The following is a 144,179-nucleotide window of genomic DNA, read 5'->3' as shown; positions in this document are numbered from 1 at the left end:
AATTCTACGAAATCATCACTTTTTATCTCTTTTCAAAGTTTAACAAAACAAACAAAACACAATAACCCTAAGAAACAGTGGCTAGAAGATTTCCCCCATGAATGCTTCTCACATATTAATGGGATTCAGGTTAAATGAAGAAGTTAATTCAGGTGGCATGGGCAGACATTCAACCAATTGAGCCACCTAGACACCACATGTATAACTTTTGACTCCCCCAAAATTTAACTACTAGTAACCTACTATTGACTGGAACCTTATTGATAACATAAACAGTCAATTAGCACATTTTTTACGTTATGTATATTATATACCTCAATACCTCATTCTTAAAATAATCTCTAACTTTTTCTTAATTTTTTTTTTTTGTATTTCTAGGCTAGGCACTTCATTTGCAAGTGTTTTTCAAATTGTCACAAATCTCAACAAATTTTTTCCAACATATTTATTGAAAAATACCCACATAAATGTGGATCCATATAGTTCAAACTGTGTTATTCCAGGGTCAACTGTGTTTGGTTGCAGTCATATTCTAACTAGGTTCCCTTATTCCTCATTTTAAAATCATCATTTTGAATTTTCCCATTCCTTAATCTCATTTCTTGCTTCCTGATGTTCATCCAGACTCTATTAATCTGTTTCCTTCCCTGCCACACTCCCATTTTTTTTTCAAAATTTTCATCAGCTAGAATGATTGCAGCCTTAAGTATAACTTAGGCAATAGTTTTTTAGCTTCCTGCTTTCCAGCTTTCAGTTTTCAACTTCTTTCTCTTCATTTTTTAAAAAGATTCATTTATGTATTTTAGAGAGAGAAAGTAAGTGTGAGTGAGGGCAGCCCGATGCGGGCTGAGGGGGTGCCAGTCTCAGGACTCTGAGATCAGGGCCGGAGCTGAAATCAAGAGTCAGGGGCCTGACCAACTGAGCCACCCAGGCACCCCTTTCTCTTCATTATTAATTGCTGTCCAATAAATGGGGATTGTGTATTAGCATGCAAAACACAAATAAGGAAGAGCAGTCAGTCTTTCTGAGAAAAGAAACCAAAAGAAGAAATTCTAAACAGTATTTCCCAAAGTGAAGTTTAGAAACTTCTGTGCCCCACCTAGATAGGCTCATGGAAATAGGGGGAATATCGAAATAGCTGTACCTAAGATAGAGAAAGACTAAGGAGAATGACACAGAGAGTAGAAGAAAAGGGGTACTAGATACTTATGTTAGGAAGAGTCACTGTATGGGGCTTGTGACAAGGGAAATTTTATTACCATCACCTCTAGATTAAGCACAATTTCTTAGTCTTCTTTCTGTCCTACCTTTCCTAACTAAACACATTTTAAAAATATAGTAAATGTTTATTTGAGTTATACAATAATAAATGAACAGGAAGAAAATTATATCAGTAGGAAAAAACAACTTCATATGATCTCATAGCAAATGCTTTCAATGTGCATTATCTAATCTTCTCTTCATTTAGCATTAAAAGTAATGGGAAGGTCAGTCTCCTGGGGGAAGGTAAGATTGTGTTATTATTATTTAATATTAAGAATGTGCATCATTTTATTTTGCATAAATTTTAGTTTGAATGTTGACTGAATATTTAGGTGATTGTTAAATTTGATGCTAACTTACAGGGCTTTGATCATTCCAAGACTTCTAAGATTTGTCTGGTGGTTTCTGAAACAAAAGAACAGCTGGACTTAACAACAAAGTTACCACTGAGTTTACTTGAGAATCTTATCAAAGAACACAATTTTATTAATAAAATTTCCAGCCCACTCAGTTAAAAACGCCAGATGGCACTGTTAAAGAGATGTGTGGGAAGACTAAGAGCATAAGTGTGTTAAGGATAAAAAGGATAAAAGGTTTAAACCTTTACTTCAATCCATGTCTTTGGGTAATCCTTTCTACTAGAAAAATCTAGAGCTCATTAAAATATTACCTGGCAAGTTATATATTAGCAACAGGCTCAATTTTTACTTTAAAAGCAGTTAATTTTTAAAAGGTTACTTTATTTTGATTGTATTTTCTGAATTCATATTACTTATATCTGTGCAACTATGAATAGTAGAGTGAGCTTAAATATTTTAGTTGCCTTATTTTGATTAAGAAATAATGGTGTTGGGGGGTGCCTGGATGGCTCAGTTTGTTAATTGACTGACTCTTGATTTCAGTCATGCTCTCAGGGTGGGGGGATCAAGCCCCAGATCAGCTCCATGCTCCATGGGGAGTCTCCAGCGGATTCTCTCTCTCTCCCTCCCCGGGATGGAGGGAGGAAGGAAGGAAGGAAGGAAAAAACAAAGGAAAGGAAAGGAAAAAGAAAAGGAAAGGACATCCAGGAAGATGTGGGAGAAGTAGTAAAGAAAGCAACTTAGGAGACAACAAGCCAAATACAAATTTAAATATATAGTCACTGACTCATTTCTGAATCTAATCTTCATTAAAGTTAATTTTCGTTGTCTTCTGAATGGCATTGCAACTTTTCTAGTAGGCTGGACTTCTCATTTTTTAAACATTCTCAAATATAGATTCTGATGGCTACTTCTGATTTAGAAAAGCATTAAGAGTAGTCATTCGTTTCCTGTGGGCATAAGTAGCCCATGATAACAAGAGGTTTATTCATTAATTAATTGGAAAATGTAGCTATACCTACATCTTAAAAAGGCAATATATATCAAATGTGTATATAATACAATATATATATGTAATAGAATAAGATATATATGATAATGAATAAATTATGGAGTAATAAAAGCAAAATAAATAAACATAAATAGTGGTTTTATAGCCATCTTGATTAAAAAAGTATTGCTACTACTGGCCCACCCCAGCTCTAAGTTTACTTATCTTCTAGCCAGCTGTGTTTCAATGCATTTAAAGAGATTCAAGTGAGAATGTGTTTGGTATAGCAAAGCCATTCCAATGATAGGAAAAACTATCCAAATGAGCATCCTAGTGATGGCGTGTTGTCAAAAACCTAGTAAGTTAGGAAATCCCGCTGCTCAGTGGCGGTGGTAGAAGCATCAAAGACAATGCTCAGCATTCAGAAGCAGTAAGTTTTATTAGTAGGGAAATACCAGGGAATTACATGTTGCTAACTCTAAAAAGAGGAAGTGAGTTGGTAAAGACAGAAATAAGTCTATCTTCCTCTTCTCTGTGTTTTTCTCTCCTTCCTTCTTCAGACCAGAGGATGAATAAAAATTAGACAGCAATTGGACTAATTGCAGAAAGAGATGGAGGTAAGCCCCCAAACTCGCTGACTTTCAGACCTCTTCAGAAAGCTCCCATTCATTTTCAGAGTGCAAGAGCTGCTAATTTGGCAAGTCAGATGAATCGCCCAGTTTTTGACTTGACTGTCCCTCAGCCTTTCTGAGTCTCTCACCAACTTTTCCTTTGTGCCTTTACCTCCTTCTCTTCTTTCTCTTCCAGATGGCTGAGGATCTAAAACCACAAAGACTGCGTTTTACCTGTTAAATGCCCTTTTTTCCAGCAAGCAAAATCACAACAAATTGTGGACACAGGGGTTATCAGTACGGTTAAACTGATGAAAATTCACTGTAGGGTGTGAGAGTCCCTTTTCTGCCATCCTACAGCTATATTATTTCTACTCATCTCATTCTATTTCTTCCTACATACCTAGTTAACAATAGACAAAATCACCATCCAAACCAAATAATTTCATTGCCTGTTTTTCTCACTCTTGATAGCTGCAGAAGACTCTAAAAGCAATAAATGTGGTGGTGGTGGTGGTGGTATTTGAACAAAGACTGGGCACAATAAACTGGAAAATTTGAAATTTTGAAATTTATGACAGGGTGGTTAAATGTGAATAGGGATTTTATTCTGCCAAGTTGAGCAATTGTGAATTCTGTTTTATAGCCATTTACTCTAAGCAACAGATAAAACCAAAAAATATGTCCGAGACATTGCATAAATGAAGGACCTCATTGTATTAAAGAGACCTCACTATATTAAAGGGACCTCACTATAATAAAGCACAGAGTGACTCTTATTCAAGATGCAAAAATAAAATTCTCCTATTCAAAGAAAGTAACAGATAGGTCTTGGGGTATCCATATTTTATATGGTATCGAGGTATCGATAATAAAAGCTATCCAAAAGGAATTTCACAAAGAATTAATTTACATTTCATTTTTCTTCAATATGTAAAACAATGAAGAAATTTTCAGGACATCAAAATAGAAGCCCATTTATTTCCTGATTCACTTGTTTATTCATTGGAACACGATATTTATGAGTCCTATTATGTTATTGGTAGCACCTGGTAGTTTAGATAGCCTGAGGGCTCATCTGAAGCTACCTCCTCACCATTCATTGTGGAAACTAAATTTCTCTATGTAAATCAACACAATATGGGAATATATAAACTAATGTCAAAGAGACAAATTCTTCCTCAGGCTTGTTACATTTTTGTTGAAAGATTAACAAATTTAAAGATATGGAGTGCCTATCAAAGGACAGTTGGTTGTATGTCATGGCATTATAGAAGGACGTGGTCATGAAAGGAAACATTAGTCATTTACATCCAAAAACTGTCCAAAAAAGATGGGTCCATGGTCTGAGGACTTGAGTTACCCAGTCTAGTAGTAGTAGATCTATCTTCTGTGGAAAAAGATGCACTGGCCCAATGTTTTTAAGCATTCATTTCAAATAACCAATTTTCTCAAATTTCAAATAACCAAAATTCCCAATCACAAAGAACAATTTGTGATTTTTCTTTCAACACGCAGAAATTGTTTGTAATGTCACTATTTCCGTAATTTGCTTACAGGGATGAAATCCACTGGTTGTTGAACTTGATTTTTGGCTTTTAGACTTATCATGGTACATTAATAAAATTGACATTCTGAATTCTCTGTATTTGTCTCATAAGACTTACTTCAGTTATTCAGACTGTTTAAGTCTGATCAAGTCTGGAATACCTAACGTGCCATTTTTAGACTGCTTTGGGGAACACAACTGTCCCAAGAATTGTAAAGAGGTACTTCTAAAATTTATATTCCATCCTCAAATACATTTGGAACTGGATTCATCTTCACAGTTTACTTACTCACTAGCTATATGACCTGCTTCAAATTCTTAAACCTTTTATAATATGAAAAGAAATCCTTATATTATATATTATAATATATATCTCTATATATATGGATAGATATATATTATAGAGATATATATCTGTATAATATAGATCTATATTATCTATCTATCTATATATCTATATATCTATCTAGATATCTAGATATCTATCTATATATTATATATATAATATATAATATAGATCTATATTATACAGATACATATATAGATATTGATATAGATATTGATATCAATATCTATATATGTATCTGTATAATATAGATACAGATATATCTGTATATATAATATATATTATCTGTATTATATATATGTATATTGTATAGCTATATATTATATATCTATCCATAGATATATATTGTATATAAAATAAGGATTTCTTTTCATAGTCTATATTATTATATATTATTTTTATATATTATTTTATAATATGTATTATATATAATATGTATTTTAGATATTATTTTATAATATATAATATATTATATATTATATATTTATAATATATTATTAATATATTATATATTATATCTATATATATTTTCATATTATATATCTATATAATATAGATATATATCTATATTATATATATTATATATCTATAAACACTTAGTAAGTGTTTAGTAGGTGGTAAGTAGTGAGCATAGCTGCAGTTACAGAAAATAGTCCTTAAATTTCTGTACTATTTATGTCATTATGTCATTATATCAGAAGTCATTGACATTTTCATCACATCAGCTTACATAACATTTTATTCATTTGTACTTACAGTTCCTTATGTGAGCTGGAAACTAATATTAAACTAATTTCTAGAAAATTCTTCTAACAACAGGTTTAAATTCACCATCAAAAGACCTTCAGGCAATTCATCAGAGATATGAATGATGGTGAATGTGATCTTACAAAGCATACTAATAAATATATGAAAGAAACATGACTCATCGAGAAAAGTAAACATAGCTCTATTGACTAAATTATAACAATCAACCAGATGATAATAAAACATTATGTGGAGTCATATAATAGCTTTTATTGGGGCAACTGTGATGATATCAACCAGTGATGATAAAAGCAAAATATTTACAGAAAATATTGGCAATAGCAAGGATTATAGTTTCTCTTTTTCTTTCTTTCTTTTTTTGAGAGTGAGGAGAGAGCACAAATGGGCAGGGCAGAGGGAGAGAGAATCTTAAGCAGACTCTTCACTGAGAACAGAACCCAGCATGGGGGTCAATCTCCCAACTCTAAAGTCAAGATTCCAAGATTATGACCTGAGCCAAAAACCAAGAGCTGGTTGCACTTAACCAATTGGGCCACCCAGGCGCTCCAGATTATAGATTCTATAAATTAGAGAAGTTCTAAAACATCCCATCAAAACATTTATTTTAAATTAAAATGCCCTAATAAAGAGCCCGTTTGTGTCCAAACGATGACTGATCACTCAAGATGTATCAAAAGGCCCTATGACTTTTTACATGAATCATAAATATAGTTACACAGTTTAAACAAGAAAGTTCAGCACAGAAGAAACTTCCTCACACCTTATGAGATTACCACTCATCTTATTTTTTTAATACCCTCCATTTTTTCACATCGATACATATAAAGGTAGAGTGTAATGTGTTGAATGAATCTGAATTTTTAACTTTTGTAACTAAAGATTAAAAGCAACAATAAAATGTAACTTTACTTTAAACAAACTCTATAAAAAATGCTTTCTTTATCTTGATCTGTATATTCTACAAGTTAGTTAGAAACCATCAAAACCACCATTTAGTTACAAAAGACTGAAATACCTGAACAAACAATTGTCACATGAAGAAATAAAATTAGCAATCAGGAAAAATTGACAACTGTGTTCGATATCAAAAGAACTGAAAATAGGGGAGGCTGGGTAGCTCAGTTGTTAAGTGTCTGCCTTCAGTTTGGGTCATGATCCCCAGGTCCTGGGATCGAGCGGGGCATCAGGCTCCCTGCTCAGTGGGAAGCCTACTTCTCCGTCTCCCACTCCCCCTCCACTTGTGTTCCCTCTCTCGCTGTTTCTCTCTCTGTCAAATAAATAAATAAAATATTTAAAAAAATGAAAATAAGCATAATAAGATATTAACTTTGTTTATTAAATCAGCAAAAATAATAGAAACTCCTAGGGTAATAATACTCAATGCTGGTGAGGTAGACTAAAAAGAATATTGACTTTGGTGTCTGCCAGTTTGAATCCTAGATCACTGGATCTTTCTATTGCTATGTGATCTTTAATACATTTTTAGCCTGTCTGAGCTTCTTTTTTCTTATCTTCAAATGTGGGGATAGAAATATTTTCTTCCTAGAATTGTGGTAAGAAATTAAGAAGGATGATTTCTGTTCTTTTTCTCATGAGTGAGTATCAATAGTATGTGGCATATAATTGACACTCATTTGATATTTATTAAATGAGTAATTGGATAAACAAGCAAAGAAGTAGGAATAGAAGCTATAAGAGCAATAGGCAAAGAGATATCCTATAATCGTTTATTCTTTTTTTTTTTTTTTGCAGATGTTTCAACAGAACTTTTTATATTGCTGATGGCAACATAAACTGATTCAGTGCTTTTGGAAATTAACATGGAAACTTGTTATAAATGACATACAATTTTTCAGATGCAACAATTTTTTTCTGGCAATTTATACTTCAAATTTTTCCTAAATAAGATAAATGCTTTATGAAAAACATCTTCAAAATAGTGCTAAGTGTAATAGTGAAAAAATTTAAGCAACTTACAAGTTCATCAAATAAGAACTTGTTGACTAAAAGCTAAAACACACAATCACTCAAATATTTTATAGTTCATTTAAAAGATATATGTAAAGATCTTATACCAAAATAGAGAATATATTTTATTGAGTTCTGTTTTCTTTTACCCTGATAGCACCTTCATCATCTTTCTTCTAAGATTAAGCCCTTTCAGGATCTTAAAATGGCTAACAGTTACAACTGAAGATACTTGGATATTTGTTCACAGCAAATGTAAAAGAGAGAGGGTACCTTCCAGAAGTTCTTCCAGAACAGTGAAGAGGAAGTTTCCCCCAAACTCCTTGCCAATCACTGTTAGCATCTCAATATCGTGAATGTTGCTGATGCCTATCTCTGGGCCAAAAACTAAAAATGGGAGTGTGACTAATATTAGAACTGCCAGGCCCACTCTTGGAGCTTTCTATGAGGCACTTAAGCTACAAGGCTGAGATGTAGTTAACTAAATAATAGTAGAAGTCACTTTGGAAGGAGATAGGAGATAATGGATTCTGACTCGTGAATAGCATATCCACTATAACATCCCCAAAGGGAAAATGTTTATATATTTTTAATGTCAGTGCACATATTAGAGAAAAACGGATTAGCCAAAGAATACTTTCCAGTAACAATTTATTTTTGGAAGTCATTGCTGAGGGATAGATAGGACTCAAGAAGTTCTAAGATATGCTTGCAAATGGGAATTTTCCTGCCTGGCACATCTCAGGGAGACCATCAGGACCTCATTAGCTGTCCTTCAAGCTGTGCTTTCTTTGCCCTCCTGTTCTGTAAGAGGTGGATCCATTTTCTCTGAGCAGAGTTCTCTCTCTGATGGCATGGTCCGGACACTCTCAAGCTTTTAAGGGATGGAGTCTTTGAGCAGAAAGCGTGATGATGTTCTTACTAGCTGAACTCCACCAAAATATTTGAATTGAATTTGCTCCACCAAAAAATGTTCCCTGGCCTCATATCGCAGCAGTACTGTGTGCTCTTCAAATTTTCAGCACTCACCAAGCACTCAGGAGACAAGAACTTTCTCCAGCCTCCCATACATTCTAGCCATGATTAAGTGGACATTAGTTTCCAGGTCATTCAATAATTTTCATAAATCTATTTTAACTTTTTCATTAGTCTGTTCTATAATGTAATAGTTAAAAAACTAAGATCCCCCATTTTATCTAAAATTACGTTAAAAACAATTGTTTTAATAGGCAGAAAGGGTGTTAAGGTCTAGAAAATCTAAGAATAAAGTTTTTTGCCCTATACGTATTTCAGTTTTAAAGAAGTTTTACTCCTAGAATATAAGTATAAAGTTCAAATGTCATTGATCAAGTCCAATTCAAATTATAGTGCTTATTACATATATCACTCTAAAATATTTTTACATTAAAGCATAAAGTCCTCAAGTTACATAACTGTATTGTCTATATAACTTTTTTTTTCATGCTAATACAATGTCTTGTCCTAATCTGTAATTCTGGATCTTGTTTATTCATAACCAATAGAATTAGCATAAACTAATAAGTAAGTACATGAAGTATAGGGCTCCCCCAACTTAATCACTTGAATGATATCCATTTCTAGTAATATAAAATATCCCACTCTAGGGGTGCCTTGGTGGCTCAGTCATTGGGGGTCTGTCTTTGGCTCGGGTCATGATATCAGGTTCCTGGGATCGAGCCCCACGTGGAGCTCCCTGCTCAGACGGAGGACTGCTTCTCTCCCACTCCCCCTGCTTGTGCTCTCCCTTTCTTGCTGTCTCTCCCTCTCTGTCAAGTAAATAAATAAATAAAATCTTTAAAAAAATAAAATGTCCTACTCTAGGGGGAAAAAAATGCCTCAAATGAATTTATACTAGGTTGCCATTTGTATCAGTTTATGGTGAAGACTATAGCAAAGTGGTAAAAAAATGCAATAGCTCAGAGATAAAAGTTTCCCTCTCACAAGTAGAAGTCCCGGGCGGGTCAGTGGACTTGACTGCCTGACCTCACCCCAGAGACCCTGACAAGTGGGACTGCTCTCCTACCCTCCAGGGTGTTGTCCTCATCTGCCGGTAAGTCTGGTTATCTCCACAGTTTCCCTCAGGGGAAGGAGGAAGAGCAGAAAGGCCACCCAGGTAGTGTGATAAGGTATGGCCCGGTTTGCATTTCATCAGGAGCATTGAGTCACATGTTTACTCAGGCTACTTGAGCCAGAGAGAAAGAGAAACTCTGCCTGAGGGATCTACTATGCTTTTAGTTCATTGTTCCTTTGAGACAACGGATTCCAGAAGACAATAGTAGCTGATACTATTTATAAATATTGGTATTTCACATTCATTTTGTCATATATCTGAATATGAGGAATCAACCCAACTTGAACTTTATAAATCTAAAAGAAAAAAAATGAACACTGGATTATTGTTTATTAATTTATTGATCTTTTTTCTTAGCTGTGAGAGTGTTCTTTGAAGAATAAAACTGAGTTCTGAAGAAGGAAAATAAAATTAATAAGAAATAATTCAAATTTTCTTTAAGTTTAAAAATGGAATCCCCTGAGTTTCTCGTGTGTGTGTGTGTGTGTGTGTGTTTTAAGATTTTATTTATTTATTTGACAGAGAGATCACAAGTAGGCAAAGAGAAAGGCAGAGAGGTGGGGGAAGCAGACTCCCTGCTGAACAGAAAGCCCAATGCGGAGCTCAATCCCAGGACCCTGAGATCATGACCCAAGCCAAAGGTAGGGGCTTAACCCACTGAACCACCCAGGCGCCTCAAATAAACTCCCCTGAGTTATAAGCAGAGCTGAATGAGTAAGTTGTTTTATCGCTCAGATACCCACCACTACTCCTACGGGGAATGTGGATCCAGTCAGGTGCAGTGATAGCTTCAAGGCAAATACTTCGGACTCACAAACCATTTCAGTTTTCCTGTTTCTCCCAACTCATTGCTTTATAAGTCCCCATTCCTCAAATATAATTTACTTGAGAAATTTAAATTACTGTGTCTGTGAAAAACACATTTTATTGAATTTATAAATCAACGTGAACTCTATCAGATGCTTTTGCTCCACTAAAAGGCAAAACAGAAGGAATGAAAAAATAAGGAAAGTATATTGCATGGAAAATTCTGAAGAAAACTTTCATTTGATTTTAAATTTGGTTGGGAAAGGGGATACATGTGTGCAGGAGAGTATTAGTAGAATCAGGGAGGGTGACAACCACACCTCTGCAAGGTGAATAAGAATATCTTTTTTTTCTTTTTAAAGATTTTATTTATTTGAGAGAGAGCGTGAGTGAGCGCGCAGGTATGGGCTGGGGGAGGGGCAGAGGGAGAAACAGATTTCCCACTGAGCCCGGATCCCTGCCTGAGCTGGATCCCAGGACCCTGAAATCGTGACCTGAGCCCAAGGCAGATGCTTAGTTAACTGAGCCACCCAGGCACCCTGAAGAATTATCTTTTTAAGCAATAGCAAACCGAGATTCAAATACCACTATAGTTAGCTGAAACCTTTTTAAACTTAGAGGAAAACTGTATGTAAATTTAGGGGGAAGACTGATTAATCAGGACTCTCTGGGCATAGATTTTCCAGTTATGTAGATACAGAGATTATTTAAAGGTGTATTGGACCTCTATCAGCAACTCTATCCATTTTTAATGTAGCCTAAAAGTGTGGAAAAACTAAACACACACATGTGTATACTATATTTTATTTCCATAGTCCTTCACCTCATTAAGCTTTGCTAACATCATTTCATTGACAAAATAGTCTTTTTGTCTTATTACAAAATACTAGGAAACAATTCTTACTTTTGTAGTTCAGAAGGTCAATCAGGATAAAAAATAAAGTTAGTGAACTACCCTTCCAGAGGAAAATTACTGTCCTTCTTCTAAGTCATAAACATTATCAAATCATGAGGAAAGGAAGCTGTAGTCATTCTCTGCCACTAGTGAAATGTTACATTTCACACATTTCCTATACTGTGAATCTATTTCTCTGTAACTACAATGTAGATAATGATTCGCTGCTGGTTTTCACGTTTATGATACCATCTAGTCACCAAGCTATTGTTATTAGGCCGCCCAGCTTTCTTCAAGCTGATCAACCACCTTTGATTGTATGATGCTTTTATTGTCAAATTCATTTGGGTGCATTTGTGACCATACATACAGGCTGGGTGAAGTATCTTAACTGACCTTCAAAGAGTACATATTCATTTAATGATCTATTTGGAAAAAGGTATGGTGCAGTGCATTTCCTTTTCCATGGCAAAGGAAAAAGAGGGAAGTTGTTCCCAGTCTGGCATGGCTTCTGAGAATCCAGGATCTTCCTGACTGGAGGCCCACATCATGTGTGCAAGGCCAACTTTCAAGTTCTGCTTAGAACCCCCATATCTTGATCGTGCTCCAAGCTGTTCCCCCGGGAAACACGGATAATCCTAAAAAAAGTTTCAAAGTAAAATTGGTATGGCATTTTTTTTTTCATTTGTCACTTCTCTCATTCTCTCTTTCATAACATGTTATACCTCAGAAACTAAAAGGAGTAACAAACAAACAAAGGCAGCTAATTTTGATGACTGCATCATTCACTATAACATTCTAAAGGCAACTGTGATGAACACAGATCTATTGGTTAGCTCAAAGTAATCAAATTTAGAGGCTAGATTTTAGGCAGAAGGACAAGCAGGTAAGGAAACATCCCAGAGAAGGAGTCCTTTTCCTGTTCTCTCAAATCCAGCCAGACGAATAGACCCTGACTTCATGTAGGCGTGCATTTGACCTTGTTGGGAGAGTTACTGACTTACTTAAGGTGTGCCTGCTACCTCCTATCATTGCTATGTTATCTAATTTAAGCAAGCTGCTGGGACAGAGAAACTCCATTAATCTCTGGAACATCTTCCTGAAGCGGTAGTCAAGGAAAGGATCCTGTTCCCCAAGAGAATTCTTTTGGTAAGTCTATGGAAATATTGACTTAGGGTCATGTTGAAATAGGCAATGGCCAAGGTGGCCAAAGCAATTTCCTGTTTATGGCTTCTATAATTAAGACATGTATTTAAGCAAGGGCTTGAATCTAAGGTGCACGTTTAGGCACTGCATGCTTAACACCATTCCAAGATCATCACTTCTAAAAACGCTGTTGATTAACAGAGCTCTTTTGGATCTTTTAAAGATAATGTTTATCAATGTAGTAGAGCTTAATGGGTAAGAGCTCAACTCTGATTTGGAGTCAGACTGCCTGGCCTCCCAAGTTCACGTTCCCATTTACTTTGAGCAAGTTATTTCACCTTTCTGTGTCTGTTTCCTAATTGGTGAAATGCTGATAAAAGTGATATGGACCTTGTAGGATAGTGGGATAAAAGGAGTACTTATCAAGTGCCTATCAATAGAATAATATTTATTAATCATGGTTGCTATTATTATACTTTATGTAAAACCAACTCTTTGTTAGATTTCTGTAACTTAAACCCCGGGTCCCTGAGGTAATATGTTTATAAAATCTGAACTACATCAGCATTCCTTTTTTTATTTCCTTCCTTTATAGTCATAGTTAGTTCAGATGTACTATTTCAGAAATCTGATTCTAGAAATCAAGATTGTAATTGCTCTAGGGGCCATTCATCTTTGTGCTTGTCACTCAGTTTTCTGAAATTTTCCACTTTCTCTCTCTTACCAGCATTCTGCAAAGTTGTGAGATGGGTGAAGTCAGTAGACATCAACCCTAACCCCATTATCTCATATTCCAGCAGTAAGTGTTTCTCCTTGATGTCTTTGTTCTCTATTGAAGTATCCCACCCAAGAACCTTTTGGTTTTCTGTGGACTTTTCATTTTATTCTTTCAGTTATTATAAACATGTAGCTGGTAAGTTATTTCTTAGAACCTGGAGCTGTCATGTTCAAAATTTCAACCCCTTTATATTCCAGAGGACCAGTTAAAGCTCCCAAAGAATTGAGACTGTCTCTTAAATTCTCAAATATTTTCTTGCTAGTACTATAATGAAATTAAACTTCAGATTCTGTGGTTTTGTTTGTTTCTCTTTTTAATGCACAACCTGTCTTTTGTTCCTGTCCTTGCAAAGAGTTCTTAGTGGCATTAACAAGTGAGAACTGACAGCATTCCACTGTTATCTCTCCTAATAGATACAATATTAGCCTAAAAGAATGCACATTGATTTCAACATCACGGTAGGCAAGGAAATGACAGGTTTGCACTCTAGAAGCATTTTAGGAGCATATATATTATTATATATAGGCATGACTTTTTCTATCAATGTTGCTAAGCAAATTACTTCTAAAGATAAAACATGTTCTTTTAGGTTAATTCTACCTGGCATGATATTTTACACACACTTTACAAAGACTCTGCTAAGACAGACTAGTTTTAACCTGCCATATTTTTTCGCTGTAATTAACTCTTATGAATGATGTTGCTAACAAATACTGTATGTTGATAACAAATCATTTTATCATTTTAGAGTCACTTAACTTTTACATAAGCTTCTATAAAGACATAGCACCTAGATTCTTATTTCTCTTCACCTAACTTCCTGGCAACAGTAAACAATTACCTGAAAGGGACAAAAAATGGAATGAGAAATATAATCACTTCTCCATTCTTCAGAAAGAACAAGGATTTCAATAAGCATGTATTGAGTGCCTATTTTTCTCTAACACCTGTGGTTGGAACTAGTAATACACATTTTAATAAATCATTGATAAATTCGCCTTATTTTGAAGCAGTTTGTAACCTAATAAGAGAAACAGAAAAATCAAAAAGTACACATAGCCATATGTGGAAAGTACTTTTGTAATCATATAAGAATAGAAGTACATCCAAGGTATCATAAGAATTCAAATGAGGGGTGTTTAATTCAGACCCTAGGTGCTAGAGAAGTTTTCGAGAACAGGTGACTTTCACTAAATTTTTGTGTATGTGTGTTAGAAATTAGCTAGGTAGGAAAAGTGGGATCTCATTCTGGAAGCAGGAAAACAGAACATAAGTAATTGTCCAAGACTGGGGGGAAAAAAGGGTCCAGTGATTCCAATATCCTTTAGATGCTCTGAGATGGGTTGGGAGATGGAGACAGTAGAATGGGGACCAAAGATTCATCAGGCTTTTGTAGATCCATGGGTTGACTATATAATAGTGTTTTCACTCATTTCACAAGATGAGCTGAACTGTGGGTCCTTTACTCCGTAATCTGCTCCCACTTCTGCCTTACTAACCTCCATATCCATGAGCCTGAGTCTCTCCACAGCTCTTCACTTTCTGAAATGCCATCTCTCATAAAATGTCCTCCTTTGGCCCTATCAGTGGCATTTTGGAATTATCTCAAGCTATGAAACAAACCATAATCGACTTAGAGGTGAAGTAAATCCCCAAGATTTTTATCGTGTTTCTATTCTTTGCACTGTGTGTATCTTTATAAATACACTGTTCTTTCTTGTCATGTTGGAAATGTGAGCCCACTGTGACTAAGGTCGTATTTACTATAGACCCCATATTTCGTTGGCTCTCCCTAGATGTTAAATCTTAATGGAAGGAGATGAAGCACAAGAACAAGAAGGTAATTCAAATAGATCCCAGCTGGTTCTAGCTGTTAGAAACATAAGGGAGAAAAGCAAACACTTCCTTTCAAAATATAAAACTGAAAATATTTCTAGGAGAGCATGGGCTATTTAAAATCATCAGATAGTGGGACGCCTGGGTGGCTCAGTGGGTTAAAGCCTCTGCCTTCAGCTCAGGTCGTGATCTCGGGGTCCTGGGATTGAGCCCTACATTGGGCTCTCTGCTCAGCAGGGAGCCTGCTTTCTGGTCTGTCTCTGCCTCCCCCTGCCTACTTGTGATCTCCGTCTGTCAAATAAATGAATAAAATCTTAAAAAAAAAAAAAAAGAAGAAAGAGAAACTCTCCCTCTCTGCTTGCCTCTCTGCCTACTTGTGATCTGCGTCTGTCAAATAAATAAGTAAAATCTTTAGAAAAAATAATAATAAAATAAAATCATCAGAGAGTGGGACGCCTGGGTGGCTCAGTTGTTAAGCGTGTGCCTTCAGTGCGGATCATGATCCCAGGGTCCTGGGATGGAGTCCCATGTCGGGCTCCTTGCTCAGCAGAGAGCCTGCATCTTCCTCTGCCTGCTCTTCTCCCTCCTTGTGCTCCCTCTCTTGTTCTCTCTCTCTCTGACAAATAAATAAATAAAGTCTTTAAAAAAATGAAATAAAAAAAAAATCATCAGATAGTTTTGAACGGAAGTTCCTTTAAAATTATACAACAAAAAAGTAGTTTCCAGATGTCCTTACATTCATAATGAAAATGTAAAATATGTTTACCATGTACTTGGATTTTTAAACATTTCTTTATGATCACATTAAAATATGAAGTTTCACTCATTGTTTTAGATAATCATTTAGTCAGGTAATGAATATCATGGTACAGGAAAAAAAAATATATATATACATTTTAATTTTAGCTTTTCTGAAGCCCCATTGTTCACTTTAGGCTGCCTTACTGAGAGTCCTTGCACTAAACGCCTCTGGTTGCATTCCGTACGAGACAAAGGCATATTTTAGGGATGTACCTCTTACAAAGAGGTATTGATGGACCAGGAATCAGAGTTTGGACAAATGAACATTTCATTATAACACAGCCTAATTGTTAAAGCTCTTCTTATTGAAAAGAATAAAAATTTCATTAGTCATCACAGTAGCTCAGCACAAACTCCTCCTCCTTTTCCCCACAATGCACAGAAAGAATGGCAAGTTCTAAGCTTAAACATTTGGAACCTTTGGCGCTTCCTTACTTTTGCTCCAGATGTATTAAGAAATATTTCAGTAACAGTGATGAAATAACTTGGTATACTTGAAGCTAAATTCTATAGATGGAATTGTTTAAACAAGAAAGAAAGAAAGAAAGAAAGAAAGAAAGAAAGAGAAAAGAAAGAAAGAAAAAGAAAAAAAGAAATCTCAGTGATCTCACACAAATGCAGTTCAAGTTAAGAGCTGCCTGGAGGGCCTGCTCTCCCATGCTTAGGGCCCCAGGATGATTTTATGGGATTATGAATAATCCTGAGACTTAAATAAGATAAAGATAAAAATGCTTTATAAATTATAATTTGTAGGTACAAGCAAATAAATTTGCATTGGTAATCCTCATCTCCATACAGTTTTTTTTTTTTTTTAATTTATTTGCCAGAGAGAGAGATCACAAGTAGGCAGAGAGGCAGGCAGAGAGAGAGGAAGGGAAGCAGACTCCCCGCCGAGCAGAGAGCCCGATGTGGGGCTCGATCCCAGGACCCCGAGATCATGACCCGAGCCGAAGGCAGAGGCCCAACCCACTGAGCCACCCAGGTGCCCCTCCATACAGTTTTTGAGTTTAGTGTCTTTTCAGCTTCTCCAGGAGAGAGATGTATTGATAATTGTCCTAAATGTAAAAACTGACACAAGAAAGGACCAAGACACAATGAAGACTCACTAATCTAGGAATCAGAAATCCTGCCATTACTTAGACAGTAGTGTTGAATGTGAAGATGTGAAGGCTAAACTAGATGAGGACCACAAATGCCTGACACCATTAGCCCCACATTTGAGCAGAAATTGCCAATTAATGATAGAAGGGTTTCTGGCTCAAGTCTTTGCCAACATAGCGCCTCAACTGAAGTTGGTTCTTTGAGTTTAAGCCTGTGTGGCCTGCGGGGACTAGATAATCTTTTATTTTTTTCCTTCTAGATCTAAGAAGCTATAGTTGCCATCTGTGATTGTAGATAATTCACATTCCCTGCCCAAAGTTTTCTAGTGACTAAAATTTTCATTAAGAGTAAAAGCTAAAGTGCTTAAATGACTTACTATTCAATCTCACCTTTATTGCCTCTCCTCCCTCCCTCTCCCACCTCTCTTTCTCTTTCTAACCCAGTCAGCTTCAGTACACTGGTTTACTGTTCCTTCCTTGAATATACCAGGCATTCCCTCCTCTCAGAAATTTTGCAACGACTGTTCCCTCTGCCTCCAGTACTCTACTCCTACCTGTCTGTGTGCTCACTCCCTTATATCTTCCCCAAATCTTTACTAATTTCAGCCTTTCACTTGTTTACACAGGAGTTGGCAGACTACAACACACGGGCCAGATCTGGACTCTGCCTGTGTTTGCACAGTCTACAAGGTAAGAATGGAATTTACAATTTTGGTTGAAAAATATATAAATTAAATTAAAAATTATACTCTGTGGCATATGAAAATCATATGAAATTCAAATTTTGATGTTCATAAATAGTTTTATTGAAATACAGGCGCTTTTGTAATAAAATGGCAGAGTTAGTTATAGTAGGAACTTTATGGTCCACAAAGGCTAAAATATTTACCAGTTGGCCTTTTACACAAAAAGTTTGCTGGCCCCTAAGAAAGACATCAGTTTGTTAAAAATTTCTAGAAACACTAGTAATCCTGTTTCTCTTTCTCTCAACTTTTTTTTTTTTTTAAGATTTTATTCATTTATATGACAGAGAGAGATCACAAGTAGGCAGAGGCAGGCAGAGAGAGACCAGGATGCAGGCTCCCTGCTGAGCAGAGAGCCCGATGCAGGGCTAGATGCCAGGACCCTGAGATCATGACCTGAGCCGAAGGCAGAGGCTTTAACCCACTGAGCCACCCAGGCGCCCCTCTCTTAACTTTTTTAAAAGTAACATTTATTGGGGTGCCTGGGTGGCTCAATGGGTTAAAGTCTCTGCCTTCGGCTCAGTTCATGATCTCAGGGTTCTGGGATCAAGCCCCGCATCGGGCTCTCTGCTCAGCAGGGAGCCTGCTTCCTCCTCTCTCTGCTTGCCTCTCTGCCTACCTGTGATCTCTGTATGTCAAATAAATAAAATCTTAAAAAAAAAGTAACATTTATCACATGATATCATAGTATGCAAATTCTTTGTATATTATGTCTATCCAGGAGAGCAGAAATTCCATAAAGTCCAAGAATTTTGTTCATTTTATTTCTTGATATATTCTCAATACCCTGAAGAGTGTCTGTACATAGTAGGTATTCAATAAATACATTTTCAGAATGAATGAATTCTATGGAAGATACCTGCCTAAAGTAGAAATAAATTAGATGTGGTGATCAGAGAAAACTTCAGGGCAAGATAATATTTGAGTGTTAAAGGGTACTGTGGACTTAGAACAGAGAAGTTTTTCCTAGAAATGGTACTAAACAAAGAAAATTTGTGTAGTCTGAATGTAATGTAGAGCCCATGAAGTAGAGAAAAGTGGGTTGAGCCCATGTTGCAGATGGCCTGGAATGTCTGATAAAGACACGTGAGTTTAATCCTATAAAAGTTGTATATTTTAGGGCGCCTGGGTGGCTCAGTGGGTTAAGCCACTGCCTTTGGCTCAGGTCATGATCTCAGGGTCCTGGGATCGAGTTCCGCATCGGGCTCTCTGCTCAGCGGGGAGCCTGCTTCCTCTCACTCTCTCTGCCTGCCTCTCTGCCTACTTGTGATCGCTCTCTGTCAAATAAATAAATAAAATCTTTAAAAAAAAAAAAGTTCTATATTTTAGAAAGATTTGTCTATGGCATAGCATACAGTATGGCGTAGAGTGGGTAACATATATATAAGAATTGCAATATCCCAGGTTCAGATTTCTAAAGGTTTAGCATTGGACTATGGTAAACTAGATGGAAAAGTAAGGATAGTGGGAGTATGGTAGGAGGAACCAATGGTACCTTCAGTATTTTGATCCTTGGTGAAAAGTGTCATTGCCAACAACTGGAAGGTAGCAGAAAAGAAAGAGTGTTATCACAAAAATGGCCCAAACAAACAAAAAACTAAAACAAAATGAAAACAACAAAGCTGTGCTTCAGTTCTTTGCATTGTATTGAATAAATACGCATATAACTCCATGTGTAAGAGTTCTGTATATTTTATGCCACAGAGAGGCATATAAGACTACAAACCTGACAACATAAACTAATTAAGTTTACTGGAGTTAGATTAGTTAAACTACTTCAGAATGAGGTCAGAATAAGTTTCACTCAGTTAGAGGGAGACAGAGAATTTCAAGTAGACTCCCTGCTGAGCGTGGAGCCTAACATGGGACTCTGATCCCATGACCTTGAGATCATGACCTTAGCCTAAATCAAGAGTCCACACTTAACCAACTGAGCCACTCAGGAGCCCAGTCATTCCCATTTTAAAGATGAAGCAAGCAGCAAGTGATTATTTGGCATTGGATGCAGATATCATTCCCAAAGCCATAACTGTAATTTAATCAGTCACATTACCTGTTCTTATTGGACTAAAACAATTTTAAATGTACCTAACAGCTTATTTGAATACCATTATCTCCAGCTTTGCTAAATAATTACTAATTCTTCTCACAACAAATAACTAGTATGTAGCATGAATCCACTCTTAATATCGAAACAAATCAAGTTTTGCTGTACACTTAACCTACTATATACTTTAATATGATGTAAAATAGCTTCATAGCTTTTGTGAGTATAAAAAATAGACATTGAAAAAAATAAAATACCCAAAATATGGAGAGGAAAGCACAGCTTAAAATCACATCTTAAATACTTGTAAAATTTTACATAAATGAAATCAAATTATGTATGATTTTTTCTTTTATTAGACTTAAAGTTACCTTACCATGATTACAAAAAAAATTGGCACTGTCATATATCATTGAGTTTATTATCTCTTTTCAATGTAAAAAATAAATAAAATAAAAAATTTTAAAAACATGCAAAAGTATAACAAATTATTTTAAAAATCTAACCGAGTGATGGGGCGCCTGGGTGGCTCATTTGGTTGAGCATCCCACTCTTGGTTTTGGCTCAGGTCCTGATCTCATGGGTGGTGAAATTGAGCCCAGCATCAGGCTCCACGTTCAGCATGGAATCTGCTTAAAATGCCCTCCCTCTTCCCCTCCCACTACTCATGAACACTCTCACTCTCTCTTAAATAAATAAATCTTTGAAAAAATAAAATGATAATGACAATCCTCTTCAAAGGATTATTTAATGGAATTAATATGATAAAATTAAGTACCTATCTAGTGAGTAGCTATTCTAGGAATAATAGCTATTATTGTTGAGAATTGGATAAATGCTAAGATAAGGAATCAGAGTTTGAGAATCAAGCGACACATATTTAATCCTTCATTTACTTTGTTCCATGTAAAGCTATGAACTGTGCTAGGTGCCTGGAAATACATGCACTGTCCAGGTCCTCCCCTGTTTTTATGGAGTTGCCAGTATGCTTCATCAGATATCATAGATGGCATGACTCAAGTTCCTACCAGGCAGAGAATTTAAACCAGGCCACCTCCTTGGTGACAGTTCAGCAAATAAAACCTTGTGCTTTTGGATACCCTGATGCTTCTCACTAAAAATATATGTAAAAGCAGCTATATTTGGAATTCATTCATTCATTCATCCATTCATTCATTCATTTCTTCATTTGACAGTTACCTCTTGAGCATTTTCAAACGTTCTTCTTGGAGCTGGCTGTATGATGGCAAAAACAAGATTTCTTCTCCCATAGATGTTCCAGTATCTTGAGGGAGGAAAAGAAACCAAGAAACAAATAAATGGACAATACAAATACATTTAGTAATAGGTACTAGAAATAAAATCAAATATAGTGTTATGAATGACTGGGCTCCTTGAACTTAGGCAGTTGAGTAAGGCTTCTCTGGCAAGGGGTATCTGACCCGGAACCTTAATGATGAAACGCCAGCCATGTAGAGAGAGAGAAAATTCTAGGCTCGGGGAATAGCCGTTACAAATCATCCAAGGCAGGAACAAACTTAGCCAGTTCAATAACTACAGCTGTTTAATAGTATGGGGGAAGAAATGGGACTGATGGGACAGCTGTGGTCAGAGAAATATTCACAACTATAAGCTTGAATATGAGCTCCTTAATGCAACAGAAAGTTACAGAGAATGCTGACATTCCCAAATGCACAGGTTTAACTCAAAGTTCTAGAAAAAATTGACATCATCTATTCTACCAAATCATGTAGTTTAATATTTATTCAATCAACAAATATTTGAAAACACCTACCAAGTACTAAGCCTTCAAGAAGTGTAACCCATAGGAAAGCTCTCAGATGTATATACTTAGTGTCAGCAGTTAAGCTCTAATCAGACAGGGAGAGATCACTTTTAGCTGGGCAAATCTGAGATTTCATGGTCATATTGGCATTTGAGTTAGGATAGTAGGTAGAATTAAGATATATAAAATATGATACTGAAGGTGTTCTAGGAAATAGCATGAATAAAGGCATAGAGATAAGTTGTTCAGGCAATAAATAATACAGCATTTGGAGTTGGTATTATGTAACATCTTTGAATTCAAAGCTGAACTTGACCTTGTCATATTTTCTTATTTAAAGATTTTTTTTTTTATAATTTTTATTTGAGAGAGAGAGAGTGCGCGTGAGCTGGGGGAGAGAAAATAAAGAGGGAAAGAATCTCAAGGAGAATCTGAGCTGAGCTAGAACCCCGGCACAGGGCTCCATCCCACGACCATAAGATCATGACCTGAGCCAAAATTGAAGTGGATCCTTAACGGACTGAGCCACCCAAGCACCCCTACCTTGTCATATATATATATATATTTTTTTCTCACACTTCCCTTAGCAAGAAATTATACGCATTATCAGAACTCTGAGCTTCATCACAGGTCTTCTGTAGATTGAGCAGTAGGGTGAGATGAAATGGTGGATCATTCTTCCTAACCTCATCATATAGCTGTCAGGAGAAAAAGCCAGAAGAGTGAGGGTCATCAGCTACATTGTTCCACAGTGGTCTGGGAGATTGCCAAGGCTACAGATTACCAGGCACCCCAGTGGTCACCAAGCCCAGTAAACCAAGAATTGATGTTAAGGGCATGAAAACTGGCTGATTTGTATGAATTTGTTTAATCTGTTCTCAATAGGTAACCTGATTTACATCAGGTGATCTATTTAAGACACACCTGGATTCAGAAATGAAGTCATTAGGTTATGAATTTCATCTATTTTTCAAAGAATCAACTTCACCCATTAGCCCATATATGATGTAGACTTCCTAAATTTTACCACCTGTCTGTAGTATGCCTCCTCAACAGTTTACAAATGATGTTTCGCAAAGTTACCTGTGTTTCCTGCCTACTATGTCAGGCTGTAGTGGAATTTTACTGCAACATTACAGGTTGGTTAATGGGAGCTCAAGCAACTGATGAGGACAAACTGCTGATCCCTGATGGATTGGGTGAGGTTGAAGACAGCTGCCTGGAGATGAGAGAGCTGAAGCCAGAGCAAGACTCTGCTTATAATAGAGTTGCAGTTCCCAAGTACAAATTCCTTCAGATGCATCCATTTAGGAGACTTGTAGTCTCCTACCCTCTTGAACTTGTCGGACACCCTATGTCAAATAATTACTACAAATGGGATTGATCTTTGGGTAAATTGGACAACAGAAAGATTACAAGATTTAATCTTTGGGTGGCAGTAGTAATGGGCAGAATGTTTCATGAGCATTAGTTCCCTAGAATTTTCTTTGATTCTGTCAGTGGCAGCAATGTTCTTCCATTTATTGATTCAAGGAGTATTTGTTGAAGACCCACTCTAATAGCCACTGTGCTCTAGAAGTTATGGATCCAAAGTGAACAAAGCGGAGTCCCTGTATCACTGAACTAGGAAAGCTGTACAACTATGATACAAATGATAAGAAAACTGCAGAGGACAAAGAAATACCAAACCCAGGCTTTGGGTCTCAGAGCCGGCTTCTTGGAGGAAGTGCTCTATATGCTGAGATATAGATTAGGAGGTGGTAGTGAATGAGCTGGTGGAGAAGGAGGAGTCCCACACGTGTGAAACCAGCTTTTTTTTAGGAAAGCTATGGCTGGAATATCAAGACTGGAGTTCCTGTAACCAATCTAAATGATGTCACTTTCTAATACCCTCTCAGTATGTCCTCTGCTTTTCTTACATAGGACTTAATAGAGTGTATAATTCTATATTTATATGATTAAAAAGTGTTCTATCTTTCCATTGCCCATTTTGTTCACCCAACTTTTGGGCATATATTAGGCAGTCAGTATTTGTTGAATCAAAAAATGTCTGGGCTGAAGGAAGGAATAGCAGAAAAGACACTAGATAGGTAGCCAGGAATCAAACTAAGCAAGACTTTATTGACCATATATTTTTTAAAGATTTTATTTATTTATTTGACAGAAAGAGTGAGAGAGCACAAGCAAAGGGAGCTGTGGAGGGAAAGGGAGAAGCTCCCCGCTGAGCAGGGGCCACCCCCCCACCCCATGTGGGGCTCAATCCCAGGAGTCTGGGATCATGACCTGAGCCGAAGGCAGAAACTTAACTGACTGAGCCACCCAGGCGCCCCTTTCTTGACCATATTAAGGAGTTCTTGCCTTCATTCTAAAATAGTACAAGACAGAGAAAGTGCTTTAAGCTACAGTTTGCATTTTAGAAAGCTTGTTTTAACTACAGTGTAAAGAATAGATTGGAAGGGCACCCTGGGTGGCTCAGGTCATGATCCCAGGGTCCTTGGATTGAGCTCCACGTGGGGCTCCTTGCTTGGTGGGGAGCCTGCGTGCTTCTCCCTTTGCACCTCCATCCTCACTTGTTCTCCTCTCTATCTGCTGTCTCTATCTCAAATAAATAAACAAACAAATAAAAAAATCTTTTTAAAAAGAATAGATTAGAAAAGAGCAGAAGTCAGTCTCTGAGTTACCTGAGCAAACTGGAATTATGCCATTGGGGGTGGGCTTGAGGGATAGTTGGGGAGATAGATTGATAAGACTTGGCCTTTGGTTAGATAAGGAACAGAAGAATAATGGAGTTCTCCAAGATGACTCATCGGTTCTGCATTGGGCAGCTAAGTGGATTGTGAAGAAAAGCAGTGTTTTTTCTTTGTTTTGGTGATGAAGGGGTAAGTGGTAGGTTCACTTCTGAGCATATGAAGTTTAAGATACCTGTGATGTCATCTAATAGTTCTCCGGGAGGAAGTTGGATATATATATCTCTGATGCTCAGGAGAGAAATCTTGTTTGGATATAGGGACTTGTGAGCCATCAAATCATAGGTAATTAAAGTTGTCTTTTGTTGATGTGGCTGAAAAAACTATAAAACCTGCTTCCAGTGACAAGCTCTGAAATGTCTCTCTTCAAAGCTGACTCCAAGCAGTCCATAAGTTGGTAAATAAATCATGGAAGAAGGTTTATAATTTGGGGGAAAAAATCACATGGTCTCTGTCAGCTTTGTAAAGGCCAGTATGATGGGAGAGCCAACAAAGAGACAGCTGGACTCCGTAGGTCTCTACATCCCAGTTCCAGCAAAGTTCACCCTGTCAGCTCCTTGCTGGGTAACAATTCTGAGTTACTAGTTTATTTTGAGCCTTTTTGAGTAAGAGACACATGTAGCAGAGAATCGTCTAGGTATTGTTCTCCTAAAATACTGAATTAATCTCATTACACTGTTTATCCATATAATTGCCTTCCATCTGCAATTTAGATTGCTTTTCTAAATTTGCTGCTTCTCAGTGCTGACCTGTCATTTCAGTTGTGCTGTGAACCCAGGTAGCAGAAGAGGATGATAGGTGCTTCCGATGTATTTTGTGTGATTCTTGTGTTATACCAGCAATGTTTTTAATGGCGGTTTAATGAGTAGGTGTTAGACTTGGTTACAGCACAGCACCTGAGCATGCATCATCTTTCATCCTACCTATTTACGGCGTTTATATCAAATGTACACCCTCTGCAGGTATTCGGTTAATAACCCTTACTTACCTTACTGCATTAACATCAACAACAAATCCTGTGCACAGTATAAACATGGAATAGTGGAGAAAAAGATGAACTAATGTGTGTTGGTCATGGGAAGGAGGGCTATTTTACAAAAACCTTCCTGAAGAAGTTTAAAAAAAAAATGGATTTGCTGTTTTACTAGGAACACTTGGCAGAGGGAATCTGCCAATCAAAAACAAAACACCGGGGCGCCTGGGTGGCTCAGTGGGTTAAGCCTCTGCCTTCGGCTTAGGTCATGGTCTCAGGGTCCTGGGATTAAGCCCTACATTGGGCTCTCTGCTCAGCGGGGAGCCTGCTTCCCCTTCTTTCTTTGCCTGCCTCTCTGCCTATTTGTGATCTCTCTTTCTGTGTCAAATAAATAAAAAAATCTTAAAAAAAAAAAAAAGCAAGACACAATCAAAAAACACAATGGAAAACATGAATGAATGTTTTCACGGAGGTATGCTGGCGGCAGGGTGCTGATGGTATGTAATATTTGCAGGCAGCAATGGATCTCAAATGCCATGGTAAGGGTTTTGGAATCACCTTAGACAGTGGGGAGTTAGGAAAGTGTTTGACACAGAGAAGTATGACCCAGCTTTCATTTAAAAAAGAACACCTTGACAGCATTACTGATCATGGATTCAAGGTAAAGAACTGCTATGTCATTTTTCATGGTATTCGTGTCTACAGAAATTCAGAATCCACTATACTATACTGCTGAAGTCCTGATTTCTGAAATCTAAATACTCCTGTTCTTTTAAGTCTCCCAGTAAACACAACCCTCATTATTTTTCAGGACAATAGCCCCTTAATCTTTCTTCTTTGCCCAAGCCTATTCTTCCTTCTTGGCGTCACTCCTATATCCCTATTCAGCATGCGATGCATGGATCAACAGTTCACTTGCACACTCACAAACACCTCAGATTCCCTTTGCCCTTGACCTGAGCCCAGCCTTTCTGTGAATCCTTAGTTCAAGATCTGTTCAACCAAATGCACTTGTCCTTTGGCTATGAATAATCTTTATGAAAGTTATGTGATTAGATTATCTTCATGCTGAGTCCTCACTGTTATCTTCCAGTCCTTTTATTCCCAGTCATCTCCCTGTTTTCTAGTTGCTTACACTTGGAAGATTATAAATCTTTCAAGAGGCTTGTTAAAAATTTTAGAACCCAGGGACACCTGGGTGGCTCAGTTGGTTAAGCGGCTGCCTTCGGCTCAGGTCGTGATCCCGGTGTCCTGGGATCGAGTCCCACATCGGGCTCCTTGCTCGGCAGGGAGCCTGCTTCTCCCTCTGCCTCTGCCTGCCTCTCTGTCTGCCTGTGCTCGCTTGCTCTCTCTCCCTCTGTCTCTGACAAATAAATAAATAAAATCTTAAAAAAAAAAAAAATTTTAGAACCCAAACCCAGATAAGAGACACAGAATCACCAAGGAAATCTCTATTTTAAAACAATATTCTGGTTGATTCTTATCTGATAAATTTAAGAAACAGTTCATAATTAAATAGCATAATTAAAAAACTCCATAATTAAATAGCAACTCCTCTGAATTTATTTCACAACCTTAAAGCTGTAGCTGAACCCTCCTGACCAATTTGCCTAAGTTAAACACCAAAGAATAAAACAACTTCATTATTCTATATTCTCTTACATTCCTTTACTCATTTTCTCTTCCTGTCCATGTTTCTTTCAAAACTTCACCCACCTGTTACAGACTGTGTTCTCTTCCCGACACTCTACTGTTGAAGCCTAACCTCCCAGTTTGACTGTATTTGGAGACAGGACCTTTACAGAATAATTAAGGTTAAATGAAGTCTTTTACAAGTAAAGGTAACAGAGCTGTCTCTCTTTCTCTCCTCCTCTCCCTCCTGTTTTTCTGTGACCTGATGTACTTTTCCCAACCCTGTCTCACATAGGAAAGAAACTTTCTAACCTACAAGACCAATCTGATAAATCACCCTTTTTGAGGAGCCTTATCTGTAACTCCCATAGCTCATTTCCTCTTGAGTCCCCCAAACACTGGGAATAAATGTAATGATACATGTATATGGTTGGTAGACAAGCAGTACTCCTGTTTTTAAATTCCCGATGTGGGAGCCTGGGTGACTCAGTTGATTAAGCATCTGCTTTCAGCTTGGCTCATGCTCATGATCTCAAGGTTGGGCTCCCTGCTCAGTGGGGAGTCTGCTTCTTCTCTCCCTCTTCCCGCCTTCCCTCGGTCCCTCCCCCTTGGTCACTCCCCCTGCTCATTTTCTCTCTCTCACTCTGTCAAATAAATAAATAAAATCTTAAAAAAAAAAAAATCCCAATACTAGGTACTTACTTAATATTCATTAAATACGTATAAATAAATGAATGAAAACAAACTACCTTTTCGATTCTGTCTTGTACTACATAATCCTGTGTCCCATTCAAATCAAACTAGCATGAATATTTGTTTCTTAATCCTTCTCTTTATGCTCATTCCTCAACCTGAATCATATTGACCATCTCTAGCCTATCTCCAAAGGTAACACCTTCTTTACTCTTTAAATTAAATCAAATACAGATATCTTTGCCCTGAAAGATAATGAAAAGATAATGTTGTTTCAGTTAACCTAAATCACTAGTGTTGGCTTTATGGTAGAAATGATAGAAAGTAGAGTATGTACTATGGTGAGTGTTATGAATATTGTGTAAGACTGATGAATCACAGACCTGTACCCCTGGACACAAATAATACATTATATGTTAATTAAAAAAAAAGAAAGAAATGGTAGAAAGATGTAAAATCAGTTTTAAATGTTTTGATACTTTAATACTACTACCACCACCACATTTTTTGAGCCTTAATATACACCAAACACTATTCGAAGTGTTTTTCATGTGTCACTAATTTAATGTGCACAACAACCCTATGAAGTAGACACATTGTTATCATCATTTTACAGATCAGTAAATTAAGAGCTACATGGTCGATAACTTGTGTGGTAAAATGATCCAGACTCTAGAGAACTAAGATTTAGATCGAGGAATCCTAACTCTAGAGCTTGAACTTTTGACTTGGTCTATATAATCCTATCTCATGCTCAATCAAACAATATACAGATGATAATTGAATGAAATATCATTTGATAACTTTATAGGACTCTTATTCATTTAAAGATAAGTATCATGACAATTATGAAATCTATTGGAATAAAGTATCTTATCCAATGATTGATGGAAAAGGGAATAAAAAATTACTTTTTGGCCTTTTTACTACTTCACTTATAGGTGAAGTAATTCTGTAAGATGATTACATAACATGGGAGAGGAAAATTTTAGGTAAGATTTCTTGAAATGAACTATTGTGCTAATACTTACACTATTTTAAATTGTTCTGCGCAAAGAAGTAGATCAAAACAACATAATACCCAATTTTCGTGAAAATGCAATCTGACTGCCATGGACTCTGTCCTGCCATGTGTTCTACAATGAATCGCTTACCCTCTATTTTTCTTTCCTTGAACTACTTACTGCAAAACTTTCTTGCTGTAGCATCCTGTGTTGTTACTTGGCCTTCAGTTCATGAGAACATACCTATGAACACAGACATGAATGTGGGTACTAGGATAAAAGTTTGTCTTCCAAAAGATACAGAATGCACTAAAATTAATTTTAATTTCCCATAGAGAATTCTAGCATACCAAAGAATATGTACCAGTTGGAATATTCTTGGCTAGATTGAAAAACAGGCCATTCTCACAAACACAAACTCTGTTCGTGAGGTCCTTATGTCAGAGAGGCTACGGTGGAAGTCAGATTAGCAGGAATAAGGAAACAGGGTCCAAAAGAAAGGGAAATGACTTTTTAAAAAAATTTTTAATTCTAGTGTAGTATCATACAGTGTTATGTGAAATCTCTTTATTAAAGGCTAGAACACAGCTTAATAAGTTGCTCATGTATTTTTCTTTCTGACTCAGGCCCTGCTTTTACCACTAAAAGACTCAAGGGAATGGAAAGATAGGAAAGCTCTTCAAAGGACACAAAAGGAAGACTTTAAATTTTATTTTTTCAGTATAAGGAAGACTTTTTAAACTCTTCTGAATCACGACAAAAGCCTCATCCACTTAGCCCAGTATTATGTCTGATTTTTGACTTCTCAGAGGGGAATGAGGAAGGGGTGTCAGATCCCCCCAAACTACTACAGTTCAGAGTCTTCAAAACAAGTAGCCTAAAGATGAATGGGGTGGAAGAGAAGACAGCCACTGTGGGGGGTTTAAGAGTCCTGGGCTGAGAGTCTAGAAATCAGGGATTAACTCCCTGTGAGTCTTGAGGCAAATCCGTGCATTTATTTGTTTGTTAGTTGCCTTTTCTTTGAAACAGGAGAGTTGGGCTAGGACGGAGGTCTCTGTTGTTCAGTTCAGCTGTAAGGTCTTACGATTCGTTGAGGTGATTGCAGAACTTGATGGAGGCACTGGTAGGTAAGATTTCCTGGAATTGAGCAACATTGCTGTACTGGTGTCTGCGTTGTAGGATATTTTAGCAAGTAATGGTTCACCCTGTTGGATGGGCTTTAAGACACAACCTCTCAGTTCTGCTGTGCTCAGTGGAACATACATTGTGTTTCTGTTTATGGAAGGTGGGGTGGAACGTTTTCTCCTTGAGAACAAGTTAATCCACTTTGACTTTCAAAGGTCTTGATGAAGATGAATAGGAAATTTAAATCAGGGAAAGTAATTTTAACACCACACCCTAAAAATCACCCATCAGGGAAGTAATATTTCATTACATTAGTGAAGTAGCAGTAAATCTTCTTTAAGGTAATGACTTGTCATCTGTGTGTTTAGTCCTTATTTCACAATATAAGAGTAGAAATTTAGAGGGTATGTGTATGTATATGTGTGTGCATGTGTGTGTATGTTCACTGTAGTTGTTGGTGACACAAATAAGTCTGAGCTAAAAAATACAGGAATCATCAGTTCCAAATAAAGAGAAACCAACCTTTCGTCACTGTATATTATAAACTTGCTCAAATGTGGATAGTTCTTTCTTTAAATAATTCCAGATAGCTCCTTGTAGATCAAATTTAATAAATTCCAAACTTTGAATTTATAAGAATTACCTGGAGTTGTTGCTAAAAGTTCTGATTCTCAGGGGCGCCTGTGGCTCAGTGGGTTAAAGCTTCTGCCTTCGGCTCAGGTCATGATCCCAGGCTGCTGGGATCAAGCCCCGCATTGGGCTCTCTGCTTGGCCAGGAGCCTGCTTCCGTTCCTCTCTCTCTGTCTCTCTCTCTGCCTACTTGTGATCTCTGTCTTTCAAATAAATAAATAAAATTTAAAAAAAAATTCTGATTCTTGGTCACTACCAGAATCCGTCTCTAGCATAGTCACTCAGACATTGGTTATATGCTGAAATCACAGGGGAGCTTTAAAAAATACTTATGGCCATGAACTAAGTCAGACAGAAAAAAAAAAAAAAAGTACGCCTTCATAAACATGTAGAATCTAAAAAACGAAACAAAACAACAACTCCCCAAAACAAAAAACATAGAATGGATTGGTGGTTGTCAGAGGGGTGTGGGGGAGGGTAGAAGAGATAGGTGGGAGGTGGTGGGCAATATGAGTGAAGGTGGTCAAAAGTTCTTCTTGTTATAAAGTAAATATGTCATGGGGAGGTATTGTGATGTATGGTATGATGATTGTAGTTAATAACTCTGCACTGTGTATTTCAGAGTTTGCTAAGCAAATAAATCTTAAAAGTTTTTGGGGCACCTGGATGGCTCAGTCAGTTGAGCAACTGCCTTCAGCTCACATCATGATCTTAGGGTCCTGAGATTGAGCCCTGCATCAGGTTCCCTGCTCAATGGGGATGCTGCTTCTCCCTCTCCCCACCCTGCCCATGGTGGTCTCTCTCTCTTTCTCAAATAAATAAATCAATCTTTAAAAAAGTTTTTAATCACAAGAAAAAAAAATTGTACCTATGTGTGGCGATGAATGTTAACTAGACATTGTGCTAATTATTTTGCAATATATACAGGTATTGAATCATGCTGTACACTTGAAACTAATATAATATTATGTATCAATTATATCTCAAGAAAAAAATTAAAACAAACTCATGCCCCACTTGAGTCCTAGAGATTTTGATTCAGTCTGTGGTAGGGCCTGGATATCTGGATTTTTTGATGTTCCCTAGGTGATTTTTTAGGGCAGATGAATTTGGGGACCACTAATCTGGGTGACAAAGCCGGGGATGAACTGCTTTACAAAGGTCCCCCAGATGATTCCAATCACCCGGCAAGTTCAGACAACAGTGATCAGATGATCATCTCCAGTGACAATGTTCACCTTTTCAAGATATCTTCAAACCCCTGTGGACTTAATTTACATTGTTTTAGATCTGACCCCATATCACACCTGTCTTCTGATTCACTCTCACTCTGGAGCACCTAGCTAACCTTCAAAGCAAGGATTCTGTTGCATTAGAGTTTCTCAACCAAATTGAAAACGCTAATTCTTGAGCCACACCCTAGACCTGAGATGGAGTTCAGAAATGTGTCATTCTAACAAGCTTTCTGAGGGATTCCTGGGACTGCAGAAGTTGCAGTCTGTGGTATTAAAACTTGCCTGGAATGAAGTACAAGAGACGACAATAAATGGTAGGCGCTCAGGAACAGCTATTAATCCTGCTCTCATTTCCTCCCAGTTACAGCACCTTTCACAGAGTGGGATTAAGCCATTCTGTAGTAATACTGAAAAAAGCTTTTGAAAGTACTTAATTTGTGGATAGAGAGAGCTGTATTTATGAAAAGGTGGATATGACTTATGAGTCAATGAACACTGTGTTACTCCAAAACTACAGTTGGTTATGTATTGACATTTAGATTTGGGAGCATAGCCTAAAATCAGGGAAAGTAAGGTTATCAGTGCATAAATCTCCGTTGCTCTCAATCTTGCTGAGTTTTCCATGTAATTCATCAATTTGAGATAATGAATTCATTTTTAAAAAATTCTTAAAATTTTGGGGCGCCTGGGTGGCTCAGTGGGTTAAAGCCTCTGCCTTCGGCTCAGGTCATGATCCCAGGGTCCTGGGATCAAGCCCCACATCGGGCTCTCTGCTCAGCAGGGAGCCTGCTTCCTCCTCTCTCTCTCTGCCTGCCTCTCTGCCTACTTGTGATCTGTCTATCAAATAAATAAATAAAATCTTAAAAAAAAATTCTTAAAATTTTGATTACTATCATCCAGTTGTATATTAAAGGTATTATCTTATTTCCACCAGAACTCCCCAAACAACTCAGGAACAAATGGCCTAAAATTAAATATAAAATACTTTTTATGAAATAACCCATTTGTTTCACATATATTTAACCTGCTAGGTTAAGGGGGCAGTGCTGGAACTGCATAGTCTGTCTTGTTAGCCGGTGTGTGTGTGTGTGTGTGTGTGTGTGTGTGTGTGTGTGTGTATTTTAAGATTTTACTTATTTATTTGACAGGGATAGACAAAGTGAGAGAGGGAGCACAGGGAGAGAGGCACGCAGAGGGAGAGAAGCAGGCTTCCTGCCAAGCAGGGTGCCTGATGAGGAGCCTGATTCTGAGCCTGATGCAGGGCTCCATCCCAGGACCCCGGGATCATGACCTGAACTGAAAGCAGGTGCTAAACGGCTGATCCACCCAGGCACCCACTGTTAGCCATTGTATAACTAGAACTTAATTCTGTACCTAGCATGTAAGGGATTAAAACATTTGATGATCAAATTAAGGCCATATATATTGTTAAATATTTTCCAAATATGAGAACTTGAAGAAAAATTCACTTTTTTTTAGAATTTTAAAATTCACGATTTTAGAATCGTGTGGAGAACAATAACATCAGCAGCAGCAACAGTATGGTAACTTCAAACATGGGTATATCAGATAGACTCAAAGCTTTCCCTATGGCATTTATCCTATATAGGAAAAATACAGACAGTCTGATTCTCCATTTTAGATGTGACAAGTCGTGATTCTTGACTCTGTCAAATACCTGAAAACTCAAATCAGGAGCTGGACTAGTTAGTGTTTTCTAGCTTTATGTTAGCTATGTAATTAAGATTAGCTATATAACACAGCTCTCTATCTAGATGGGTAGATGGTAATCCAGCTAGCAGAATGCATACCTATCTATGATATAATTAGAAGAAAAGATTATTTAAAGAAGTCCATGTCATTGCATGACCAACAGATTCCAATTTGACAGTTTGTAAGCTTTGAACTTAATTTGTTTGTTGTTGTTAATTTATTTCTTTGCTCTTCTTTTATTATTATTATTTAGAAAATGTTGACAAGTCAATAAATTTTATATAGGCTAGCATGGTGCTAAGAGTATTATTTCACAGTAGGGAAGAGCAGTGGCTGGTAGATTGGCCCAACTCTAGTTCTTGATTATCATGTAATAGTTATATGTATGACCTTAAGGGTCAAGATTCAGTCAGAAGAGAGAACACCAGTAGCTTGAATGTTACCAAAGTATATAAAGTTGTTCTTTAGGTCCAGGAAGGAGAATTCTTGTTTTCTCAGAGGTTGCAAGTGCAGGAAGCAGCCATCATCTCCAATACTGGGGGAACAGAGATACAGTTACTGAAATTTAGAAGGGGAAGGGCCCCATGGACAGGGACCTACACACCCTGAGGAGAGGAGTTTAATGAAGCTGGTTCTGCAAGTGTTGGACTACTGCAAACTTGATTCTCCTGCATCTAGAGAAAGGACTTCTGCAGCTGGAGTGAGGAAACATGCAAGGCTAATGCCCATGGCACACATAAGCAGAGGAGAAGCCTATTGGGAGCTCGCAGGAAGCAGCCAGAAAGAGCCCTCCTCCCCATTCTCCTACCCCCAGCCCTGTCGTGCCCTGTCTTGGCAAAACCTAATGTAGGTCCAGCTGGAGAAGCTGAAATGTGGCTTCTCAGCTTCAGAATCACAAATCACAGGAAAGAAAGACTGTTTGAAGCTTGGAGATAAGCTAATACCTTGGGCAGGTAGCATAGTGATTAAGTATTATATGGTGGATAAGACCTGGGCCTAGTAGATTGCCCTAGTAATTTAGTTCCTGACCCAATCACTTACTAGCTATGTGATCTTTGGTTACTTATCCTTGATAAAATTAATTTGCTGTAGGTATAAAATGGGAACAGTGTTGACATCTTGGACTTGTGGTTAGTAAATTCAATATTGAAGTAAACTTCTTCACATATAACTTCAGATAAATGTGTGAACAAATGTTAGGTATTAAATTTTTAATTTGTGTTATATAGGAAGATAGTACCCTGATTTCTTTTCAGTAAAATTTCTGACTATATTATAGATCAGTGGTTTTCAAGTTATTTGCCTCCAGTACAGGGAAAGACTTGTGCTTATAGTTACCATAACTGTAATTTAATAGGCGCATTTCAAGCAACAGAATTCTGAAAGTCTGTCTACTGTTATTCATTAACTCACAGTTTTCCCATTATGTGGGAAATGACATGTCTATAATGACATGTCCCTGTCATTATAGAATTTACAGATTAGCAGAGGATAGAGACAACTAAATAATTACAGTATAGTAGTATAAAGACCAGGATAGGGGGCATGTAGGAATATAACAGTGATGAGCAACTAAATGCAACAAGATCTCAGAGGACATTTTCCAAGGAATAGAAACCTGACACCTGAGTAGGCTAGCCAGGCAAAGTTTGCAGGGAAGATAGGCACTCAACATACTTTATAAAATTAAAATTAAAAAAATTATAAGCAGGGGTACCTGGGTGGCTCAGTTGGTTAAGCATCTGACTCTTGATTTCGGCTCAGGTCATGATGTCAGGGTCCTGGATTCAAGCCACATGTAGGGCTCCCCACTAAGCAAGGAGTCTGCTTGAGGATTCTCTCTACCCCTCTGCCCCTCCCTCCACTCATTCATACTCTTTCTTTCTCTCTCAAATAAATAAATCTTAAAAACATTCACAAGCAGAAGGTTTGGCACCTTTTTAGTGATAATGTAAAACTAGCATTCAAAGGACATATTAAAGATCTTCAGAGCCCACAGTGAGAATGTTTAGTCCTATTTCTTGAAAGGGTTAAGAGGGGATGCCTGGGTGGCTTAGTTGGTTAGACAGCTGCCTTCGGCTCGGGTCATGATCCCAGGGTTCTGGGATCGAGTCCCACATCGAGCTCCTTGCTCGGCAGGGAGCCTGCTTCTCCCTCTGCCTCTGCCTGCCACTCTGTCTGCCTGTGCTCCCACGCTCGCTCGCTCTCTCTCTCTCTCTCTCTCTAACAAATAAATAAATAAAATCTTTAAAAAAAAAAAAGGGTTAAGAGAATGTCATCTGTGGTTTTTGCTGTTGTTTTCAGTCCTGGAGAACTCTGGAGGGCTGAGTAGGTCATCAAAGCTCCATATATACTTGTTGGAAAGTCCAGTTACACAGTTTTATACTATTATAGCTCAGGGTATATCTGAGTAAGTAAGTATCTTTCATATATTGAGGCCTTGAAAAATCAGCTGAGCAACATGACATACAGAACAGAGATTACAAACAGAGATTGGGAAAGGAAGTGAAATATGTCTGTTAATCCAGTTTAATAATAATCAAGTTATATATCTGTATCTATCTCTACATATATGTACTGTCAGAATCCCATATATGAATAGCTGTGTGCTCCAGCACACTGCAGTTATAGGGTGATGTTTTAAAAGCTTTTGCATCACATGTTTTTTCCTTCTTGGTCCTTGGTTTTGACCGCTAGAGAGATCAAAGAACTATTGCTATGAATGTTTTGACAGAGTTATTGTTTAAGTGTGAAATGACTCTAAACATTCCTGACTTTTTTCCAGTTGCGATAACAATTATAAAATATAAATTTCATTTGTGTATGTAGTTTTCACACATGGTATTATTTGTTGTGCAAAATATCATTGGCCAGGATACCTAGATCTCTTAGTTCAATTCCAGATCTGTTTTTAATGATCTCTTATTCTCTGACCTATTGAATCCTACTTTGTCCTAGACCATTATTACTTTATAAAATACATGTGCTATTAACAACCACAAAACAACTAACAAAATGGCCATAAATACATATTTATCAATAATTACTTGGAATGTAAATGAACTAAGTGTTCCAATCAAAGGACACAGGATGACAGAATAAAAAAATAAGACCCACCTATATGCTGTCTACAAGAGACTCACTTCAGACCTAAAGACATCTGCAGATTGAGAGTGAGGAGATGGAGAAATATTTATCAGGTAAAATGGATGTCAAAAGAAAACTGAAGTAGCAGTACTTACATCGGACAAAACAGACTTCAAACAAGGACTGTAACAAGAGACAAAGAAGGATAGTACATAATAAAAAAGGGAACAATCTAAGAAGAAGATACAAAAATTGTAATTATTTATGCCCACAAAAGGGGAGGACCTAAATACATAACAGTTAGTAACAAACATAAAAGAAATAATCCATAGTAATACAATAATATTAGGGGATTTTTATCATCCCACTTATATCAACAGATAGATCATCCACACAGAAAACTACTAAGGAACAGCAACTCTGAATGACACACCAGACCAGATGGATTTAACAGATAATAGATTCAGAACATTCATCCTAAAACAGCAGAATACACATTCTTTTCAAGCGCACACAGAACATTCTCCAGAATAGATCACATATTAGGCCACAAAACAAATCCCAACAAATTCAAAAAGTTGAAGTCATACCATGCATCTTTTCTGATCACAATACTTTGAAACTAGAAATTAACAACAAGAAAAAAATCTAGAAAGAATGCAAATATATGGAGGTTAAATACCGTGTTCCTGAACAATGAATGGGTCGACCAAGAAACACAGAAGAGCTCAAACAGTACATGGAAACAAATGAAAATGAAAAAACAATGATTCAAGAACTTTGAGATGCAGCAAAAGCAGTTCCAAGGGGTAAGTTTATAGCATCACATGCCTACCTCAGGAAGCAAGAAAAATCTCAAATAAACAAGCTAAGCTTCCCCCTCAGGATGGGAACAAGACAAGAGTGTCTGTTCTCACCACTTTTAATCAACATAGTACTGGACGTCCTAGCCAGAGCAATCAGCAACAGGAAGAAATAAAAGGCATCCAACTTGGTAAGGAAGAAGTAAACCTTCACTATTTGCAGATGACATGATACTCTGTAGAAAACAGACTGAAGGACTTCACCAAAAAACTACTAGAACTAATAGATGAATTCAGTTAAGTTGCAGGATACAAAATCAACCTACAGAAATTTGATGCATTTCTATACACTAATCTTAAACTGCAGAAAGAGAAACTAAGAAAACACTCTTACTTACAATTGCACAAAAAATAATACAGTACCTAGGAATAAATCTAATCAAAGAGGTGAAAGACCTGTTCTCTGGAAACTATAAAGCACTGATGAAAGAAATTGAAGGGATTCCTGGATGGCTCAGTCAGTTAAGCATCTGCCTTCGTCTCAGGTCATGATTCCAAGATCTTGGGATCCAGCCCTGCCTCGGGCTCCCTGCTCAGCGGGGAGCTTGCTTCTCCTTCTCCCTCTGCCTGCCACTACCTCTGCTTGTGTTCTTTCTCTGCCAAATAAACAAATAAAATCTTTAAAAAGAAGAAGAAGAAAAGAAAAATTGAAGATAATACAAAGAAATAGAAAGACATTCCATGCTCACGGATTAGAAAAACAAATATTATTAAAATGTCCTTACTACTTAAGGCAATCTACAGATTTAGTGCATTCTCTATCAAAATACCAATAGCATTTTTCACAGAACTAGAACAATCCTAAAGTTTGTATGGAACCACAGAAGGTCCCAAATAGCCAAAGCAATCTTGAAAAAGAAAAGCAAAACTTGGCATATCACTTCAATATATATTAAAGAACAGTGGTAATCAAAATGGTATGGTACTGACATGAAAGTAGATAAACAGATCAATGGAACAGAATGGAAAATCCAGAACTAAACCCACAATTTTATGCTCAATTAATCTTTCACAAAGCAGGAAAGGATATCCGATGGGAAAGAGTCTCTTCAACAAATGGTGATGGGAAAACTAGACAGCTACATGCAAAAGAGTGAAACTAGACCACTTTCTTACACAATATACAAAAGTAAAATCAAAATGGATTAAAGACCTACATGCAAGACCTGAAACCATAAAAATCCTAGAAAAGAACACAGGAAGTAATGACTCTGACCTCAGCTGTTGCAATATTTTTCTAGATATGCCTCCTGAGACAAGGGAAATAAAAGCAAAAATAAGCTATTGGGAACACCTCAAAATAAAAAGCCTCCGCACAGCAAAGAAAACAATCAATGAAACTAAATGGTAACCTACAGAATGGGAGACGATATTTGCAAATGACATACCTCCTAAAGGGTTAGTCTCTAAAATACATGAAGAACTTGTACAGTCCCACGCCCAGCAAACAAACTATCAGATTAAAAATGGGCAGAACACATGAACAGACATGTCTCCAAAAAAGACATAAAGATGGCCAAGACACAGGAAAAGATGCCCAATATCACTTATCAGGGAAATGCAAATCAAAGCTACAGTGAGATGGCATCTCACACCCGTCAGAATGGCTAAAATAAAAAACACAAGAAACATGTGTTGGCAAGGATGTAAAGAAAAAGGAACTGTCTTATACTCTCGTGGGAGTACAAACTGGTGCAGCCACTGTAGAAAATAGTATGGAGTTTCCTCAAAAAGTTATGAATAGAACTACTCTATGATCTGGTAATTGCACTACTACCAAAGTGTATGAAAACACTGATTTGAAAGGATATTTGTACCTCTGTGTTTATTGTAGCATTGTTTACATTAACCAAATGATGGAAGCAACCAAAGTGTCCATCAATAGATGAATGGATAAAGATATCTATATCTATCTATAAATCTATAGCTATACCTGTATCTATATAATAGAACATAGATAATATATATAAAATTATATATTTAATATATATAAAATATTTAATAGAATATTATTCAGCCACAAAAAAGAACAAAATCTTATCATTTGCCATGGCATAGATGGAGCTGGAGAGTATAATGCTAAGCAAAATAACTCAGAGAGAGACAAACACTGTATGACTTCACTCATACATACATTCTCCATACATTATTTCACTGCATTTTTAAAATTTTGTAACAAGTTCACTGAAGCATGATGCAATTTTTATCTAATACTGTACAATGTTGTGCACTATATACAAGCATGTCCATCAGGGAGTTTGCTGAGAGTTAAAGATTAGGTTTTCAAGGCTTTATGACACGGAAATCCTTGACAGATATTAAATGGATTTTTAAGCATTTGAGTAATTGGTTCAGGTTCTTAGATGAGGTGGAATTTAAGAAAAAAAAAAGTGAGCAAAAGAAAAAAAAAAGAGAGACAAACCAAGACACAGACTCTTAACTATAGAGAACGAACCGATGGTTGCCAGAGTGGAGGTGGGTAGGAGGACGGGTGAAACAAGTGATGGGGATTAGGAGGGCACTTGTCATGATGAGCACTGGGTGATGTATGAAAGTAGTGAATCACTAGATTGTATGTTATAGTTATCTATATGCTATAGTTATCTATGTTAAATATAGTGGAATTAAAATAAAAATAATACAGGTAGTATTTATCACCAGGCTACCTCCTAGGATTCTACACATGATTAGGGAGGCAATGATTTCAAAGCTGCCTGGTGTACTCTGGGGAACAATACATTGCATAAGATTAGCATAAAATTAATTAGCATTAAATAAATGCATTCATGTACAAATATGAACAATAATATTTTACACTTTGTGCAGTCTTAAACTTCATTAAGAAGGCAACAGAGGAGTTTTAAAATATTCTCTGTCAAGAGGAAAAGGATGATGAAATACAAATGTCTACATATGTGTGTATGTTTGTTCTGACCAGAAACTGGCATGGGAGTGAATAACTAGAAACACAGATACTCTTGATATCTCAATTTCAGCAGACAGGATACACATGTAAAATGGGACTAAACACAGCATAGGCAGAATAACTATAAATTGTTCAGTAATCAAATGAGGAAAAAGATTCAGAAAGGAAATGTGATTTTTCCTAAGTCACACAAATAAAGAGATGGTGAAGAGAGGATACTTATCTCTCACTCCAGATTAAATCAACCAATAATAAGTATTTGCTAAACATCTTCTTTGGGAAATTAGGGGTAAAGCACATTTCTTTAGGAATATACAGTCTAGTATAGTTTCCAGCTCCTTATGCATTTATACTGTATTAGAGAAACAATTTGAAGAAAGGTATGAACTGAGGGTCGTTCTGACAAAAATACATCATTTCGACGGGCACCTGGGTAGTTCAGTTGGTTAAGTGTCCAATTCTTGGTTTTGGCTCAGGTTGCGATCTCAGGGTCCTACGTGGGTCTTTGCACTTGGCGTGGAGTCTGCTACAGGTTCTCTCCCTCTCTCCCTGCCCCCTGTCTATTCCCCAGCTTGCTCTTGCTCGCTCTCAAATAAATAAGATCTTAAAAAAATTACATCATTCTGAGATGCCCAGAGGGGATGTGTTGTTATACAGACACACACACACACACACACACACACACACACACACACAGATATACATATATGTTTGTGTTGTATGACTATGTAAATGGAAAAGTTTAAATAATTCTTTGGGAAAACCAAGTAAGGAAATGCAACAGGTAAAAGGAAAACAAAATTGACACCAATACAATGTCAGTTATATTTTCAAAACACCTAATCATCTTTAACTGTTTGATATATTTTTCTGTTCTTATCATGTACTGAGTTAAAGATAGGAGCAGCTCTGCATCTAGAAGGCACTCTCAGATACACTGATTTATCTCTGTCTTTGGGAACCGATTTCCCTTCTTACAGGTGCAGTTCAAATTAAACCCAACCAGTCCGTTTGGTAAACTACACTGCTGCTATCTCAGGTTAATTTCCATGAATAGTACTGGTCAGACATAATTAGACACCTGAAGTTCTAAATGACTTAGTGGTTTTCTGATTGGTTAACTCAGTAATTAAGCCATTTACAGGGAAGGGCTGTGCCAACTACCTTGATTACTTACTTTGTAATGGTTTAGTTGTTGAGACCACTTTGTAGACTAAATCAATCCTCAGATTTGCAATCCTGGATCTACGTAATCTATTTTACTTCTAAAAGCCTAGGCAATTACTCTATATTAAGAAGCTTCTCTCACAGAAATACAGCTTTGACCATGACGGTAGTAGGCAGAGTAGAAAATAAAGGTTCTGTTATGATATACTTAAGTAGGCTACTTCTCTATAAGCCAAGTTTCCAAATACTCCATGTTAATAGGACTACATTTACTACCAAATAATAATCATAAAATTATAATTTAAAGATTTTATTTATCTATTTGTCAGAGAGAGAGAGAGAGAGCGCGCACAAGCAGGCAGAGTGGCAGGCAGAGGCAGAGAGAGAAGCAGGCTCCTTCTGAGCAGGGCTGATGTGGGACTCAATCCCAGGATCCTGGGATCATGACCTGAGCCGAAGGCAGAGGCTTAACCGACTAAGCCACCCATGTGTCCCGGATTATAATTTAAAAGTTACCATTTCCAAATGAGTATTCTTCAACCTATTATTTATTTGAGATTGACTGAATCACTCAGCTCTCCAACAGCATGCATGCCTATTATGTTCTAAGCACTTAGGATAAATGTCTTTAATAATTGAGAATCTCACTTCTAATAGGAATTCTAATAGGAATTCTAATAGGAATTCTAATAGGAATTGGACAGGTATTTTCAAGAATACACATTTTATATTGAGCCATATGTTTGAGGTTAATATTATTAAAATTGGTTAGATTTCAAGATGACTATACATATACTAACTGATTTTTAAAATATTTTCCAAAGTAACTACCTGAAAAATGTCATTTTACTATGTTTGTGGATGTACTTCAACTCTTCCCATTTCTCAAAGTAGATTTGGAATGTCCCATTTGGAATTGTTTCTAGAGCATGTTAACAAGCCACATAAACATATCAGATGTTTCTTAGTCATACTATTTTTTGACCAAGAGATGACTATTCCGGTTCACCCAGGTGTGGCTCAGAATGGCATTTACTTCCAACAAGCAAATTCATTCACAGAAGACAAGGATTTCTTATTATGGAAAATACTCCTAAGAATTGTGTCACAGGACCTAATAGCAACTCTGCAAGATTAGCTCTAGCTTTCTTTGACCAGTGGCTACTTTAGAAATGTACAGTTTCCCAAGCAAAGTACTTTGTAAGAAAACATCATTTTTTATGTCTTAGTTCTGGTATTTTTGTTAAGGTGATCTCTTTAACTTACGTTACTTGATTAGTTGTTGTAAGTTAAAATATGATTCTCTCTCCTATTTTAAGTTATTTACAGAACCTGTAAATTAACATGGCTCTACTGCCACTTCACCCAAGTTTTTGAAAAGATCAGTCGAAACTAAATACTAAAGCAGTACAGAATTTTCAGGTATTTTTTATTAATTAATAAAATAAATTAATAAAAACCAAGGCTAGCAGATTTCTGGTATGATACAAAAATTGTAGAGGCTATCTTGTGTTGTACAAACACTGGTGGCTTCCTTTTCAGGAATTATTGGTCTTCAATCTTGGTAAACAGAATCCCGATTTGGCTAAGGCAATGATGCATCTGTTCTACTAGGTGATTTTTAACCCATGTAAGCACATCATAGTAACACCTCTCCTCTTTGTCCATGATTCATCTTGGCCAATTAAAAAGGGAAATCTGCCGAGAAACGTCTTCTAAGAAAGATATTCCTTATAAAAGAGGGTACTCAAGGAGAAAGCCTTTGTTTCTGTCAGCTCTTTGCTTTCTTCCTTGGATGTGCAGCTCTGGCCTCCGTATTGCAACCATGAAAGCAGAAAGATCGAAAAAGCCCAAATCCTGTTGCCACCATTGAGTCACTGCACCAAACTTGGGACCACCAACCTCCAGACTTCTTACAGGAGATAAAGATCATATTGTTTAGGCCACTCCAGATGGGTGATGCCCTGTTTCTAGATGAAAGCATTTTAACTGATACAAGGGATGAAGAATAGCTCTTGGATGATCATTAAAAGGCATTTTGATGATGTGTAAATGCTATTGATTCTAAGCTTTCAGAAACAGAAAATATCTAACATAAACTTCCTAATTTTTTTAAAAGATTTTATTTATTTATTTGACAGAGAGATCACAAGTAGGCAGAGAAGCAGGCAGAGAGAGAGGAGGAAGCAGGCTCCCTGCTGAGCAGAGAGCCCGATGCGGAGCTCGATCCCAGGACCCTGGGATCATGACCTGAACCGAAGACAGAGGCTTTAACCCACTGAGCCACCCAGGCGCCACAAACTTCCTAATTTTGATAAAATATATGTCTGCCAGTACCAGCGAGTATTCTTAATATGATTTTTACATAACAAATTTTTGATTCATTTTCTATTTATTTTCCATAGTTGCTTTTTATATCTTGCATTGCCATCCATGAAGCTTGTATCAGGATTTTCTCTTATTTTAGAAAATTTCAAGTACCACTGACTTTTGAACAAGACAGGTTTGAACTGCATAGGTCCACTTAGGAGGATGTTTCCATAAGTACAGTATAATACTATAAATGTATTTTCTCTTATTATTTTCTTAATATTTTTTCTCTAGATTACTTTGTATATTGTATAAGAATATAGTATGTAATACATATACAAAGTATGTGTTAGTTGACCCTTTATGTTATTGGTAACTCTTCTAGTCAACTGTAGGCAGTTTGTTTTTGGGGTTTCGATGTTCCTAACCCCTGCCCTCTTCAGGGGTCAGCTGTAATAGATCAGGTTATAGTCTTCTTTTAGCACTCACCAAAGGTTTATGTTTATTTGTATATGTAAGGGGAAGTTAGAAAATATGGGGTCAGATAGAAGAATGAAAAGATAATAGTTTATGTACACAAGGATCTCACATTCTAATAGGAATTTGACAGGTATGTAAATAATTACAGACCATATTGTCAAGGTAAAAATCTGACCAAAGAGCTATTGGTATTTGAAATAAGGAGAGATGATCTCAAGAATGCTTCACAATAGGGTTTAAATTTCATGATTGTGAAGAAATTTTAAAAGTGGAAGTGGGGAAGAGTCTGTTCCATAACTCTCCATATATCTAATATAATTTCTCCCACACAAGCGCATGTCCATTGTTGGGGGCTGGTGTTGCTGGAGTGATGAGTTTATAATGCGATGTAGTCAGTTTGGGCTGTATCTTAAAGGGATAATTGAACATCTGCAGTCAGTTTCCTCTTTATGCTGTTTCTGTTCAGTTGATTCAAGAAGTTGTTTTGTGTGGTTAATTAATTAATTACATTATTTAATTACATTATTATTATTCATTAATTATACTCCATATCTCATTACCATTTCAAGGGTCTTAAAAATAAACATTTGTTGTAATTACGCTACAATTATTATATTGCTGTTATTCAGTTATAAGTACAGAATTCAAGTCAGGATTAATTCTAATATTTTAAAAATTTAGGTATTTATGTATGTATGTATTTATTTATTTATGAGAGAGTGCGATCTCATGCCCAGGAGCTGAGCAGGGGAAAGGCAGAGGGGGAAGGAGAGGGAGAGAATCCCAAGCAGACTTGGCCCTGAGTGGGCAGCCCACCTGGGGCTCGATCCCACAACCCTGAGATCAAGACCTGATCCTAAACCAAGAGGCTGACGCTCAACCAACAGAGCCATTCAGGCCCCCGTAATTCTAAGATATTTTACAGAAATGCATATTCACAATTTACAGCAACCATAATTTAATAAGTTCTTTCTATTATCTCTAAAAATGATCACAACTAGACAAATGCTTACAATTGAAGTGTCTCAATTTTCTCGTCTATAATATGAGGGAGTGAAAGAAATAATTCTGAAATCTGATGATGAAAATAAAATTAGGGGCTTTTATTTTTAGTAAGAAAAAATTTTGAATATTTTAGATTTACAGAAAACTTGATAATATAGTACACATATAGTAAGGCCCCAAGGCCCCACATTCATTTCTGCTTACTAACATCTCACATTAATATGATGCATTTGTTATAATTAATGAACCAATACTAATACATGATTATTAGCTATCCATATTTTATTCAGGTTTTCTTACTTTTTATCAAATATTCTTTTTCTCTCCAGAACCCCACTCAGAATACATCACATTTGGTCATCATGTCCTTAGGCTCTTTTCTGCTGTCATAAGATTTTTAGACTTTATCTTTCATGACTTTCATAGCTTCAAGAAATAGTGGCCAGATATTTTGTAATGTCCCTCTACTGGAGGTTATTAGCTGATACTTTTTCATAATTAGACTGGAGTTATGAGTTTAGGAGAGGAAGACTGGGGATTTTCTAAAATATACATTTTTGTATTTGTTTTTAATTTGGTAGATATGGGATCGGACCTGAGAATTTAAAATTTTACAAAATCTCCTCAGAGTTCAGTCATTGATTACATTGTCTCTTCTGATAGGTGCTGTTTGCTTTGTCTACTAACAACCTGACATGAGTTAAGGATTAAGATTTGAGGATATAGTCTTCAAATCTGGAAATTTCTTAGTTCTTGTTTCTTTTGATACTCCCTCCTTCTCTTCTGAAACTCCAGTTACATGTATCATTGAGTAAATATATTCTTCAGGTCTCTTAACTTTTGTGAGAGTGTGTGTGTGTGTGTGTGTGTGTGTGTGTGTGTGTGTCTCCTACATCCTGAAGTAGTTTCTCAGAACAATCTTAAGATTTACTAAAATATGTAGGATTTATTCCATAGGATGGATTTTTAAGGTTTCCATTTTCTTCATGTTTCAATTTTTCTTGAGGTAGGTTTTTGCCTTACTAATTCGAAGGAATTTTTTATTTTGACTTTGAATAGATTATGCCTTCATTAAGTACATTTTAAGCCTTTGTCAAATAATTCCATAAGATTAATTTTATTTACAAAGAATTCAGGATTGGAGCACTATGATTTTTGTTTGTTTGCTCTCCTTAACATTAGAGTTCCTCATGTGTCTGAACTTTAGTATACACTTTAACTAGAAAGGGATTTTTTTCTGTTGGTCTGCCTCTCCTGCCTAAATTTCAGTGTCTTTAATTGCATTCACCTGGCACTCTTGGGCCGCCAATCCAGAACCAAGTTTAAAAACAGCATTTTCAAGCTCCTGTGGTGGGTAGATATTTGGGATATCAAAGGTCCAGCCACTACTGTCAGCTAGCAACTTGATATGATTCCTAGTTTTGAGTTTTCAGACATCCATATAGCCACTGTTTTCTGTATAGCCAGGTTTCCAGCCTTTTTATTCAGACTGTGTTGACATGTGTGGGAGTGTGGGAGTCTTGGCCCATTCCCTGGTTTCGAGGCGTGAACCCGGCTTTATCCTCTTCCTGTACAGAGTACTGAATTAGTTACCTATTGCTGTATAACACATTGTCATAAACTTGGTAGGTTAAAACAACACACACTTACCTCACCATTTTGTGGGTAAGAAATCTGAGCATGGGTTGGCTGGGTTCTGCGTCTAGGGGTTTCTTAAGGCTACAGTCAAGGTGTTGGCCCCGCTGCCCTCGGACTGGCAAGAACATACTTTAAAGCTCATTCAGTTGCTGGCAGAATTCATTTCTCTCCAGCTGTATGACTGAGGACTTCAAATCCTGGAGGGCTTTTGGTTTCAAGCCACTCTCAGGTCCTAGAAGCAGCCCATAGCTCTTTGCCATGAGCACTTCCCCAACATGGCTGCTTATCTATCTCATCAAGCCTGCAAGGAGAGGCTCTCTCTTTAGGAAGGGTCTAGTTCCTGTTTTAAGGGCTTGCACATGATACCTTTAAATTCATACCTACCCAGGATAATCTCCCTTTTGATTAACTCAACATCACCAGATTTGGGGCCTTCACATAGGAAATATCCCTTTATCTTTGCCATATTCTGTTGGCTAGAAGCGAGACAAAGTCCTACCCCACACAAAGGGAGGGAATTACAGAAAGCATGATGCCAGGAGGTGAGAATCATGCGGTTACCTTGGGGTCTGTCTGCTTTAAGCACTTTTAATTCCAAGACCACCATCTGTGTCCAGTCCCAGAAGTGACAGCCCTTACCCCCAGCTTGGCTGCCTGCTTTGCATTTCTGTTCTCTTTCTAGTTCAGGAGGATGATTATCTCGTTTCTTAATTCCTCTATGTCTAATTGTTGTGTTTTTCCCTTCTGTATTTTATGAGGCATTAATTTTTATTTGAAATAGAGAGGTTATGTAAAAGCATAAACTCTGTCCATGTTTTATAAAAATTTCTACTTGATCAGGGTCAGAACAGGTATCTGAAGTTCTAGATAATATTTTCATGGTAAGGAAGAATTTAACCAAATGGTTTTAAGAAGAAGCTCTGATAGGATTATTTATGGTATGAAAGGAAAGGGAATTCGTAAATATAACTAGGTGTACCTAGTCATCACATTGTATAAACAATTTTAAAAGTAGTTTGTGTCTGTTTTACAGTAAGAACCTTCTAGTGATACCCTGGAAAGAGCCACACAATCTTGATTATCTTCACATTATAGAAATATGCTCACACTGAAGTATGTTTTTTCCCTACTGGGTTGCCCTTTTTATGGGATATTCCTTCAGAGAGTTTATTTATTACAACATAGTTCTTTGATACACAAAGGTAAGGGAAGCAATGAATGGAAAACAAGGCAGGAATAGAGATACTCAAAATGGGATTCCAGCTATAAAGTAAAACTCACACAGGTAACATAAGTCTGAACACTAGGGCCAAAGTCCTTGTATTTATTATTTTACATTTCTTGGCAGACCTTGGGACAGTCAGGCTTAGAACTAGCACTTATGGACAAGCATGTACTTAACAGTGTTATCTGCCAGCTGATGTGTGGCCTGAGAAAGTGACTTTTTGAAGTACTGTGATTCCAAGATAACCACATGAAATGAATCATACATAATTGCTTATACCAATCTGCCAAAGCAAGTCCCTTATTTCTTGTTTGAAAATAATACAATTAGTTCTTTATGTTAAAAGGCAGAGGGTTTAGTTCTAAAAAAATAAAAAAAATATGGTTTCTGGGTGTCCTCTTTAACCTTCCCAGTAAATGCAAGTTGACAATGCAGATAATTCATGTTTACTTTGGGAAGCACATAGACCATGATACCAGGGTGATGTGATATTGGTTAGGAAGTTTTGATATTTTAGAATTCTATTCAGTGGCTCTGAGTACTGCTATAGAAGAGTGATAATAAAAAGATATGGATGTAGATTAGCATCTATAAAAGTGTAAAGCAGATATGGTAAACATGACCACATTCACCTAGTGCTAGAATTACTAGAACTGGTTGGTACTGCTTGGAGCTTGCAGTGTATTTAGGTCAAATAAATTATGGTGCTATAATTGGAATATATAATAAAACTCTTCATTACAAGGAAGCGTTATAGACTAAATATAGAAAGGCTGCAATAAGAAACACCTGCAAAATGGGTGGGAAAGGAAGTGGTCGTGGACACAGCCTTAATTACCTTTGATGTTATGTAGGACCACCTACCTCTCCTTTAAAATCTTGGCTGGTGTCACTGAAATTCAATATAGGGCTACATAGGAATCCAGTATAGCAAACTTTCCAATTCTGAAAGGCTAAAGGCCATAAGATTTGCTACTCCCATAAGTTTCCTACAACTAACTCGGAACAGGGTTCATCATGAAGTTTTGGAAATTATTTTAAAAGATTTAACTTATAGGGTACTAGATTAGAGAGCAAAGGTTCATTGAGGACATTATCTAAGCATGAAAATAAATATTGCTTTAAAGGGACATATAGAATAAGCTAATAGCTACTGTCATATAATCAAAATTGTTAAGAGTATAAGCTTTTTTGGCTTGCCTTTTATATGAGATCTACTTTTATATAGTTACAGAAAATGTTTTGATGAGAATCTGGAAGTTGTCAGGTGCTCTAGCTATCTCCATCATTTTCACAGTTCCAGAAATCCTTCTTTGTCCTCTGATCCTTCTTCTCTGTTACAATTGGATCCATAGATTAATTTTCTAACATTGTCTATGATGCATAGTAAAACTGAATTATGAAAAAATTACTTTGCACATATTAAAAATTAAAAAAAATGAAATCTGTGCATATAAAAACATGGGGTATGGCACATTTGTATATAGTGTAGAACTGAAACTGAATGCAAGATGTTTGGAAGATAATAAGAGATTAAGAAAAAGGAAAAAGGAAGGAACAAAAAGGGAAAGGTGAAGATGCGACGGTGTGACTGTTTTTATCTGAGGGACTTTGTGCATGATCTTCATACTGTTTGCTCTCGGGTTTAGTGTTCTTACAAATACAGCAAGTCAGAGTCCACAGGAAACAGGAATTAAAATAATGGTGAAGATTTAAGAAATGGATACACAGAAAATTACACCCCTTTTATCATGAAGCATCTTTGTCCCATGGCATGCATATTGAGCAGTTGTTCTGGGGTTTAAGACGAGACAGAGCAAGACAGGCTGGGTTCATTTTGTGCTTCTTGAATTTCGAGGGTTGTCCAAATGGCCAGGTTGCATTTATGTACGTCAACTTTTTCTCTAACCAAAATTTATACTGTACTATGAGATCTAGTCTGAATGGTCCTAGAAATTTAGGGCATCATCTTTGACTCAAACAGACTTCAGTTCCCAGTTTTGTTACTTTCCACCTTGATCTTGAATAAGTTTCATTCTCCAACTCTCTGCTACTTCACCTTCAAAAGGGAAAATAATAGTACCTACCTCCAGATTTTTTATGAGGACTAAATGAGATCATTCTTGTTAACTACTTAGCACTGTACCTGGAATACACTTTAAAAACTCAAGTAGAAGAAATAAAAATCATTATTGTTATTATGGGGGGGCAGCATCAAATTAGAGCTAATGAGTCTTTGTATATACACAGCTCCAAAAAAACCACAATCCTATTTCAAGGGGTCTTAGCAGAATTCAAAGCCTTGTTTGTGAAGTCAGTGATGTTTTAAGTCATATGGTACCCCATTGGAATATATTAGAATATTTGGGAATGTTAGCAAAGGGGTGTTGGAATGTACAACCACCCATATTTCTTCCATGATTGAATCTAAATCCATTCTTCTGTACTTTACATTATATGGTCTACATTACAGGGTCAGCTGATAACAAAATCGTGTCATTTATAACTGAATGAAGTTCAACTCTAGAAAGTTTGGTTCCAGAGCTTATGGTTAATAATCACCAGGCTAAGCTAGTATCTCTCATAGGTTATTATTTATTTAAAAAAAATTATATAGGCCCAACTGGCTAAAGATCCAGAGCAAGCATTTTTTAAAAAATTAACAGTTGAATATACTGATACACATGCTTATAGAAATAATGAGGAATTTTGCTGTCATACTTCACATTGGCTAGAAGTTCCTTACTATAGATAATGCTGTCCAGTTCAGCATTTAATATACAAAAATGATAGGGAGAACTGTGTGTGTATCTGAATGGAAACTTGGAGGATAAATTAAATATGGGAAATATGCATTAAAGAGAAGTAGCAAATGCTTTCATTATTTATCTGGTCATTCAGCCAGTAATATTAAGTGCCAAGTGCAGGTAGATTTTTTTTAAAAAGGAGATTCTCACCAATTTTTTTTTATAACTATAAGCCCCAAAAATGCAGTTCAACTATTTATACATTGATTGAATTAACTTGTTTTAAGCTATAGAATGTCCTGTGAGTAAAGACCTGTGAGAAATTCAATAATCATTAGATAAAGACTATAGAAGGCATTACAGAGACCCCAGAAACAATACACAGGGACGTATCCACATACAATAAAATAATACATTTTCCTTCCAGAAGTCTGACAAAAATCTCACATTATGGTCAGTTTACATGCTTTTATTAAGCAAAGGAATGTGACACAAATTTTAAAAAGGTTTTTCATAAAATAAAAGTTAAAGTTTCTGCTTTTTTTTTTTTTTAAAGATTTTATTTACTTACTTGACAGAGGGAGAGAGATCACAAGTAGGCAGAGAGGGAGGTGGGGGGGAGGGAGCAGGCTCCCTGCTGAGCAAAGAGCCCTATGTGGGGCTTGATCCCAGGACCCTGAGATCATGACCAGAGCCAAAGGCAGAGGCTTAACCCACTGAGCCATGGAGGCGCCCCTCTGCTTAATTTCTAATGATTTTTTTTTTTAACCAAGAGTTTACATGTGTTATCAAAACAACAGCTTGCAATTGCATGAACAGTTGCTTGAAGTTTGACCCTTGAGAAAAGAGTTTTTAAGTTCTCTTGTGTCAGATCATTATCTGTTATGTTTAATGTTTATTATCTTTACGTTTTCTTTTAATGCAAGTTAAATGAAAAGTAAATATACAGGATGGTAATCTTTTGCCAGGTACAAAGACCGAGAACATACTCCTAGTGTTTTTCACAGTATTTCGAATTTCTAATCTGCAAAGAAGGAAAGTGTGTTCCTTTTTGAACTCGGCATTTGAAACTCACTACATCAGGGAACATTCTTTAGCACGTGGACTTTAGATCCTGGACTTATTAAATATAGGAGCATTAATGAGAACAATGGTGTATATTAGTGTTTTTTTCCCATTTATCATTAAGTTATAACATATACAAGAAAACATAATTTCCAATTTCTTATCTAAGTGCAGTGCCCCAACCCATTCCTGAAAATCGGTTTGGAGCAATTAAAGAATGGCCTGACTTGGCATTTTTTTTTTTTTGATTTCCAGTGTTTCAGCGTATAATGTTTGTGCGCACTGGAAACATTTTAGCTTCTGGAGTTTTATGTCCCACATGATTTTCCCTCTTCTGAAAGTCGTAACAAACAATTCTGGTCACGTCATCTATGCATTTATTGAATACAATGCCTATAGGGCTTAGAGAAAATCCGAACAACACGATTAGGTTTTCCTGGTTCCCAGGAAGCTCACAATCTACCCTCAGACTCTCAAAGGTGCTTGGCCTCTCAGGTCTGAGGCGCCACAAGAAGGCTGCTCCAGCAGGCCTGGGTACGCAAAGTTGCTTCCTGGCCTGAACGCCAACTTGGCAAGGATCTGCTGCTGGCAAACGCAGATTAGTAAGGATAAAGTCGCCACAGACTCAACCAAGCAAAGCATAAATGGCCCTTTCAGCGTGAGCCTGCGAGAAGGGATGTTACTGAGCCCAGCAACCCAAATTACTTTTTCTGGGATCACCAAACTCGAGTTTTTGGGGTTGTTTTGTTTTAACGCTTTCGGATTCATGAGGCAGGTGCCTCATCACCTAACCCTCCCACCTCGCTTTCTTTCGCGTAACTCCTCTACCTCCTTGCTCAAGTTCAACTTTTTAATGGGCTTTAGAGGAGCGCAGTAGGCTGAGAGGCTGGGAAGGTGAGAGAAAGCGCGCTACCACCACGTTGATTTCTACTGCAATAGCGTGATGGCGGGGGAGAAAAAAAAAGCGGGTACGGGGACCAAAGGGGTGGTGGCAGAAAGGGCACAGGGCACGCCTCGCAGGGGGACCAGGGGGCGGGGCCACGTGCCAGTCCCAGGGTTCCCAGCTCGGGTGCGACCGGCGGGCTCCTGAGCGTCCCAGCCTGCCAGCCGACCGCCGCTCCCTGGGCGAGCATCCTTGTCCCAGTACCTCCCCCTCGACCAGCGAGCGCGTCGCACGAAGGCGCGTCCGCATCCATGCCCCAGACTGGGGAGCAGAAGGCGTTCACAGACCCGGGCGTGTGATGTGAGGCTGAGCGCGTGGCATCCGCGTCTTGCCCGGCTGAGCCGGACGCGGGAGAAGAGGGGCGCGCTCCGGCTCTTCTAGCGGTGCGCTGGGCGGGGCGCGGCTTGTGGGGGGGGGGGGCCCGGCCACCCGCGGGAAGCAGCGGAAGAGCAGGCGCGCTGCGGACCCGAGGGAGGGCACCGTTAAAGCTTTGCCATCAATTGTGAGCCCAGTGAGTCAGTCCTAAGCTAACACACTAACTCTGCAGCTTCCCTCACGCCCCCAAACCACCGAAGGTGGCGACACCTGATCCAGCGCACAAGCACGGGTCCCTTCTGTCCCCGGATACAATTACGCGGCAGAGACACATTCAAACTCAACGCGCAGCAGCCCAGAGCCGAGTAAGTAGAGGGACGGCGCCGTTCCAGTGGGAGGAAGAGGGGCGGGCTGGGAGGAGGAGATGGGCGTTGTTTGCTCCCAAAGGTGAGCGCTGGGCGAATGGCTGCGATCCAGGGGCGGGGGGCTGGGATCGGAAAAGACGGATGAGGTTGGGCTGAGAGAGACATAGGGAGTGGGGGTGGGGGGTAAGGAGAAAGGTTAATAAGGTTGAGGGGCCGTGAAGAAGGTCTTTCCTAGCTGCCCCCGATAGTTCCCGTACTTTCTTCTCCCATATGGCACCCTTTTGAGGGTCTACTTGAGTTCATGCGTGTTGAACTCGAGAGGGGAGGGGAGAACCTGGCACGGATCTGGCGGAGGACCTTGCACTTGACCCTGGAGGGATGGGCATCAGGGAGCTCCAAGGCCGGTGCCCGCTGCCTGCGGGGATGGGGGACCAGGAAGTTTCGGACCTCTCTTAACAGTCTTCTACTTCGTCCTCTCTCTAAAGGGGAACTGGGTGTGTTGGGGGTGGGGAATGTCTCGGGTCTGCGCGCGCGCGCGTACACACACACACACACACACACACACACACACGCTCGCACACTCTGTCTCTCTGACTCACTCTCTCGGGACCCTTGAGCATCTGCCGGAGCCCATATGCCCGCGTGACCCCCCCCCCCCCCCGCTCCCAAGAATGTATAGTGGTGGCGGGGTCGCTCGCCGGTTCACACGCGGTTGAGAGAACCATGCGGAGTGCCCTTGCGTTAGAGAAGCTCCTACGGGCTGCCGAGGTTAGAGAGGAGTTGCGAGAAGGACGTGCTGCAGGAAGTAGGGCGCCTTCCACGGGTTGGAGGAGCGGCGAGGGAGCCTGGGATGCGTGATTTGGGGTTGTAGGAGGCGAACCGCATCGGAAGGCGCAAGTATGTGCAGTGCGACGCGGCAAAAGAACAGGCAGAGGTGGGGAGGGGTGTACCCAAACGTACGTGGAAGCTCGCTGGTTCAATTTTGCGTTGATAAAGTTGAGTGCGGTGAATGTACTACTCTGCAGCACTTCCTCAGGGAAGGAACCGCTTCTGTACCTGTACTGCTGGTTGCCGTCACCTTAAAGTATCACGGGGCGCTAGGGTGGGGAAGAAGGTGGGCCAACTTCTGAGAGTCCCGCAGACTAACTCACTGGAACGCTAGATCATGTTAAGTAGCCATTCGTAAGGAGAGGGCGTATCACTAGAGCACGGGTGGTGGGCGGTGTTCTCAAGCAGAAGCGACCCAGAGTCAGTGTTAGTAATAGAGATAGCCCTTTATTCCAGGTGGGTTCCACCCAGAAACAAAGGAACAAACAAACAAACAAACACACTACTCTAGAAACAGTCCCCTCAGGCTGTCACCTTGGATATTGAGTTTTTCAAGATTAATAGCCTAAAGGTGTGGTTCTTTGGCTATATATGCCAGGTGTGCTGCGGTTTCTTCTGATAATTTCATGTTTGAAAAAAGTTCTCCACTCAGAATTTCTGTGCTTTTATATCTCTAGGGGGAAGAAATGACTGTCGTTTGAAGGAAGGATAGAAAGTCCTTTTTAATTGGTATTCTGCTCATATTAGGATTAATCACACTTTATTCTCTGGAGATTTTTAAATTAATTGAAGAGTTATGCACTTCAGTGTTATTTGATAAGGGATTCCAGAATTTGTTAACTAAGCTTAATCATAAATCAGCATTTTTTTTTTTCTTCAGTGCCAGAGGGGGAAACAGTGGATTTAGTTTTCTTCTGTAAAAACTATCTCTTGATAGTTTGAGGTTTTGCTTTAGGAATGTAACTCGGTTCATCAAACATTCTAGATAATTCCAAAGGGAAATACTCTAGTAGTATTTGATTTGCCTGCCACCCAGACATGAAGGTGACATCTAGTGTGTGATTTAGTGCGGTAGGACTGTTCAAAAACTACAATGAAGCGTGATGCCTTGACATTTGGTAAAAGCTTAATAGTGTTTTAGTAGCTGGGCATAACTTAGGAGAAACGATATTTCTGACTTTTTCTGGGTAGTACTACTATAGAGATTCAAACTCTCTTAAATTTCCAGAACTTTGTGCATGTTGTATTAATACTTAGTGCACTTAATAGGATAAATAAACCAGTAAAATAAATAAAGATATTTATAACAAAATCTATTTCTTATAAAATCTTTTTGTGGAAATAGTTTGACAGTTAACATTTAATTTAAATTACTTAAAACATTTCATGATACCTTATCAGCTTAATTACCACTTCAATATGGATAACAAAGGAAGAAAATAACCACATTCCCGATTTGCAGACTCCTTTTCAAAGTTATTTAAAAATTACTTGTCAAATAATACTGAGTTGGTGCTGTTTAATTCAGCTAGATTTTCAGAATATACCAGGAGAATAAGAACTCTTGATTATTTTTGTAACATATATTAATACTACAGCTATTGATACTGATAACTCTCTGGGTCGTTGCTTATTTACATAAGTGCATTTTCTCTTTAGCTGACCTCCCATGATCAACTAATTATTGAAACTTAAAAATTCAGCTGTTAAATAATTTCTAAATCTTACACTCTTACTTGCTCCCCTGGATTTAAATTAATTTTTTCTTATTGGCTTTATGAGCATGAATTCATAGAGAATTGAATAGCGCTATTTGTTGAGGTGTATAGAGCTGTTTTTGTTTATAGTAAATGGTCTCAGTCTGCCCTGTTGAAATACTAGATTGGAGACAGAAGTACTATTCTTTTTATGGTTTTTCTGGGTCCTCTTTCTGTTATCAGCTATCTCTGCTGCTGTCAGGCTGTGAGCGAGTCCTGCTGCTATGTTATCTGTTGTCTTTTCTTTCTGTGAAATGATGTGGGCAATTGCTCGAGTATAAAGCCTGTGGGCTTTGTGTCAGGTACTTGGTGTTCTCATGCTTTATTTCTGGGCTGGATTGTAAGCCGTATGACTGAAGTTCCCAATGGGACTAGTAGGATGGCCTCTGTATGTATGGTTTTAATGTCATTGTTCTACAGAATATTTTGTGTATGAGATCTTTAGAAGGGTGTCTTAATTTTAGACAGTTAAGTCTTATGAAAAATCTTTGCTTTTCTGAGAAATTGCAGTAGTCCTTAAAAAAAAGTTTACTTTTCTTAGAGTAGGCCCAGATTGTCTTTGTTTAGGAATATGTGTCCAGTGATGTTTTCTTATTTTTTTAATTTTTTTTATTTTTTAAAGATTTTATTTATTTATTTGACAGACAGATCACAAGTAGGCAGAGAGGCAGGCAGAGAGAGAGAGAGGAGGAAGCAGGCTCCCTGCTGAGCAGAGAGCCCAATGAGGGGGCTCGATCCCAGAACCCTGGGATCATGACGTGAGCTGAAGGCAGAGGCTTTAACCCACTGAGCCGCCCAGGCGCCCCCAGTGATGTTTTCGATACCACTTTCTGCCTTTGAAACTAGCTAGCTGGATGGAATGTTGGTAATATTTTCCTACTCTGGTGTAAAAGGTGTGATTTGATAATCTCGATCACCTGTTGAAGTGAGGTCAATCATTTCAATACTATTTTACAAACTCCCTGTGGAGGAGCTACATAATCAAATTAGTTTGAATAAATTAGTTTAATTTAGTTTTGGAGGACAGTAGTAGTAATCAACATCTTCCTAAACTAAAACATTTCACAAGCATTCCTTCTTTTATTCAGCAAATTTTTATTAAAAGCATACTGTGTTCTTGTGCTTTGGGGATATACAGACACAGAAGACCGTGGAAAGGCTCTGGGTTTAAGAGGTTAGATAGATTGAAAACACACTAGTTTCAAAAAAGTGCACTCACAGAACCTACAACATTATATTGCACTTACTGAAACTAGTGTTTTTAATCTATCTAGCCTCTTAAACCCGGAGCCTCATAGTCCATATGGGCACGGGCAAGGTCATGGGGGGCTGTTTGCCATCATAAGGAATATGGACCATTTTCTGTTCAGGTTTGTTTCAAAAAAGGAATGATATGATGCAAAGATAGCTCTTAAAGTTGTCTAGAAGGATGGATCTGAGGAATGTGAGACAGGAACGGCAGTTTAGAAGATAACCAGAGTGATCTCATTGAGGACTTTATACCGTAGTGGTAGCAGAGAGATGAAGAAAAGGTTTTGGTCACAGATGTTAAGGTAGGGGAATCTCTAGGATCAGCGGTGTGACATACGAGGAGAGGCAGGTCAGAGGAGCAAGGGTGTTTCAGTTCAGTTTTGAAAGAGTATGAAGTACCTACAGAATGTCCAACTGGAGAGGAGTGTCCAATGGATCGTTGCACAGAAGTTCTGAGTAGAGGAGTCTTGGCTGGATAAATAAGGTAGATAAATGGACAGACGGATAGATAGGTAGAAAAATGGATGGATAGATGGAAGTGGATGGATAGATGGATGGATGATTGGATGTGCCTTCCAGGACAAGTACAATGAGTAAGAGAGAAATAGAAGCCTAGGGAAATCCTAAAATCCTAACAATCCTAAAAATCCTATCAGTTTGGTGAGAAATAGGGAACAGTAAAGAATGAGAAGTACAGAATGAAAGGTGGGAGGAGAATGAGGCTAGAACAGCTTTTGAGTAGCCGAAGGAGGAAAGAAGTTCAAGAAGTAAGATCAAGTACTAAAATGAGGGGTATCAGACAGTCCTGATTCTGCTCCTGCCTAAACTCTGTGACCTTGAACTTAGGGTACTGTTCTCACCTACAAAAAGAGGATCAAAGTGTGTACACCAAGTGGCTACTTTGAGGATCAAGTGAGATAAAGTCTGGCATGCTCTGTGCCTGCAAGGTTATTGGTTTGTGCTTGGTAAACGCTAGCTGTCTTTCGTGAAAAGCAGAACTTCGATTTGGTGTTTAGTTGGTCTGTGGAGACTATTGCTTTTGGCAGTACTTGCTGTCAGGATTCAAGGAGGGTGATTAAAGTTGTGTTTAAGATGAAAACTTGATCAGATTTATAGCCTTTGGGGAGGAAGCCAGTAGAAGAGAGGCAATTGGAAAATTTGAAGGGAGCAGAGAGAACATTGGAAGGCATTCCTTGAGGAGAGGGTGGGAATTGCAAGAGCTCAGGGGCTTTGTTGGGATCCTCAGGACAAGCCTCACTTTTCTACCAGCCTGGAGGGTTCTTACTCTTATCCCTTACTCTAAAGCAGGCAGGTTGTTTTTTAAAAGCATCTGGTAATCAAATCAAATCATAGACGTTTTAAATGTTAAACTGTTTCTGGTATTGTGAGTTCTAGTTTCTTAGATAATCTAATAAGGGCATAGGTTAATCATTTTAAAAGAGTTGGAACAAAAACAGCAAAAAAACAAGACAAACGATATTAAAACTGAACAAAATATTTAATAATTGATGGTTCAGAAGGCATCTCCATATCATATGGGGTCTTAAAAGTCAACGCTGTGGGAAGCAGTTATTAACTTGTGTAATAAGAGAAGGACTGATTCATTAAGTGTTTTTAAAAAATTAAGTGTACTGTGGCAGAATTTAAAAATACCTACTTTTTTCCTTAGGATTTTCTCTATTTGGAGGAGGTAATGCTTTATATTAGAGATAAACATCTAAAATTAGATTTCTATTTTAATACGTGTTTACATTTTTCACCCTGTTATTCGTGAGCATTTTGAAAAAAAGTTTGCATGTAGGAACTGGTTTGGGAACCAGTCAATAGCTGAACATAATGCATATTATTTACTAATTGGTTACAAGCCATATTAATGATTAATTGGTTATAAATGATTTGATTTTTCTTTTTTAGTGCAAATTAGTATGGATCTTTTAATACATACCTTTATTCGCCACGTGTCATTTGTTTATATAGCACTTAGAGTATATGCAGTTTTTAGAATTTCTAATAAAGTTTTTTTGAATAAAATGAAATTAAATGTTCATATTTTTAAGGTAAATCATTATATTTATAGTTTTTACATGTTCAGTGTGCGTGGTTTTTCATCTCTGTGATGATGTTCTTTACTTGAACTTCTCTAGCCACACTTTTTGTTACCAGGACCTCTCTATTTTGAGGTTGAATTTTGGTACTTTTTGTCCACTTGGTGCTAATTCCCTCACAGTGTCTCGTCTCATTCTTGCAAAGCGGAGTGGTCTGTGCATTTCCATATTATATATTCACCAACTCGGTTTTAGACTAGATACTGTCCTGCTCAGCACTGCCTATGGAGATGACAAATGCCAAGTTGAAATTGACTTGGGTGTGCGTGCCATCCTTAGGTCGGCATTTGGGGGTGTGGAGCCAAACAAAAATGGAACCTTTGGATTTATGAATGGTGGGGCATCTAGGACAGCATAGGTCAGTTCCTACTTCTTGGCTGGAAATTTATATAAGTATTAAAACATTTGGAAAGAACGTGTGATTAGGAACATTTCAGAGAGACTGTATTTTGCTCTTAGTTTTGTGCTATTTATCTGTATTGTTAATAATAAAAATCATCACTGTATTGATTATATTTGCCCTGGCTTGGTTTAGATAACAGAAATACATCTGTAGGTACTCCAGTTCATTAAAAAAATTTACATTATAACCGATTTGGTAAATATTTGCTTGATTTTGGAATATTATTAATGCAAAATTTGTGTATAATTACTTTGAACTTTCCACTTCTGTCTTTTTAATTAATCTTTGAAATATTTTCAAGGCAATGAGTCATTTTTTTAGCTATAGCATTGGCTATAACTAGCTTTATTAAATAATAACTGTGGTGCTGATTTTCTTTCAAGTGAGACGTTTCAGTTTAATACTATGTCCCCATGAATTTAAAAAAAAAATTAAAAGGAAGTAGGATCAAGTGTTACAAATATGCTCTATTTTTTGTATGTTCCTGAAAAGTTGTATAAAAAACCAGGTTCTGTAAATCCGATAATATTTATAGAATGTAAATAAAGGTGATGGGTATACAGATGTTTGTTAATATTTATAATACTTTTTCTGTATGTTTGAAATATTTTACAGTAAAAAAAATGTGGACAAATGTACACACTAAGCCTATCAGTGTACCCAGAGACTTTGCTATTTAAAGCAATATCAAAGTAAATCTTTCCATAAAAAGAATCCCCTTTCGATTAATCTGTTTGGCAAATTCAAATTTTCCTAATCTACTTAAGCAAATACACGCCACCCCCACACCAGCCGCAAACTTTGGCATACGTCTGTACCATATTTTGAACGTAGTTGCAGCCACCAGAATTTCCTAAACTTCTGAATTTAAGATAAAGTTTTAATGTGAGCCTCATCATAATATTCCTTACTCTAAAGAGGAGGCATCCAAAGAAGGATTTATGTTTCTATATTCTGGTTTTGAACCAGCAGTGGAGAGCGTTGCCTTTCAGCTTTGAGTGTTGCTCTAAGACTGAAGGGTCAGGGCACAACCTGCAGGCCCTTCCCTGTGGGCTCTTGGGAAGAAAGGCCATTGTGCTTTACATAGCTTTTGCATTTGTGCTTCTGTACCTGGTGTTCATTTGTACTCACCAGCCAATCAGGGAGAGCGGGGCTTAGAGGAAAACTAGTCAAACAGGTTTGCCCGTCTATTTAAAAGGGGGGGGGGGAGCACAGTGGAATTTGTGGATAAGGTCAAGGGTGAAACTATTTTAAGGAATATTAATGCTGGTCACTAACTCTTAAATTCTCCAGGGCTTTGAAAATACCCTGGGGTCATTTGTGAGAATATATATCTTCATGGAGCTTAGAGCGAGAGTAAAGGGAACTGAAAGAAGCGAATAAAACCTAGGGAATTAGAACAACATGAACAGAGGGTAAGGAAAAACAATAGCGGAGGGGGAGTAAAAACAAAAACAAAAACAAAAACAAAAAAACGATAGGAGGAGGACCAGTGTTTCAGTGCCCCTTCTAGGCTTTGTGTAAGCTTTGATCTGAGAATGAGTTTAATTAAAATAAGTGAATACCTGTGGTCTTCAGTACCCAATATGGAGAACGCTCTACTGGGTCAGGGCTGAGGCTTCCGAGGAATATTCCTGGGAAAATGTTGTAGATAACCATCTCTTAACACTGACTTTATCTTGGAAGTACATCGTTCCCCTTGAACAACAGTAAAATGTTATATTCATGCAGCTTTTCTGTGGCTTAGAAATCTCTTACTCATACACTCTTATTGTGTGATTCTCATTCCACCCCTGTGCGCTGTCCAGTAAGGACTTCAGTAACTTCCGGAGGTCGCTAGCACAGTCTGTGAGGATTTGGTGATGGAACACAGCCTTCTTTCCTAGATCGGGCCCTGGAGCTACAGCTCACCACCTGCTGAGACCTGGACCTCCTTGAAATGACCGTTGTTGAATAAGTCTTTCTTTAGATCTCACCAGAGACGCTTTGCCCACTCATTGAAGATTTTCTTCCCCTTCACCCTCTGGGCTGGTTAGCTATTTGTGCGCAGGCATTGAGGTTTTATTTATACATCGGTGATGCAGATTTGCAAGGCTAACTCTGGTCTTTCTCTCTTTGTAGAGTCTTAACAGATAATTACGTGTATTTAGTTTTTTATTTTGTATTTATATACGAATATAAGCACACCTCATGTCATAAAACAGCAGTTGGAGAAACAAATGATGACACACCTTAGGAAGATCTGACTTAGGAGGCATTTGAATTGTTCCCTTCCTCTTCACCCCCAGATAAGACATTTTATACCAGTTAATTCAAAGCACCAGTCCAGGCAGATCCCTTTTCTCCCTCCTCTGTGCTTATTTCCTCCTTTGGTAGTTGGCAAAATTCTCTGGTTGCAAATGTCTCCTCTTCTGTCTCCTTCTGGGCAGGGCAGTAGGAGTGGGCATAGGAAGGAGAGCACATTTTGAGGAATCTCTTCAGCCAAACTAAAAAGAAAATAAACAGTTTGGTAAGGCTATTTATAAGAAATGATGCCTGACTCTTCCCACTTGCCTGTTAAAATTCTTTTTTTTAAGATTTTATTTATGTATTTGACACACAGAGATCACTGCTTGTGATTGGCAGAGAAGCAGGCAGAGGGGGAGGAGGGGGCAGGCTTCCTGCTGAGCAGAGAACCCGATGCGGGGCATGATCCCAGGACCCTGGGATCATGACCCAAGCCGAAAGCAGAGGCTCAACCCACTGAGCCACCCAGGCACCCTTAATTTTTTTTTTTTTTTTTTTAATTCTTGAGAGCACTGGGAGGTAACCATGTTATTTTGATCAGTTAGACGTTAGCATATGCTTAGGAATATCATTTTTTTTTTTTTTTAAAGACTTTATTTATTTATTTGACAGAGAGAGATCACAAGTAGACAGAGAGGCAGGCAGAGAGAGAGAGGAGGAAGCAGGCTCCCCGCTGAGCAGAGAGCCCGATGCGGGACTCGATCCCAGGACCCTGAGATCATGACCCGAGCCGAAGGCAGCGGCTTAACCCACTGAGCCACCCAGGCGCCCCAGGAATATCATTTTTGTTCAAATTTCATAACTGTGCAAAATACACAGAAACACTTTCCTCTGGCTGTCCTGCTCCTTCCTTTTGCTGGTCCACTCTCTTTCCTCCTACATCTGCTGGCCTTTCTGAAGATCAAGTTCCTGCCTTTTGTGGGGAATTCAGGAGAGGGATCCTAGTGATTGGGTTAAAATTGGTGGGAGGGATGCAGGGAAATGTGTAAGGGGGTGGGCCAGCAGGTGTCACTAACATAGGAGCTGGTCATTTTGTCCAGATCACCCTGCATAGTACTTGTTCAGCCTGTATAAGGACCTTAATTACTTTATGCTTTCTCATCATTATTTTTACTAATAAAAATACTTCAGCTTACAGTTTTGATACTCCTTAAATGCATTCCTCTTCCTACTCATACTTCTCTGCCCTAAAGTTCATGGCAGGGGAGACATTTTGAACCAGACATGTTGATGCCTGGAGTTCTGTACAGTGAGCATCTGTAATGTTACACGAATTGATTCAGCCATTCATTGAACAAGCAGCCTATTATATGACAGAACTCTTCTGCCTTAGAGCCACAAATACATGGCGATTCTTAAAAATCTAATACAAAACGTACAAGTTGTATGTATAAAGGTTTAAGAAGGTCATTTTTAAGGCTTTTCAGAAACTGCTTTTGATTTGCATATCTCAGAATTTAAGAAGAAGTTGATCTGTTCTCTGACACAGGGCCGTGGCCACTTTGGAGAGTCTATGTGGTAGAGGTACGTGAGAGTGGATTGGGACCTGGGAAACTCAAGTGCTGCATCCCACTCTGCCAGCAAGTAACTACAGACTTAGCCAGGTGATGCCAGGCGACTGCCCCCCTGGAGAGCTTGTCCGTTTCTTTACAAATGAGAGGATTTGGATTCTGTTATCTCTAGTCTTGAAATTGGGCCTTTGACATTTTTAAAATGAAAAACATATTTTAAAAATATTTGGTATCGTTTCATAATAAATGTAATAAGTACCAGTATTAAGTATATTTATGTTTCCAAGACTAATAACAATGGCAGTGCTATACAAAAGACTTCTCTGACTTGCTTCATTATGCTGAATACTATTTATAATTCCAGATGAATTATATATTCAGGTAAAATTATATTTTCATCTGTTAGTAGGGAAACATCAGAGCAGTGCATTCAGTCTTTCTACGGGACCTACCAAAATCTTCCTTTTCTGGGGAAAATATAAATTTGCTCTTTCATCTAATAGTGGTTATGCAGGTATTTTAAAAGACAGCATTGGGAAAGTTTGTTGTTTGTTCACGTGAATAGGGAAGCGTCCAGAAGTTTGTTTTTTGTTTTGATTTGTTTTTGGTTGTGTTAACGCAGATGCCTTCCGTTCTAAAACGTGTTTAAGACCTCACTTGACAATTTTTTTTTGGTGACTTGTAATAATGTTAATGTAGATAATTGTTAAAAATCCATTTGAACTAGGGATAGTAACGAAAGGATTGTTTTATGAATATAAGAGAAACAATCCTGTGATATTTTGGGGTCCTTGCAACCTTAAGAATGTCATGTAATGATATTTTGAAAAGCTCTTTCCTGGGGCATCTGTTTGGCTCAGTCTGTAGAACATGTGACTCTTGATCTCAGGGTTGTGAGTTCGAGCCCCACTTTGTGGACGTAGAGATTACTTCAAAAAATTATAATAAAATCTTAAAAAGAAAGCTCTTTCCCCACATGTGAATTTGTCTTGTTTTGGGAGAAGGTGAAAATTTGATCTGGATCTCCTCCACATTCACTGTGGTATTCCATGATTTAGAATCCCAATAAAAGAGAATTATAAAAAGTCCTAATGAAACATTTTAAAACATTAACCAAACATCAGTTTTCTTTTAAGAAAGCATATACCTATAAGAACTTAAAGTCTCAAGCAGTCTCATTTATGAAACTTTTTTCATTTGCTTAAAGATGAGATCAGAATAAAAACAAAGAATTTCCTTATTGTTTGTTGAGTGTGATCACATGATACAGTTGCATGGAGATAACTGTACCAGGCTGGTCTTGAGATGAAAAGAAACCCACACTTATTCCTGTGTAATGTGATGAAGTATATATATATATATATATATATATATATATATATATATATATAAAATACGTATTTTAAAACTGGGTATGTGATAGGGGTGACTGGGTGGCTCAGTCAGCTAAGCATCTGCCTTGGACTCAGGTCCTGATCCCAGGGTCCTGGGATTGAGCCCCATATCCAGCTCAGTGGGGAGCTTGCTTCACCCTCTCCTCCCCTCCCCACTTAATAAATAAACAAGTTTTTGTTTATTTATTTGTTTATTTTTCCCCACTCTCAAATAAACAAGTAAAGAAAATCTTTAAAAAAAACCCTGGGTATGTGATAAAAATCAAAAGTGTTTTAATGCCACTGTTTTCTTTATTTAAAAAGACAATTGCATTTTTTTTAAATTGCAAGCTTTTATCTCTATGTGTGATTCTGGAAATGGGGCCTGAACCAGCAGCATCAGCATCACCTGGGAATTTGTTAAAAATGAAGATTTTTGGGCCCAGCCCAGATCTCTAGAATTTGAAATTGGGAGGACACTGCCGAAAGTCTTTGTTTTAAGTAGCTTTCCGGATGGTTTTGATGCAGGCTGAAGTTGTAAAACCACTGATCTCTGATACTAAATGAAATCAGTTCAGTTTTCCCATGTGATGAAAACATTTCTGATCATTTTAGGGACAAAGAAAAATTAGGTTTTGATTTCAAAATGCTTTCCTGTTAATACTTTCCTACATACACACTCTGCTCCTTCATTTATTAAATGAAGCATTTTGTTTAAATAATGGGTTGGATTAGTTGTTTACTTTTGTGTGTTTTACTATGATTTTGTGTAAGTGCAGCCCAGTGGTTCTCAGTACTGTAATTACTTGGAGGGCATTATAAAAAAGCAAAAGAAAAAAAATGCTAAGATCAAAGTCTTATTCCCAGAAATTCTGATTTAATTGATAAGCTAGGGGCTGGTAAGTTTCTCAGGCATCTCTAGTTCTTAGAAGCATCCAGGTGATTATAAGGATCGTCAGAGTTGAGAGCCACTGGAATGTAGCCATATGTTCGAAGATTGGCTCACCTACCACGTAACAGTCCCTTAAAAAATTATATAAGTAAATTGGGTCCTTCCATTATTTTAAGCAAATTATCTTTTGTGTATGTGCAATTAGAAAATAATTTATGGGACGCCTGGGTGGCTCAGTGGGTTAAGCCGCTGCCTTCAGCTCAGGTCTTGATCCCAGAGTCCTGGGATCGAGTCCCGCATGGGCTCCTTGCTCGGCAGGGAGCCTCCTTCTCTCTCTGCCTCTGCCTGCCTCTCTGCCTGCTTGTGTGCTTGATCACTCTCTCCTTCTGCCTGACAAATAAATAAATGAAATATTAAAAAAAAAGAAAATAATTTATTTTCCAGTAGGTTATGGTATTGTTGACTGGTTGGCCATGTTATTAAATAGGTTTTAATTGTCCTTAATTCTATTTCTTGACTTTAGCCTGGATCCTCACTTACCAAAGGGCATTCCTTGTCCCTGCACCCTGCTGTTCCACCAGAATGCTTAGAAGGAAATGATCGGGGGCCACAAACTAGCTGTACTGAGTCAGAATTCGCATTTTAATAGTATCTCTATGAAATTTGCCTTTGCATTAAAAATTCTTGATAACATAAAGCTCAAAATTGGGGTGAGTTTCCTTTTTCTCCTTTTTTTCCCCCTTAGCATCTATTTATCTGGTCTTGACTACTTTTATGAACCAAATCATATTAGTGTTATTAAACCTATTTTTAAATCCATTTTTTTCAGTAAGTTTTTTAATTGTAAGGGATCGCCAAGATGATCTAATGTCATAGCTTACCTGGCAGGAGAAGGAAATGAGGCACGGAAAAATTAAATGACTTGGCCCAAATTACAAAAGCTGTTGATCGGGGAATCCATAGATGCATGCCATATATATTTTTATTTTTTCTTGCATTATTGAGACTTCATTATAGGGTCACTAAAAATGATACTATTTTCATAATGTAAACAAATTGAAATGCGAGCTGCCTGAAATGACAGTCTTAGGTTACCTAAGTATGACATATATCCAAAAAAACAAAACTTTAAATACACAATGACATTTATTTAGATTACCTATCTAATATGACACTTGTTAATACATTGCTAACACACTTATATTTCAAATTACTTTATAATTTGTGGGGTTAAGTGGTACTGAGAAAGTTGGATGTGTAATATACTGAAAATTGAAAGGTACCATCATGTCCTTATAAATCACTCAAACTGTACTCATGTGTTCCCGAGATAGTATAGGTACTTCATAACAGAATATTAAGAACATATACTTTGGGATCGCTTGCTTGTTTATTCTGAGTTCCTCTGGATCTTGAGTGGGTGTTATGCTTTCTGAGTATCCAGCACAACTGAGCTTTAACTCTGTCTTTCTCTTTCAGAGGCACATGCCCTTTGAATCACTTGTGTTTCTCTTGATGCACATAGGATTGAATATTAGATCCTCGTCTTTCAGTCTGGTGGTTGAATTGCATCAATATCTCCAGATGCTTATTAGAAATGCAGATTTTGGGGTTTTCCCCCTCAGACTTCCTAATAGCCTGTGTGATGAAGAAACCCCAGAATCCACATTTTTTAGTAAGCACCACAGGTGATTTTTCTGGACACGAACATTTGAGGACTATTTCATTAGATGATTAAATTTGTGTGTTTAATATAGCTATATTTAATCACTAGTATTGAGTAGTAATTTGATACCTATTCTATGCAAGGTACTGAGTGGCATTGTCTCTTGGTATCCATATCATCCTGTTGTTCCTTCCTCTCTTTTGCTTGTTTGTATCTTCCCTTCCCACCTGATGATGCCAGAGAAGTGCCCAGGAGGGCCTGGGCCAGCTTCCACTGATAAGGGAATAGCATTGGGTTTCTCATGACAGCTTTACCATCTGTACTAGATGCCCGACAAGATACTGGCAGTGTAGAAAAGTGGTTAAGTGCAGCTAACTTGGAATGCTGTAAGAACAACAAAGGACAGCAGAAACATTCTTTATAATCTCTCCTTCACAAAGAGGTTTTTCGTGTGCCCCTTGGCACACGTCTAAGTCCCAAGTGCAGAATTAACATTCTTGAATGGTATTGCTACTGGTTTATTCCTTTCAGTATTTCGTGTGTATAAAGAAAAATCTGCCTGTGTGGTACATTTAGAAATTTATGTTGGTCTCATTTTCTTTAAGGTGACATGGCATTGTCAGGAATGTGGTATTAAGAGTAGAATATTTTCTGTTGTGCCTTTTGATTTTGTTATTAGACACAAAAGCAATATTAAAAAAAAGCAAAAATGACTGTGCTAGAAATTTTGACTGAAAGCTTTTGACAAGTAGCTTCGGATGAATTTATTGACTAATTTCTTAAGTCTGTGAAATGGAACCCAGGTTCTTCCTTTGCATTTAGCATATAGTGGTTGTACTTCTGTAGTTACATTGTACACTTCCATACAAATAGGTAGTAACTGTGATTTCCTGTGAGTGACCCAAAACCATGAATATGGGGAAGTGGTTGACCTTGCCAGCCTCCCATCTCCAGTCAGGGTGTTCCCATTTCACAGAGTGATTTTAGGGGACTCCTTCCTCTCTGTACTTTAGTTGCAAGAAGACAGTCGTGGTTAAATTCAGAGCACGAGCTATTGCCTGCTTATGAAACTGTTGACCAATTCTTTAGCAATAAAGCAGAGTTTCCTCCCAGTTTACCCATAGTTACAACTTTTTTTTTCAGCTTGGTTTTCTTCTTTGCATTGTGGGATTAAAGTGGGTAACGTGGTTGAGGATGTGAACCTCTGCAGTATACAAATGCTAGATCTCACTCAGGTTCTCAGTCTTCCTGTCTGTGAAATGGGAACAACTCTTTTTCCTTAGTGTAGGGTCTTTATAACATGAGGTCATGCTCATTAAGCCTGTAGAGCAGGGAAGGCACACCGTGCATAGTACAGCCCTTTTTAAGATCTGCTGTTTATTGTTAAGTTTTTATGTGAGAATGCGGGGCCCCAGCTGGAGGGTGACTAGCTTGTTCCGGTTTGCCCAGATAAGAACCCTGGAAGGTCCACATCCTGGAAATCCCCTCAGTTCTAGGCAAGGCAGGATGGCGACTCACCCCAGTGCTGGACACAGAGACTCAAGATAACAGTGGCTTTGAAAAAAGTAGTAGAGTTGCTTCACGGAGAAGGGTCCTAATGGGTCTGAGCAAGGCGGGCTGATACTGGCTTCTACCTTGTCACGCCAGTATCTTTGTTGTTCCAACTTTATACTTCTGCCTGTGTGGTCCAGGATGTTAATCATTCTCCTTCCAGCCACCAGGAAGGTGGAAGGTGAAAAGTGAAACCTCTGAAGGCATAAATTAGAGATTGCGCGTATCGCTTCTGCTTCTGTTCCATGTCCATTCACCAGAACGTACTTACAGGGCTCAAACTAGCTCTTAGTGAGGCTGGAAAAGTGGCTTTGGTCTTCCTGGCGGTGAGTCAAGGGAAGGCAGAGGATTCCCTTACTAGAAAAGAGGAGAAAAATATATGCCGCTGCTGTCTCTCCTGGGCTTAAAATGGCCTCCAACAAACTCCAGCTTCTCCCATTCTTTTGTTATTTAATGTAACGGTCATTTATACATTGAATGTGTAAGAAGTTAATAAATAAGATGCAGAAAGATCCCTAAATTTAGGAAGGGCTGAAATGCAGTCTATGCTGCTTTCTTCCTCCAACTGCAATACCCATTACCTTAGAAATTTTTTCTGTAACTGAGATCTGTAACTGACTTTAGCGCCTCAGGCAAAAGCTTTTGATTTAGAATTTTGTTGAGAAGTAAGGCAGTTGATAAAATTGCATTTCATTCATTGAAGATTAAAGAAAACAATGGGTCTGTTAGTGGTAATGCCTGTGGTCCAGCTACGCATCCTGGTTCAAAATCACAATTATAGTTAATTCATTCAGTAAATATTTATTGAGCACTTACTACAAGGTTAGCAAAGGGAATTAAATAGTTACCTACTTTGACTAAAATCTCCAACCTTTTGGAGCTTAAATTGTGCTAGAGGATACAGAAATTGGATTTGTTTTGTTTTGTTTTGTTTTTAAATGAAGTAAAATTAACATTCAGTGTGGTATTAGTTTTAGGTGTATAATAGTGATTGGATAATTGTACACATTACTCAGTGTGTGCAATGTTATTACGGTATTATTGACTGTATTCCCTGTGTCCTACATTTCAGCTCCGTGACTTAATTTTTTATACCTAGAAGTTTCTCCCTCTTAAATCCTTTTATCTATTTCATCCCCCACTTTGACCATCACCAGTTCTATTTAAAGTCTTGTTTTTTGTTTGTTCATTTGTTTTGTTTTTTAGATTCCTTAAATAAGTGAAATTCTATGGTGTATGTCTTTCTCTGACTTGTTTCACTTAGCATAATACCTCTAGGTCCATCCATGTTGTTGCAGATGGCAAGATTTCATTCCTTTCTATGGCTGAGTAGTACCTCATGCATATACAACACTTCTTCATCTGGTTGTCTATCGATGGACACTTTGGTGGCTTCCATAACTTGGCTTTTGTAATTAACGCTGGCAGTAAACATAGGGGTGCATATGTCTTTTCAAATTTGTGTTTTCATTTTCTCTGGATAAATACCCAGTTGTGAAATAATTGGATCCTATAATATTTCTATTTTTAATTTTTTGAGGAATCTGTACTCTTTCCCACAGTGCATTGCACTGATTTACATTTCCATCAACAGGGCACAAGTTTCCCTTTTTCTCCAGATCCTCACCAACACTTGTTATCTTTTTGTCTTTTTGATACTACATTCTTACTGGTGTGAGGGGATATCCTGCTGTGGTTTTAATTTGCATTTCCTTGATGAGTCCTGATGTGGAGCATCTTTTTGTGGTCTGTTGGTCATCTTTATATCTTTATGTCTTCTTTGGAAAAATGCCTATTCAGGTCCTTTGCCTATTTTTTAATCAGATTTTTGTTTTGTTTTGTTTTTGTTTTTGTTGTTGGTGTTGAGTGGTAGAAGTTCTTCGGATATTTTGGATACTAACCCCTTATCGGACATATCATTTGCAAATATCTTCTCAGATTCCCTGGGTTGCCTTCTCATTTTGTTGACGGTTTTCTTTGCTGTGCAAAAGCTTTTCACTTTCATGTAGTTCTGGTAGTTCATTTTTTGCTTTTGTTTCCCTTGCCTGAGGAGACCTATCTAGAAAAATGCTGCTAAGGCTGATTTCCAAGGGATTACTGTCCATATTTTCTTTTAGGAGTTTTATGGTTTCAGGTCTCACATTTGGGTCTTCAGTTCATTTTGAGTTTATTTTTGTGGTTGGTGTAAGAAAGTGTTAATGGAACCTGGACTGGATCCTGACGGAAGAACCAAGCGGCACTGGGAGACTTTGGAGGATCGGAGGTTTATTTAACATGGGTTGGCTCAGAGGAGGTTGTTCTCCAAAGGTCTGAGCCCCGAGCACAAGCAGGGCAGGGGATTTATACCCTTCTTCTTGCGCATACTTGGTACTTCTGTCACGTGTGGAAAACAGGGTAGGAAAGGAGAACCCGGGAGGGCTTCGAGACAGGGACTGGAATTCCCTTGCTGGTTTGGTCAGTCATCTTCAAGTACAGTTTTTCCCTATCATTACCCTCTTTGATGCCCCTTTAAATACCTAGTTTAGAGGGCATCATTATCATCTATTATAATGGCCCTGCAAGGCTAGTATCTGGGGCGCAGCTCACGTGTTAACAGTGTTTTCTATGAACTTAGCAATCCATCTTAAGGTTCCTAAGGCTGTCCAACGAGCAATAACAATAACAAGTTTCTGGGAGAAAGTCCAGTCAGAAGGGGCAGTAGTGTTAAGTCCAACAACTGAGGTGAGGGATATTGTGCTGACAATAGTCCGGGACCATGGTGAACAGATGTCCATCAGTCGGTGGGGTCTCATTGAAGGTGGAGCTGGAGCCGGTCCATAGGATCTGGTTGGGCTTTCCACTGGTGTGATTCATCCAGCTGGTGACAGCTGCCTTTACTCCAAAGCAGTGAATCCATTGGGTGACACCCAAGACCTTGAGAGCAGTAGGGGTGGTTAGAACAACAGTGTGGGGGCCCTGTCCACCATGGTTTGAGGGGGTCCTTTCTAATGCTTCTCAGGAGATGTGCCTTAGAGTTTTTCCCAGGGCTTGGAGATGTTGGGACACTTCTAAGTTTCCAATCTGTTCGAGGTCTCCTCTAAGCCTACTTAGTACAGGGGGTGGCCTGCCATAGAGCTTTTGAGGTGAATTATATCTGTGGCAATCTTTTAAATCCAGTTGACTAGAATAAACAGGATCAATGACCTCCAACAGTTACGTTCTACAAAAGTATGACATTCAGGTCCAGGCATAAGGATAGCTGGATTTAAAGTTTGACAGGTTTTAGGTATTATTTCAGGCATATCTACCAGTGTACCTGGTATTAAGGAGTTGGCCTCCATCATCCATTGGTGGCCTTTGGTTTCTAAGACACTCTGGACCTGATATGAAGTCATTACAGTCAGGGACTGTCCCATAGTGAGCTTTGAGGTTCCTTTTACCAAGCGCACTATTGTATGCTTAGCTAAAGCCTTTGTTTGCAGTTGCACCTCAGTAGAGGTGGCTTCTAGGATAAATATAACTGAAAAATACCATTATGAAGATCTCTTTGTTTGAGGTGAAGAGTTAACATACTAATTACAAAGGATCACTGGGAGGTGGGAGAAAACTTGTCTCAGGAGATCCCAAGTGCATAACCCAATCCAGTCATAAAGAGAGTGGCATCGGGGCGCCTGGGTGGCTCAGTGGGTTAAAGCCTCTGCCTTCAGCTCACGTCATGATCCCAGGGTCCTGGGATCGAGCCCCGCATCGGGCTCTCTGCTCAGCAGGGAGCCTGCTTCCTCCTCTCTCTCTCTCTACCTGCCTCTCTGCCTACTTGTGATCTCTGTCTGTCAAATAAATAAATAAAATCTTTAAAAAGAAAAAGAGAGAGAGAGAGTGGTGTCATCCATTATCTCCACAAGTCCATAGTCACTCCACATAGTCTACCCTCTGGAATGGGGTATGCTCTGGCTTTTAGGGAATGATTTCGTTATCCCAGCCACTTAGAACTGGTCAAGGTGATAAGTTATACAATTGTTGGGGAATCAGTCCCCTTTTCCAGTTGTTTAATCGTGTGCCATGGGGTCCTGTTATTATTAGCCCCACAGAATAAAAACAAGAAGATTGTCTAAACGAGCTTTTGCGCAGCATCTCTGAAGTTTACTTTAAGTTGTCTAGCTTAGGTAAACAAAAAATGCTTAAAGACAATCAACTCTAGAATTTGTATCCACAAAGGTGGATTATTTAAATGTATTTTTTCTCTCTAAAATAACCCTCATTTCCAGAGATAGCCAAATCAGGACTAACTTATTTGAGAAACAAGTTAATTAGTTACATAATTAGTTACATTAATTAGTTAATAGTTACATAAACTCAGCAAGAACAGTGAGTGATCATATTGATCTTTTAGAATCTGCTTTGCTGGAGCTTTATAAGGAATCTCCAGTTTGAACTTCCTGGTAGCCTCTCCAGGCCAGAAGCCAAGCCATGCACTTGGCCATCAGACATACCTGCAGTACCTCTAAGATTTGGGCAGATTCCTCTTCATGAGGTGCCCAGAGTATCCTGAGGTTCCTGCCCCTGGCAGGAAGTGACATTCTCTATTCATCTGGTGAGGTTCCTGGGACCTCTGTAAGCAAGGTATCAGGCCAACAGTTCCAAGGGGCTTTACGGCTCTAGGTTTCATAAAGTCAACCTTAGCTCCTTAAAGCTGTCTGGTCATATCTGAGTCTATGCATGTCTTCCTCAAATAATGATATCCCAGTCAAACGAAGCCTTGGTAAAATAACCAATGCTTCCAATAGTGTCCTGTTACAAGAAAAGATTCTTACTGAACTTACACAAATGACTAGGATTGCCATGCAAGAAGGTATACTTAATGAGACCTTTTGAGTTTCAGAGGGTTCAGATAGAAAAGTTGAATGCTTTAATTTGCTTACAAATGATTATTTTACCATGTTTTTGTATGTCATAGAAATCTTATATTTCCTTAATTAGGAAGAGTGAACATTAAGGAAGCAGCAATGTTTTTCAAACAAGGATCACAAAACTATAATCATTTTTTTAGTTCATTTAGTCCCATGTTACTGATTCTTGTTCAGTCTGAATGCAGCTTCTTAGTTCTGGAAGTTCTTACTCATTTTAATTTTAGGATTTTTAATATACTGAATACCTGTATCTGTCCTTTATATGAATCTTTTTGAAGATCTAAGTCACTTTACAAGAGAATTAGGACAATTATAAATGACAGAAACTCAGGATAGACATGGTTAATGATCTGATAGGAGAGTTTACTATGATACGATTGACGAGGAAACTCAGTTATTCTGTGATACGTAACACTTCAATAGCCAGAACCAGATCGTTACATACCAAACAAGCAAGCCTAATTAGTCAGCAAGAGTTTGTTCATGATTTAAATCTTGGGGAAGTTTGTTAAAACCTTAAAAAGCTTTAAAACACATGCCTACATAGGATTGGGGATGTTGAAGACCTGATAAAGGCAAGACATAGAAACTGTTTTTTTTTAAGCAGGTAGAGAGAAAACAACTATTTGCATTTTCTTATTAAGAGCAGACCAACAATTGAGAATACTGTCTTTTTGAACAGAGAGAAAACCAACTTTCTATACCAGTGTCTTTTAAAAATTCATTTCAAATCTTAGTCCATCCTGACCACACCTAAAATTCATTTTCAAAGATTTCCCATCAGAAACCTTCTACAACTTACCTTTGCATTCAGGTTTTGTCCCAAGCCATTTCTTTCCAAACAACCGCCTCATTTAAGACAAAATTACCTTCTTTTACCTTCAGCAAAATGCATTCCCATTCTTTATCTTTCTTACATATCTCCTACTTTTCCACATACAGAGTTGATTCCCTTATTTCCATCAGTCTTACAGTTAGCAGGATTTTGCACTCTTTAGAAATCTTAATCTCCAGTGAAGACTAAGGAGTAGCCAATTGTGAACTGTTACAGCAGAATTCTTAAATGGCAAATTTGTGAAATCAGTTAAGCACAAAACATGTTTACCAACAGATTTAAATATTCTTAGTCCTTTGCAGTAAGTCAAAAGCACAAACCTATGTCCAGTAATCAGTGCTTTAGCACTTTATCCCATTTGGAAAGGACCTAGATGTTGAACAAATTTAATTCCATCTGTCATCCAACCAAAACTTTATGAAGTTTCAGGTTACCAAAGACGTTGAAAGCTACTTTAACAATTACCCATGAAAACGTTGATGAGATAATTAACCATTTTAGTCATCTTTTTACAAACAACTCAACAGAGATAACATGAGGTTATTTGAACTTTGGTAAACCTTGATAGAATAAAAGTTATCTGTTTACCACCGATAACTTAAAAGACACATCTTTCTTAACTAAACGAACAAACTTAGTTTAAATGCTGAATTACGTTCCACTTGGATCCTCCCCATGGTCAATTTTTACCTGAGACACATGTAGAAATCTGGAGTGGATGGTGTTAGGTCCTGGGGGTGCTTTTCTTGGTCCTGACAGTGAAGAGAGGGGCCATGGTGCCTGAGGCACTGGGGATGGCCCAGAAGCCAAAAATGCAGGCCACACCCAATGTAGTGCAGAAACAGGAAAAGGGGGTTGGGACAGAAGAGAGAGTGCTTCCAGAGGGCAGAGAAAAGGTTCCCGGTTCAGGAGATCATCATCAGCTCCAGACAAGCAGACGCCATGTTTTCCAGCCGACAAGGGGGGATAGGTAGTCCATGTCGGGCCAGATAAGACAGGGAATTTCCCAGAAACAAAGGGAGTTTCAGCAGCTGCTTGGGAATATTCCTTAAAGTCCTTGCCCTGAAGGACACTGGGGATCGTGACCTGAGTGGAAGGCAGACGCTTAACCAACTGAGCCACCCAGGCACCTCCCCCACTTTCTCTTAAAGGTAAATATGAGAGCTCTTGTTTTTTTACATCCTGTTTCTGTCTGAATCAAGTTTCCTATGGGCTGTCAGAGCTGCTAAATCGAGTATCTCCCCACACATGCCACTTACAAGAAGCAGGAGCACTGTCTTCCTGCTGCTCAGCTTTAGGCCCTGGGTCAGAGGACTGTGGTCCCCACACTTTCTGATGGGTTCATCCTTGTCTAGAGCTCATCTGTGTTGCTGCCCCTGATGTCCCCCAGGCAGGGCCTCTCTGATAGGCTTTGCTTCCTTACAGCCTTTGGGCTCTTTTACTTGGGTTACAAATGTCCTACTTTGGTCCTTCCTATTAGCACAGAATCAGACCCATGGGGGCAGAATTTGGGCTACCTGAAGGCAAGAATCAATATACGGGAATTGAATCAGGGTGTCTGGGAGTCCCGACTATAATTTTGTAAATGACCTAGACAGTGGGTAGGTCTTAGGGCCAGTCGACCCCAAAGGTGGCCCATTCCATTTCACATAATGTGCCTAATTTTCCAGATGTTTTGATCCCATAGTCTCCTGAGAATCCTTTCTTAAAATTTTGAGTATACAGTCTAAAGACTGTAGGTTTTGAAGAGCTTCCTCCCATGAGGAGCAGGGGGGCTCTCTTGGCCACCTTGTGTGTTCCCTCCCTGTGTCATTGGTGTAAAGACAAAGGGTGGTTGTCCCTCCAAAGGAGAGACCAGTCAAATGCCCGCCTGTCTGCCCTCTGGAGGAGAACTGAGTGCCTCTTAGCCTTAGTGAGTCTGTATAAATCCCAGACTGGCACCCCAAAGACCCTATGAGGTCACCATGGAAGCAAGTTAGGGCCCACTCGGACTCTGCAAGCTTCTGGGACCCTAAGGGTGTCCACCCGTGGAGAACAGAATCAGTCTGCCTGACAAGCCAGGTCAAACAGCACATTCCCTCACGCATTCATACCGAAGTTATTACAGATCCTCCCCCCCAACTCCAGGAGGCCCTGACCTCTAGAATTCCTTTAGGAAATTTCTTCCTGTCCCCTCTTTTGGGGGTTCCTGACCTGAGGGATCTCCTCCTCTCCCCTGGAGGCCCTCTCCCCCTTTGAGACCTCTAAGAGGTCTCTGGGAAGTGATCAGTTTCCCCTTCCACCCTCATGGGTGGACCTGAATGGGTCCTGGGGCCCCAGGCCTTACTGGAATCTGACATTGGGACCATGTTCTCACCTGCCAAGTCTCCTTTGAGTCCGGTGGGAACAGCGGGGTGGGCTGGCCTGAGGCGACCAGGTGGGAGACTGCCTAAAATTAGGCAGGGCACGCCTTCTCCCAAGCAGGTGGCAACATTGGGTCAGCACGGTTGGGTTTCCCTGTCAGTGAACCAAATGTTACAGAACCTGGACTGGATCCTGACGGAAGAACCAAGCGGCACTGGGAGACTTTGGAGGATCGGAGGTTTATATAACACTGGTGGGCTCAGAGGAGGTTGTTCTCCAAAGGTCTGAGCACCCCCCCCCCCAACCCCGAGCACAAGCAGGGAGGGTAATTTATACCCTTCTACTTCCGCATACTTGGTACTGTTGGCACACGTGGGAAACGAGGTAGGAAAGAAGAACCCGGGAGGGCTTTGAGACAGGGACTGGAATCCCTTGCTGGTTTGGTTGGCTAGCTTAGAGTACAATTTTTCCCTGTCAGAAGGTCTAGTTTTTCCCTGTCAGAAGGTCCAGTTTCATTCTTTTGCATGTGTCTGTTAAGTTTTCCCAATACCACTTACTTAAAGACTGTCTTTTCCCCATTGTGTATTCTTGCCTCCTTTGTCGCAGGTTAATGGACCATGTAGGTGTAGCTGGCTTTATTTCCGGACTCTCTGTCCTGTTGTGTTGATCTATGTGTCTGTTTTTGTGCCGGTATCATAGTGTTTTGATTACTATAGCTTTGTAGTTTATCTTGAAATCTGGATTGTGATACCTTCAGCTTTGTTCTTCTTTCTCAAGATTGCTTTGGCTATTTGGGTCTTCCGTGGTTCCATACAAATTTTAGGATTATTTGTTCTAGTTCTGTGAAAAATGCTGTTGGCACTTATTTAAAAGCACTAGTAATGATTCCTAATTAGTCTTTACTTTGATTAATTTGATTCTTTGTTTATTTTTCATTTTACTGGATGGTATTTTCTTAGGCTTACTTATAAAAGGTGCTTTGAAGAGAGATGAAATTATAATAAATAGTATTTCATGTAGTACCAAGGTTGACCTCTGGTTGTCATTATGATTGATCTATTTTTTCATGTTGATATTCAATGCCAGGGAAACTTAAAAGTACTGAGCATTCTAGCTGTTCAGTTTACCAGGCTACATAATCTGCTTTGAGAACTAAATTATTCACTTCATTTTTCTAAATAGCTCAATTCACCACGTACAGACATGATTTTAAATTTCCCATTAGCCTTTATTTTATTTTTCCTTTAATGCAAAAACATTGATCAATTCTTGTTTAAAATGATAGTCTTTTTTTTTTTTTTTTTTTTTTTTTTTAGCTTTTTAAGTTTTTACTCAGTACCAGTTAGTTAACATACAGTGTAATACTAGTTTCAGGTACACAATATAGTGATTCACCACTTCCATACATCACCCTGTGCTCATTGACAAATGCCCTCCTTAATCCCCATCCCCTAGGTCACCTCTCCTCTACCCACCCATCTCCCCTTAGGTAACCATCAGTTAGCTCTATAGAGAACAGGTTTCTTTCTTTCTGTTTCTTGGGTTGGTCTCCCTCAGCCCCCCACCCTGCTTTGCTCCTGAATTGCTCAGCTGCTGGGCTGGTAGACTGTCAAAACTTATATTGTTTCCTGTAGTTTAGGCGCTTGCCATTTTTTGCTTATATAGTTCATCCTCACCTATGCTTCACAGCTCAGCATTATTCATGATCTAACCTCAAACAGCAAAAACCAGAGAAATGATTCTTTCATGTGGTGATTCTCTACTTTTTTTTTTTTTTAATAAGTAGATGGAAATAGCATTTTAAAGTGAGGTTGCTAGAGGTCTAGTAAGGTAGGGGTTAGACTCTGGTATTTTAGACTCCTGTTTGAGAAAATGGGAAAATAAGGGGTTCATGAAATCTATTTTTTTATCTTTGAAAAATTGTAGTATAGAGGCCCCTGGGTGGCCAAGTCTGGTAAGCTTCCCATCTCCCACTTCTGGCTTCATACTAAGCACAGAGTCTACTTAAGTCAAGTCCTTCTCCCGCTCCCTCTGCCTCTCCCCTCCAGCTCGCTCTTTCTCTCTGTCTCTCTAAAATAAATAAATAATTCTTAAAAAAAAAAAATCTCAGTAGTGTATTGGGGTGTTCTGTTGTTGAATTTCAGCTGGAGTGAACCATTGAGGTTTAGGATCAGGAACAATATAGCTAATCTGTTTTTTTTTCTGGTATTGTAAGAGTTTGGCCTTAGAGGGATCACTTTTGCAAATGAGTGTTTTGGATAGGCAGCAAAGTAAAATGCTGCTCTGATATCCTTGCTGAACTAATTTGCACTCAAATGTTGACTGGCTTCCTTGTGGTGAGAGGTGCGCACTCTTATTAAAATTGGCACTGTTTCTTATCTTGCATGCAAGCAAAAAAATAGTTTTTTTTTTTTTTGTTTTTAAGATTTAATTTATTTATTTGACAGACAGAGATCACAATTAGGCAGAGAGGCAGGCAGAGAGAGAGAGAGGAGGAAGCAGGCTCCCCGCCGAGCAGAGAGCCTGATGAGGGGCTCGATTTCAGAACCCTGGGATCTTGACCTGAGCCGAAGGCAGAGGCTTTGACCCACTGAGCCACCCAGGCGCCCCGATAGTTTTTAATATAAAGAAGAAAGGGTGGGCTGATATGCAAAATGAAATTTTTTAAAAAAAATATTTTATTTATTTATCAGAGAGAGAGGGTGGAGGGAAGGATAGAAGGAGAAGCATACTCCCTGCTGAGCAGGGAGCCTGAGGTGGGACACGATCCCAGGACTCCAGATCATCACCTGAGCCAAGGGCAGATGCTTCAAGACTGTACCACCCAGGCACCCCCAAAGTGAAATTTGTTCAGAGTCTTTGAATTCTGAATTTTCTTCATTCTCTGGATGGTGGAGTACAGTCAAGTAGCAGTAGCATCTCAACTAAGAAAGAATTAGGAGGAGAAAAGGGAGAATTCGTGTATAGTGTTAGAGAGAAGTCCTGTGAGAGAAGTGTTGGGGAAAAGGGCATTTGTGTGACTATTATGAGATATTTAGTGCTCTTAACAATGAGTGTTTGGGCACAGTAGTAGTGGAAACCATGCCAGGCTGTAACCATTTGGGGAGTAAGTGGATCCCAGCAAATAGCATTGATATTTTAAGACATTTCACTCCAAGAAGAGTGGGAGTAAAGCTCCAGCTAAAGGGTCATGGGAATGGAATGAGTGTGTTATAAATATTAAATATTTTTGGTAAAAAATTTCAAAAACCTGGAAATACAAAAGTAGGAAGAGAAAACATACTCTTCAATGTGAAAATCCAAATGTATTACCGACAACAGTTTCTTAGTTTGTGAGTCAATATAATCATTTTACGTATATAGGTGATACACACACACACACACACACACATATAATTTTGTATGTTATGAGAATTTTCTCATAGTAAAAATGTTTGAAACATAGTCATGATAGTTCTGTAATGCTCCATGGTAAAATATACCATGATGCAATTAATCCTCTATTGCTGGATTCCTAGTGGTGTCGGGCTGTTTGCTGTTAGAAGCAAATACAGGAACATCTTTGTATGTGTGTGTCGGTATTTCTGATTTAGAGTAGTTAACATTTGTACCTATTTACATTTTTACCATTTGCCTAAAACTGTTACTATTAAAAATGATGTCCTTGCTAATTTTATAAAAGAAAAATCTAGTTTGTTTTGTTCAGTCATTCAGCAAACTTAAGCTCCTTGCCTGTACCTTGGAGGTTGGGTTCAAACTGTGCAGACGAAGCCCCGCTTTCGCTGGAAGGCACCCAGGAAGAGCCGGCATCACCTCCTGCAAGGAGGCTTTTACTCTGAGTTCTCAGGTCCGATCACTCTACGGGCACCTCACCTCTTTCTCTAGAGACCTGATGTGCGTTTTTACTTTGGGGAGCGAATGCAACTGGGAGTGAAGGGAAGATCTAATGGATGGGGAATCTGCTCTAGCTCCTCCTTCCCTTTGATTTCTTGCTCCCCCCACTACTCCTGCTTCTGGGGCTGGTCCACTTCAGCTCTCAGCCATTCTGGAGGCACTTTTCACCTCTGCTCCAGGAGCCTCTTCTGTGTGTTTTGGGTCATGACTTCCTCCACTCACTTTTATTCCTCAATAAGCTATTCTTAGCATTTGTTTTCTATAGATTTGTCAAAAATCCATTGCACTGACTCTAGTCCAGCCCCCACCTTGTTTTCCTCAATACCAATTCTCAGAGAGATTAGGTGTTCCCTTTATTCTGCTTTCCTGTCATTTCTGAAGAAGCTATAGAAAGAAAGGAGTAGAAGCGTTTGGGTTCAGTCAGTCATCTTGGACTGGAAACCTCTGCCCCAGATGTTTTAAACACTCCAAAAATATTTTACGATTGTGTAGTCTAATAGTATCTGTAATAAGGATTTCTTTCTTTGCTTTATGCTCAGATTGTTTTTTGTTTTGTTTTGTTTTGTTTTTCTCTTTCCAGAGATCATTTAAAGTTCAACACTTTTTTTGGCTGTATTTAAAAAAAAAAATTAACACTATTCTGATTTGCTTTGGGGAGAGTTTAAGGTAAAAAATTCAGAGGTTTTTGTTTCTCAGATACAAAGCTAGATTTTAACACTCATTTCAAAGAAGTTATTCCTCCCTCATCTACTTGTGCTCCCTTCATCTCATGTTATGTTCCTATTTATTCAAGGAATTGTTGTATGCTACCTACTCTTACCCATTTATCTGAAGTAGGGTTCTTAGGCTAAATCCATAGGGTTTTAATTATTTTTTAAAAATATGCTTTAATATTTACCTTGCTGTCCCACCACTTTGCAGTTTCTTTCTTAAAGTGTATTCCCTCTTCTTGCATATTCTAGTAAGTGAACATGGATAGAATTTGGTCAAATTCCAAATAATACAAAACCAATTATCTAGTAGGATGTCATGGGGAAATTTGTTCAGTCTATTTAAAATATGGAAAGGATTGACTTTTTTCAAATACCATCTTTCACTAAAAGAGTATTTCTGGGGCACCTGGGTGGCTCAGTTGGTTAAGCGACTGCCTTCAGCTCAGGTCAGGATCCCAGGGTCCTGGGACGGAGCCTCACATCGGACTCTCTGCTCAGCGGGAGCCTGCTTCTCCCTCTCCCACTCTCCTGCTTGTGTTCCCTCTCTCTGTCTCTCTCTGTCAAATAAATAAAATCTTTAAAAAAAAAATAATAGATTATTTCTCTACACTTAGTATTATTTCTATGTATATGTCTTTAGGGAAAGCCTTGCCATGCTTAGTATAGTAAACAAACATCCTGTTTAGCCCATTTTAAAGGTATTTTATGTACTTTTTTGGTATTGTAAATGAGGTACTTTCATCACATGTTATTAAAAACAATACTTAATCTTTTTATTAAGAGAAGAGTAACACATGCCCATTGTAGAAAATGTTAAAATACCTTCTAATTTACACTACTATATGCATATAACAGGCATTTCACTTAGTAATATGCACTTAAGTTTCTTCCCTGTCTTTTAGTGGATTTGATAATTCATTTTCTTTTTAGCACTAATATTCCATTCCAGTTTATCTATCCATTTACCTCCTGGAGGACATGTTGGTTGCTTCTGAGTTTTGGCAATTACGAATATAGCTGCTTTGCACATTCATGGACAGGTTTTTGTGTGCATGGAAGTTTCAGCTCTTGGGTAAACACCAAGGAGCACAATTGCTGGATCATATGTTAAGAGTATATTTAGTTTTGTAAGAAACCACCAACCTGTCTTCCAAAGTGGCTATGCCATTTTACATTCTCACCAGCAACGAATGAGAGATCCTATTGCTCCGTATTCTCTCTAGTGTTTGACATTGTCAGTGTTCTGGATTTTGGCCGTTCTGACAGGTGTGTAGTGGTCTTTCTACCTGTAGAGGTTTTAATTTGCATTTCCCTCATGACACATGTGGAGCATCTTCTCATTTGCTCATTTGCCATCTGTATATTTTCTTTATGAGTTGTCTATTAAAGTCTTTGGCCATTTTTAAAATCAGCTTGGTTACTTTCTTATTGTTTAATTTTAAGAGTTCTTTGTATATTTTGGATGACAGTCCTTTAGCAGATGTGTATTTTCTAAATATTTTCTCCCAGTCTGCAGCTTGTCTTCTCATTCTCTTAATATTATCTTTCTCAGAGCAGAAGTTTTTAATATTCATGAACTCTAGCTTGTCAGTAGACACACTCTGATAAGTCTGGACTAGCAAGAACCTCACCATTTGTTGGTTGTTGTGTTAGTTATTCTGTTTTCCACCACAGTGGTGTTTGTGTGATTAAAGTGCTGTTGTAGTCCTTCATAATTAATTTTTGAATTGAACAACAGAATAACACACTTGTACAATGATGCTTCTTTGTTGGTAATTACTATTTTTTCATGAAGACCTAGTAGACATTCTTTTAGAAGCTATTTTGTCACACAGATACTGGTATGTTTGCATAGTTTCTTTTAGAATCCATATATACAGAATATATGCACTTTTTCTAACCTTACATTAGTACTGTATAGCTACTAATACTAAATTAATTTAGCCACATGTTAAAATGTAAAATTCAGTTCCTCGATCACACTAACTACACTTCAGCTGCTCAGTGCTGGATAGTGGGGATCTAGAACATTTTCATATTTGCTGAAATCTCTATTGAACAGTGGTGTTCTTGAACATAAGCAGTTGTGCATTAAAAAAAAAAATTCCTGTAAATTTTTTTACTTTGTAGTAATTACTGAAATAAAATATTGAAATGAAAAAGGAAGAATAGAATAAAAAGCTCAGTGAAGGGATTTGTTTCCCTACTGTTATTTTTGGTTTTGTGTCTTAGTCATTTATGATCGATAAAGCAATGGTTTTAAGTGTAGCTGAATGAACTGTGTGTTCACTGCTCAGCCAGATGCAAAACCTAGTGGGAGGAGCAGTTCAACGGACTGGTCCATCAACCAGTCTGTCTTTGTGGACATGCAAACGGTGACAGGTAGTATTAATCACAGCCCCAGACTCTAGCTTCTGCAATAACCGTGTTTGCATAAATCTCATTCCTAGAATCAAGAACATGTCTACCGAGAATCCCTGATTTTTAATTCCTTGGAATTGGAAGGCTGCATCAGAGACACAATAGAGACACAGTACAATAGAATAAAGGCCCGGAAAATTTCCTCCAAGAATGGCTATTTTTTCTTTATTGATCTTGTAATTATTGAATAAACTTACTTGATTGTTATAGGAATAGTGTTTTCTCCAAATTTATTTTTTTAAAGCCCTCATTTAATTCAAGCAACATTTAACATAGGCTATTATATGCTTATAATGTGCTTTACTTCTGTTTATTCTTCGTGGTATAGTGTCAGCTCATCTAGAAATAGTTTGAAAATTTCTTTGGAGTGAGAGAGGTAAAAGGCACCTGGAAATAGAACACATTTTGTAGTTTAATCTTGATATTGGAAGAATCTATCATTTGCCTGCTATTGATTTCCTTTTTTGTTTTTTTACATTTGCTTGCAGTGTTTGAATGTTGAGAAGGTATAGTTGCTAAAGCTGCATTTAGATGGTGGGAATTTGTACGAGGAGGGTGGTTAATACGTGATAATGAGTAGCAAGGGATACTGGTTTGGGGATGTGCATATAAATCTATCTTAGCTGTTCCTTCTAGTAAAAAGATCCAGTTTGCATGGGTAACTGTTGTTCAGGTCTTTGCTGTTCTTGGAGGCTAATTTAGAGCGTAAGTAAAAACTATCCTGGGTTAGGTAGAGGGAGGTGGCACACTGTAGAGGCCCCATAGGTAGGACATGTATTTCTAAAAAATGAAACTAACTATTGTACCTACTCTACTACCATGGAAGGGTAGGAAAAGTGATAGGTGTCATCATCTGTCTTGCCCTCTGCACCTGAGTTACAGATACAACACAAAGGAAGTGTGGTCTGGGACATAATTCATTCATCATCACTTCTTCCATAAGCATTTATAGAGATCCGGTTAAGTGTCTTGAATTTTTCTATTGAAAGTTTTTCATTTAATGCCCTGAAATGAATTGGCAAATTGATAGAGGTTACGTAAATAGAGACTGCCAGGTATATAAGCATATTTAGGTAAAGGGGAAATTCACATTAAAGATCATTTTTCCTGTAGAAAAATGTCTTTTCTATAGAACTGTTACTTGAAAGGACTATTTTTTCAAACATAATCTTCCTTTGGTATGCTTTGGTGGTAATTGGGAATGTAACTGCTGTGATAAAATGATTTAAAAAGAGATATACATGCGAATGTACCCAGATATCAAAAATCTTGGCTCTCCTTCTGGAATTAACATTGATATTCAATTAAAAGATAAAGATATGTTTCATAGATGGGGGATTATTCAAAGAAGAGAGATCTTTGGACATTCAATCTTAAGAAGTTTTTTTTCAGATTTTCAAAACTAGTTCTCAAAAAACAATCTTGTTCTCTGTTGTTCAGGAATGGATACACTTGAAATACATTTTGGTTTCTGCCAGCTTTGCTGTCAGTTCTCTACTTAAAAAAATTATCTTTCAAAAACAGGTAATTAGAACAAAATCAGAATGCTTTTACACAGAGGAAGTATCGAATCACGTGCTACTTTGAAAAAAAAAAAAAAAGCCTCTGTGATTGTTTTGAATGGTAAGGATTGTACTTTGTTTTAAGTCGTTTTCCGGTTTTCCTTTCAGCGATGAAGTCTTACACTCCGTATTTCATGCTCCTGTGGAGTGCTGTGGGGATAGCGAAGGCTGCCAAAATCATCATCGTGCCGCCAATTATGTTCGAAAGCCATATGTACATTTTCAAGACACTAGCCTCAGCCTTGCATGAGAGAGGCCACCGCACAGTGTTTCTTCTCTCCGAAGGCAGAGACATCGCGCCATCTAATCATTACAGCCTCCAGCGATACCCAGGGATTTTTAACAGTACCACCTCGGATGCTTTCCTGCAGTCCAAAATGCGGAATATCTTCTCTGGGAGATTGACAGCAATCGAACTGTTTGACATACTGGATCACTATACCAAGAACTGTGATATGATGGTTGGCAACCGTGCCCTGATTCAGGGTCTGAGGAAGGAGAAGTTTGACCTGCTGCTGGTGGACCCTAATGACATGTGTGGATTTGTGATAGCTCATCTATTAGGGGTTAAATATGCTGTATTTTCAACTGGCCTTTGGTACCCTGCAGAAGTGGGTGCTCCCGCCCCATTAGCTTACGTCCCAGAGTTTAACTCACTCCTCACAGACCACATGAACTTGCTGCAAAGGATGAAAAATACCGGCGTTTACCTCATTTCGAGATTAGGGGTCAGCTTTCTGGTTCTTCCCAAATACGAAAGGATAATGCAGAAGTACAACCTGCTGCCGGAGAAGTCCATGTACGACCTGGTCCACGGGTCCAGTCTGTGGATGCTGTGCACAGATGTGGCGCTGGAGTTTCCGAGACCCACTCTGCCTAATGTTGTGTACGTAGGAGGAATCCTCACCAAACCGGCCAGCCCACTACCAGAAGTAAGGTTTGCTGAACTCCTTGGTAATCTTTTCTAAACTGGAAGGTCAATTTGTTAGCTTTGATTTTTGGAGAGATGGGATTGGTTATTGTTGGCTGATAAGTGCTGCTCCCAAAAGCAGCGAAAGTGGTGGCTAGAGCCTCCTGAGGTCCCTTCCCTTGTGGATGCACCATGCCTGTACAGCACGTTTCTGCTTTGGTGGAGCGTTTCTACGATGCTGAGAGGCCATTCTGCCATATGGTCAGTAGATAGGCTGGGAAATAGACTTTTGATTAAGTACTAACTGTAGTATGTGAGGAGAATGAGTTAGATAGTTAGCTTTAATGAGTATAAGTGGTTTTGCTTTTAATTAAACACGGAGTTCACTCTCTTTATTCTCCCCCAGATAGCAATCTCCAGTCTCCACGTCTAGATCAGGTTCAGTGAAGTCAAACGGAAGCCATGTGAAGAAAGGTCCTTCTTTCAGAAGCCATAAGCACTAGAAAGCTTATGTCCAACAATGAAAATGAGGCAGTCCCTTCTGTCAGACTTGGGAGCTAACTAATTTTTAGCAAACAGCTGTAACTGTTTTAAAGAAATCCTGCCCCATTGCGATTTCATTCCAAAGATGGAATTGACTGCCCTTTAACAAAACGCTGTCTCCTATCTAAGTCAAACCTAAATTCTTTTTCTGGTTGAGCTGTCAGCGAGTCCCTTGTATTCTCTTCTCCATCCTAGTTTGTTTTGTGTTAGGTAACTCAAACTCGCAGGAGCCAAACTTGCGTATCTGTTGTTCTAGGGTTTTCTGACCTCAGGCTGGCTCTCTGGGTTTAATCTCAACATCTGATGGCATTTACCTGGAAGCAACAAGTTGTTCTGTGATTTTGCTCATTATCGAAACGGTTTCTACTCTTGAAAATCTGAAAAGACACACAACACCTCTGCAAAATCTCTGGTCACTACATACCAAAAAATTTGTCAGGGCCTTGTTGAAGAGCAAATCCAGATTTTTTCATAGAGGCATCAAATAAGGACAGTCACAGGGCAGAATGGAGAATTAATGTGATTGAAATATACAGCCTGTAGATTTTTCTCATCCTTTCGAAGTACATTTAATAAAAAAATACCTTTATATATTATATCACATCACATGAAAAAAATAAGAGCTTGCCGGATGTAGGGCTTTTTCCCCTGCCCCCTATCCCCCAGCATTTCAAACTGCTTCAGTTAGCGGAGTCTGGGAGGGCTCTGCTCTCTGACGTCAACTGTAAAGGATAGGAACTCATCTCAGCGTCTCTCAGCCATTCATGAATTTATCCAAGACCATTTCAAATCCTTAACTGTTCTCTGCCAGAGTCACCATGTGATGTAGTAACTCCCCTTCCTAAAGCAAGCGAAAATCAGATTGAGAAGGAACTTCTACTCTAGCTGAGCTTACTCTGAGTCATTCATAATGTTACACAGATCAGCCCCGTTCCCTCCAGGTCTTCCATTTTTTCCTCAACCAGAACACTGCCCTTCTGCGTTGCTCCTTTTGGTTTCTGTTTGGAGGCTGTCTCCCTTCTTTAGTGCTGGGATAGAAGAAGGAATGGATGATGAAAAGGAACATTCTAACAAATTTTCAGTCCCTGTCCATTTGTCTTGAGCTTCAGTAACTTGACCTACATAGCCTAAGTACAGAATAATACATTTTTTTCTATCCTCTACCCTTCATTAAGATGCATAGTATGTGAGAATGCTTTTTTTCCCTATAACCCAAGCTTATCTTTTCCCCTGTAGATCCCTCTGCCAATTACTTTCACTATTTTATTTTACTCTTAAAGCATCTTTTTTTTTTTTTTTAAGATTTTATTTTATTTATTAGAGAGAGAGAGTAAGAGAGAGGATGACAGAGGAGAAGGTCAGAGGGAGAAACAGACTCCCCTCGGAGCTGGGAGCCCGATGTGGGACTCCATTCCAGGACTCCAGGATCATGACCTGAGCGGAAGGCAGTTACTTGACCAACTGAGCCACCCAGGTGCCCTTAAAGTATCTTTTGAGTGGTTTTGGAGCCTTATGTAAGGTTATTACTCAAAATGTTTTCTGAATTGTGTAATTCTAGTTTGATACTAGCTTGACTTACTTTTTGGGCTCCTTGTTCTTTTTTCCTCCGTGGGCTTTTTGTAATGATTCTCTTGACAATGTGCTTTTTATTTACGGTAACCACTTTGGCTCTGCTGGTGAGGTCACACACACAGACACATACAAATATGGCATGTGCACGTGTTTGATGTGTAGATCTAGATAAGTCTATTGTTACCATTGAAAACATCTTAGGTCATAAGTGTGAAGGACCATTTTCATTTCAGTATGCCATTTCCAAAGTTTTTCACCTGGGAATGTTTTGAAAGAAGAGGTGTCCTACCCTTTCAGATACTTTCTACTGTGCTGAGGCTTTATATGCTTAGGAACACATGTGTTCCTACCGGGATTTCTCTAGTAGTTTTGTCTGATACGGTAAACTGTACCTCAGCATTATACAAGTTAATGAGTTTCTCAAATACCTGTATTATTTACAGGTCATGGTTGTGACGCTAAAATAATAGGGCCTAGCAAGTGACGGTTGAGAACACATGAATCACTAATAACAGCTTAATTGTTAACTGCCTTGGTATCTTACACTGGGAATGGATTAGGTTTTCCAGATATCTGGAAATGATTTTACAGTGGGATTTCATTTCAAAACCTGGGATGAAAGGGTACAGAAAATTTCTAAAAGGCACTTTTTAGTAGCTTTCATAATGTTTAAGCCCAGAGAAACTCTAGAGAGCATCTAGTTCAGTTCCATTAATTTAGTTTACCCCCCCCCCAAATAAATAGTCCATTCATCTGTCACATAGGAGATTCAGAGACTTTGGATGTCTCATCCAAGGCCATTAAGCTATTGTGACATAGCCAAGTAAAATGTGGATTATTTTGCTGTGAATGGATATTTTGTCAAGATGCCTACATCTCTTGTTACTCATACCACTCATTTACACGTTTATAGTGCATACGAAACTGTGCAGAGACAAATATTTTTCAGTTCTTTCTTTGATATCTCAAAGATTATGAGGACTTAATGCGAGAGTCAAATTTTAAATCATGCATATTCTCACTTACGCTTTAGAAATTTAATAATAGCAATCACCAGAATCCAAATGCTTTTGATTACCAGGTATTGTCATAAAGCGAAGCAGTTGTGTGCCTTAATAATACAGTCACTTTAAAAATGCGTGTTAGCAGTGTGCCTAACTTATCATACTATTTACTACCTGAGTGCCTAGAGTGTGAGTCCTTAAAATGTGTCAGTGGAGAAGAGGTCTGGGTTGGATCATGTGTACTTCATCATTGAGGGGTGGCAGAGAACATGAATACACATTTCTTTAAAAAAGAACTTTTGCCTTGGCCAGGAAGGAGGTCTGTAAACAGATCCTATTTGACTGGGTCCTTTAAATGTTAAATGTGAATGAAATAATATCTAATAGAGAGCCATTGTAGCTTTTAGCAGTTTTATTAGGGGGGGAATGATAACACAACTAAAGAGTAGTACATTTACTTAAGGAGTCTATTAATTTTTAAAATTAATGTATTTCAGGTGATAATTTTTAAATGATTTCTCATTGACTGAAATGGCATAACCCTGCCAGGCAGCTGATCTCTCCCATTTCCTGCTTCTACAGCCCCAAATTATTTTTGCACTTAATAGATTGTACTTTAACTATCAGTTTTTCACATGGCTCTCTCCCTAACTAGAGTGTGGATGCCTCAAAGGGGATCCTCTACTTATTCATCTTTGTACCCTGAGTATCTGGAAAATGGTAGGAATTCAATGAATGTTTAAGATTAAATGAACTGCATCAAGTAGAAATAGTTGTCCCCCCCCCAAAAAAATAGGTTTCAGCTAGTACAGCAATGTTAATATTATGGCCATTATCTGCTTATTTCAAATTTATGTCCACATACCATCCCAGCTACTAAGCAATTAAACATTCCAGGCTAGGTTATTTTAATGAATTAGAATTGCTACATAATATTATTGATATTGACAGAAGGTCATCATACATTACTCAGCTGGTGATCTAAATGGTCCCTACTGTATTCCGGATGTGCATATACCAGGTTCAGTAGTGTAAATTAGTCCGGCGTTTGCTGTCTTAAAAGATATTTTGGGGTGATGAGGTACTCATTTGGTACACCTAACCTCCCAGGTGCTTTGTTGCTGGGCTGGGAATATAAAGGGCAACTTCATTTCACCCCCGGTGCAGACATTTTTAATTGAAGGAAAATAGTCTTGGGGAGAGAGACAGATAAGACATAAACAGAGATAAGAAAGAGCATGAGGCCAAGGACGGGGTCATGCAATCCTCACTGTTTCTCATTTTGTTATTGCCACAACTCCCTCACAGAGAAAGGTTTTAGGGAGAATGAGACATTGAACAGCGGATTCATTAACTTCTCGTGAGCGGATCAGGTTATGAGAAGAACAACATGGAGGAGCGAAACAGTGGCTTTCTATGTTCAGTTTTTATTGATTCGCCTGGAAGCCATTACTTACTGTTACATATGGTAGTGGCAAGTGGACTTCCCCAATAATGAATGAAGTGTCTGGGCTGAGAAATGGGACCAGAGTCGCTGGGGCTGACAGACTTGATCCAGGATTACATCAGATGTGGAAAATTAAGGCCATTTTAATATTGTGTAACATACAAATTTTGTTACCGTGAAATGCTAGAGATAGGATTATAACCATTGTAACTTACTGATTAAAATGTCAACTTTTAAATAAGTGTCATTTAATCAAAATATATATCTTTCATATCTGGTTCCTTATTTTGAATACCATCACTCACAAAGAACTATGTAAAATGTTTTCATCTATATAGTACTACTGTGCTGTTGGTAGCTATGTGGGAATCAGAAAATTGATAACTCTAATGTTTGGATGAGACTAATGATTTCATTCCCATTACTAATTCTGAGCTTAAATATTCACTACAACGTGGTAGCTGGGCAGAAATGATTGATTCAGCGGGATTCAATGGGAGCTCGTTAATGCAAGATGTTGTTGCAGATATTTCTTGCAGAAGTTTTATAGGTTGATCATATATTTTGTCTTTATTTTCTGGTGAGAAACGAGATTACCCTGCTAAATGAATCTGTCCAGGAAGTAAATCGGACACTGTCAGAACCATCAATAACTTACTGTTCAGCTCACTGATAGGATAATTTCCTGAGCAGCCCTGGAGTTTTAAGTAGCTTATCAGTTGCTTCTGTAAGCATTATGGGTTTACAGAGGTTCCCTGATATGATAGGAGACCCAAACATAATTGGAGTTGCAGAGTCTGATATGATTTTTAAACACCTTCCTCCCTCTGCTCTTAGGTATTTAAGCTTTAGGGTGCCCTATAGAATTGTTCATTTAGCTATTAACTCAAACACTGGCCAGGTCAAGGGAAATATTTTTAACCGCTCATCTTTACAAATTACAGTTTTCATCATTAAATGGCTGTTGGTACTTAGGTTTTTGGTATGATATTTATCGCAAATGCTCTCATTCTAAACCCCAAACAGTTCTGTTTTTGAAATTAAGATCTCCGCTGTCAATTGAGTTTGCCAGACCGACTCCTGAGTGCAGATTTTGACAGAGAGCACGGATCTTCTCAAGAGTCAGTGTCACTGGAGACAAACTACCTGATTCATAGTTTTGTTGATGGAATTTTTTAATACGAATTTTCCAGGAGCTTGTGGCAGAAGTAGCAAAGTAGAAAAACATGGGCTTTTTCAGCCAAATGGTCTTGACTCTTAATCTTGGCCTTAATAGGACTCTTGGATGAGGGAGTTGGCCTCCTTAAAGGGAGGACGGCAGTGCTTACCTCGGAGGGGTTGGTAGACGAGAGCCGTGGCAGTAGCTGGTGGTGGTGCTTGTTGCTTTTGTTATTGTTCCAGTAACTCTTATCCGTTAAGATGAGCTCTCATTACTGAATCACTCTCGCTTGCTGTTTTCCACATGGCACATAGCATGGTTTCAGGGGCGAGGGAGGGATGCGGAGGAAGTCTCTGTGGCTTCCCCTCTACTTACTCTACGGATTGGCACTTGGTCCTTCTACTTCTCTCTTGGGGATGCTTATTTCTCTTTCCTTCATCCTCTTTCTCATCCTCTTTCCCACAGAAATAGAAGGAAGATAACATGACCAGTGAGATGCGTAGACCTTAGTCCATCTGACTTTTAAGAAATTAGCAGAAGCAGACAGATGTCTTTCTCAAGGGTGAGAATTTTGGGAATAGCTTCATGGTACTTGGGAATGCTGGCTTCTTCAGGCTCAGTGATACTGTCTCTGGTTTTTCAGTCCTTTACATGGAGGAGCTGGGACTCAAGCCCCTGTTCTGCTGGCTCTACCCCTGTCCGTTTTCATATTTCTGAGCTTTCCATTCCTAAAGGAGCTTAGGGCAGATAAATAACTGCCTGCCTTCTAGCCAGAGACTCTCCTCACATTCTCCTCCACAGTCAGACCCTGTAAACTACATTGTTAGGTTAGATAACTTAGAAACCTACAAAAATATATAAATAAATAAATTTAAGTTTTTTCCCCAAGATCTATAATGCAGACTCAGCAACCAACCCCAATCTTTATCTTGACTTCTTTCTATGTCTCTATATCTTGCCCCACTTGTATTTACTCTTTTCAGTATTGTTCAGATGAGAGTGCCATGATATTCTTGTTAAAACAGGGGTTGTAGGGCCAGTTAGTGGGTCTGGGATGGGCATACTAATTTATGACGAGTTCCCCAGTGATGCTGATGCTGCTGGTCTGGGGCCAACCATACTTTGTAGACAAGCTGTGTGATCTCTAAATTTTAATTATATTATGTAACGCACTTTGCTTGAGAATCTTCTTGTTTTCTGATCATTATAGTTTTCTCTCTTCTAGACAATTATTTTCAGTGTAAATTGTGTGCGCATGTGTATTTCAATAACTAGAAGAGCCCTGGATTCCAATGTACATTTGGAGAACTTATTATCTTACCCCTCTGTGTTGTGAAATTACAGTGCTGCTGTTGAATTATCAGTCTCTGCTTTAAGATACAGTCCTAAATAGAATGTCCCTGTGTAGCCATGTTAATAATAGGTAGGGTTTTCAGAACTAATACCCTCAGCTCTTTTCCCTATTTTCATTCATCTCCACTATTTTTTTTTTCTTTACAACATTCTAAAAATATCCTATCTCAGGGTGATATACAGAATTTGACCAAAGCAGGTTGTGGTTTTGTTTTGTTTTATTTTATTTTATCTAATTTTTTTTTCTTTTTTTTTTTAGACTCTTTTTTTTAAAAGATTTTATTTATTTATTTGACAGACAGAGATCACAAGTAGGCAGAGAGGCAGGCAGAGAGGCAGGCAGAGAGGAGGAAGCAGGCTACCTGCCGAGCAGTGAGCCCGATGCGGGGCTCGATCCCAGGACCCTAGGATCATGACCTGAGCCGAAGGCAGAGGCTTTAACCCACTGAGCCACCCAGGTGCCCCTTTATCTAATTTTTAATTAGGCTTTATGCTTAGTGTGGAGACCAGCATGGGGCTTGAACTCACAACCCTGATCAAGACAAGTTAAGAGCAAGAGTCAGATGCTCAACTGACTGAGCCACCAGGCCCCCTAAGCAAGATATGATTTTAAAGTCATAAGATATAAATGCCTATTTTTAAAAGTCTAAGGAGTTATATGCCAGAATAATATTTTTTCTTACCTGTGATCTTATATCCAAAATTTAGTAGCCAGCAGAATGCCATGTACTCTATATAGCATTCTGTAAATATTCACTACCCATTGTTGACATACTATAAATACAAAATATGAGAAAGGATTTTTTAGTGTCCAGTTTTTGTGTCTGCTTGCTTACTCAGGAAATGTTTTTATGCTGTGAGAACCACTTTATCTTTTTACTTTGAGGGCATCTCTCATAAATTACAAATCTTGAACATGTACTTACACAAAATACTGGTCCCTGTCTGATATGCCCAGAGTTGACCTGGGACAGAGAGCTGCTTTTTGATGGGTATTTTTGTAGCAAGAAAACAGGATTAACAACCAAAGAGAAATAGGCACTGAAGTCATGGGACAGTTTTTCAGGCACTTCTTAATCCAGAGTGGGCTCTGATTCTGGCTGAAATCAAAGTGGTACAGGAAACTCCTACTTACATAGTGCCAATGAAAGATCATTTCACAAAGCACAGGGGAGCGGGCTGCAGGGCGCTCATAATGCCAGCTCTCCCTCTGTCGTCTGTTCTCAGCCATGGGAACTGGGCACCAAAATAAAAATGACGGAACTCTGCAGACCAGAACCCTGGGTATTTGTGGAAGAAGGCCTATTTTGTTAAATCTTGGACACAAAGCAGTGATAGCCCCTGAGACCCTCTGCATAGTCAGACACAATTGTGCTACCAGAAAGGGATACACGTACCTCCACCATTTTTTCTTTTGGATTTCTGTCAAGGTATATTTTTGTAAAGCAACATTATAGAGACCACTTTTAGTAGAAGGTGCAAGAATTCTGAATCTGTCAGTATAAATATAATAGTCTGTTAACAGAGCGTGCATTCCCGTGAGTGCATATGAGATGAAGGTGCTATGAGGAATGAAAGAGAGAGAAAAAGAAAGGAGCACACAGAGAGGCATGTCTTCCTTTTTCCTAAAAAGTTTACTTCAGAGAAGAGTACCTGTTCAAAGGGGCACTTACATATAATTAGATTTTTCATATGGTGGCTTTTTGACTGGGTAGCTTTTCAGGACGGTTACGGTTTTCAGATGCAGGAGGAGAAACTTTATGCCATTTTGAAGATATTATTTGTTTCCCCTTGATTTTCTTCTGCTTTTTCCCCTAAATATATGATAGAGTAAAAATAAACTTAATCAAAGTAAGCTGACCTGATTTTATACTTCTTTGACTATAATAAGTATTTAATTAGTCATTTGAATTGTTTTATACTTAATTAGAGCTAGAGGAGTTCTTTTAAAAGCAGTTGAAAATATTTATTTGCATAGATCTTTAAGAAGAACACTAGGTTCTAAAAAACTGAAAACCTTTCAGAAAGAGTAATGGAAGAAGCAAAACTTGAGAGCAGGGATCCTAGTGCACCTTTTTTTTTTTTTTTTTGAGAAAGAGCATGTGTAAGAGAGCATGAATTGCAGGGGGAGGGGAGAAAGAATCTCAGGCAGACATCCTGCTGAGCACACAGCCTGATGCAGGGCTCATCTCTGGGCTCAAACGTTCCCTGAGATCATGACCTGAGCAGAAATCAAGAGTCAGATACTTAACTGACTGAGCTACTCCAGGGGCATATATATATATATATTTTTTTTTTTTTTTAGATTTTATTTATTTATTTGACAGAGAGCACAAGCAGGCAGAGTAGCAGGCAGAGGGAGAGAGAGAAGCAGGCTCCCCGCTGAGCAAGGAGCCCGATGTGGGACTTGATTCCAGAACCCTGGGATCATGACCTGAGCCCAAGACAGCCACTTAACCGACTGAGCCACCTAGGCATCCCAGGCTCATCTTTTATATCCCACCCACTAACATAGCTAGTGCACAGCACTCCTCACATATAGGCCTTAATATATGTATATAAAATGTATTTTTTTTGAATTAATGTAATTTCTAGTTGTAAAAGCCAGTGTATTTGCCCAATTTATTTTGCAAAAATTGTTTTTATCCTATAGATTCCAGAGCTTTTATCAGTGAAAAACAGCTCAGGTGACCAGATAAATATTACTAAAACTTTGAGGCTAACCAATTAACTTACCATTTTCAGGCTGTCATGAGGGCAAAGCCAGCTTGACATTGTAGAACTTTTTCATGGGTGGGGCAGTGAAAAGCCTTTGCATATGGCAAAGGGATGGCCATTCATGAAAGGGATAGATAGCTATTTTGTTACATAGCCAGTGCATATTTCTTTCTTTCTTTTTTTTTTTTAAGATTTTATTTATGTATTTGACAGACAGAGATCACAAGTAGGCAGAGAGAGAGGGAGGAGGAAGCAGGCTCCCTGCCAAGCAGAGAGCCCGATGTGGGGCTCGATCCCAGGACCCTGAGATCATGACCTGAGCCGAAGGCAGAGGCTTTAACCCACTGAGCCACCCAGGCGCCCCTGCATATTTCTTGAGAGCCTAAAATGTACCAGGCACTGGGCTAGTGATATTAAGTGCAAGTCCCAGTTTCTCTGTTCGTTCTACTTAGACTGTAAGTGATTAAAAAGATGTAAATAAATGAATAAGATCCATAATTGCATCACTAACCTGTTGTGAAGGAAACCCACCCTGAGATCATGCATTGATAGAGAATGCATTGATAGGGTGCATTGATAGAGAAGAAGGAGTCTTCTCAGGAGATAAAGTAGGGTCTTTGGAGACGTTGGAGCCAGCCATGCAAGGAGAATATTCCTGAACACAGTGAATACAGCATCCCAAGGTACATTTTGAAACCCTAAGAGTTCCGTGAGGCTGGGCTGAAGGCAAGGGACTAGGGCAGGTTGGCTCAGGGAAATGTTGACTGTTGAGCAGAGATCATCTCACAGAAAGCCTTAGAGGCTCTAAGGGATTTGGGTTTTATTCAGTGAGTTTAACTATGACTGGATTTGCTTTTAGAAAGAATTGCTCTGGTTGCTTTGTGGAGAAATACTGCTAGAAGAGGAGAGAGAAGACAGGAAGACCAGTTGAGTGAATGTTGCCTTCACTGGGGAGAGAGGTGGGCTGGTGAAAGGAGGGATGATTCCAAGCATATTTGAGAGGTAGAATTAACTGGAGTGGAATTGGGTGAAGGAAATTTTAAGAGAACAGCAGGTTTCCTGCTTGAGTAACTGGTAGAAGGTATTTCCTTAATGGTAAAGACTGACAGATGAGTGGGGTTTTGAAAGAAAAGGCTCCATTCAGTTGGGACATACTGAATTTGAGAAACCGGGGATCTATGAGTACAAATACCAAATTTTGCAGATATGAGCACAGAGCTGATAGGAAAGGTTAGGGCTGGGTATTCAGATGTGGGAGTTATCTTCCAAGAGACTGAACTAAGGCAGTGGGAACTAATGAAATTACTTAGGTATGGAAAGAAAGGAGGACTTTTGTTCGAGCCAACCACACTCAACCATGTAGAGGCTTTGTAAAGGAAGACAAGTCTTCAAGAGCTGTGGGAAGGCATGACCTAAGAAGTGGAGTATCCAGGAAGAAGTGGTGTTTTAGAATCTAAGAAAAAAGTGTTTCAAGAAGGAGCAGCCCACTAGTTATCACTGTTGCTGAATTAGGTCTTCTTGGTGTTAGTTGGGAACGTATACAGGTGGTCCTAGGTCACTGGACAATATTGGCGGTTTGCTGAGTAGATAAATAGCAACAAAACAATAGATTTAGGCTCTTCTTTAACATCCTCTTACATCTGCGTCGGTCCACTGGTAAAGTTGAAAGAGTGCTCACTAGGAACCAGGAGAGTATATATAGCCAAGGTCTCCAGTGGGGTTCTTGGAAAGATCACTTTATCTTTCTGGGCCCCAGTTTCTTTATTACTAAATTGTGGTCAGGTCAGTGGGTGGGGATTGGATTAGTTTTTTTTTTTTTCCTTCCACTTCAGTGATGGTGTGAAATAGAATGTTTTGAGCACCATACATTAAATTACATACATTAAAACAGTTTATATTCTTAAAACATTTTTATTTCTGGTGTAGTTCTGTGGACAGAACCAAAGTCAAGCAGACCTCTCTGTGTAGGTGTGATCTTAGTATTAGCTTAATGAAGGTGGAGGCTCATCATAGAGGATGGACAGGGTTAGTTATAGAAAAGGATTTTTACAATTTATATGTAGTGAAACTTTGATTTTCTAGTAAATCATAGCAATCATTAGAAATAGTATTAAGATAAGTAGTTTTTGACTTATAAACAGTTTATGATTAAAAATGCAAACCATCATTTGGCTTTATTTTATACAATACAGAAAGTATATTTTTTTCAGAGAATATAGTTGAATTACCACTTTCATTGAACAATTTTTTTTTCTTGAACTGTAATCTTAAGGAGAATTTTAAGACACATCAAACCATATACATAATTTGGTTTCTTCTCACTTGAAAAATTCTTTCAGCTTTTTTATGATAGATAATCTGTGAGTACATTTTGCAAAATGTGTTTCTTCTGAAAGGCAAAAATTGAAATAGGAAATGCTTAAAGCCTTTGGAAATTGGATTTCATTTTGGTAAAGTTCATACTTAGTTGAATTTTATATAGAGTAGTAAAAAAGAAGGGAACTCATTCCCTGTGCTGCCAAAAGCTCAGAGGTGTAAAAACTTGGCTTGGTTAGAAATACATAAGATTTAGGTAACCAGTCATCTGAGGCATGTAATACTAACCTGTTTATTACTATGCCTACCAAACAACGCATTTTTTTGTTTGTTTTTTTAAACTTAGAGTTATTTTGGTTAAGCCTTAGGTAATTTGCTTCATAAATAAAACTTTAAATGAGATCTACTTATACGATTTTTACCATTTAAAGGGTAGAAATGTATACTGACACATGTAATTTGGATCACTTTTCTATTACGAAGATAGAAAAAGCTCCATCATTTTTAGCTATTAAGAAGTGTTAGGTGTTTTCAGGAAGAAAGCAAAGTAGAGAGGGAAATCATTCATATACTAGACAATGCACAACTTTTTTTCAGGTGAACGCAAAAAAGTTCATTTTTTCAAAAAGTATATGGGTTTCCTAGAATAATGTTTGAATGCAGATAGTTTATCTCTCTAGACTTGCTTAGTAATAAAGTTAAAGTCTTTTTTTTTTTTTATTAAGATTTAATGGAGCTCTGTACATAATACGTAATAATGTGAGGTCGACCAGTCGATGACTTAGGCTAGGCTTACTTTCTTTTAGTCCAAAGAGCTTTTCAGCAGACTTGACGAATGCTACATAGCTATTAGCTTTATTAACATGTTATGTATAATTGCTGTTTATATTGATAACTTTCCTTCTTTCAGCTGAATAGGGCCTCAAAAGTTTTTTATCCAGTATTTGAGTACTTTTGTTTTTCTCTTTTAAAAAGTCAGTATTAGGCACTACTGGTTACTACCAGCTGAAGCCTCACACAGCTGTGTATTTAGCATTTAATCATGCTAAGAATTGCTAATTAGAACATCAAAACTGGACAAAGCGTACCCAGTGGAGTTGATACAATACCATTTTTGTTCGAAAAACATAAATAAATAATCTTTACACATTACTGGTTTCATTAATAAGCATTTGTGTCGAGTATGTAAAGCAGGCAATCTTTAACAAAATGTTTTAACCTGCTAGGAATAATTTAGCAATATCATCCTTTCATCAGGATACATAATCTCTCTAAAATAATGGCCAGCTTAGTAAAAACTGTCCAGTTTACATGTGGCCTTTCGATTTCTCTTTCTGTTCTTCCCTTTCCTCTTTCTGCTCCCGTTCAGCAACTGCCCCCAACCAGCCTGACTGTCCCCACCCCGCGAGCCCCCCAACACACAGAAACTATGTTCTGCTCTCCTCCCCTCTGCTTTGTTTTGTGCATAATCTAAACCCTGGTGCCAGGAACCCTTCTGTAACACAGTCCTTTACCGTGGCTCCGACTGCCTTATATTCCAAAAGCCCCATCTCCTTTTCTTTTATTAAACTACCTTGTTCCTAAATAATCAGATGCAGTGAGCTGAAGCAAACAAAGATCAGGTCTAAGAAATTTGTTTAGTGCTGTATTAATGGCCGATAGCAATGTAACATATTACCTTTCTAGCGGTAGTGAATATTTTATACTGAAATCGGAGGTCCAGTGACAGTAAGACCTAAGTCAGAAGAATCAATACCAGTAGCGTAATTAGTCTGGTTAGTAAAAGGCAGAGGCGAACAGGCCTAGGGGATGGGGACCACACTCTGGGTATCTCTCATATCAGCTCCCATTGCTCACTCATGCAGGGGATTATGCTCTGAAGGGTTCAGACTGTTTCCGGGGAGGAGAAAATGCAGCATTTTTAGTTTCCCACTTCTCCGTCTCACAGTCATTGTGAGTTCAGCGGTAACAGGACTGTTAGCAAGCTTGACATGGTGCTGGGATTAGGCATGCTTAACCTGACTTCCCCCTTCTCTGGTTTGGGGATTAAATAGGCCAGACAAGGAATAATACTACATTGAGAAGCTAAGGTGTGCAGAAAATCTTCAAATACTTTTTGAGTGTTTAAATGGCACAGATTTTGTTGAAAATGTTTCCTCATTTCCTCATTCTCCAATATGCGTTTGCGGAAGTACTGAGGTTATGATCACCTGAAATTCCACAAGCGCACACTTCTAGTCATGTTGCTGCTGTTAGCGACCTTCGTAGACTACCTCTGCTCCACTGACTCACGGGATCACACCCGTGTCCCTGCATAGCACGAGTGTCCTGGGATTCGAGAGACAGGAGTGTGAGTCCCATGTCTGCCCCTTGCTACCTTTGTCATTGCGACTACTGCCCACGAGAATTACTCAGGGGCTGTTTTCTTACTTGTAAAAGGAGAAGATCTTTGCCTATATATATAAAAAAATGTTCACTAAAGATCAGTTTAAATAATATTTGTAAGGACCTATGAATTACAGAGTGTTACATTAAAGTAGAGGATATTTAATTATTATGTGGGGACTATACGTTACGAATTTTAAAAGATGTGTCGTTGACCTAAAGTGAGCTGCATTTTTAAGAGAACATTTAGTGGATATCTGAGTTTGGGTGCCGTTTTTTCTGCTAACTCCAGTTACAAATAAGCTTTTTTTCTGGCAGTCTCATTTATCTGGATGCCAACCAAGAGCTAGAAAAGCAAGTCAAAAAGACATTTGAGAAGCCAAAATAAATGCCCAGATGTCCAGGAACTCAAGTTTGTATACTTGACTCACAGTAGATACCTTTAGGTTTTGTCCATCCCGAGTTCATTTACTCTAATTATGTACCTATGAAACAGCTTGGTTAAAGGTCACCAGTGTTCTGGCAAAGCTGGCGGCTACCCAACACGAGGCCAGGCTCCAGGACTCCACTCCTCTTGGGCCACTTTTTTTTTTTTTTTTTAAATTTTATTTATTTATTTGACAGAGAGAGATCACAAGTAGACAGAGAGGCAGGCAGAGAGAGAGAGAGAGAGAGAGAGAGAGAGAGAAGCAGGCCCCCTGCTGAGCAGAGAGCCCGATGCGGGACTCGATCCCAGGACCCCGAGATCACGACCTGAGCCGAAGGCAGCGGCTTAACCCACTGAGCCACCCAGGCGCACCACTTTTTTTTTTTTTTAAATAAAATTAAGTTAATTCACTTTACAAATTTTTTTTTTTTTTTTGCTTTGCAAAGTAATTTCAGAATGTTGAGAAATAACAAGCTCAGCTTACACATTTAAAATACAGTTTTTTAACTAATCTCTGTGACCAATGTGGGGCTTGAACTCACCACCCCAAGATCCAGGGTAGCAAGTTCTACAAACTGAATCATTCAGATGCCCCTAGATTGATTGATTGATTGATTGATTGATTTAAAAGATTTTGTTTATTTATTTGACAGAGAGAGACACAGTGAGAGAGGGTGTGCAAGCAAGGGGAGTGGGAGAGGGAGAAGCAGACTTCCTCTTGAGCAGGGAGCCAGACGTGGGGCTTGATCCCAGGACTCTGGGATCATGACCTGAGCTGAAGGCAGTTGCTTAATGACTGAGCCACCCAGGCGCCCGCCCCTAGATTTATTTTTAATTCATGCTTTCAGGAATAGTAACTTTGGAAAGCTCAGTACTAGCTTTTAAATGACAGATGTATAAATGATACAAAATCACACTATTTGGGAATGTTCTAGACCTTGGAATATTTTGACCTGATGTCCTTATTTTATGAAATTGAGGACTAAAGTTCATCTGAAGATCTTAAAAGGCAAGAAACCAAGATGAAGAGTTGCCTGGGGGTGCCTGCCTGGCTCAGTCATGTGACTCTTGATGTCTTTCTGGATTGTGGGTTCAAGCCCCATATTGGGTATAGAGATTACTAAAAAACAAACAAATTAAAAAAAATTTTGTTCTCAAGCCTGCTGAAGATTAAAAGAGCAAACAAATTTTTGAGATAGGCATGCTGAAAACAGTGAAAAGTGACAGTTTAATAACATGACAGAAAAAGGGGACCCTAACAAAATAACCATAGGAAGAGTATAGCATAGCCCTCTGGGGCCATTTAGTGTAGACACTGAGGACGTCTCTCTGTTACAGTGACACAAAATATAATTGGAACCATGTGTTGTATATTCTTTGTGTAATCAAGGACAGAAATGCATAGAGCCTTTTATAACTAACAATAGGCCTTAGATATCATGTAAACCGAAGGACCCAGAATGATGCAGTTCACAACAGGCTTCAGATGTGTTTGTACTTAGGTTAAGGGATTCAGAAACACTTCATGGAGATAGGCCCAGTTTATTCATTTGCAAAATGAAGAGTTGGACTAAAATAACCGTTGGAGGTACAGGCCAAAATATGTAACCTTATATACCCCTTCTATCAGATTAATACTACGTCTTAAAACTCTGTCAGATTTCTTAAAACCAATTTTCCAATAGAATACAAACAATATAGATCTAGAATGACATGTGGTACTTGCTTTATTCACTTAAAAACATCAAAAATGCTTTTGTCATTATGATCTGACCATAAAATAAGACTTAGAAATTTTTAGGTCATATTCATTTATTTAACAAATACGCATTGAGCACTTGCCTAAATCCAGAGAATCCAGAGACTGCATTAGCTCCTGGGAACACAGGATTTAGCAAAACAGTCTTGTGTCCTCAAGGAACTTAAATCTGGTGGGAAAGACAGATATTAACTTCTAATCACATTAAATGACATTTGGAAGAACTATGGAAATGACGGGTGCCTGGAGAGTTTGGCATTAGAATGTAGGGATAAGAAACAGGGTCCACTAAGAGCTTTTTTCCTGTGGGTCCTAAGAATGTTCCACTGTAGTTTTTCTGGATCTGTGCTATGGAAATGCTTCCTGAGTAAGACCACTTTGCATTTTATAGCAAGATCCTTTGGAGCAACCAGAACTAAAACTCCTTGAAAGGACTAATAAGGAAAACCCCAGGCTGGGCAAATTTTGAGGGGCAGTTACCTGTTTTTCTCTCCCACCTGCTGCCTTCTGCTCTTTTCCTGTCTTTTGTTGTCATTTCCATAATTTATTGATGGTCATCATGTATGAGGCAGTAGGCATTCTCCCATTTTAAAATTCATCTCTCTGGACAGGGAGCAAGAACCTCCTTCTGCTACCACCGAGGCTAACATTTTAGATCATTTGGATGTTTGGTTCATGTGAAATGTTCTTTACTTATTGAAAAGTTATTCCCTCCCACAAGCTGCTTGCTTGAGTAATGAATTCTCTTTTTCAATTTGCAGTTTTACCCAGGTTCAACTGCCATTCTTAGATCGCTCTTAAACCACAGAGGAGTTTTCTAGCTTGCGTCCAACAGTCACTGAAGATTTCTAGGTCTCTCAGATCTTTTCTAATCTGACGGGAATCTTGGCTGAGAACATTTCTTTATCCTTACAAAAGAAAATGCCCAGTCCTCTTCATACCGATATCTTGGATCCATCCATCCATCCATCCATCCATCCATCCATTCATTATCGAGTAATACCTGTTGAGTGGCTACTGTGTGCAAGGTACTCCATTAGGTGCTGGGAATGCAGAATAAAACCTCACACTCCCTAAAACTTCAAAGGATCTTACATGCAATCTGAGAAGTTCTACAGCTGCTGGGCATCTAGTGCTAGTTCCAGCTGCGGAAGAAAACCCCAAGTGGACATGAAGGATAGCAATCTCTGGAGCTCTGCCACTCTTTTTATCAGACTCCCTTCACTCGTTTCATCCATCCATCAATTCTCTCACCAAATATTTATTGAGAGCTAAGTGTTGTTCTAAATGCCATGGTCAAATAGTATATTAACCATGCCTTCCATTCAAGGGACTAGAAGAGCTTGCTATCCTGAAATCTGATGTTAGGGGCATTCTGGTTCCCTGGCTCTTTTGTTTAACAAGGGCTTTCATACCCCCGTTAGGCCTAGACACCCAGTTGAGGCCAAGAGTCAGAAATTGGTGTGGGAAAGGCAGCCTTGCTGGTCTGTAGGTAATTTGTAACAGTGAATCTGCACCCTCTGATGTTTCCCATTTCTTCCCTTTACCTTTTCTTCTTTTATGGTTCCTTGACTTTTACTTTTGGAAACCATCTTTGTTGGAACTGACCTACGGAGGCCTCCTGGTACCAGACTGGGCAGAGATTTTAACACAAGGCAAACCTGTATTTTAATTGTCATTTACTGCTTTTAGGTTATCGGGCAAGTTACTTAATTTCTATGAACCTCAACTTCTTTATCCATGAAATAAGAAAGATAATTTTGTTGTAAAAATACACAAGGTAAATTATAAGTACCTGGCACAGGTAGACTTAGTTTCCCTTGGTTGCCTAGTGTTGTCTCCCGGAAACGAACAGTTGGTGAGAGGAAAAGTGGATCACGGGTAAACACTGAACTGGAATGGAGATAATGGATGCTTTATTGGAGGCATAAAACACAAATTGTTGACTTTGTGTGACCTTTGGTGCATTTTCCCTTTCACTATTATGATCTCATAGATTGACAGTTTTCATGTAAAGAGATATTAGAAAAAAGAGGAGAAAAATTCCCAAGAATTTTTCTTAGAAGAGAAACATTCCTCAGGTTCCCACTTACGTAATATTTTTCAAGAATAAAGTTATAGTTGTTTGCTTCAGTAGATATTAGCTGCCATCCAAAGTAAATAGAATATATTAAAAAATACTGTTAAAGTAAAATAAATGTATGGGTTGTGTATTGCTAGATTATTTTTTAAGTAATCTCTAGCTCCAACATGGGGCTTAAGCTCATGACTGTGAGATCAAGTCGCATGCTCCATGGACTGAGCCAGACAGGGACGCCTGCATTGCTGGATTTTATTCAGTTCAAAGACATGTCCTACAAAATACCACCAAAAAAGTGAAGCCTTGGTTTTGTGACACTTTAATTCTTATTGTCAATCTTAGAGTAATTTCTGTGGAGAAATTCTGCTAAGCTTTTGATGTTGCTATGTTCAAAAACCTGGCAGGCAAAATCCAAATTTAATACCTAAAATTAATAGCCTTTTAAAAGGCTAAGGATGAAATTCGAATTAATAATTTGTAATGAATCTTTGTCAACTGATAATTGCTATCAAAGAACCACGCAAGGCCTACTCTGGTGGCATTGCTGTCTTCAGAGATAATAATGTTATCTTAAAATACAGTTTCATTGTTAATTTATTCTTCCTCATTCCTCCAACCGTCTAAGAGATCTATCTCTTTCTTTGCTCAGTCTCACTTTGTTTTTATTTTCACAAATAAAGCGATACTTGAATTGGATTTTATTAAATTTTGGTCTGGTAACTGGTCCTATATGACATAATCCTAGGTTCTAATTCATACAAGTGGTGAGAAAATTATTTTAGTCATTTCTAAAATATTAGGTCTGTAAATATTCCATAATAATGTTAATTAGGAAGAAAAGAAAGAAAGAATGTTTGGTGTCTACAATCTTCGGCCGTTGCTAGACAGAGGCTTTTTCATACACTTTTGTATGAGTGGGGTTACAGTGAGATAAGACCCACGTATATTGACAGTATTCACTGATTCATAAAATAAGGGATTACCATTGAAGTAAACTGACAGAAAAATGAGAGAGAAGGGCAGAGAAAAAAAATTTTTAAATTGTTTAATTTTTTCAAGCTGTTTTATATTCACTGCAAAATTGAGAAGGTACAGAGATTTCCCATAGATGCCCTGCACCTACGTTATATAACCTCTTCCCCTGTCAACATCCCCCACCAGAGTGGTATGTTTGTTACAATTGATGAACCTGCATTGATACATTATAATTACACAAAATCTGTAATTTTTTTTTAAAGATTTTTATTTATTTATTTTTGAGAGAGAGAGAGAGAGTGAGAGCATGCGAGGGGAGGTCAGAGGGAGAAGCAGACTCCCCATGGAGCTGGGAGCCCAATGTGGGACTTGATCCCAGGACTCTGGGACCATGACCTGAGCCTAAGGCAGTTGCTTAACCAACTGAGCCACCCAGGCACCCCCACAAAATCTGTAATTTACAGAAGAGTTCATTCTTGGTGTTGCACGGTCTTTGGGTATGGACAAGTGTCTTATGGTACGTATTCATCATGATAGTATCATGCAGAGCATTTCAGTGGCCTAAAAATTCTGTGTGCTCCACCTGTTCGTCCCTCCTCACCCAACCTCTGGCAATGACTGAGCTGTTTGACCATCTGTAGTTTTGTCTTTCCCAGAATGTCATCTAGTTGAAATCCTACCGTATGTAGCCTTTTCAGATTGATGTCTTTGACTTCATATTATGCATTTAAAGTTCCTTTACATCTTTTCATAGCTCAGCAGCTCATTTCATTTTAGTGCTGAAAAATACTTCATTGTCTATAGGTACCACAGTTTATGTACCTATTTACTTACTTACCAAAGGTCATCTTGATTGCTTCCAAGTTTAGCAATTATGAATAAGACCACAGTAAACATCCATATGCTGGTTTTTGTGTTTTTGTTTTCATTCTCTTGGATAATTACTAAGGAGTGTGATTGCTGGATCATATGCTAAGAATATATTTAGTTTTATAAGAAACCATGAGGTTGTTTGAGTGCGTGTATAATTTTGCTCTCCCACCAGCATTGAATATAAGTTCCCTGTTGTTCCACATCTTTGCCAATATTTGATGTTGTCATTGTTCCAGATTTTGGCCATTCTGATAGGTGTATAGTAGTACATCCTTGTTATTTTAATTTACGTTTCCCTGATGACAAATGATGTGGAACATTTTTTCATATGCTTATTTGTCATCTGTATATCTTCATTGTTGAGGTGTTAGGTCAGGTCTCTGGCCCATTTTTAAGTCAGGTTATTTGTTTTCTTATTGTTGAGTTTTAAGAGTTCTTTGTATATTTTGGATAACAGTCCCTTATCAGATGTGTGTTTTGCGAATATTTTCTCCTACACTATAGCTTGGCTTTTCATTCTCTTGAAAGTATCTTCATGGAAGTTTTAATTTTAATTAGGTTCAATTTATCCATTCTTTCTTTCATGGATACTGTCATTGTCACTGTATCTAAAAAGTCATCACCATACCCAAGGTCTTCTAGGTTTTCTCCTATATTATCTCTTAGGAGTTTAGTAGTTTTGTATTTTATGTTCAGATCTGTGATCCATTTTGAGTTAATTCTTCTGAATGAATGGTGTAATTCTGTGTCTCAATTCATTTTTTTTTTTTTTTTGCATGTGGATGTCCAGCTGGTCCATTTGTTCAAAAACCATCTTTGCTCCATTGTATTGCCTTTGCTACTTTGTCAAGAATTAATTGACTGTATATGGGTCTATTTGGGGGGCTCTCTTTTCTGTTGCATTGACCTATTTGTTCTTTTGTCAGTACCAAACTGTCTTAATTACTATAGCTTTATAGTAAGTTTTGAAGCCAGGTAGCATCCTCCAACTTTGTTCTTCTTCAATATTATGTTGGCTATTCTGGGTCTTCTGATGCTCCATATAAACTTTAAAATCATTTGTTGATATACACAACTTGCTGGGATTTTGATTGCGATTACATTGATTCTATAGATAAAGATGGGAAGAACTGATACCTTGACAGTTCTGATTCTTCCTGCCCATGAACATGGAATATTATTTATTTAGTATCTCTGGTTTTTTTCATCGAGAGTTGTGTGGTTGTCCTCATATAGATCTTCCATGTGTTTTGTTAGGTTTATACCTAGGTACTTCAGTTTTGGTGATACTAATTTAAATGGTACTGTGTTTTAAATTTCAAATTCCACTTGTTCATTGGTGGTATCTAGGAAAGTAATTGACATTTGTGTATTAACCTCGTATCCTAAAACCTTGATATAATCACATATTAGTTGTAGGAGTTATTTTGTTGGTTGATTATGTCATCTGTGAACAAAGGCAGTTTTATTTCTTCCTTCTAAATCTATGTTTTTTAATTCACTTTTTTTTTTCTTTTTTGCCTTACTGCATTAGCTAGGGCTTGCAGTTCGGTGTTGAAAAGGGTAGTGAGAAGGGACATCCTTGCCTTGTACCTGATTTAAGTTGGAAAGCTAGTTTCTCACCATTAGGTTTGAGATAAGCTGGAGGTTATTAAGGTGAGGAAATACCTCTCTGTTCCTAGTTTACTAAGAGTTTTTAATCATGAATGTGCGTTAGATTTTGTCAGATATTTTTCTGCATCTCTGATACGATCATGTGATTTTTCTATTTTAGCTTATTGATGTGATAGCTTATAATAATGTATTTTTGCATGTTAAACCACCCTTATGTGCCTGGGATTTTATTAGGCCTTTTGAACCTGAAACAGATGCAGTTAAACTTGAAGGAATTATAGGGTCTAAATTTCTCCATTGCCTGAATTAGTCTTCTCATCTTCATATGCAATTTGACAGAAAAACAAAAATTAGTAATCATTATATTTCCCATTCACCTGTTTACTGAAAGATATTGCTACATAACTGATAATTTAAAATTAATGATAATGAGAGGAAATTTTATAGTTTTTAAGTATATTGAAATTCCCGTTAAGGAAAAATAAATAAACATCAGTAAGAGGAGGAGGAAATGGGCTCATTATGCTTTGTAACGTAATGGGTCTGAGAGTTAGTGCTCTCTACACGCTAATAGTCTCCTCTTGCTAAAGTTGTGAACATGGCCCTCACATATTTAATACAATTGTAATGTCAGATGCAGCATTGACTGGCAGAAAGATAATGAGGTTTTTCAACGTGCATTAACCTTAGTGGAGTTTTTGTTTGTTTGTTTCAGCCGTTTATATCTTTGAAATATTGGGATTTTGAGCCTACAGTTTTGTCATCTATATACGGAAAACTTTCTACCTTGTAGTGCTGTTTTGCCGTCTAAATAGGACAGCAGAGTGAGTAAAGCACATTATTTAATGCCAGGACGGGCTTATTCTAGATGCCCAATAATTGGTAGCTATTAATTTATAGCAGGATGAACATTATGTTAGAGTTTTTTGAGTTAGAATTTTATTGCTGAGTTCTTTGCAGTATGAGATTCTTTAGCTATTCTTTTTACCAAATGGGGAGGCTATGACTATTTTGCTTCCCAGATTCCACTGCTGTGTTTTCACTTGAATGAGCAGCTGTATGATAAATCTCCCAGCCTAGACAGCTGGATAAGCTAACACTCAACAAGTCAGTAAATAAAACTCCATTTTATTTATTTCACCTTTCTCTTTCATAACTATTTTAGTTCGTAAGCAATGGGATTTAAGTTTGCTGTTTGACTTTAGGTTGGCCTAGGATAAAAATGTATTTATTTTAAAAAAATAGGTTATTTTAAAGGCCTATGAAAGGATAAGTCATAGAGAAATTAATAGGGTGGAATTACCTGTTTAAAGACACTTTCCTCTCGGACATAGAGAATTTTTTTTTTTTTTAAATGCAGAATATGGTGCTTTTCTTTTGTGAATTATTATCTATGGGCCTCTGAGGTATGTGGTGTCTGTTGAGTATCATACGTCAATCAGAACAAAACTAGAAACAGTTGTCTCTTTAAAGGATTCTTTTTTTCCAGAATGGGCAATCATCCTTGGGGGTTTTGAAAAACAAAAACAAAAACAAAAAGACCTTTTTGGTTCTTGTTATTTTAATGGTGTTTTAGTTTGTATAATTTGGCTTAAGGTCCAGGGTAAAAACTGTGGAAGGGCAGGGCCCAGTACTTAAGATGCACGGTCACACTCTCTCTGATTGTTTTATTTATATTAAGTTCTAAAAACAATGTCTGGACGCAGGATAATGGCAGTGACCTCAGTTGCAGCTCTTAGCTGATTAGGCCCTCATGTTCAGAGAAAAATATTGTCAACGTAAATTTAAATTTTTTTAACAAGATTATTTATTTATTTATTTGTCAGAGAGGGGAGAGAGGGAGAGCGAGAGCGCACAAGCCAGGGAAGCAGCAGGCAGAGGGAGAAGGAGAAGCAGGATTCCCGCTGAGCAAGAAGCCTGATGCTGGACTAGATTCCAGGACCCTGCGATCATGACCTGAGCGGAAGGCGGATGCCTAACCGACTGAGCCACCCAGGCGCCCCAAATTTAATAGTTACATAGTATTGGTGAATGATAAAGCACCTAAGTAAGCCTCTTGAATTACAATTAGGACAATTAGGAAAATCCTTGGAAAAAAAAGTAGTGGTAAGTCCTATGGTATCAAGGAGAAGTAGTCCATGTGTTTTATGGTATAACATTTGGTGCTTGTGAAAAGGCACTTGTGGGGCTTAGAAAAAAATGTTCCCGTATTTTCCTGAGTGAGTTAATAATACTTAGTCCTTAAATAGCTTCTTCAGGGCATTATTTTAGAGTCAGATACTATTTCACAAATCAAAAAAAATAAACCAGTCAAGCTTTAATTTTTTTCTGGTGGTGCTGAGCTTGTTATTTGGCATACATGCGTGGTAGGTACTCTGTGATCTCCGTGGGATGCATGAACGCATTTATAATTGTTATATTAGTTTCTCAGATGGAAACTCAGCCTTCAAGCATAATACATAGCAGAGTTTAGAGAGGGAATCTCTTTGATGAATGTAGGCATTCTTTCTTAATGTTGTACTGAAAACTCTTGGAAGCCATGGAACATCAGAAATGAAACACATCTTTCTTAAACTCCTTCATGTTTCTTTCTGGCTTCAGCAAATACTGGTGCTTCTTCCTTGGAAATGATATTTGTCCTTTTCTGTTCTATTTTCTGTCCACTCCCAGTTTTTGCAAATTACAGTAACCTCACATATGAACAATTACAGAGCCTGCTGACCTGCTTCCCTGGCTTCCTTCTGTAGGCGCGGTGCCCTTTTCCCTGACGCTAATCTACCCTAAAAACGACGACAGATTAATCTTCAAGTACTACAGCACTCTGCAGTTATTTCTCTAACAATAAATTCTCTCATTCCCTTACATAAGTGATCAAGTTCAAAAACCTGAGACTTGTAGTAGGCTTACATGCTTACGTGTATCTATTGTTATTTCTCACAGTTGACTCACGACCAATCTTATCGATTTTAACTATCACTCCATTTGAAAGACTTCATGGACCTTTTTTTGAATTATGTAATGGATTTCAGCACATCACTTCGAATTGTAATTATTTTCTCCTCTTCCCAGCCTCTTGAGGTGGGCACTTTATTTCATCTCTTAGGTATCCCTGGACTTGTAATGTTGTAGGCCCTCCATACATATGTGCACTCATGCAACTTATAATGGGTGGTCTATACATTTTTAAGTCTTTACCTGCCTAAAATGTCCTATCGTTGTATTAAGGGCCTTTATCTCCTTTTTTTTGTTGTTCAGTTAAAGTTTATTGAGTGTTAAGTATCTGCAAGACGTGGTATTTGGTGCTTAGTATGCAGTGCTGAGTCTGCTTCTCTGTGCAGTCTGTCCATAGCTGACAGTGGTGTGCTCACCTTTGATCATTCCGATGTACTGCTTTGCTGGGAATCATCATATTGCTAGTTATTCATTCAGGTATTTATGTATTAATGTTCCTAACCTGGTTATTAGTTCATTAAAGTCATGTTCAGTTTCTGCTGTAATTAAATATGTGGAAAACACCCACTACATACTCTGCACAGAGATAGAGGTGTCCTAACCATCTTTAAGATGGAAAGTAAGGCAACTTTGTAGGAGGAATTCAGAGTCTATGACAGAGGAGAGAATTTAATGAGTGAATAAATTAAAAAGTCTAGAAATTGGTCAAAAATTGTTGGGAAAGGCGATGTAGAATTTCTTGAACGATAGTAAGCACTCAGAGGTCCTTGAAAATTACAGGAGTGGATGTTGTTTGGTGCGGACTCCCCGTGAAGAGGCATGGTGTTGAGTGCTTCCAAGGCATCCTTCCATTTCATGTTCATTGTTAATTGACGGAATGGCGGAAGACGTGTGGACACAAGCAGATGTTCTAGCCTCTGCATAATACGGTGTCCTTGCTTATTGTTAATGTATGCCAGTTCAGTGTCTTTTGTTTGCCGGTTGGGGCGGTTTTCTACCCTGAAGACTCTCAAATCTAATGAATTCAGCCTTTTCTTCTAAAGACCTCTGCCTTTTCTTTACCTGGAGTATATAATGAAAGATTCCTTGTTTTGATTCGCTTTATTCATCTTCATTGTATAAGACGGAATGCCAGGCCAGCATATTGAGCATAGTCTGAGCAGGTCAATATGTGGCACCATTTGTGAGCGTTACTAATAACTGAACAGTGTATTAGCAAAAAAGAGTGTGCACTTCTTGCCTGTGATGGGGAAGGAGGGTTATGTCATGAATATGCTGAGTCGTCTCATTTATACGTAACCTCAGTCACACAGATAGTCTGTTTTTTATTTATTATTATTATTATTTTTTTTTGTTTTAGTCAAATCCAGATAATGACTGATACTAGGCTGTCTGTAACAGATTGGGAGAAAAGCATTATTATTATTATTTTTTAAATCTTGGCCTATGATACAAGAACGAGATTTGAGTTATATGTACTATTCATCCAATTTTGTCATGAATCATAATGAAATAAGAATATACTTCTAAGGAAGAAGCAGTCAGCACATTTTTAAAAAATTCTATTAGCAGTGCTTTGGGTGATTTAATACCTATGCGCTGAAGCAAAAAATAAAAACAACAACAACAAAAAGGAATGAAAGGAAATAAAATAATTAAATAAGAAAAAAAACCACAAAATATTTAGCAGTTGCAGAATTGGTTAAGATTTCTTTGTGCATGTCATTGTTTTTCTCTTCCTTCCAGTGGGCTGCAGAGAGAAAGGTAAAATGTAGTCTTTGAGGATGGAATAAAACATGCTATCTTTTCACTGACCAAGTTAAAAAAAAAGAAAAAAATACTTTTTATGAACTACTTGGATAGTAATACCTTCAGTTTACCTAACATGATCCTTCTGAGGAAGTTAAAGTAATTTTTGCATTACCACCTGTCAGTTAATGTCTTGCTTCAGTTTCCTCAGCTGTGAAATAAATTAGGGGGATAACATGAATTTTAGCTTGTCTTCAGACTTCGTGATGCTGGTATGATGTTGCATTTTCAGGGATAGCCTCTGGTCCCTGAGGTACTGGATTGATAATATAGTACAGGTAGAGTATTCCAGTTTCAAAGCAACCCAGATGACCTAAAAATTAGTATTATATTCATACTTTGCAGTTATCGTACTTCTCAAACCTGCACGCCACACAATAACGAATGCAGTCCCCTGTGTGATACTGGGAAGGAAGCATCCAGTCAAGCAGCAGTAATGGACATTTATTTGAAGTCTTCTGTTTTGCATTCTTCATGATTTCATCACTTAGGATTAGGAATGCGAATAACAGAAAACAACTAAGGAGCCATACACAATGGCGGTTATTTTTGTGTCACATAAAGGAAGTACTGAGGTGGGCCGTTCAGGGTAGTATGGCAGTTGTGACCAGTCAGCAGGGGCCAGCCCTCTGTCCTACTGTCCCAGAAGGCTGTTCTCATCCTCATGGTCAAGATGACTGCTGTTTCAGCATTGGAAGGCCCACTCTGCTTACGTGTCATTGTCCGGAATGTGGCCTAGTCACATGTTCATGCTCAGCTTCTTCAAAAGGCTAAAAAATGTTCTTTACTTGGGTTGCAGTAATGCCCAGTTAACGCTTGGGAAGTGGAATTCAGGAAGTAGAGGAAGTGGATTTTGCGAGGCAGAGAGTTTCTCCTCTACGATGATATGCCTTTGTTTATTATAAAAGAGGATTTAAATGCTATTTATGGGTGAAAATGAACATCCCAGGGTAATGTGTTTATTTTATGGCTGTATGGTGTGTATTCCTCGTTCGCTTGGGTGTTTTCCCCACCAAGAAATACAGACTTACATGTGATTGCTTTAAATTTAGTAAACACGGATTTAAATGGTATGTGAGCTGTTGATTAAAAGCAACGTTTTGGACCAGTGTTTTTGTTTGTCTTTTGTTTCGTTTTGTTTTTTTAACAGCATTGGATTGGTATGCAGAGATTTTTCCTGATTGCACTCACTTGGAGATTCTGCATTTTCCCTGAGGACCTGATGTTTGCTAGGATCACTGCGTCCCCTCTCCCCAGGTGTTAAATTCTTTGCTGTGATTCCAGCCATTGGTTGCCCTCAGAGTTGTATTATTTCAGAATGACTGGCAATTGGCCAGGCCTGGAGCCCTGCTTACCTGTGTCTTCTCTTCCTGGAGCATATTACAGTATTACAAATAGCACATGTTGGGTAATTTTTCCACATTCTCACATTCCTTTTCAGTATGAGCTATTTTTTTAAAGGTTCATAGGCTTTGTAGCAGTATATATACTACTACTCCATACAATATATTAATTTGTCTGTTTTTACTTTAAACACATGAATTCCTACATTTTTATGAAATATTTAGTCCAATATTAGACCGTGGTTTCTAGTCCCTTAAAAGATTGATTTCTTGGTGGTGGTTTTGATGCTTGATTGTTGGTTTTTAATCTATTTTAAGTGTTAATTTGTTGGAATTTGTTGGAACCATCTGCTAGGTAAGAGGAATCCAGGATGATCTCATAAACCCCGGAGTTTTTGTTAATCTTTGAGCTCTCTTTAACTGATCATGCTCATTTCTTTCTTCCCATAGAAATGATTTTTTCTTTTGTAAGTGCGGAAGTTCTCTTTCTATTCTGCAACATCTTTTTGCTTTTTTGCCTTGAATATGACCTTCCCTTTGCCCCAAAAGTTCTCTTTCACTCTACCATTTCCTGTCTCTACTATAAACTTTTCTACCTGAAACTCAATTCTTTAAAAACTCCTTACCTTTTTATTGTTCCTGACGAGTGTTCCTTCTGTACTTTTGTTCTCAGTTTGCCAGGTCTTAGATTTTTGGAACTAGGTGAGATGCTTGAGATCTTTGCCAGCAAACATTTTAGTTACAACTGTTAAGGGGAGGGAGTGTTTTTTATCTAGTTTTCTTGTTTTTCATTCTAGTGGATGATTGTCATACAAATTTTCCTTTGGAGTCCTAGAATAAAATAAATCCCATGTATCAAGAAAATATGTCAACAATTTGACTTGGCAAGTCTTGATTCTTTCCATTTTTCCTCAACTGAGAATATTTGAAGAAGAATCTTCTTAGAGTATTAAGGTTTTTATCTTTATCCGTGTCTCCTTGTTAAGATATAAAATTCTCCCATGTTTTAATTTTATGAGAAATTCAGGACAGTTTTAAGGTTTAAAACAAATACTGGTTGGTTTTCAATATCTCCGTCATTTTTGCTCACATTCTTTTTGTTTCATTTTGTTTTGTTTCATTGCTCTCATTCTTACATGCTCTGATAGGGGTTTCCTTCATGGCCTCTCTGCTACAAACATAGCTCAGTTTCATAAACTCATTAACTGCTTACTACTAAACCTATACAGAGAAGTGGTTTTTTGGAACATGGCATGTCTGTCAGTCACTGGTGTCCAGGAATGAGAATAGAGAATATGAATTTGTTGTCCGAAAGTTCCTTTGGAACAGTGTCATTATGCGTCACAACTAGGTTCTTAAGACATCTTCCAGATGTCTCTTAAAGTAATAATTGATCTGTGATACACTGAAGTCCTAAAATACAACTTCAAATATCCTAAATACCATGTAGAGTAATAACACTTTGTGAAAATGTATATATATTTCAGAAAAAGATTTACAAATGAACCTTTGGAATAAATCCATTTATAAGTTGATGGGTGTTTGCATGGATTTGATTTAGCAAAACAATGAAAATTTCATGTAAGTTATCAGATATGTATTTAATGGATGTTTGAGTATACATGATTTAGGGTCAGTACAATGTTTTGGGTGCTTTGATATTCAAGGAATTTATAGTCTGCTAAAGGAGATGACATGTGTACAAATAATTTTATAATAAATCCATATATGAAAAATACCATAAGAGAGATAATAAAGTACTATCAAAAGAGAGACACAAATAATAATTTCTTAAAGTTGGCAAACTCAAGGGTTGGTGTAGAAAGTGGCATTTGATCTGTCCTTGAAGCTCCTGTTCAGTATGGATAGATGAAAGTACCATGATGCAGGGTAACCAGAGTGAACGAGTGTGGGCAGCTATGGGACAGGCTATGAGAATGTACAATGATCTAATGTGGTTCACTGTAGAAAGTGAGAAACAGATTGGCCTTGGATTGTACATGAAAATCTGAAGATTTTTTTTTTCACGGATTAAGTTTAAAAAATGCAGTTAACAACTTGAGCATTGAGTAGAGAGTACTTGAATAAGACTTTTTTAGTATACTGGTTTGGATTATGCAGCCAACTTTTATGAGAGGGCTTAGGGATTAGGATAGAAAGAACTTGTCGAGAAAGAAATTTTGGGCTGCTCATTCAAAGGTAGACTCCTACTACAGACTTCTTTGGGAGCATAGTGTGGTTAATTATATTAATGGAAGGAAGTCATGATATTGGTGAATTAGAAGAGCAAATGAATCCAAATTTTAGTTCTGCAGAGTTGACTTGAGAGTGTGAATAATTTGATGGAGTGCTCCTGTAAGAGAAGTACCAGGAGAGGGACTGAGAGATGTGACAATCCCATGCAGCCTTATGGTGTTTGTCCTTCATTTATACAGCCTTTGCTGAGACCAGCTAGTAGTTTTATCTTTTTCTGATCTTCCTGTTCTTTCTCCAAGCAGTGGTGAGATTTGTTTTGTAAATTGTCTTTATATAGGTTAGTCTGTGAAAGATTACACCATCTTGCAGGCACTGCTACCATGGCTCTGCTTGTTTCTGCCCCAAGCAGAAGTGCTTTTCCTGAGATGACTCAACTACTCATGCCAAGATCAGTGTACCATTGCCCAGACCCTTCTGGGTCGTTGACTTTGTTGCGTAGAAGGCGTTGCACTTCCTGAATAGTTGTGGAAATAGATTGTCTAAAAGGGGAGTGAGGTTGAGGGTCAGGGGGAGATCGGTTCCTAGTTTTCCAGTCTGTATCATTACTCACCCAAGCAACTACAGAAGTAAGCCAAACACCTCTCCTGCCTTCTTCCTGTCCATGTGCAGTATTCGTGCTCAGCGTGGAAGGACACTAGAGCTAATGGAAATATCTATGAGGTCATAGGGTGTGATCTTATCACACATTTGGTCTTTGTCTAGCTTCATATACATTCTTTTTAGATATTTGGGAGAAAATGACTCAGGTGCACTCTGATGCTATTATTGATGTGGAAGGATCTTATTGAGTGATTTACCCAGGAAATGTTAGGAATCTGACTGGTTTTAACCGATTTCTGCATTTACTATTCTTCTCTTTATAGGTTTATAATCTAGAAACACCAAATGCCCAGAAAAAAGATTTTCTTTGATTTATGAAGGGGTTCTTTAGTTGTCAAAGAATTTTTTGACATTTTATTTAATGAACTATTAATGTGTTTCCATTTGGTTTTGGAACCATTTGCATACAACCTTTAATTGCTGGTTGCTACATATTCCATTCCATTCTGAATTCAACTCTGAAATTAAGAGAAAACTGAACTACAGTTTACAGAAACTTAATGTAAATGTGTTGTTTGAAATTATATTATTTATTTGCAGGGTATCCATTTCCCCAGCACAGAGGGAAGAAATAGGACAAAGGTAGTATTCATGTGCTGCTGATAGTGAAGCCTGACCTGGACTATGAACTTCTGGGTGGGAAACCATATCTTGCTCTTTTTTATTCCTGGTACCTAGTGCCTGGCACTTAGAAATTGACCAATAAAAGTTTAACTGTTATTAATTCTTGGATAAATGAATATGCCTGCAGGCTAACTAAGGGCAGTTCACTCAGTCCTTAGTAATATCCGTATACTTGAAAAGGGAACAGGGCTATAAGAATTCTTTTGGAAAAATACCAGTGGTTATTCTGTTTTTCTCTGTTGATCTTGATGTAGACCATAGGTCTACTGCTCAGAATTAGGTTCTTTGGGCCTCAAGTTTGTTATCTTATTTTCTTAAATAAACAGTTTAGATGGGTTTAAAGCACAAACTAGGCTTTCAGTGCCCACAGTTACTTCCCATTCTCTCAGTCTTTTCTGAGAAAGAGATTCTACGACTTCATATTGGATCTCTTAGCATTTTTTAAAATTAACATATAATGTATTGTTTCCAGGGGTACAGGTCTGTGATTCATCAGTCTTAAACACACAATTCACAGCACTCACCATAGCACATACCCTTCCCAGTGTCCATCACCCAGCCACCCCATCCCTCATATCCCCACCCCCCCCCCTCCAGCAACCCCCAGTTTGTTTCCTGAGATTAAGAGTCTCTTATGGCTTGTCTCCCTCTCTGGTTCCATCCTGTTTCATTTTTCCCTCCATTTTATGATCCTCTGTCTTGTTTCTCAAGTTCCTCATATTAGTGATGACATATGATAATTATCTTTCTCTGACTTACTTTGCTTTGCGTAGTAGCCTCTAGTTCCATCCATGTCATTGCAGATGGCAAGATTTCGTCCTTTTTGGTGGCTGCATAGTATTCGTGTGTGTGTGTGTGTGTGTGTGTGTGTGTGTGTGTGTATCACATCTTCTTTATCCATTCATCTGCTGATGGACATCTAGGCTCTTTCCATAGCTTGTTAGCCTTGTTTTTAAGATCCATCTGTGACTGTTGAGAAAGCAACCAAGTAAAATCCTTTGAGATGTTTCGATTCCTAGAGCTGTAAGAGCAATCTTAGTGACATTTAAACAACCATTATTTATTTATTTATTTATTTATTTATTAAAAGATTTTATTTGTTTATTTGACAGACCGAGATCACAAGTAGGCAGAGAGGCAGGCAGAGAGAGAGGAAGGGAAGCAGGCTCCCTGCTGAGCAGAGAGCCCAATGCAGGACTCGATCCCAGGACCCTGAGATCATGACCTGAGCCGAAGGCAGCAGCTTAACCCACTGAGCCACCCATGCGCCCTAAACAACCATTTTTTAAAAAAAGATTTTAATTTATTTGACAAGAGATAGAGAGAGCACAAGCAGGAGGAGTGGCAGGTGGAGGGAGAGGGAGAAGCAGGCTCCCTGCTGAGCAAGGAGCCGATGCAGGACTCCATCCCAGGACCCTGGAATCATGAACTGAGCTGAAGGTGACGTTTAACAGACTGAGCCACCCAGGCACCCCTAAACAACCATTTTTTAAATTCCTGTAGAATCTTTAGGCGAGGGATTGAGGTAGGGCCCAGCGGGAATGAATGCCTGTGCTTTACCTTCTCTATGGTTTTGACTGGAAGACTTGTGAAGGAGAAGCTGGAATCATCCCCAGGCTCATTCAGTCAGATGTTGGGCTGTTGAGAGTGGCTGTGGCTGTCCACTGCGACCTTAGTGGGGGCTTTTACCTAGAACTCCTATTTGCGGCTTCTCCACGTGGCCTGGATTTGCTTGTAGCTCATATCATAGTGATTGGGCATCAAGGATGCATGTTCCCAGAGAGAGAAGCAGGTGGCATCTGTATCCTTTCTGATGACCTAGCTTTTCATGTCACATAGCATTCCTTCTACCGTATTGATCAGAGCAGTCACAAGCCTGCCCAGCTTTGAGGGGTAGACACAGAGAGCTTCACTGGACTGGGGAATGGCAAGCTTCTGAAAGCACACGTGGGGCTGCAGCCATTGCTTTATTGCTGGGAAAGTCCAATCTACCGCACGATGTAACTCCCATGTGTCTTGCTAAAATGTTCGCATATGATTAATAATTTATAGCCCCCTAAAGTGCTTTTACCAGATAGACTATTTACCAATTCCTTGTATCCATTTAAAAAACAACCTGCAGTTAAATGTCTTAAACAGATGCTGAAATTGATGGAGGGAAGTTTAAATTTAAAAGAAATAATAGTAGCTTTATTTGTATTTCTCAGTGTGGTGATTACAGGTTTGTTAATATTTTGGAGAGCGAATAGTTAGAACTTCTAATAAAATGAGATTGTACAAGGAGTAAAATGACTGCATTTCTTCTCTGACAGAAGTAAATAATGAATACTCAGCTTCTAGGTAATTTTTTCCAGTTCTTTTTGCTATATGCTATTTAACTTTTCCCATACCTTAATTTTAATCGGAGGCAACTTAGTTTAGACATATCGTGAAGGCATACTTTATATAGCTCTAAGCTCTATTATGTGATTGAATAGGGAGTTATAGAGAGATTTTATACAGGAATTATCACATTCTAAGAAATACCAAAATTGGTAAGATCCTCAAACTTCCTTTTTTAATTTTTTTTTTTTTTTTTTTTTTTTTTAATTCTCTCCCTTTGGGCAAGTTGCTGACTTTGCTAGTCAGAAGTTCTTTTCTTTTCTGCCGGGTCACTTTGCTTCAGGGTGAAGGTGGTCTGGAGAGGCCCAGGAGGGGACTGCCATGACCAGATTAAGTTGGACTCATTCTGGAATGAGAGTCTGGGTCATTTTGAGACTGTGATCTGGTTTGGAGTCCTCCCAAAGGAACCAGATTGAGTAGAGGATGAAATTGATCTTTTGTGGGATGGCCTGGACAAGGACTGTAGGCACGTACCATCAACTCCTACGTTCCAACTTACTGAACTAGTGGACCATGGTTTAAATAGTGCTGTGAACAGAAGTGTTAGTAATTTATCTTGCTGGGTATTCTAGACCCAGAGTCTCTTTTTCTCACTCTTCCTCAAGAATTGCAGTAATTTGGGGGCAACTGGGTGGCTGGGTTGGTTAAGCATCTGTCTTCAGCTCAGGTCATGATCTCAGAGTCCTAGAATTGAGCCCCCTTGTCCATAGGGCTCGCTGCTCAGTAGGGAGTCTACTTCTCTCTCTCCCTCTGCCCTTCTTCTTTCTCTGTCTCAAATAAATAAATGAAATAAAAAAATAATAATTACAGTAATTTCTTCATCATATCCTCTTTGGGAGAAAGATATAATGAGGACACCACCGGTCCTATTGTCCATAACACTCATGTGTTTCTCCTTGAGGTACAAAGCTATATCCGCAGCTGACTTTTTCCTCCCAAGTTTCATATTTCCCATTCCTTTCTAGATAGTTCCACTTGGAACAGAAGTGGCACAGAAATCTCAAATTCCTTATGTTCAGATGTAAGCGCATCTCCCCCCACCCCAACAGACCTGCTTTCCTTTTATGTTTCTTCCCTTGGTTAATTCCACAGTGATTCCAGACCAGAAACCTGAAAATCATGCTAACCCCACCTTCTCCCAAGCCCTCACTTAAGTCTTCGGTTCTAATACACACTCAGACACTTTTATTCCTTACACTTCTCACCAGTGCAGCCCTGGTTTAGATCCTCATCTGGTCCTCCCCGTCTCCCCATCTCTTCTAAACACCCTATGATAATCTCTTCTTGTATGCATTTCGCTTTATTACAGCTGTTTCACTCATCTGCCTCCATCCTAGACATGGATTTTGCCCTGTTCATTCTGTCTCTGTGGCATAACAGTGTGATTATCACGAAAAAAGTTTCGGGTGTTTCTTGGAAGGAAAGCAGACAGACAGCTAGATTGGCTGGCATACCTACATTTATTTTCTCTAGGCAAGCCACATAATTTAGTAGCCACAGTTGAATTTTAAAAAATGAGACCTTTCTTTAAAATGCTGAACATTCTCTTTGTTGACTCAAATTCTAGAGAAAAAATAATCTTGTTTATCTAACTGAAAGAAAAAAAATAAAACAATGCATTTGTTCATCTGTTTAAGGATGTAGATTACTCTGATCTTTCTTGATTTCTTGAGATAAGTAGTGAGCACCAAGAAGAGAGAAAGTCGTGTGTGTAAATTCACATACAAGTGAGGTGGAAAGTGTCCTGAGAGAGAACACCTCCTTCAAAGGAGATCAACAGAGAGGAAATATTGTTTGTCAGGACTTTGGTCAGTTACTGTGATGTGAGGAGGAAATCTCAGGCACCAGAGGGCAGGCTGTATCTGGAGGAATGAAAAGCCGATAAGGTGTCCAAACCTGATGGGAGATAAGGATAGAAAATTAGGTTATGGCCACGTCATTAGGAATGTAAACTCTGAAGATAGGAATTTTTGTTCATTTGCTCTTTGCTATGTCTCAAGTGCCTAAACTAAAAGAATGTCAGGTATGGTACATAGCAGGTGCTCAATAGTATTGACTGAATTAATAAATGGACTTTGAAACCCACCTAATTTATTGGGACACTATTTGATAGCCATGACCCCCCCCCCCCCAGCAAAACTTAGAACACTTAGCTGACAGCAGATTGTGAAGGAAAGAGTGTTGGGGAACTCACTTCTGTACCCTCTACACTCAGATGTACACAGAAAACACTTGCCTCCTCTTTCTGCATCTTCATCCTTCGCCTTCATTCTTACTCTGTTGCAAACAAGCATATTCAAATATCTTTCATTCTCCTGAAATCTCTGGATTTTTAACTTCCTTTTGTAACAAAGAAAGATTTAGATGTTGTTTTTGGGACTGATTTTTTTTCTTTTTCTGGTGAGATTTTCATTATTATATACCCAGTGGCTACTTTCCATCATGCCTCAGTACCTGGCCATGATCATAACCCTGGGACGTCCCAGCTGTGTGCAATTTCTGGAGGTTCTTCAGAACCTTGAGAACTTTACTCTCTTCAAAGTCAAATCAATGTTTCAAATTTTGCCTACTTTTCATTGTAACTGTAATAGCAAAAACTAAAAACCTTATGAGAAAGAAAGAAGATACTACAGAATCCCAGTGCAAAGGAACACACGCTTCTAGGTACTTAATGTCATTCTCCCGAATGCTTAGTGTGTTGATAAAAAAATCATCTTCTGAGATTTTTAAAAAGTAGAACCATCACCTTGACATTCGTCACTATATTGCTTCTTTAGATTAGTTGTGGCTTAAGCCTTTTGGATGATCTTGGAAATCCTTGAATGTTCTGAAAAACGAACAACTAGATTTGATCCTGCGTGTAAAACATTTTTTTTGGTACTACTTCTCATTTGTTTGAATGAGATTTTTTTCGGAAGAATCTCAAACGTGATGAACTGAGAGAAAATATCTTGGTGCAGAATGACTCCCCCCCGCCCCCGCTCCATTGTCAATGTGGCTATCATTTCAGTCCCTGTTCAGACTGTTGCTTATCAGACATCCTGTCTAGGGAAAAATAACAGGGTAATTTTTACTTAACATGGCACTTTTATATATTTGGTCTCATTTAATCTCCACAATGACCTTGTGAATATCATCAGCACTTTTAATGATGAGAAATCTGGGCTTGAGAGAGAATAGACTTGAGTGAGATCACATAGCAAATTGTGGAACTGAGGTTTGAACAAAATCCTTTTCTAATCAGATCAGTGCAAATGATGGTTGGTACATTTCATTTTGAATGGTAACTTTCATATTTATATCTTCAATGGCATTTTTTGTTGTTGTTTAATAAGTCTTGGTTAATTGTCTTAGCAGTAGCCAAAGATAAGTTTGTTGTCCCCTGATATTTTAAAAAAAAATTTATATCAAGATGTTCATTATTATCTTACCTACCGAGTTTTGCAGATGAATATTCCATTTTTCTGCAGCCCACCTGACCAAAGTGGGACATTCTTTATGTTGGGCACTTTAAAATGGGAAAAGAGGCCTATTGATGTGGGTGTTGGAAACAAGAAAAAAGGTCCCTCTTCTCCCATCGTCATCTCTGTGTAGGATTCTCTCACAGTCCAGGCATTCTTTGTCTCGGAATGGACGCGGTTGACAAAGGAAGCAGTGTTGCTGCTTTCTCAACTGTGCTGGTCCCCGCTCAAGGCTCCTATTTTGTGAGGAGAGAAGAGAGTAGGTTTGGGTCACAGGCTGCCATCAGGACAGATTTGATAGTAACTAACCAAGGCGACCCAGTCTGGCCCCAGGTCTCAGGGAGCAGTGAAAGATCTCCCTAGGGAATCTCTCCAGATTTCCTCAGCCCTCAGAGTGAAGCCTAGACAGGCCAGAGCTGGGCCTCTGCACTAGTCAACTTTTAATTAGTTCTTCTTTCATGGGTTCTGAAGTGATTATCTTTTTAAAATTGTTTTTACATTTCTGGGCTTGGGAGGTTTTCACATTGACCACAGCTAACAGGAGGCTTCTGTTTGTTTTTGGACAGGTGGCTAGGTATATAAAAAGGAGTTATCCAATGATTGTCTTCTCTAAGTTTCTCAAGATCTTGCTTTCTCCTCCTCTTTTTTTTTTTTTTTTTAATTTTGTTTATTAGAGAACTAGAGAGAGGGAGAGCAAGCAAAGTGGGGGGCAGAGGGAGAGGAAGAAACATGCTCCCCGCTGAGCAGGGAGCCCAATGTGGGACTCTATCCCGGATCTCCAGGATCACGATCTGAGCCAAAGGCAGATGCTTAACTGACTGAGCCATCCAGGCATCTCTCTACTCCTTCTTTTAATATTTTTCACATCCTTCATTTCTTGATATCCATCATGTCAAAACATGATGTAAAATTATTAAAAATTTTACACTTTGGGAGTGACTCGCTCCCTGCCCTTTAACTCTGGTGCATCTCTTGGCTCCTGTTCCAGCCCTTGTCCCGTCTCACAGAGCCTAGTTACTTCCCCCTGGCTTGTCCTGAACTGCTCTCCACGTTAGGAACAGGGTAGAGTGCCTTATTCTCTCTGTGACCAAGTCAAGGCATTTGGTGAAAAGAAATCTGGCAGTACTAGAAAACAAATCATTGCATATCCAGGTCATGATTATAACGAGTAAAGAAAGCAAATACATTAACATACAGTAGTGATTATGATAAATATGTTATCCACATTTCCTTATTCTACTTTCTCCCATTAAGGACCAAGACAACTTAACCATGCAAGAAGATAAAGTGATAATTTTTATTGTGAGGTTCTCTTTTCAAAAGCCTTATTATATATAGATATAGATATAGATACATCGATATAAGCTGTATTTTATATATAGATAGATATATTGATATTGATATTGATATATATAATACAGCTTTTGAAAAGAGAACCTCAATAAAAATAATATCTATAAAATTATAGAGTTACATTTTTATAATTATGTTAAATTATAAAATAAAAATTATCTATATATCCTACATAAGTATCTAGGTCAATTATTTTAATTGTATAAGAATGGAAATTTTCATAGTAATATAGTGAAGGAAGCACCTGCCTACTGCTGATTTCCTTCTTAATATTTGATTCATTATTGTGATAACTTCTGTCTCCTTTGGATTTGGAAAATGACCGAGTTCTTCCCCTACACAAAGAGCCCGAAATACCATAGAGATAGGCTCAGGGTCTGCACCGGTCCTGACGGTCAGAAGCCCTGGGAGCGCTCTGCAGACGCCAGACACTCGTGCTCCGTGCTTGCTGCGCCATCTAGTGGAGCAGCGTGCCGCACGTGCCCCCGCGGGTTGAGCATAAAGGACTGACTGCGCTGTTTTAAGGATACGGTGTGTGAAATGAAGTGTTTGTCCATGTATGCGCAAATCCTCCTAACCTGTGTAAGGAGTGGTACTGCTGGAAAATGGCGGTTGGGGTATTCAAAAAGAAGATTTGGGGCTTGTCGGTTGTCTACTTCCACAAATGCAGTTACTTGTAACCTCGAAGCTGTTTTTGAGCTCACTCAACACAGTAGAGAGCAGATAGGAGTAGAATAATCGATGACAAGTTCATATTAAATTCCTTTTGTTCGTCAAGTTTCCCCTTGATATCTATAAATCTCACAAACTTAGCAGTGATAAAATAATCAAAGTCACTAATATAATACTGCAGTATTTACTACTTTAGGGGCTGCAGTAGTGTGTCCCTCGATGTATTTAACAACTATAACCAAAGCTCTTGTGATTTTTAAAACTTAACAAAACACACTGTTTTCTAATTAAAGAAAAAAAAAGAGTTCTTAAAGAAGATGCTAAATACGGGAATAACCAGTAAAATCCCCAGAATGAAAATTGAGAGAAATCTAACACTGCAAATATTAAAATTTGTTATAACAGTCAATAAAAGTCTCTGGCCCAGGCACAGGAATAACCAGATACATAGATCAATGGAACAGAATGGAACTCAGAAATCCGCTGTGAGGGCGGAATTTTGCATTAATGAGGACAAGAGGAAATATTCAATAGTGTTGAGAAGATTAGCTATCCATAGGGTTAAAAATAAGAATGGATCCCAGACTCATTCTTTCCCCCCAAAAGAGATTCTGGATGATGAAAGGATTAAAAAAAAAAAAAATGAAACTATAAAATTACTAAAGGAAACTATGGATATTTGAAAGATAATCTTAATGTAGGAAAAGTGCTAAGTCAATAGACCCAGAAGCCATTTAGGAAAAGACATTTTATCCTTACAGCAAAACACAAAAGTTGGTAGAAAATTACAAAACATTAATACTTAAGGGTAAATACTGCATTCCTTTTTTTTTTTTTTAAGTTAAAATGGATTAAATTTTATGTTGACACCACTAACAGAGGATTGTGGAGACTACAGAGAATAAGAGATGAAAACAATTTGAATTTGTGTTTCTCTGGCTAGCGTGTGAAGCTAAGCATCTTTCCATGTGAATGCCATTTGCTTTCCGTCTGTGAAATGGGTGTTTCCTGAGGTGGTTTGTGAAAATTCTTATTATTTTGTTTTGGATATAAATCTTTTACTATGTATATTGAAAATATTTCTGCATCTACTTATTACTATTATTATTATTATTTTCGTTTTAAAAATTATCTTTTTTACTCTAGAAGTTTTATTGTTTTGTAGTCAGATCTCTCAGTGTTTTCTTTATGACTCTGGAATTTGTGGCTGGACCAGGAAGGCCTTCCACACCCAGAAACAGTAAAAGGATCTTTTGGGGAGTTTCTTCAAATACTTCATATATTCTAATTCATTTTGACTTTCTAATGCTCCTGCAACTCTTACATTAGTGGGGGGGATCTAGCCTCCTTTTTACTGTATCGATGGTGGGTGACTTGTGCCCACTGATGGAAATGCTCAGTTCCTGTGTAGACAGCAGTCTAGCTTACTGCCCCCTTCATTGCAGTCTCTTCTAAAACTGAACATTTCAGAGAGAGGACTCTAAATTCTGGAGTGCATTCTGATATCTAGAAGGAAAACTCTTCTTTCCCTGTACTTTTTCAAAATCTTCCTAGCCTTTCTTGTATATTTTCTTTCCCAGATGAATTTTAGACTCTGCTCTAGTTCCGTAGCAGTCCTCTTGGAATGTAGGTGGGGAATACATTGAACTTAATTTTATTAAAAAAAAAAAAAAATCTTCAGGACATTGATGTTTCTTCCTTCCTGTCACATGTTACATCTCTCCACTTACTTAGTTTTTCTTTTTTGTCCTTTAGTAAATTTTTCTTCATGTACATCTTGTGTATTTTGTTAGGCTTACTCTACTCTTAGATATATGTGGTTTTTGTTGATATTATAAATGAGGGTTTTTTTTTTAAACACTCTCTCTATATATATTTTTTAAGATTTTTTTTATTTATTTGACAGACAGATCACAATTAGGCAGAGAGGCAGGCAGAGAGAGAGGAAGGGAAGCAGGCTCTCTACCCAGCAGAGAACCCGATGTGGGGCTCGATCCCAGGACCCTGGGATCATGGCCTGAGCCGAACGCAGAGGCTTTAACCCACTGAGCCACCCAGGCGCCCCACTCTATATTTTTACCTGGTGTTTGTTAGGTAGCAAGGACATTCTAAAATACCTTTGACAGTGTTAAATATCCAGGATTGCATTGTTTTTGTTTTGTTTTACATTAAACACATTTATTATGAAGGTTATTTTTTTTAAGAGTTGTTATTAAATCAGTTTCACTTTATAATTGCAGAATCTTAAATTCCAGAAAATACTGCCTGAGTATATCGAGACAAGATGCCACCTGGGGCCTCTCTGCTCTTCGGAGAGCCAGGCATACTTTTCATGAAGTTCCTGTTCCCAAATCCTCACCATGAGTTCAGCAAATTCGGGATCCCTTCAGCCTCTGCCTGGTGCAGCTGTTCCTGCTGCCTGTCTCCCTTGTCAGCCAGACCCCAAACCCAGCCCCTCTCTGTTTCCATAAAACATCAGTCACACCAAACATTTTGTGAATTTAGGCTGAAGATGAGAGATCATGGGGAAGGGTTTCTGTCCAGGACCCCAGTCAGGCTCACTGTTTTCTTCTCTGACCTTTCGCATCTCCTCTTCCTCCAGGCCAGGGAATAACAGTTTGGAAATCACCTTCCCTCATTCTAAGCCAATTGGAGTCTTATCTTCTAAAATTGCTGAGCGCTTTTCCTGAAGGGAAGTATAATGAGTAAAATTTTCTCTACTCGCTTTCATATCAATAAAGGCTACATACTTGAATATATTCTTGTAAATGGTTAATGAGTATGGCTGGAAAAAAATCTAGAAAAATAGGTTAATGGATTTTATTTTGTTTCATGCAGAACAAAGAACAAACAACTTAAGTATTTATTGCATAGAGTCAGTTCAAACTCAAAGACCTTTTAAGTCCTTGGGAAGCAAATTTAAATAACATTATGACTGTAAGGGTTGGTATATCTGAATGTAAGCTTTTTAAAAATGGCATTGACTCTGAAGTTTTAATCTTTAGAGTACTGGACAGTAGGTGATAAATTACTTGAAGACAAACCATAGGGATAAAACGTAGTATTACAGTCATTCTACCGTGCAGCGTTCATATTGTTTTAAGTACATCTGGCTTAGGACCGTCTCTAAAATGAAAATTTTAAATCAGTTTGCTCTTGTTTCTTATTTTGAATCCACAGATAACACTGTTACATTTTCACTACATGGGATATTATTGGTCAGTGCAGTAGAATGTAAATTGAGAGCTTTATTAATAACCACAACCTGTTTTACCCATTCAGTAGCCAGAAGGGTGTACCTCCTTCCATCATCATCCCAGTCATCCAGTGACACTACTTACTAACTCATTTTGGACATAAAATGTGGCCCCCTCTTTCCTGCTAAGCATGAGTACAATAGAGTTGTTAATACAGATCTCATTAAGTGATAAAAGAAAAGGGGAAAAACAAAGGAAAGGAAGCCGTTGGTGGGGTGGGGGCTAATATTCATATAAATACTTGGTATGGAGCTAGGTGGTGATGCCCTTGTGATGACAGTGCTTACTGTGCAGTTACCATACCCCTCCCCCGGCAATAAATCAGGGTGTGTCAGAAAGGGGTGTGAAATGCAAAGAACACGGGTGACACTGTAGAAACTCTTTCATCTTGAATGACAGACCCGCAGGGTCCGTGAGACAGCTCACTCTTCACATAGTGAATACAGAGTGGGCCTGCCCCCCGTTTTCGTGCCTACATTATGGCAAAAGTGTTGTCCACAGACAGCACATTTGTTTTCCTTGCAGTGAAATTCTGTGTTCCTCAAAGTGCTGTGGCTCTATTAGTTTTCATATGGGAACCTGAAGCTCAGTGTCTTCGACAAAAGACTTATTCAAGGGGATGATGTACCATAAAAACAAGTTTGTGCCTACAGAATAAAACAAAGCAAGGATAGTATCCCTTAAAACTAACTGCTTTCATTTTCAGTATAAGTCAACCACACTGGCAAAAATCTGTGAATGTGTCTTCCTCCAAAAGGGCAGTGATTCCTGCTGTGTTAGAGTTGTCCCTCCTTAACCTCGGATCTGCTGTGGGCCGGCATCTGTTGGCTGTCTAAGGACAGGTTTGGAATTTAGCATTTTCCTGCACTGTGAGGGAGAGCAACCACTCAGAGATTTCCAGAAACCCTGGATGCCTCACTATAGAGCATGTGTGCTTTGTGTTCTCTGTGAGTCGGAGGAATATTTAGAGAAAGAGTACAAATCATTAGGCCTATGGATCTGCGGACCTGTCAGCTAACTTCTTCTCTTTCTTATCGTATGACACCGTATGACTCTTAGAGATGAAAATGATGGAGCTTAGACGGAGATAAAGCCAGCCCACTCCTAAAAACAAAAATCTTCCTGGGTAGGAGTGAGGGTGGTAGTTCATGTTTTTGTTTTATGTCCAGTCCATATCTTTCGCTTGTATCCTCATACAATTTTTTAAAAAAGATTTTATTTATTTATTAGAGAGAGAGAGTACACACAAGCAAGGGAGGGTGGCAGGCAGGGGCAGAGGGACAAGAAGACTCCCCGCTGAGCAAGGAGCCCAGTGGGGACTCGGGACCGGATCCAATCTTGACCTGAGCCAAATGAAAGCAGACACCTCACTGACTGAGCCACCCCAGGACCCTCCTCAAACAAATTTATCCCTGACTGTGTTTTAAACATCAGTTTCAGTTTTCTGACTGTGATCTCAGGCCATTAGACACTGATTTTTTGTTGCTACTTGTTGATCTTAACCAAATTAGCCATTCACCCTCCTTATTTCAGTTAGTGTTGTCAGATGAACTGTTTTAAACAGAAGCCGTTATTTAGAGAAAAAATTTATTTATCTCCGCTACTCCCTAATTGTTCAGGAAAGTTACCTGAATACTTCTTAAAAACTGGGCTCTTGATGACGCTGATTATGAACTATGTTGGCCTTTCATAAAATTAATTGCCGCATTTTGATTGATAGGATCTCCAGAGGTGGGTAAATGGTGCTAACGAACATGGCTTTGTCCTGGTATCTTTCGGAGCTGGTGTCAAGTACCTGTCCGAAGACATTGCTAACAAGCTGGCTGGAGCTCTGGGGAGACTGCCGCAGAAGGTGATCTGGAGGTAAGGTAATCATGCCCGTTGTTTCTTCACTGCTGATTTTCGGGATCTCCTTGCTTAGCCGGCAGGTCCCAGTCCACACAGCGTGCTGGCTCCCTGGCAAGATGAGCAGGATGCCCCTGACTTCTCATTCTGTTTCTTAGCCTGTTGAAATCTAGGGACGAATTTATGAGACTCTGTGATGGATAAAGAGAGAGATATCAAGCCTATATAGCCTGCAAAGAAAATATGATGCAGAGTGATTTATCCTTGTCTTGGGTGCATTTTTGTGTTACCTTCAGCTTTATATCCTGTTTCCTTCTCTTAGTTATTTTCATTTAAAAAAAATTGTTGTAATTACATGCATTTCTAGATACCTTCTATATACCTTCACATCAGTGTTGGAATGAGGTAAAGAATGATGGGTGAATAAATAAACAGGTAAAATGTTTCATGGAACTGTTCGTCCTTTATACATGCTTTTTTATTTTATTTATCCAAGATACTGGGTTTTTAAAAACACAGTAACTTGCCAGTTAATGCTGGTTAAAGCAGATCCATAGATTGCCCCCAGCTTCCTTTGGGAGACCCTGCCAACAAGTGTCCGTCTCTGGACTTCCCCAGCCCACCACGTAAACATCAGACCTGAACACCATGTACCGTGGATCTCTTTAGTCCCTGCCACTGCCCTTGGGCTCCACGGATCCTGCAGTGACTGACATCGTCCCCAGAGGTTCAAGCCATTACTAGTAGGGCCTGAATACTACAGGTTTTTCCTTTATAACAATTGTGTAAAGATTGGGTCCCGCTTTTCCTCTCTGAGCTATGAAATGGACACATATTTTTATCCCCACTGTTTAGGACTTCTTCTCTGGATGCCAGTGCGATTGCGATTTCCCTATTAGGAAAACCAGAAAGCACCCTTCTGCTTTGTTGAGGACAGGTTGTGTCTGCTCAGTTCAGACCCTTGCCACTTGTCAGATGAGTCATTAAGCATGTTCATGGTTTATCTTGGAAAGATCTTGATCTTTAAGAAACCGCTGAATTGTATCCTTTGCCCCACAGAGCGCCTGTCTCCGGGGCCAAGCTCGAGGAGAGTACTTCCTGCTTTCTTCCAATTCTCACACTTTCCTTAGGCTCTATCCACTGCCCAGTGGGGCCTCCCTGCTTCTTCGCGTTTCTCCTTCTGGGTCCTGCTGGAGAGTGACTTTCTAGAACAGGTTAATTTGGATCCTTCCCACCCCACTCCCTCATCCACTGTAATCGGGTGAGAAGAACTGAAGGAAAATCTCAATATAAGCCAAGTGCTTTTTGTTCGTTTGTTTGTTTTTAATCTCAATCAATGAAAATGTGAAAAAGAATATCAAAATTTTCTTGTTGCTAAAGCATGGTTTCCTTCTTAAAATATCAACAAAAGATCATGTAATGTTTATTTTAAATCTGATAATTTAACCACAGAGTCTATACCAGGAGTTAAGTTGGATTTTTGAAAGATTTATTGTCTGATGATGTACATTTTAGGTTTTCTGGAACCAAACCAAAGAATCTAGGAAACAACACTAAGCTCATAGAATGGTTACCACAAAATGACCTGCTTGGTAAGTCAGCTGCATGTAGGTACTTACTTGGCTTTTGGATCTGAATTGTATAAATGTGATTTTTGCATGTGAACATCTTCTCTAATACGTGTGTAGTTTATGAAAGAGTCGCCGTGTCATCCAGTGTCTCATCTTAGATTTCAAGCCAACAAGTCAAATCTTTATTTATTGGAAAATAATTTGTCAAGTATAGTCCTTTGTTCTATAAATTAAAATTTTTTGGCCAGTCACTAGTTTTAATTTTCTGGAAAATATACTTAATAAGCTATATAAACTGACAGTGAATAAAGTTCTACCTGATTAGACTAATCAGCTAAAGGTAGTAAAATTAAAACAATGAAAATACAGATTTGTGTTAGAATTTCATTACAGACTTATCTGAGAACTCAGAAGAATTCAAAGTTACTCATTTATTTGAAACCAAAGAGAAGCAAAAGGCCAAGGAAACATCTTTAGGCCAATAAACATCCTATCTTTGTTTGGTTCATCTGTTTAGATTTACCCTTAAGTCACCAGATATTTTTGAAACATTTTATTAAATAAACACGATTTATTTATTTATTGAGATTCTGACCCTCAGATGAAAACTAAAATAACAATTATGTGCATTTATTTTAAGATATTTGAAATGTATAATTTAACTGTTGGATAAGTGTAGATAATAATACTGTAATTTCATTAAATTTCTAGGAAAACATGATGCCATATTATTAAGATATTAAGGAAGTTATAAAAATGGTACTGAGTTTTGGCAATATTGGCCATCATCTGTTCAATAATACTAAAATATACCAGATTATGTAAGTGTCTTTAAAGAGTATTCTTAAAAATAAGCTTTTGAAAAGTATTTCTTAGAAGCTACAATGACATGTCCTAAAAACCAGCAAATCGAATTTTGTAACTGAAAAAGTGAGGTATGTAAGTGGCTCTATATAATATTCTTAAAAATAGGCTTTTGAAAAGAATTTTTTAGATGCAATAAAGTGACCCATCCTAAAAACCAGCAAATCGAATTTTATAACCGAAAAACAGCAAGGAATTTTCCTTATATAATTTTTTTCATCTAGTTCATTATATATATTATTCTGTAAATGACAAAATTGAAGAAGAAACAGGGCAATTTACCTTTCTTAATACTTGTATTTCATTTTCATTTTTTAAAAATATCTTTACTATTATGACTTCAGGTTCCATAGAAGGTAGAAAGAAGCAGGAAATTTAAATAAGAGAATCTTGACTGCCCGTTCTTTCAGTGCCACAGTGTGATACCATGATCTGAGAACATCTGAGCTGTTCTCAAGGGTTTTTTCGGAGAGGCTGTACAGCGAGGTCTAGCTACACAGTGGTTCACATCCAGTGGCCCTCCTCAAATTCATAGCTCTTCCAGGTTTCTCAGAATCTTAGTTCTCTACCTTTGCCAAGATTAGTGTCCTTTTTATCACCAGGTATGACTTTGTGGGTCTTCTTTTGGCTCCTCACCATGATAAGAAGATTCCTCCGGGATGAGAAGTAGGACCCGAACCACACTGTCTTTCCCGTTCCTTCCTTCCATACTCCTTCCTGCCCTCCACCCACCAGCACTGTCTCATTTGTCACTTCAGGACTTGGTAGTAAGGTTTTGTTCGAAGAGAAGGTTTTGCTGCTAAAAAGAAAGTTTGAAATGCACTGAGAGGGCAGGTCCGTTAGATGGGCTGAGTTGAGAAGCCATCTATAGACAGAGGTGACACTGAGTGACTAACCCTGCTAGCTACAGTGTGGGAGTGTCCCAGTGCCCAGCTGAGCTGGAGGTTCAACACCCAGAGTCCGTACCGTACCTGGTGTGTGAATATTTAAAAGATTTGTTTCTGTGAGCTTTAGTTCCTTTCTGACCATGGCACGTACTTTCCAAGTGCAGTGTTTCTTTGTCCTACACTTCTTACACAAGGCTTTTGGTCCCTTTTTGAAATACAGGCTGCTCAGGAGGATATCTGGGTTTGGAAATACCTCATTAATTTTGATAAATTATCTTCTTTTATCCCTGTGACAACTAGATGTTACATGATGTTCCATCGCTTACAACTAATTTTTATATGTGTCAGCCCCTACTTGTTTATATCCCCAGACTGTGAAATTGGACCCTAAAATTGTGTAGCACAGAAGCTGACATGACTTGAATATTGTAAATACTTTGTACTGCACAGTTTTCCTCCTTGGATAAGCACATAAACTCTTCATGGTCTTTAGGAGTCCAGCCCCACATCTTAACTTTTTTTTTTGTAAACAAAGTGTGTTTTTCTGTTAATACAGATAAATGCCAAGGCACCTGGGTGGCTGAGTTGGTTAAGCATCTGCCTTCAGCTCAGGTCATGATCTCAGGGTCCTGGGATGGTGCCCCACAAGGGGCTCCCTGCTCAGTGAGGAGTCTGCTTCTCTCTCTCTCTGCTGCTCCCCCTGCTGGTGCTCTCTTGCACTCGCTCTCTCCCTCAGATAAATAAAATCTTTAAAAAAAATACATAAAGAGAGGGATAAATGCTTGGGTATCCAGAAGTGGCTGTCTGTTTTTAGTAGAATGTGTTTGTACCCTGGTATTCTTGGCATTTCTTGCTTTCATTGACTTCCTATTTATTATTGGCCACTTAAATAGATGGGGCTAGTCAGTTGATACTTGCGTTTGAGGGAAAGTTAAAGCCATAAATTTTAGCTATTTAAAAATGGCTTTTAACTAATATATACAAATCAGTTCATTATTTTTTATAAGCATTTTAATTGATGTAGAAGAGGAATCAGTGAAATTATGCCTTTAAAATCTATATCTAAAATGTATATTTATTATAGGGTGGATTTTTAAGAGATTCCTGGAAGATCTCTTAGAATAATATACAGTACTGTAAGTTGTTTTCTTTTTTAATCCTTCTTTAGGGCATTCAAATATTAAAGCCTTCCTGAGCCATGGTGGTTTGAATAGTATTTTTGAAACTATGTATCACGGTGTACCTGTAGTGGGAATCCCACTCTTTGGAGACCACTATGATACTATGACTCGGGTCCAGGCAAAAGGCATGGGGATATTGCTAGAATGGAAGACTGTTACTGAAGGAGAGCTGTATGAAGCATTGGTGAAAGTTATCAATAATCCCAGGTAAGTTTTCAGTTAATATGAAAGCAAATGAAAGATAAATAGCACAGCATATTGTCAGTAACCAGTTATTACCAAGAAGTTGTCAATAAACCAGTTACAGAAATATCTTTTAGATTCCTGTGTCTGATGCTTTTTGTCCATCTTCCTGTAATTTGAAAAATAAAGGGAGCAATCATATAGCCAGCCAGGTATGACCTTGAATAATATTCTACCAGGATTTGCCAAATTGAGGGAGAAATTCCAGTGGGAACAATCATCGGGTTCCTAAAATGTGTCAAATTTTGTGTTCTGTGTCTCATTTTAATACTCTTAATATCTGTATGCCACTGTTTTCATTAATGACATTATAAAGATGAGGCACTTGAAACTCAGAGAGCTTAAGTAATTTGCCCATAGTTGCACAGCTATTAGAGTAGAAATTTAAACCAGGACTGTCTAATTCCAAATTTGGTGCCCTTTGTATTGACTGGTGCTGGGTTTCCCTTGGACGAGTATCACCAAAACACAGAGATTTATTGACTCAGGTGCATGACTAATCAGAATCTTTATTTATTTGATTTGGTTAAATATTTGATTTCTTGTGTTAACCCAGTTAACCACTGAGTCTCAAAGGGTCTGGAGAGATGAGTCATGTAGTTTTAAAACAACACAGCATCACACCAGTCAGAATGGCTAAAATTAACAAGTCAGGAAATGACAGATGCTGACGAGGATGCAGAGAAAGGGGAACCCTCCTACACTGTTGGTGGGAATGCAAGCTGGTGCAACCACTCTGGAAAACAGCATGGAGGTTCCTCAAAATGTTGAAAATAGAACTACCCTATGACCCAGCAATTGCACTACTGGGTATTTACCCTAAAGATACAAACGTAGTGATCCGAAGGGGCACGTGCACCCGAATGTTTATAGCAGCAATGTCTACAATAGCCAAACTATGGAAAGAACCTAGATGTCCATCAACAGATGAATGGATAAAGAAGATGTGGTATATATACACAATGGAATACTATGCAGCCATCAAAAGAAATGAAATCTTGCCATTTGTGACGATGTGGATGGAACTAGAGGGTATCATGCTTAGCGAAATAAGTCAGTCAGAGAAAGACAACTATCATATGATCTCCCTGATACTAGGAAGTGGAGATGCAACATGGAGGGTTAAGGGGGTAGGAGAAGAATAAATGAAACAAGATGGGATTGGGAGGGAGACAAAGCATAAGTGACTCTTAATCTCACAAAACAAACTGAGGGTTGCTGGGGGGAGGGGGGTTAGGAGAAGGGGAGTGGGGTTATGGACATTGGGGAGGGTATGTGCTATGGTGAGTGCTGTGAAGTGTGTAACCCTGGCGATTCACAGACCTGTACCCCTGGGGATAAAAATATATTATATGTTTATAAAAAAATTAAATTAAATTTAAAAAAATAAATAATAATAAAAAAACACAGCAGTATTCCCCATTTTTATATGCCATTCAGTTAATATTGCATTTCATATGACAGTAGAATTTTTCTGTTTATACCTGCACGGTATGGGTAAACACTGGATTGAAAAACATTGTCATAGTCTAAGAAACAACTGACAATAAGAAAAATTCTTTCATAGAAAATGATGCAGCTTCCATATAAAAGGCTGGATTCAGGTCCACTGAGGTTCATTTTGTTGCCTTAAGTGGGCTCAGAGGCAGCCTTCCTGCTCTGACCTGTTAAAGGATCCAGTGTCTTGATCCTAGCTTTGGCACTGGGAGCGCCGGGGTGCCTTAGTATGGGGATCCCTCTGTGTTCTGTAGCTCTTCTTTCAAAGTCGAGTGTTTTTCAAGACATGATTTTATGAAAAATGATAAGTATTTTACAGGCTTTTTAAGAAAGGTTTGTAAAATATAGCCCCAAAATGAAGTTTGTTGGGAGTGGGGGGAAGATACTTGCAGAGCTTCAGGGATTGGATTTGGTCTACAGAAAAAAGCAAAAGGTTGGATTATCCACATACAATCCCTCTGTCAGTGTTCTCTGAGATATAAACAGGGCCTAATCAGAGGCCATGCTATAGTCATACGTCACACTGCAATTAAACCCCAGTTGTGCAGTCTTCAAGTATACAGAGGTACTCTGAGTTCCGATTAACCATTTAAGAGGGTATTTTCACTACATATATACATATATGCATATATATGTATATATATACACACATATATATGAAATATATATACATATTTTACATATTTAATACATTTTTGTATTTATATATATATTTTATTTATATTTTATATATAAAATGAAAAAAATGTATAAAATGAAAAACTATATATATGTATATATATATGCACCGTATGACAGTTATCTGTGGATGGCTTCATAGTGGTGTTTCTCAACTCCTTTTCCTCTGTTGAATAAGTATAATAACCTCACACCTTCACTTAATGTTATTTTAAATCAGAGCAAAGTTAAATTTCATTGCTTAAAAAAGGTGTTGGGACAAAATTCTGCATTTTTCCTCATCTCTACCTTTTAGAATTTAATAAATATACACCTCTTCCTGGTTGAGACTCATTGGCTAATAGTATTTAAAAGCATAGGGAGAGAAGGAGTATGTGTGGGTAAGAGGTATGGTATAGCAAAAATAAACCAAACAAACCTGGGGTTTAGAGTCAGAAACACTTGAATCTGAATCTCAACTTTGTAATCATAATCAGGTCACTCAGTCTCTCCGAGTCGTTTTCCTCACTTGTTTAAAATTTATTTTATTGTCTTAACACAAGATACTGTGTTTAAAGCATTAACACAGTGCTTGGCACGTACTAGGTACTTAATAAATAATAGTTGGTTTTATTACTTTCCTCATTTTTAGAATGAGAAAGTCCTAATACTGAACCTTATAGCGACATGATATTCTGTGTTCTGCCTCTCCGCTCCATAGCTACCGTCAGAGGGCCCAGAAGCTTTCAGAAATCCACAAGGATCAGCCTGGTCACCCTGTCAATCGGACTGTCTATTGGATAGATTACATTCTTCGTCACAACGGAGCCCATCACCTACGTGCCGCTGTCCATCAAATCTCTTTCTGTCAGTATTTTTTACTGGATATAGCCTTCGTGCTTTTGCTTGGTGCTGCCTTGTTCTACTTTTTCTTGTCCTCGGTGACAAAATTTATCTACAGAAAAATCAAAAGTTTGTGGTCTAGAAATAAGCATAGCACAGTTAATGGACATTACCATAATGGAATCCTCAATGGCAAGTACAAAAGAAATGGCCATATTAAACATGAAAAGAAGGTGAAATGAGCCAACAGCCCACAGGATAGTAACAGATCTGTTCAGTCATTCAACTTTTATCACTATAATTTAGTCTAACAACTACTAAAAGTTAAATGTCAGTAAACAATTCTAACACTCCGTTTGTTACCTGATCTTACTAACAAAATTCTGTGGAATTAAGATGGCTGTAAAAAGCACAAACCTAAAATGCAAAAATGTATCTTATTCGAATACTGATACAGAGAATTTTGGCACTGAGCCTTTTAGAAGCCTTAATTATTTAAAAATCAATTAAGTGACCGTGTCAGACCTTAATTTTGAATCTTGATACGTGTGTGTCCCAGATGAGGAATGGTTTCTTTTCTTTGAAGATTTGTTTGTTTGCGTGTATGTGTGTATGTATGTGTGTTTCCTAATTAAGAGAATTTTTAGGTAGCTGCTTGGCATATTTGTTGAAGGTACAACACATTCAAGAATGAATTTGAAAGGCTCCAAATGTTTCTTTTCTAGAATTTAATATATGTGAACTCAGAACACTTTACCACAAAAGAACACTTTTCCCTCAAAACTGAATGCAGTGAAAGAAAATGAAAAGATACATGGCACCGTTTTTATACTCTTTTGTTTTTTTTTTTGTTTTGTTTTGCCTTTTTGTTTTTGTTTTCTTTTTCTTATAGGCTGTGGACCCTTCTGGGGGAAAAATACATGCAATTAAGTAAACTTATAAATCGGTTGTCACATTTTACTTTTGTTTTCCCCCTACCAATAATTTGCCTCTGAAAGAATTTTGTAGTTTTTTTTATTTCATTTTAATGAATAACTTTGTGTTAAATGTGTAATTAAGATAAAGCTACAAAACTCTGACTTTGGTTCAAAGTACTGAAGATTATTGCTTTTGTGGCATCTTTAAACAGGGCCGTTATTTGAATGTTTTTGTAACTGATGGATTTTTTATAATGTAATTTTTGAATGTTCAGGTGTTATCTTTCCAAAGTTTTAACTTAAAAAACATGCTCTTCATCCTTTTTGTTGTCTGGGCCACACAATCCATATTACGTAGGTGCCAACATTTAATTAAATGGGACATTTACAGTTCTCCCTATTGGTACCTTCTTTGAGAGGTTTGAGATTCTGTTAACAGATAGACTTTACCGGTTTCGCAGAAGTGACAGAGAAATTGTATCTCTTGCTTGTGAAAATGAGTTTCTACTTCCCTCTTCACTTCTTCATGCCCCACCTCAGTAGAGTTTTCAAGTCACTGTGGCTGACATGGAACAGTGACAGTGTTCACTGGAGAATAAGGACGCACGTCACAGACATAAAATCAGGACCTCCCGGCTGAACCATTCACTAGTTGGCAACTATGAGTTTATTCCATGTCATTCTGTTTACTTAGCATTTGCACTACACGTGTTGAGTGTATGCTTATTTATTCGTAGTTGGAGATCCCATGTCTGACAGCTGAGAGTAGAAACATACATTCACCTAATGACATTCACTAACATGGGAAGAGTTGTGAAAATTCTAGAATGCTGTAAATCCTTGTCATACACTATGACATACAACTTCATTACACTCCCACCAGGAGCCACTCTCCTCTACTTAGAAATAATGTCACAAATAGTTTTCTAATGTACAATGCAGACAGACGTACTGCTCTCTGAATACTTGAAGAAATGGTATAATACATATAAGTCTATTAGTTATACCTTTTCACAATCTTATCGTTATGTTGCCGTTAAAAGGGAAAAAAGGCACAGGCAATGAATGGTGGGATGGGAACAGGCTTAGAGTGTATGAATGAGTTGACTTTACTTTTTTGGAATTGGATGAAGTTGACAGTAGGCACTCAATGGATGATTAAGCATAAATTAATCTCCACTGTGATAAAAACTTAAACAATAAACATGATTTAAAATAGAGAAATGTTGTTGGAATAAAATTTTTATTCAGATTATATTTCACAATAATATGTATATCCATTATAAACATGTTTCTGAGACATGTTTCCCAACTTTTATATGTGTATATGAGTGTAAAAAACAAAATGTTACGTGGGAATTTTTTTATTACTATTAAATAGAGGGATTTACCTTATAAGTACATCAACATGGATCTTAAAATTATCCCAGAAGAATGTTAAGTGTAGGCATTTACTGATCATTGTTGTTCTCTCTCTCTTTTTTCTTTTTTCCTAGTAAGCTTATTGTTAGCCAGTTTTGGTAAATAGAGTGATTTTAAATTTTCCACATTTGGGCTAGATTCTCTAATAAAGTAAAGTTTTCAAGAAGGTATTTATTCATTTTATTTTTAAAAAGAGCCTCTGCAAATATTTTCATAGCTGGTCATCATCATATCAAATGCAAATGAGAATTAAGACATCGACCCATTTTTCTTTAAGAACCATAACTTTTAATATCGCTCCACATAGATATAGGGGCAGAATTTGGATGTTCAGGATTGAAGGAAAGTAATATTTGGGTGAAAGTCATGGTTAGTGATTGAAGTTGAAAGTTAGAGATTCTTCTTGAGACCATAGAAACTTTGTATTAAAATGTGAGGACAATCTCAGACTGGCAGGTACTACATTGATCATTTTCTGATAAGGTCTTCGTAGGCTCGGGTATACTGTCCTCAAAGAACCACCCTTGTTCGTTACCCAACCATATATTTACCACCCACCCCTACACTGTGATACACAGCACCCCCTCCATCTGGGTGAGAATCCACCACACTGGATCCTCAGAGGACTGTCCTACTCTGTGATCTGCCATCTGCCCCTGCCTGCCTCCTTCCCTGCTAGGGACTAGTAGTGGTGAGACACTCCAGAGTCAAGATGTAGCATCCTGGTTTTTATCCCCCACACATTTCCTGCTTCGGCCAAGACTATAAGAATATCCATGCTCAAGTGGTCTGATAGATTCTGATAACATGCCTCAGTGGCCTGCTTCCAGCTTTGTGCCCTAATTAAGGATATTAGACATTGTAATTGGATGTTACGGGGTGTAATACATGCACTGAAATTGACGGAAGTTCATTCTATTGGGAGAACATTTTGTGGACTGTTACTATTTATAAACGTAAGTACCTTCTCTGAAATACACAACTGAAGTGAATTCAATAAAAAAATATCTATTTATCCTAGGATTTAGGAACTGCCAGGGCAGAGTGGCCTCCTTTCAACATTCAGGGGATACCTGTCACACACCAGACAGTATGCCAGATACCAGGGGAACTTAAAAATGACAAGGTCCATCTCTCTTTCAAGGAGTCATGATCTTGTGGGAGATATGGACACATAAGTAATTATGATGTAAAGTGCTGATGGCTATAGCAGATACACATGGGGTGTTGTAGAAGCACTGAGTAGCCAACAAGACCCATCACAGGGAACCCCACACTCACTACCGACTCGCTTGGTGGTGGTTGGTAATACAACTCCTGTGGCATGTCTTGCTTAATCAGGATTATCCTCATCATTATTTTTTTCCAGAGAATTGTCTATTGAACCCAAGTTCTGGTTGTCCGAGGGTCTTGATGTTGGAAGCTAACTCCAACAGTTATTAATCTGCAACTTTTGTAATTCTGATTTGGCTAGTGATAATTACTTCATGGACTTACCATGAATACACACTCACACATGCTTTCTCTGTACTGGCCACCATACTAAATGTTTTAAACACACTGTGTGTGTGTGTGTGTGTGTGTGTGTGTGTGTGTGTGGCTATAGCATAACGGCCAGTGTGAAATGAGCACTCAAATCTGTCATGGTTAGTCCTGAATCGACGAACCTCTGTCACAGTGTTGCACTTTAAATTTTTGAAAGGTGTTGTTTGAAAAAATATGTTTTATTCATTCATTCAGCAACCCTTTCCTGAGTAGTCTTTTCACCCCTGTGGTGTCCGAGGTGCTAGTGGCTCACTAGTCTGTCGGAGTTGTCCTGTCTTCTCTCTTCACAGCCCAAGTCCTCACCAAAGCCTAAATGCTACTAAAATTGAGTCACCCCACTGTGAAGAGAAAAGGTTTAAAAATGAGAGATCCAAAACAAGGCGACAAAACCATTTCAAGGAATAGTTCATAATCTGTTTTATTATTGAAAGTATAATTCATTTTCATTTTTGCTTCTAAGTAATTGAGCTGGTTTCTAAATATTAAATCACAGTAGAGAATGCTAATTTATAACCGGTATAATCAAAAATATTTGAAAGAGAAAACCTTTAAATCTTACATGACAAAATTTAAGAGTTATATGGATTCTGTTGGTGAAAATTCTCTAAAATGTGCAGTAAAGGGCTTCTCATTCTCCTTATTTCTGGAAGGGTAAGATTTTCAGCTGGCATTGAAAATCTGTGTTTCATGCAAAAATGTTAGTGAAATTTTTGGAAGACAACAAAAACATTTTTCTAACAAATTTTAGTTATAAGTGTCTTAGGAATCCACACAATTAATTTTGTCACTTTTCTACAAACTGCGCAATGTTT

At 38.3% G+C, this 144,179-nt stretch overlaps 1 protein-coding gene across 4 annotated transcripts; it reads left to right on the top strand.

The window, feature by feature from the left end:
- Positions 1-53,514: 53,514 nt before the first annotated feature.
- On the top strand, positions 53,515-139,956 carry UGT8 (UDP glycosyltransferase 8). Of its 4 annotated transcripts, none has more exons than XM_032858909.1 (6): positions 53,515-53,771; positions 86,156-86,983; positions 131,616-131,758; positions 133,256-133,332; positions 136,231-136,450; positions 139,362-139,956. In XM_032858909.1, the coding sequence occupies exons 2-6, from the start codon at positions 86,162-86,164 to the stop codon at positions 139,723-139,725; spliced, it is 1,626 nt and encodes a 541-aa protein (XP_032714800.1). In that variant the 5' UTR covers positions 53,515-53,771; positions 86,156-86,161; the 3' UTR covers positions 139,726-139,956. The 4 variants fall into 4 exon arrangements, with proteins under 4 accessions (XP_032714800.1, XP_032714809.1, XP_032714819.1 ...); XM_032858918.1 differs by lacking the exon at positions 53,515-53,771 and adding an exon at positions 54,517-54,671 and having other exon boundaries at positions 86,160-86,983; XM_032858928.1 differs by lacking the exon at positions 53,515-53,771 and adding an exon at positions 81,625-81,694 and having other exon boundaries at positions 86,160-86,983.
- Positions 139,957-144,179: the final 4,223 nt, after the last annotated feature.

The sequence above is a fragment of the Lontra canadensis genome, unplaced genomic scaffold, assembly GCF_010015895.1.
Source record: "Lontra canadensis isolate GAN:19392208 unplaced genomic scaffold, GSC_riverotter_1.0 scaffold1, whole genome shotgun sequence".
Classification (NCBI taxonomy): Eukaryota; Metazoa; Chordata; class Mammalia; order Carnivora; family Mustelidae; genus Lontra; species Lontra canadensis.
The sequence above is the reverse complement of the archived record's forward strand: the minus strand, read 5'-3'. Positions and strand labels throughout refer to the sequence as shown.

Coding starts and splice junctions, on each gene's coding strand:
- UGT8 (XM_032858909.1), top strand. CDS start 86,162: ATGAAGTCTTACACTCCGTATTTCATGCTCCTGTGGAGTGCTGTGGGG. Junction 86,984..131,615: donor CGGCCAGCCCACTACCAGAA/GTAAGGTTTGCT, acceptor TTTGATTGATAG/GATCTCCAGAGGTGGGTAAA. Junction 136,451..139,361: donor AAAGTTATCAATAATCCCAG/GTAAGTTTTCAG, acceptor TCCGCTCCATAG/CTACCGTCAGAGGGCCCAGA.